Source organism: Jaculus jaculus, chromosome 1 (genome assembly GCF_020740685.1).
Source record: "Jaculus jaculus isolate mJacJac1 chromosome 1, mJacJac1.mat.Y.cur, whole genome shotgun sequence".
NCBI classification, from domain to species: Eukaryota; Metazoa; Chordata; class Mammalia; order Rodentia; family Dipodidae; genus Jaculus; species Jaculus jaculus.
In genome coordinates this window covers 99,491,267-99,635,445 of record NC_059102.1, presented here as the reverse complement: position 1 = coordinate 99,635,445, position 144,179 = coordinate 99,491,267, and the positions used below count along the sequence as shown (strand labels likewise).

Genomic DNA, 144,179 nt, shown 5'->3' with positions numbered 1-144,179 from the left:
TTTATATGTCATAATGACTTTATTCTTTTTCATTCCTGAGTGCCATATATATGATGAATTCTATTTATATCTTTTTATTTTTCCAGTTCACAAATAATAGAAATGAAACTTTCTACCTTTTTTCCTCATTTCATTTGTTTCCTTATTTGTATCATTGGCAGCATGTTAATTTTAGTAAATTATTTTCTATTTAATTTATCTTGTAAATGGTTTCAAAGTGTTCTAAGTACTCTTCAGCAGTGATCAAGAGGAGTATACAGAAAACAGATATATCACCAAGTTTGATTTTCATTGGGGCATAATAAATGTCTTATTATTGAGATACAGGGTAAAACTCTGTCTCTACAATCGATCTATCTATCAATCTCTCTTTCCTCCCATATTCCAATCCTTTCTATTTCCTATCTTTCTCCTTTGAGTAATTCTTGAAAAGTCATGCCAGTACACCTGTGGGCTAGACCTATAATATTATGTTGATTTTTTTTATTCTAATACTAACTTTTCTTCCTTGACAACTGCTATGAACTGAAATGTATAACCTCAAAATTCTTATAGTGGAGGAAACTTGAGAACCTTAGCATCAGTCTATAGTTACAAAGAGGGATTTTCAAGAGGCAAATAAGATAAAATGAGCTATTATAAGAGGGGCATGACAGTTGTCCCTCCCACAGAGAATTGTGAGTAAATTCATGACCCCATAGTGAATACTGATAACCTTACTGAGGAGGTCAATTAGGGAAAAGTGAGTGAGGAAAAGAGAATATAAAAGTGTAACCCCAGGGTAATATGACCAATATGCAATATATTCATATGGCAAAACTCACAATAGTAAAATATGGGGCCTAATCCAGTATGGCTTATATGAGATGAAATTTGGTCACAGACAACATGGAAGTTGACTTCATGGGGGCACAAGTAAAGAGTAGTACTGCAAAAGCAAACCAAACAAGAGGCTTTGGTACAAATCAAACTTGCCAACTCATTGACCTTGGACTTCTGTGTCTCTGGATCTGTGACAAAATAAAGTTCTGTTTTTCAGCCACTTACTCTATTGGAGTTGATCATAGCAACCTTAGCAAACTAATAAAGTATAGAGGGTGGGGCTGGAGAGATGGCTTAGCAGTTAAGCGCTTGCCTGTGAAGCCTAAGGACCCCGGTTCGAGGCTCGGTTCCCCAGGTCCCACGTTAGCCAGATACACAAGGGGGTGCACGCGTCTGGAGTTCGTTTGCAGAGGCTGGAAGCCCTGGCACGCCCATTCTCTCTCTCTCCCTCTATCTGTCTTTCTCTCTGTGTCTGTCGCTCTCAAATAAATAAATAAAAACTGACCAAAAAATAAAAATTAAAGTATAGAGGGTGTATTTAAAAGCTACACCTTAAACACCTTCCATCACTGTTTCTCATCTATCCCAAGTATAGGAATATATTCGCTTTAGGCTGTTTCAAACAACCAAATCAAATATCTGCAAATTCAACTACAATTGTATTGGTATGGTGCTCAAAAATTACTTTCCATTCAAGAATCTCTATAATGGAGCTGGAAAAATGGCTTAATGTTTAAGGTGCTTGCTGTGAAGCCTAAGGACCCAACTTCTATTTTCCAGTACCCATGTAATCTAGATTCACAAGGTGGCCCGTGTATCTCTAGTTCATTTCCAGTGACTAGAGGTTCTGGCATGCCCATTCTCTCTCTCTCTCTCTCTCTCTCTCTCTTACTCTCTCATTCTCTCACACTCTCTCTGACTCTTTATCTACTTCATAAAAATAAATAAATACAATCTATATAAAAACTGAAGCTTGTATATAAAGTTGTTTAACTAATTTCTTCTTGGTTGACACACAGTTGCTCCATACTCATAATGTCCCAGATGAATCTTCAGATTTCTCTACCAATATCTTTCCTACCAAAATCTTTTTCCACTGATCTTAGGTTTTCACATCAATAATGGCAACATACTTCAACATTTGACCAATCTAGATATCCAGAAAATCTTAAGTCATCCTGTAGTCATCCTTCTCTGAAGGAATATGGTACTAAGATATCTCATTGGACATATAATTTAATCATAATTTAGTTTGTTTCATAGCTACTTTGGAAATTTTAAGTTTATTTAAAATTTTGAATTAGTTTTTGAAATTCCATATTAATGTATAGACCAATTGAAAACTAGCCAATGAAATAAAATGTGAATCTAGTTTTCCTGGAAAATAGACATCAGAATGGAAACAACTTAACTCTACCACACTGACTTTTTGGTTTTTCGAGGTAGGGTCTCACTCGAGCTTAGGTTGACTTAGGGCGGCCTCAAACTCATGGTGATCTTCCTACCTCTCAAGTGCTGGGATTAAAGATGTGTGTCATCGTTCCCGGCTTATTTTAATATATATATAACAGTGTTGTGGTGGTTTGATTCAGGTGTCCCCCATAAACAGGTGTTCTGGATGCTAGTTTCCCTAACTGATGGCAACTGGAAAGTAAAGCCTCCTGGAGACAGTGTATCTGTGGAAGGAGGCTTATGGGTGTTATAGCCAGTTTCCCCTTGCCAATGTTTGGCACAGTCTCCTGTTGCTATTGTCTACCTGATGTTGGCTAGGGGGTGATGTCCACCCTCTGCTCATGCCATCATTTTCCCCTGCCATCCTGTAGCTTCCCCTCAAGCCTGTAAGCCAAAATAAACCTCTTTTCCCACAAACTACTCTTGATTGAGTGATTTCTACCAGCAATGTGAACCTGACTGCAACAGTAAATCGGTACTAGGAGTGGGCTTGTTGCTAGAAACCTGACAGTGTGGCTTTGGCCTTTTGGCACTGATTTTCAAGAGGAATGTGGAAGGATTTGAAACCTTGGCCTAAAATAAACCTTGCAGTGCAGCAAGTACAGCTAGATGGACTATTTTGGTCAAAGTCGCAAGACCTTAATGCAGTAAGAACTATAGACTGTGAGGTTTGGCTTATGAGGGTGAGAAAGAGCTGTGCCTGGACTGGGCTATCAGCTTATGTGGGAAGCTTGCTGTTATGCCTGGGTCCTGAATACATTGTATTTTACATCATGTATGGATATCAGTTTATGGGAGCCAGGGGCGGAATGTGGTGGTTTGATTCAGGTGTCCCCATAAACTTAGGTGTTCTAAATGCTAGTTTCCCTAGCTGATGGCAATTGCCTTCTGGAGGCAATGTATTGTTGGTGTGGGCTTATGGGTGTTATAGCCAGTTTCCCCTTGCCAGTATTTGGCCCACTCTCCTGTTGCTATTGTCCACTTGACGTCGGCTAGGGGTTGATGTCTACCCTCTGCTCATGCCATTGTTTCCCCTGCCATTGTGGAGCTTGCCCAAGAGCCTGTAAGCCAAAATAAACCTCTTCTTCCAACAAGCTGATCTTGGTTGGGTGATTTCTACCAGCAATGTGAACCTGACTACAACAACTGTATATCTTAAAATGCTATGCATTTATTTCAGCATAGGCTAATTACTTCATATTTTTTTTTTAAAAATTGTTACTGAGCCTAGTTCTGTTCTGCATATTATATTTTTTTTTTAAATCTCAAGTAGTTTTTTTTAGTAAAATATTAATCCACTGTTACTCACTGATGACTTTTTACAGCTGAGTTCATTTTTAAGAAGATATTTGGACTTTTTATTCAGAAGAAAATATTCACACATTTGATGTTTTTGTTAAAATTTTTGTACCCATTATTGATTTTTCTTTATGTAGAGCTCAATGTCTCTCAGTAGAAAATGGTTGTGATGTGTGCATTGTTCCTGAATTTAATGAAGTTCTTACACTGTTTCAAGGTGGTGTTTATTAAAGCTTTTCTTTTTTCTGTCCTTTATTATGTTGAAAAAGTCTCATATTTCTTTGATAACTAAGAACTTTTATCATAAAAAGGCTCCTTTAAAAAGCTATCTTCTGCCTCTGCAGATGTAACTGAATATTACTGCATTTGCCTAATTATCAACATAGTAAATGTATCACATTAATTTTGTAATAAAAGAATATGTTATATTCCTAGAACCAAAGTCAGACTTTGATTACACTAAATTTACTGATGTTTGGCTAATTACTGTTTTGGAAGCTCAGTAAGATTTTCAAGTGATTTTTTTACTGAATTAAAATTTGTGAATGTTACACTGCTCTCATAATGTCCTATTTAAATTTCTGAAACTTAGTATGAAATTATAACTAATATGGGTGAAAACAGCTTTTTATAGTCAAGTAATAAAGCATAGTATATATTTTGAACAAAAGCTAGATTCAAACCCTTGTATTTAAAAGAAATCTATGCAATTTTAAGGTATACTCTGTTTTCATTTATTTTATTAAGTAGAAACTTTGAATGGACACATCCATTATATCCTGGTAAAGTCATTTTCACGTTCCTTGCACACACTCCACGGAGGGTTTTCCTAGTGGGATCGCTGGTGTTCACCATGAAGTCGTGGGCTATGAGTGACAGCAGCAATCAGTCACAGGGGGTGGGCTATGTCTAGAAATTCCCTCCCATCCTGTGGCTCTTATTCTTTCCCCCTCCCTCTTCTGAAAACTTCCCTGAGCCACGGTGGGTGTGCTTTAAATCTATTTATTGTTGAGCTCTGAGTAGCTTCTGGATTTCTGCTTTGGTGTGTTTTGACCATCCTTAGTGGCACAGGTTTTCTGGTATCTATCCATGGCAGCAGCCCTCTTGTTTGTCTCATTCGTTCCTCTGTGCTTTCACCTGGGCCCCACCTGCTGTGCAAGGAAGGGTTGGTTCATTTCCTGCCAGAAAATCACCTACTTTTCTTGTCTTGTTGGCAGATTTTCCTTAGTTATTACAGTTATCACTGCTTTCTGAAAAAGAAAAAACAGATTCTTCAACAGAGAGTGAGTTCAGGATAGGTGAAAGGGAATAATCATTGTTAATTTAGAGATATTTTTATGGTTGTAGCCTCAGTTTGGACAAAAACTAGTGAGACCTTCTCACTGGAGATCATAATCTTGGTCTCTTAGAATTCTGACTTGGTTCCCAGTTCTAGCTATGGGTCCCTTCCCACTGGGCAGGTCTCTTAGCCAATCAGAGAGCCATTAGTTACCAACCTAAGATGTGTGCTACTCTTGCATAGGTGTGTCCATCTTGTCAAGCTGGTTACTTTCATATAGCAAGTGTCCCTGCTTGCCCGCATCACTGGTGATCATTTTTCCCCAGATCCTCACTGGGATGAGTGCAAGGAGAATGAAGATAATATTACCATTTTCATTTAGCACTTCTTAGCACTATGTAGATAACATATGTGGGTAGTTACTTCTTTCCAGATTCAGCCATATCTCTCAAAGTTCTTTCTTGGCAAAATATGTTATCTTCAGCAATAGTCTCTTACCTTTTACAATAGGCAGGTGATATAGTAGTTTGATAGAAGCATGACTTATTCAGGGGACCTTGTAGTTCTCTCTGATCAACAGTTCAATGTGGCTTATAACCAATTATTGTACTGAGAATTACATTGGAGAACCAATGATTTAGGGTTAGGCTTAATTCCAAATTCCCCACGGCCCTGCTTATCAGATGAACCCTCCATGATTGTACCGAGGGCTACTTCTGTTAGTCTGCTGTCTAGGAGGAAGGTTTCTATAGTGCTAGTTCATTTTGGATTTGGTTTTGTGTATATCTCATATTTCCCTCCCATTGCTCTACCCCTAAATCCTTTTACATCCCCTATTTGCAGATGATATTATCCTACACATAAGTGATCTGAAAGACTCTGCCACAAAATTCTAAAAGTGATAAATTCCTTCAGCAAAGTGGTAGAATACACAATCAACACATAAAAATCAGTAGCCTACCTAGATACAAAATACAAATATACACAATAAATAAATGAATATATAAATAACTTAGAATGACACTAACCAAGGATGTGAAAGACCTACATAATGAAAACATTAAAAAAGTGAATAAAAAATTGAAGAGAATGGAAGATGGAAAGACATCCCATGCTCATGGATAGGTAGAATTAATATTGTAAAAATAACAATTCTACAAAAAAGCAATATACTGATTCAGCACAATGCAAATAAAAATGTCACCATCATTCTTCACAGAGGTAGAAAAAAAATAACCTCAGAATATATATAGAATGATAGAAGGCCTCAGAAATACAAAAAAATCCTCAGCAAAAGTATACTTCTAAAGGTATTACCATATCTGAAATAATCCTATACTACAAAGCCATAGTAACAACAATAGTATGATACTGACATAAAAATAGACATATAGACTGAGGGAACAGAATTGAAGAATCAGCACTTGGTTCAAGTAACTATAGCTACTTGGCCTTTGACAAAGGAGCCAACAATGTATACTGGAGAAAAGATAAATGGTGCTGGACAAATTGAATAACCACATGTAGAAAAATAAAACTAGACCCAATCCTCTTGCCATGCACAAAAATCAGCTCCAAATGAATTAAATACATGAATATAAGACCTGAAACTCTTAAATGACTGGAAGAAAAAATAAGGGAAACTATCCAAAACATAGGAGTGAGGACATACTTCCTAAACAATACCTTAGTTGCCCAGGAAATTAAACAATCACTAAACCAACAGGATCACATGAAGCTAAAAAGCTTTTTAGACAGAGCCAACAGACTACCTAGAGACTGGGAGAAAACTTTTGCCTGCTATACCACTGGCAGAGGCCTAATGTGTAAAATATGCAAAGAATTAAAAACATAGCAATAAAAATTAAATAATCCACTTAAGATAGGAGATAGAAAACTGAAAATGGAAAATTGGTGAGGACACAGGGAAAGAGAAACACTCATTTACTGCTGGGTAGAAGTGTGAATTTGTTCAACTACTATGTAAATCAATATTGTGACACCTGGAAAATGAAAGCAGGGCTAGTAACTGACCCATTCTTCTACTGGGCATTTACCCTGAAGGCTCCACTCTTCCCTGCAGAGATATTCGCTCAGCTACATTTGTAGCTGTCCAAGTCACAATAGGTGAGAACTGGAATCAATCCAGATGGCCATTGTCTGATGAATAGATGATAAAGATGTGGTACATATAAACAATGGAATTATAAACAACACTGAGGAAAAATGCTGCAATGAAATTTGCAGGAAAATGGACAGACTTGGAACAGATCATACTGACTGAACTCATACAAAGCCAGGAAGATATGTTCACCCTTATCTGTGGTTTCTAAAAATCTGTGTAATATTTGGAACAATTTTATGCCTCATTTTTCTAACAACAAAATGAAAATGAAAAAGTATTTATTTAAGTGTTTTTGAAGGATGAAAAATACTGATGAATTATTATATCAATATAGTTTATTTTTGTATATATTTACTTAGTAAATTTCATTTTTGGGGGGGAGAGTGAGATAGGGTCTTGCTATATCCGAGGGTGACCTGGAATTCAATACGTACTGTCAAGGAGGACCTTGAACTCATGACAACTTTCCAACCTCTGTATCCCAAGTGCTGGGTTTAAGGTATGTGCCACCAAAACCAGCAAACAAATTCTATTCTTACCTATGGAGGAACCCTTGTTATAGTTAACAGTGTGGTATTGCAGTGACTGATATTGTTAAATTTATAATATGAATAAAAACAGATTTGTCCACTGATATCACTCTTCCCTCATATTTTTCATCTAGTCATACATTAGAACTATATAAAGAGCAACAACGGATATATAGTGTACACATATTTATTTCTTATGCTTTCCTACTCTTGGTGTTACTAAAGCTTTTATGTATACATTTACTTGAATTTGATGTTAAACATTTCTAAATACCAGTACAAAAAAAAATTCTATCCACAATGACACAAAATTCAAATATTTATAACCAAAAATCAGAAATTTAAATGGAAATAAATTTATAGGGTAAAATTACAAAATTATGACATTTCCATGAGGAGTCTACCTCAAACAATATATACTTATATATGCATACAATTTATATATGTAGAAATAGAATACAAAGTGATATTTTAAAAACTATAAATGAAAATATGAAAAGAAATGTCTCTTATCAAGTTATGTCAAGAAAGTTGCTAAGGATTCAGGAGATGACTAAGCAGATAAAGGTGCCTGCGTGGAAAGTCTGCCACAGTTCAATTCCCTAGCTACCTGTTAAAAGTTGGACAGGCATTCATTTGCAGTGACAAGAGGACCTGGAAACACACACACACACACACACATACACATGAAACCAAATAAATACAAATTAAAGAAAAATAAACAAAGACAGATATTCAGAAAATAAAATGTTTTACATATAAGGTAGAAATACTTGTTGACAAAGTATCCTGAGCTAGGATACTATCACAAAAAAGGCAGACTAAATGAATATTTTTATTTTAAAAAGGTAGCATAGGGATAGAGAGATTGCTTAGTGGTTAAGTTGCTTGCTTGCAAAGCCAAAGGACCCGGGTTTGATTCCCTAACAACCATGTAAGCCAGATGCACAAAGTGGCCCATGCATCTGATGTTTGTTTACAGTGGCTAGATGCACTAGTGTGTCCATTTTCTCTCTCTCTCTCATATGAATAAATAAAAATAAAATATTTTAACATGATATATATATATATACATATATATATTTATTTAGGTCTAATATATATATTATATTATATATATTATATATAAATATAAATAAATATATAAATATATATATAGCTGCTCATACTTAAATCTTATTTTAAAGTTTCAAAGAGAGTCAGTATGGAAATAAATGTTTGGAAATAATATTTGATTTACTTAATTAGTGTGGGTGGACCTAAATAGAGATTTACAAATATCTCATTAATTTAATAGAGATTATAATAATAATAAATTAAGATAATAAAATAATAATTATTTGTTGCATATATGTATCAATTTTCAATAGTCAGTGTTGCCTTCAAAATAATTTCAGTATTCTGTATTGTCATTATAAAATCATGGCTTTTTGTTTTCATAAACTTACCCACAATATAGTTCTAGCTGTTTTGTGTGATAAATACATAGTAAATTACTTGCACCTTCAGTTTTACTTTATCTGTGTATTATAATATATTTGTGGAAAAAATAGCTTCTTTCATCTCGGGTGCTCGGTTCTGGTATATTCTGGATACTACTTTCTGGAGGATATCTTGATTCTAATTTTTGTGCTGTAGTATTTAAGTATTTTCCCTTAAATATCTATAAAGATATTGATTTTTTCCCTTCACAGGGACAGTTTTTCTCCATAAACGTATTTGTTAAGTCAAAACTCATCATGTATCTTGTCTCTTTAAAATTACTTTGAATGTTTACTAAAATTAACTGCTATGAAGTAATAGGTTTCATATTTTGGTCTCATTGCTCTACAGAATAGGAATTTTCAATGGAAAATACAGATTTTATTTAATATTTTTCTTAAGTTCAAATACAACTTCTCAAATTTAATGTGTTTCTTTGGACTCTTGCTTAATTTTTTGCTAATCCCAAAAACACAAGTATATTTTTATGTGAACTTCACATTTATCCATGCCTCGTTTGTTTAATTTGGCAGCCTAAATTTTAGGACAAATCATGTTATTGTTCTCTGTTTAAGTGAGTGTGAATATGTGTGTATGCAGAGTGTGTATGGTATTCTTTAAACAAGTATAGGTGCAGATGGGTGTGTCATGTGTGTGCATGTGGAAGCTAGAGGACAACTTCATCTATCCTTCTCTATTGCTCATGCAAGTACTTTTTTGAGACATGATCTGTCCCTGAACACAGAGCTGCTATTTTCATGACTTCAACAAGCCACAGGGATTCCCCACTGGCAGACTGGGGTTACAGACATTCTTGGTCTGGTCCATGGGTTCTGGAAGTTGAACTAAAAGCAATCTCTGAACCTATATCCCTATCATATTTGAGCAGCAAGCTCTCTCCCATGAGGCTCAGACATTTTTTTTTTAAACTCATTTGGTCATAAACATAGATGACACATGCTGCAACTGTCAGAATAAATAATTTGTTAAAATATCATCTCGTTTTAACTTACTGCCCTCTGCTACTGAATTGTTTTCCTTCTCACGCAGAAGCCCAGTCATCTGTAGATAGGATCTACATATGAGGGAGAACATGTGGCACTTGGCTTTCTGGGCCTGGGTTAGGGAAAGGAAGGGAGGAGGGTACTTAATAGGTTGGTATTGTATATGTGTAAGTAAAATGATTGAGATGGGGAAGGGATATGATGGAGAATGGAATCTCAAAGGGGAAAATGGGGGGAGGAGAGTATTACCCTGGGATTTTTTTTTATAATCATGGAAAATGTTAATAAAAAATGAGGAAAAACAAACAAACAAAAAATAGATAAAAGATGAAAATGTAAAAAAATATATATCACATCACTGCTTTCATCAAAACTATTTTCTACTTTCAGAAAAATCAAAAAATTATTTCTAATAATACCTGGCCTAAACTGGTTTCTTATTGGCCTGTGTTTTTACATTTCACAATGATTAGAAAAGTAAGCAAGAATACCTTTTGGCAATCTTGTACTTTTAGCATTCATTTGTTATTAAACTCCACTATCTAAGGCTCCATAGCCTCTAGAGAGCTTGGTAGTAGCTGCAGAGATCAAGTGACCAGAATTCTGCAGAAAAGGCTGACATTTTAGCCTCCAATAGGAGAATAATGTTCTACAAGCCCATTTGAAAATTTTCATAGCATATATTTAAGATGATACAATGTTTTGTCTTGATTTTAACCAAACATGTTTACTAACTGTGATCTTTCTTCACTGTGATGCAATCTTTTGCTAAATTGTGAGTTCACCTTATTACTGAAGAACAGATGACTTTCACTTTGAATTAACCCTTAACTGAATTTAGAATAGGCATAAGATGTAATTTCAGGTACATCTTGAAATTTAAAAAAAAATCAAAATATCTCAACCTTTAAACCATATTTTGAATGGAAAAAAATGTTTTTTTTTTTCCCATATCTCTTTTAAATGATAACGGCACTATGAACACAAAGCCATTTAGTTATTTCTGAATAATGGCTCTAATACCAGCCAAATCTGAGAGGGTGGAAGCACTTCCTTGTTTTTGCATGCAAATTTATGACATAAATTATAACCATAATCCATTAAAATGTCACTTTGTTCTGGTATATGTTCATGACTGACATTACTAGGCCCTTTGCTGTACATATTGATTAAATTAATGTATTTAGTGAAATCTAATGCAAGCTTAAGTACAATATGATAATGTTTCCGGAAGGGCACTCCTAACTCTGGCATGACATCATCACACGAAACAAACAACTGCACTTCTTTGTGGGGGGGGGGGGCGTTGGTGAGGAGGAGATGGAGGGATGAGGGAAGGCAGCAGCAGTGATCACGCATGATGAGTATCACGTGACAAGGCTTTGTTCTTTCTTCTGGGTGGATGGACATAACAGACAAGGTGTCTGCTGAGGTTTCTATTTACTTTGAACCCTTCACATGCACATACTGCATGATACTGTCACTGTCCAAATTTCCTCTTTTCATATTTTACTAATATACATTAGATGCTTAAATGCAAAAGTTATAAGGACAACTAGTGAATTTATAAGTATGTCCTTCAGAGTTTAATTGTGACATGTTCCGTTTTATTTTCTTGGTTTGTAATCAATCCTGAGCACCATGTGTACTACGCAAGCGCAGCACACTGTCACAAATCCTTAGCTCCAGGATTTATTTTCTTACAAAACATAAACTGCTGGCTCAGGAAGATTTTGACTTTTCTCATTGGAAGAGACAAGGCACACTGTTACAAATGTCAACTTGAATCAGGAGGTTCTGAACTTGTACCTCAGCCAGGTGCCTGCATTTATTTCATTCTCAACTCTCAACAAAAGTCCTAAGCAAAGACTCTAAATGTGATCTTAGTGTTCTTCACTGAAATTACAAGATACATTTCTTTAAACTTATCTATACAAGAAAGAAATTGATGTTGCTTTGAGCTATGCTTTCTACTTCTAGGACAGCAGAAATCAACATTCTGGGACCACATGTTTTCTGTGTTTGCTCCACCGTAATGTAATGGCAAATAATTAAAAATGGCTAAGAACTTAGGACAACTTTTCATAAACCAGATAACAAAAACAACAACAGCAACAAAACAAAAACAAAAATACATTCACAGTCACCTAATGGCAGTATTTCAGGTATTCAGTCTCATTTACTGGTTGCAAACTGTGAAGCACATATAATGTATAAAATTAAGCTTATGATTTTTTTCATACTTCCCTCATATAGATAAGTAACAAATGTTCCTTTTATAAAATTTTATTTTTATTAGATATGGACATGCTTAATATGCAAACAACACATGATGGTACAATCCTTTCCCTCCTACCTGTCCCTTTTCTGTAGAGACCTCCCTCATTGGGGATACAGGTCAACCCCGTGGGGATAGTGGTCATGTATTGTGGGGGCGGCAGTCAGTTATGGAGGAGAGGCAATGTCTCTGCAAAATGTCCCAACTTGTGGCTCTAACAAATCTTTCTGCTCCCCTTCTGAAAAATTCCCTGAGCCATGTTGGGTGCATTTTAATTCTACTCCTGTGATGGGCTCTTAGGAGCCTCTGGATCTCTGGTTTGATAGGTGTTGAGTGTCCTCAGTGTTTATCTCTTTCACCCTTGTGTTATTATCATATTCACCAAGAAAGCAGTACTCTTACTCATTTCCTCAATTCCTCTGTGGTTTCATTTGGGGCCCAAGGTGAAGTGTGCTGGGTCATTTATCTCCTCAGGTCCAGGTCCATCCACAAAAGAGAAGCAGATTCTTCAACAGAAAGTGACATCATCATTGGTTATATAGGATAACAATTACTAATTGAGAGGGAATTTAAGAGATGTAGACCCTCATACCTCAAGATTAATTGAAACTTGACAATAGAAAGCAAAATCATTATCTGGATATGATTCTGACTTGTTTCCCAGTTCCAGATATGGTTTCCTTTCCACTGAGTAGATCTGTAAGCCAATCCAAGAGCAGTTGGTTACCCAGCATGGTGATGTGTCACTATTGCAATTTTGTGAGCATCATATCAGGTTGCTTGTTTCTGCGTAGCTTAGACTTCAAGTTTCTTGGTCAGATGTTGTTCACAGTCCCCAGTAGCTTATGGAGCTCCTTCCAGCACTAGACGGGATAATTGTCTGGAGACTGGCTCTCTTCCAGATTCCAACCAGTTCTCTCCATGGTCCATTTCAACAGTGTATTGTGTCTTCAGCAATAGTGTCTTACCATTAACCTCTGGTGAGTAATCAAGCACTCTGACAGAAGTCTGTCTTGTTTGTTTTGGGAGACCTTGTAGGTCTCTCCAATAAACAGCCTATTGTGTGTATTAACCACATCCTGGTAGGGAGGTACAGGCCAGGGCCAAGGGCAAAGAAAAAATAAATAAATAAATAAAAACAGAAAAGAAAGACATAAAGGAGAAATTTAGGTTAGGCTTCATCTCATGCTCTCCAAGGCCCTTCAATTCAGGTGCTCCCCCTAAGGTCCTCTCGAGAATTCCACCTTTCAGTCTAACTTCCAGGATATAGGTTTTAAGGGTACCAGTTCAATTTGGGTTCAGTTTTGTATTCCCCCCACCCTCCCCCTTCCCCCAATCCTTACTATCGCTATTGTCCAAGCTTCAATATGCCATTCAGGTATGTCAGCAACCCAGGCTGATCCAGGTTAGGAACAGCAGATGAGTGAGACCTTGCAATGATTGCCTTTCTGTGATTGTGTGAGTTCCAAGTTTGGTCATTTTTCTACAAATTTCATTGTGTCATTTTGTCTTCTTATTGCTGAATAGAATTCCCTTGTGTAGATATACCATACCTTAGTTATCTATTCTTCCAATTATAGGCACCTGTGTTGATTCAAGTTCTTAACTATTATGAATTGAGCAGGTAAAAACATGGTTGAGCAAATATCTCTGAACTGAGATGTTGAGCTTTTAGGGTAAATGCCCAGTAAGAGAAAATCAGGGTCTGTTGGTAACTCTATATTCATTCTTTCCAGGAGTCTCCATAATAACTTTCTATAGTGGTTGTATGAGTTTACATTCCCACAAACAGTAAATCAGTATTCCTATTTCTCCTCATATTCACCAACATTTGATTTCATTTGTTTTTTTTTTTTTAAATTTAATTTATTAGTTTTCTTTTCAGTAAATACAGGCGGTTTGGTACCATTGTTTAAGCTCATCTGTGATCTACCCCCTCCCATTAGACCCTCCTTGTTATTGAAAATGGGTCGTGCATTGTGGAGTTAGCCCCCAGTTATTAGTATGATAAATGTCTCTGAAAATCATGACCCAACACGTAACTCTGACATTCTTTCCGCCCCCTCTTCCGCAAGATTTCCCTGAGCCATGTTGGGTTCATTTTTGGTCTGCTTCAGTGCTGAGGTGTTGGGGGCCTCTGAGGCTCTGGCTCTCTGATTTGGTAAGGGGTTGATTTTTCTCTGCATTGATCTCCTTCCCCTTTGTGCTGGTATCCAGTTCACAGGAAAACATCACCCTTGCTTATTTCGCCAGTTGTCCTTAGTTTCAGCTGGGCCCCTTCTGAGGTATGTTGGGGCAGCTTTTAATGTTTGTTATCCGTACAGATATAAGGTGGAATCTTGCATATATTTTAATTGGCTTTTCCCTGATGGTTAGGGACGTTGAACATTTTCTTAAGTGTGTGTTAGCCATTTGTAATTCTTCCTCTAAGAACTGGATGTTCAGTTCTCTGCCCCACTTTTGGAGTGGTCTGTTTGATTTTTTTATTGTTTAGATTTGTGAATTCTTTGTAGATTCAATATATTAGGTATCTGTCAGTGGTGTAGCTGGCAATGATTTTCTCCTTATTCAGTGAGAAATATATTATCTCTGCTTATGGTATGCCTGTCTGCGCAATACCTTTATAGCTTCATGAGATTCCATTGGTTGAGTGTTTGTTTAATTTCCTGAGCTACTGGGGTTTTGTTCAGGAAGTTTTTTTTACCGGTGCTATATCATGGAGAGTACCTTCTAGTTTTTCTTCCAGTAGTTGAAGAGTTTCAGATCTTATGTTGAGGTTTTTAATCCATTTGGATTTGATTTTTGTGTATGGCAAAATGAGTGGGTCTAATTTCATTTTACTACATATGATCATCCAATTTTCCCAACACCATTTATTGAAGATGCTGTCTTTTCTCCAGTCTACATTATTGGCATCTTTCTTAAAGATCAAGCAGCTGTAGCTACTTGAGATAAGGTCTGAGTCTTCACTTCTGTTCCAGTGATCTACGTTTTTGATTTTATTCCAGTACCATGCTGTTGTTGTCACTATAGCTTAGAAATATAGCTTTAGAAAAGGTAGGGTGATAAAACCAGAGAGTTTTATTTATTTATTTATTTATTTATTTATTTTTCTGAGGGTATGTTTGGATATTGGAGGCCTTCTGCCATTTCACATGAATTTTGAGATCGTTTTTTTTTTCAATCTTTGTTAAGAATGATGAGGTATTTTTATTGGTATTGCATTAAATCTGTATGTTTCTTTTGGTAGGACTGACCTTTTCAAAATATTAAGTACACCTATCCAGGAACATGAGAGGTCTTTCTATCTTCTCAAGTACTCCCCAATTTCTTTCCTGAGATTTTTAATTTTTTTTTATTATATAGGTGTTTCACATCATTGGTTAGTGTTATTCCAAGATATTTTCATTGCTGGTTTTGTTGCTATTGAAACAGGACAGACTCACTGATTTTTTTTCCTCTGTATATTTGTCCATTGCATATAAAAAAGCTACTGATTTTTGTGCATTGATTTTTCTATCCATCACTTTACTGAAGGAATGAATCACCTTTAGAAGTTTAGAGATGGAAAACTTTCAGGTAATGTATAGATATTATCATGTTATCTGGATATAGGGATAATTTGATTTATTCCTGTCCAATTTGAGTCTGCTATTTTATTTCTTTTTCCTGTCCTATTGCTTGGGCTAGTATTTCTAGTACTATGTTGAAGAGTAGTAGTAAGAATGGGCACCCCTGTCTTATTCTCAATCACAGTGGGAATTCCTTAAGTCTTTCCCCATTAAGTATTTGGTTTTTAGGTGCTTTATATGTAGACTTTATTGTGTTGAAATATAAACCCTCTATGTCTACTCTTTCCCATGTTTTGATCATAAATTTATGGAGGCATGCTTTGTGTCTTAATATATGGTCAATTTTGGCAAAGGTTCCATGAGCTGCTGAGAAGAATGTGTATTATGGAGAGTTGGCATGGAAATTCTGTAGTTAAACATTAGTTCTGGTTGATCTATGATGTTGTTGAGCTCTATTATATTCCCATTGATTTTATGCTCAGATGATCTGTCTATTGATGATTATGGTGTATTGAGGTCTCTCACTATGATGGTGCTGGTGTTTGTGGTGATTTGATTCAGGTATCCCTCAGAAACTTACATGGTCTGAATGCTAGGTTCCCAGCTGATGGAGATTTGGGAATTAATGCCTCTTGGATGAAGTGTATTCCTGTGGGTGGGCTTATGGGTATTATCTCCAGTTTCCCCATGCCAGTGTTTGGAACTCTCTTCTGTTTCTATTGTGCACCTTATGTTGGCCAGGGGTGATGCCCACCCTCTGCTCATGCCTTTGTTTTCCCCTGCCATTATGGAGCTTCCTCGAGTCTGTAAGCCAAAACAAAACTCCCCGCCCCCCACAGGGTGCTCTTGGTCAGGTGATTTCTGCCAGCATTGTGAACCTGATTGCAACAGTGTTTATTTCTATTTTATTGTCAAGTTGATTTTGTTTTCTGTGTTTTTTTCTAACTTATTTATTTTTTCTTATTGACAACTTCCATGATTGTAAACAATGTCCCATGCTAATTTTCTCCCTCCCCTCACTTTCCCATTTGAAAGTCCACTCTTCATCCTATCTCCCCCCCCCCAATCAGTCTCTCTTTTATTTTTATGTCACAAGTTTTCCTTCCCATTATGAGGGTTTTGTGTGGGTAGTGTCTGGTACTGTGATGTCATGGATAGCCAGGCCATTTTGTATCTGAAGGAGCATGTTGTAAGGAGTAGTATCCTTCCTTTGGCTCTTATTGATGTTCTTTCTGCCACATCTTCCACAAAGGACCTTGAGAATTGGCAAGTATGATAGAGATATTTTAGTGCTGAGCACTCCACTTCTTCACAGCACCATGGTGCCTTTTAAGTCATCCCAAGGTCACTACCATCTGAAAAGAGAAGCTTCTCTAACCAAAAGTGAGAATACCATTAATATATGGGTATGAGGGTATGAACATTAATAGAAGAGCTTACTGGGCAGTTTGGTGAGCATAGTATGTACATTTAGCCAGATACCAGAAGATATTACACTGCTAGGGCTCATGACTACCCCTCTTGTAAGTTTTCAGTATCAGGGATATATTCCCTGCCATGGAACAGGCCTCCAAATTAGAGGGGTTTGGTTTCCCCCAGAGCATACAGGCCACTATTACACCCATTGGTTCATTTGGTCTGGCTTGCCAAATATAAGGCTTGTAATGTCCACTGTTGAGTATCTTCACTGGTGATTTTTCTCTCTTCCATTGAACTGCATTCAGCATGGCCTTTCTATGTTTCTGTCAGCTGGTATACATGGAGGTGGATTTCAGCTCAGCTCCAGCAGGATTTCTCAGTGACCTTGCAGCCCAAGTATGTGGAGTCTTCAGCAACAGGGTCTTACCATCTATTCCTGGTGGGAAACCAAGGGCCTCTGCAATGGACTGTAATGTTTGGGGACATCAGGGACCTCCCTGGCCAACAACTCACTGGAAGGTATCCCATCCCTAGCACTGAAATCTTTCTAGTAACAATTTATGGCTCCTCTGTGCTCCATTGTCCAAAAAAAGTAGATCTCCATATGACTTTTTATTTATTTATTTTTGTTTTTTATGTGAGGGTGACAGAGAGAGAAAGAGGCAGATAGATAGATAGAGAATGGGCATTTCAGGGCCTCTGGCCACTGCAAACGAACTCCAGATGCATGCGCCCCCTTGAGGATCTGGCTAACGTGGGTCCTGGGGAGTCGATCCTCAAACTGGGGTACTTAGGCTTGACACACAAGCACCTAACTGCTAAGCAATCTCTCCAGCCCTCCATATGACTTTTTAATATCCTCTAAGATTTTGATTAGCTCTCCCTCCACCTTTCCTTTACTCAATCTCTTCCCCTGACCTCACTTAGATCTTTTCACTCCCATTAATCTATTCTACTTACATATATACAGTACCATACTATTAAGTCCCCCCCCCCTTCCTTTCTATTCCCTTTATATCTCCTTTTTAGCATACTGGCCTATGCTACTGAGTTTTGTTTATAATGGTGCACCTGTGTTTGATGCCTATATATTTATGACTGTGATGTGCTCATGTTGGATCATTCCCTAGATGAGGAACAAGTGGCTTTGTTTTCCTTTTTGATTACTTTGGGTTTGAAGTCTATTTTATCAGATATTAACATAACAACACCCACTTAAAAAAAAATCCATTTGCTTGGAATCTTAAAACCTTTCACCCTCAGCAGGTGTCTATCTTTTGTGGTAAGGTGGGTTTCTTGAAAACAGCAGATAGAAGGGTCCATTTGTTTTATACATGCTGATAACCTGTATCTTTTGGTGGATGAATTAAGACCAATGATATATTAGGTTATTATTGTGAGGTTTGAATTAATCCTTGCCAGAAGGAGTTGTTTTACCAGGTTTGGTGCTTTCTTGTGTTTTGTAATATGTTGATACTGGTGTATTTTTGGTTATTGTTATCTTCTTGTTGGCTCTTGAGATTGGTTGTTTGACTGTTCTGTGTGTAGTATTACCTGAAATATTCTCTGTCGGTTTGGCATTGTGTTACTATAATCATAGACTTGACTTTTTTCATGGAAAGTTTTCCTTTCACCATATATTATGAGAGATACTTGTATTGGGTAGAGTAGCTTGGGTTGAAAACCATAGGTGTTTTAGACTTTGAAGTGTCCCATTTCCAACCTTTTTGGATTTCAGGGTTTCCACTGAGAAATTTAACATAATTCTGATGTCATTGCCTTTGTATATTGTGGGTTGTTTCTCTCTTGCTGCTTTTAACACTCTCTCCTTGTTTCCATTATTAAGAGTTTTAACTATGATGTGCCTTAGAGAGTCACTTCCTCAGTCTTGCCTGTTTGGTGTTCTTTGGGCTTCTTGTATCTGGATGGTCCTCTCTTTTAAGAGATTTGGAAATTTTTCTTCAATAATTTTGTTGCATATGTTCTCCATGCTTCTGGCCTGGATTCCCTCTCCTTTTGATATACCCATCATCTGGATGTTTGGTCATTTGGGGGTATCCCACAGTTCCCTCATATTCTGTTCACTTGAGGGATTTTTTTTTTTTTTAATAGCAATGTTTTTGGCCTTCCAATGAATTTCTTCTGTCTTGTCTTGCAGGTCAAAAGCTCTGTCTTCCACAAGAGGACCTGTTAGTGGGAGGTTCTAGGGAGTTCTTTTTTAAATATATTTTATTTATTTATTTATTTATTTATTTATAAGACAGAGAAAGAGAGAGAGAAAGGATGAGTATGGCAGGTTCTCTAGCCACTGATAACCTACCCCATATGCCTGTGCCACCTTGTACATCTTTCTCACGTAGGACCTGGAGAATTTAATCTGGATCCTTAGACTTCCCAGGCAAGTGTTTTAGCCACTGAGCAATTTATCAGCCTGTGGTGGTTTGAATAGATGCCCCCCAATATATTCAGTTTTTTATTTGTTTGTAGTTTGCACCTGCAGCCACCTGGCTGGAGGCAGTGTCGCTGGGTGGATCTTAAGTTGTGGTGGTGGGTTTCAGATTTCAATCTAAAGATATGCAAAATGTGCCTAGCTGGAGTTCCTGAAGTGTGCTGTGGCTTTTGACTTTTTGGCTTATACTTCTTTCTCTATGCTTGGTCCTGTGAAGGCAGGCCAGCTTCTTCTGCCATTTATAAAACTTCCTCTGGATCTGTAAGCTTCAACAAATATCCCTTCCTCCATAACTGTTCCTGGATTTTAAGTTCACCTCAGTGAACCTGAAGCTGTCTGCTACATAGCCCAAGCTTTCTCTACAGCCCTTTAGGGAGGGTTTTATAACTTCTATTTGATTATTGTTTTCAATTGTGCTATTTTGTATTGTGTCCATCTCTTTTTTGAGGTGCAATTTCAGTTTAACTTCTGATTTTCTTGATGTTTTCTGGAATTCATTCTTGCATTTGATCAAGTCTTCATTAAAATTAATCAATTTCTTCCCTCACTTTCAATTCATTCATATCTCTTTTAAGGTTCATAATGTTTTCTTCAATCAAGTTAATCCTACTGTCAAAATCTGAATGATGTAAGAGACTATTCTGTTCAATTTCATTGATGTGATTGTTGGTTCCTTGATGGTTTGCTTCCAGTTTAGCAATTATCTTGATCAGGGTCTCATTGATTGTTGTGTTTTCATTTTGGTATTGAATTTCTGTTGACTTATCTATGATTTCATTGGAGGCTTCCATTGTAGTATGACGCCTACTTGATAGAAATCTTTCCATTTTCTGGCTTTTATTGGCTTTTTTGCATTGTGGCCTACCAATTTTAGGGAGACTCTTTACTTTAGAAGCAAGTTCTTCTCCTTTGGCCTGTGAAATCTTTGACTCAAATTAACAGATATGTTGGTTTCCAGTGGCCAGTCAGGATACCAGAGCAAAAGCCTATTTCCATAGTCATACAGGGGCCAGGCCTCCCCAGGCAATGAACAATGGAACCTATTAGGACCAGGGGACTGGGAGGAGCCAGGGAACAGGGGTCTGGCCTTCTCAGCCTTATGTTGTGCCAGCCCACACACAGGTCTGGTGCAGGAAACCTGGACCAAGGAGCTGGGAGGAGCCAAGATATAGGGGTCTGCCCTGCTCACTCTGTTTTGTGCCCCAGTAAGGAATGTTTCTTAAAATAATCTACACAATCTGGGTGAAGGTTCAACCATTTGTTCTGCCTATTAGGATGTAGAATTTTATGGTACCATTGCTGTTTGTGTCTAGATTTGTGTCCCCCAACCCCTCCCTTGACCTCCCCTCCTACCCCACCGACCCTATTGTCTGGTCCTTGAGATGCTTGCTGGGTATGCCATCATCTTGGGTGGGACTCCTTACAATGTGCTGCCCCCAGATACAAAGTGGCCTGGATATCCATGACCTCACAGTACCTGACACTACCTACACAAGACCATCAAGTGGATAGAACAGGGACACCCTGAAGGGGATGACCATGCTTTACTATGTTTTTGATTGTACAGAGACAACTTTCAGTTAGATATCAATAAATGCTACCTGTCCTTAAAGAAACACTCAGAAGGCATTGAAAGTAGCATGAAAGGGAAAGAGGGATTGCATAACAAATCAACACACTCAAAGATAAACATAAATAGGGAAGAGGGAAGAAACTTCACTAATTAAATGTCGTTTAGTAATTTCAGAGAAATAGATGATAAACAGCTGAGACTGGATAAATGTTAATCAATTTATTTATTTTTAATTATTTATTTAATTTTTATGGTATTGGGATGAATCCCCATTCCTTACATATTCAAAGAATTCATTCCACCACTGTGGTCCATACTATTCTCTGAAACTTGTTTTTAATACAACATAAGAAAGATATTGTTTCACAAAATATGCTAACCTTACCTAAAATTGAAATGAAGGTTAGATGGTTCAAACTATTAGTAAAATTTAAATGAGTGTGTAATATATGATTAGGAAGTAGGAAATAGCATGTAGACATCATTTCATTTTAATCAGCAATAATTCCAGAAGAAATAAAGTAATATCACCAAATACAATGTTATAAGGAATAAAGTTTTAAATTTGTAAATAATTATTTTCAATTTTGGGGGCTTCCAATAAAACTTTATGTTTTCAGTTTTTTTATTAACAAATTTCATGATTGTAATCAATATCCCATGGTAATGCCCTCCCTCCACCACACTTTCCCCTTTGAAAGTCTGTACTCCATCATATACCCTCCCCCTCACAATCAGTCTCTATTTTATTTTTTTAAACTTTTTAAAAAATTATTTATTTATTTATTTGAGAGCAACAGACACAGAGAGAAAGACAGATAGAGGGAGAGAGAGACATGGGCGTGCCAGGGCTTCCAGCCTCTGCAAACGAACTCCAGACCTGTGCGCCCCCTTGTGCATCTGGCTAACGTGGGACCTGGGGAACCGAGCCTCAAACCAGGGTCCTTAGGCTACACAGGCAAGCGCTTAACCGCTGAGCCATCTCTCCAGCCCTCTATTTTATTTTGATGTCATGATTTTTTTCCCTCCTATTATGATGGTCTTGTGTAGGAAGTGTCAGGCACTGTGAGGTCATGGATATCCAGGCCATTTTGTATCTGGGGGCAGCACATTGTAAGGAGTTCCACCCAAGATGCCAGCATACCCAGCAAGCATCTCAAGGACCAGACAATAGGATGGGTGGGGTGGGAGGGGAGGTCAAGGGAGGGGTTGGGGGATACAAATCTAGACACAAACAGCAATGGTACCATAAAATTCTACATCCTAAAAGGCAGACCAGATGGTTGAATCTTGACCAAGCCCTTAGAGGGAACACCTGAGTCACAAGGCACTGGAGAGGGTATGATGAAGACTGAACTTAATATTCTACTCTCTCTCTCTCTCTCTCTCTCTCTCTCTCTCTCTCTCTTTTCTCTAACCTTTTAAAATTACTTATCTTACTCTTCCTTCTCTTCATGGGCACTGACCTATACCTCCAAGTACCATCAGGTGGCTATCATCTACAATGAGCTTTTGATCAGAGAAACCTACAAGGTTTCCAAAAAGAAAGACAGATTTCTGTCTGAGCACTTGTTGAACCACCAAAGGTTAGTGATAAGACCCTTCTACCTAAGACACCACATGCGTTTGGCATGTAACATGGAGTGACATGGCTGGAAGCTGGAAGAGAGTCAGTCCCCAGACAGTAATTGTGTCTAGTGCCAGAAGGTGCTACATGGGTGACTGGAGGAAAATGACCAATATGTGTCCAAGAAACTCATGGTCAAACCTTCTTAACAGCAAATAACCTGCCATGATGCTCACACAAGTGCAAGAGTGTTGCACAGCCTCGGTGGGAAACCAACTACTCTTGACTTGGCTAACTGATACCCTTAGTGGAAAGGAACCTATAGCTGGAGCTGGGAAACAAGTCAGAACCATATCCAAAATGAGCCTGCTCTCCATTATCCAGCTACCACCAATCATAGGCTACAAGAGGGCCTACACCTATTAAATTCTCTCTAAAAAAAATAAGGGTTATCCCTTTTATCTGGTGCTAACTTTACTCTCATTTGGAGAACCTGCTTATCTTTTTCAGATACATTCAGATTCTTAGGAGATAACCACCATATCACACCTCAAGAGGGCCCTAGCTGAAACTAAGAATAATTGGCAAAATAAGCAAGGGTGCTCTTTTCTTGGTGAACCTGGTACCAGTACAAAAGTGAAAGGGATTGACATAGAGAACAATTAACTTCTACCAAATCAGATATCCAGAGACACAGAGGCTCCCAAGACCTCATCACTGAAGCAGACCTAAAACAAAGCCAACATGGCTCAGGGAAATTTGCAGAAGAGGGGGTGGAAAGAATATCAGAGCCAGGGCTGGAGAGATGGCTTAGCAGTTTAGCACTTGCCTGTAAAGCCTAAGGACCCTGGTTCGAGGCTCGGTTCCCCAGGTCTCACGTGAGCCAGATGCACAAGGGGGCGCACGTATCTGGAGTTCGTTTGCAGAGGCTGGAAGCCCTGGCACGCCCATTCTCTCTCTCTTCCTCTATCTGTCTTTCTCTCTCTGTCTGCCGCTCTCAAATAAATAAATAAATAATTTTAAAAAAAGAATATCAGAGCCATATGTTGGTTCATGCATGATACACAGAGACATTTCCTCCTACCCATAACTAAGGGCTAGTTCCACAATGCATGATCCATATAGGTCAACAAGGAGAGGTCGGAAAGAGGAGGGAAGGCAGGGAAGAGGCCAACAATGGTACCAACTTAACTGTATTCACTGAGTACAAAACTAATTAATAAAAAAATAAATTAAAAAAAGTATGAAGTATTCAAAGTGATTTAATCCTTAAATTAATCATAAATAAAATTAATTAAATGTTGAATCTATTTTGAGACAATAGCTATAATTTTGTAAAGTACTATAGACTTTGTCTCATAATCCAATGGAAAGGCTGAAATTTAGCATAGGACATATTTCAATGGCTGCAACATTTTTGCTGAAGTAATCTAATTCTACCAAGAGACCTCCAAAGTAAGCTAGGGCTGAGAGTAAGATAATTTCATGTCGGAGGAATCATATAAGGTCAGTAATGCTGACTCCTGGACACAGCCTGGGGTTCTAATTTAAACACAGGAGTGGAGGCAGTGAACTCATAGTCATGTGTATGGCATTATGATGTATAGTCAATTGTTACAAGTAAAGTAAAGTTAAATCTTCCTTTATTCTAAAAGGATATCAACTGTTTCCTCTTATATTTTTTCAAAAAAATTATTTGCAAACAGAAGTATATATAGAGAGAGAAACAGAAAGACACAGAGAAATAATCAGTGCACCAGGTCCTCTTGCCGTGGAAAACAAACTCTGGATTCATGTGCCACATTATGCATCTGGCTTTATATGGGTGCTGGGGAATTGAACCCAGGCCATAAGTCTTTATAATCAGGCACTTCAACCTCTGAGTACCTCAAGCTCCTCTTTCTCTTTTTAAGTGTATGTGTGTGTGTGTGTGTTTCATGTGCATTCATTATTTGTTAGTGTGTTGGGATGCACATGTTCCATGTGTGGAGGTCTGGGGGCAATCTGATGGTATATGCCCCTTCCTTCAACATTGCTTGAGGCAGATTATGTCTTTTTTTTTTTAATTTAATTTATTAGTTTTCTTTTCCGTAAATACAGGCAGTTTGGTACCATTATTTAGGCTCATCTGTGATCTACCCCTTCCCATTACACCCTCCTTGTTAATGAAAATGGGTCGTGCATTGTGGCGTTAGCCCCCAGTTATTGGTATGATAAATGCCTCTGCAAATCATGACCCAACATGTGACTCTGACATTCTTTCTGCCCCTTCTTCCGCAAAATTTCCCTGAGCCATGTTGGGTTCATTTTTGGTCTGCTTCAGTGCTGAGGTGTTGGGGGCCTCTGAGGCTCTGGCTCTCTGATTTGGTAGGAGTTGAATTTTCTCTGTGTTGGTCTCCTTCCCCTTTGTGCTGGTATCCAGTTCACAGGAAAACATCACCCTTGCTTATTTCGCCAGTTGTCCTTAGTTTCACTTGGGCCCCTTTTGAGGTATGTTGGGGCAGCTCTCTTCTTAGGATCTGCATCTATCTGGAAAAGAGAAGCAGATTCTCCAACGGAGAGTAAGTTAGCACCCGGAAAATTGAGATAACACTTACTTTTTTTGATAGACAGTATGGAAGGTTTAGGCCCTCTTATACCCATGATTGATGGTAGCTTAATATTGTAGAGTGGGCTTATGTTTGGGTATGGTTCTGACTTGTTTCCCAGCTCCAGCTATGGGTCTAGTACCACTGAGTGGATCAGTTAGCCAAATCAAGAGCAATTGATTCCTCACCATGGCTGTGTGCCACTATTGCACTTGTGTGGGCATCACATCCGGTTATTTGTTGCTAATTAGGTTAAACAATGTGTTGCTTGGACAGATCTTGATCATTTCCCCCAGTCGCCTATGTAGCGCCTTCTGGCACTAGACACGCTGACTGTCTGGGGACTGACTCTCTCCTGGCTTCCAGCCATGTCATTCCATTTTACGCGCCAGCTGTGTATGGAGTCTTCAGCACTAGGGTCTTATCACTGGCCTTTGGTGGGTCATCAAGTACTCTGACAGAAGTCTGTCATTGTTTTGGGAAACCTTATAGGTTTCTCTGATCAAAAGCTCATTGTGGATGGTAGGCCCAAGCTGGAAGTGGGGGTTACAGGTTAGTGTCCACTAAGAAATTGAGGAAAAAGATAACTAATATACAAGAGTTAGAGAGAATAGAGATAGAGGGGAGGGGGGAGAGGGAGGGAGGGAAGATGTAGGAGATTTAGGTCAGTTTTGATCCTTCCCTCTCCAGTGTCTTGTAGTTCAGGTGTTTCCTGTATGGGTCTAGTGAGGGTTCAGCCATTTGGTCTGTCTTTTAGGAAGTAGAATTTTATGGTACCATTGCCGTTTGTGTCCGCATTACTGTTTTCCACCCTTTGATTCCCTCCCTGCCCTCCCATACATCTTATTGTCTAGTCCATGAGGTGCTTGCTGGGTATGTATACATCTTGGGCAGATTCAGGTTAGGTGTTGCAGATGAGTGAGACTATGTGTCGATTTTTTTTCTGTGATTGGGTAAGTTCGCTGAGAATGATCTGTTCCAGGTTCAACCATTTTTCCTCAAATTTCTTTATGTCATTTTTTCTTACTGCTGTATAGAATTCCATTGTGTAGATATACCACATCTTTGTTATCCATTCTTCTAATGATGGACATCTGGGTTGATTCCAGCTTTTAGCTATTACGAATTGAGCTGCTACAAACATGGTTGAGCAAATCTCTCTGGCTTTTGGTTTGAAGGTTTTAGGGTAGATGCCCAGTAATGGTATAACTGGGTCTGTTCAGATTATGTCTTAGTGTTGGGTTTTGTCACTTATTTTGTGCCAGTCTAGTTGGTCCACACACTTTAGGATTCTCTGGGATCTGCCTCCCATTCTTGTAGCTTAATTGGTATTGAAATAGGGACTGGATCATGGAAACATAGTTGACAATCTCATCCAAACTGGCGGGACTAGAACTCATCTCTGGTTCAATTACATCCAAGATGGCTGCATGCATGGATTCCAGTGTTAGCTTCCTCTCTCTTCCTCAGCTCTTCCATGGATTAACACCTGTCTGCTGGCTTTTTTGAGGGGAGCATTCTAAGCCCACAAATCAATGAGGAGGATCATTCTAACTGGATACCTGATTGATGTAATTGGACCTGAGGCATATTGTGAGCTCTCTCTTTGCTCTTTTTTGTAGTGGTTTGATTCAGGTGTCCCCCATAAACTTAGGTATTCTGAATGCTAGGTTCCCAGCTGATGGAGATTTGGGAATTAACGCCTCCTGGAGGCAGTGTATTGTTGGGGGCTGACTTATGTGTGTTCTGGCCAGTTTCCCTTTTCCAGTGTTCGGCACACTCTCCTGTTCCTATTGTCCACCTTATGTTGGCTAGGGGGAGATATCTACCCTCTGCTCATGCCATCGTTTTCCCCTGCCATCGTGGAGCTTCCCCTCAACTCTGTAAGCCAAAATAATTTTTTCCCCTACAAGGTCAGGTGATTTCTGCCAACCGTGCAAACCTAACTGCAACATTTCCCTTCTTTGCTTCCTTTTCACTCTTAGACCCTTAACCAGAGGCATATTTTTTTCCCAAAGAAAGAGATGTAAGGGAGAGTTTGTTGATCTTGCCTCCCTCTTCACAGGATGGCTAGGAAGGAGAAGAAGTTCTTTTTGCTCAGGTGTTTTCCTGCTTTGCTTTCCTACTTAAGTCTCCCTAAAATGACTCTCAAGATTCATGTGTCCTACTCTGTGTATGTTCTTAATTCCTTGTTAATATGGATAAGAACCGTAGAATTGAGAACTGCGGGCCTAGGAGTGCTACTGCCACAGAGTTCTCTGTCACACGAATATCACTTTATATCTGGCTTTACATGGGCGCTTGGGAATTTAACTTGGGTAGGTATACTTGCGCGGAAGCATCTTTCACCTCTGAGGCATTTCCCCAGCCTCAGAATCTCAACAGATTTCATTTTTAGTGGCAAGGAATATATTTCCTGAAATGCTTACCTTCACCATAGAGTGGAGTTTACAAAAAGATCACAAGTCTTCTTAAAAGCTGATTGAATTGGCTTATAAACATGATGTTTTCTAAGATTTAGGACTTTATCTATTTATTGAAAAGGCCAACAAAATTTCTTCAGTTTTAAGAACATTTCTTCACTGATGAGGACAGAAAGCAAAATGCAACAATTTTCCTTAGAGATTTGATTTATTTTTTAAAATATTTTTGTTCATTTTTATGTACTTATTTGAGAGTGTCAGAGACAAAAAGAGGCAGAGAGAGAGAGAGAGAGAGAGAGAGAGAGAGAGAGAGAGAGAGAGACACGGAGAGAGAGAGGGAGAGGAAAAGGGAGAATGGGTGCGCCAGGGCTTCCAGCCACTGCAAAGGAACTCCAGATGCATGCACCCCCTTGTGCATCTGGCTAATGTGGGTCCTGGGGAATCTAGCCTTGAACTAAAGTCCTTAAGCTTCACAGGCAACACTTAACCTCTAAGCCATTTCTCCAGTCCTTCTTAGAGATTTTAATTGATTTGTTTCATATGTACCATAAAATATTTTAATGTGATGTGGACTACATAATAAATCTAGAAGTTTGTTATGGAAGAAATGTAGTCTTTCTAGATGGTAATAAACTTAATGCTTATGAATTCTCTCAAAATCTGATTAATGTTCAAAGAAAAGAAACCGAATTAAAACCAAAGTGACAGGCATATCTTCAGTGTCAGAGATCATGGCAGCAATTTTGTTGTGACTGTTTCAGGACCAATTAAACCATTTACAAAAAACCTTTTGATCCACTGATGAATGAAAATACTTTATTTTTCAAATACTTAAACGTTTTGTCTGTTGTGATAAAGCAGTATGTCCCTTGTGTGTAAACTTTGATTTTTAGAATATTAATGCTGTCTTGAAGGCAAATGAATCTAATTCTAAATGCACTGTAGCTTCATAAGCTGTATACTGCTGCTAAAGAACGCTGAATAACCAGTCTCCTTTTACTAGAGGTCTTGTGATAATAATAACAAGATTAATTCATTCTTTTCTCGAGCCAATTCCCCGTGAATGTAATTAGAGGTAGAAAAGCATCCTGTTGGATATCTTCAGATACTGTTACAATTTTGTATTAGTTTGAATTTAATTAACAACAAAATGTGACCAACTATATAAACATCTATATCTATCATGAAAATACTCATGTATGGGGAATAAAAAGATAAAAAATAGAAGATGTCTTTGAACATCAATGTTATTATTTATTTCACATGAATATTTTCTAATTAATCAAAATCAGAAAATTTCAAATCACTGTCATTTTATAGTGAAATGACCTTTATATAAACAGGTATTATTGGATTCTGTGATTCTCATAGTCAGCATATCAGACAGTGACTTTCACAAGCAGAATCTAATCACTCTATCAGGCTAAATTCCATTGATATTAGGAAAATATATGTAACTAGAGTTATACTAAATTTTGTAAATAGGTAAAGTAATAAAATTACTTATCATATGAGTTTAGGTAATCACATAATCTCATTATTTCAAGAAGCTTAAAAATAATTATGTAATCTGTTCTTTGTTAAGAATTGTAGATCCAGCCTAGCATGGTGTTACATGTTTCAAATCCCAGCACTAGAGAGGAAGAGGCAGGATGATCAGGAGCCTGATATCAGTCCACTCTATCTGAGCCTTTTGCAAGACAAAGCAAAACAAAACAAAATTGGTGATACAATATGACAGCAATTTCTTGACACTGAAGTGAAGATCAAAAACCATTTTGCAAATAACTGCATCAGACAATAATTGTGTTGAGGAAATTGAAATTATAGACTTAGGGAAACCCAACAAAGGACCACAAAACAGTTTTATAAAATCAGAAAAGGCATCTGTGCAATCTTCATCCTTAGACCAAGTCCTGAAAGAAAGGAAGGCTAATTAGATAGACAAAACTCATGTGAAATGGTAAATTTGGGCAGTTCACGACTATCAAACATCAGCTTGTCAAAGACAAAGTACAAAACAATAGAGTATGTACCATATTATTAGACAACTTACTTAGCATTTTCAGATATTCAATACTCAAGTGTGGCACTGCCTTCTGTACCATATATATAGCATGACATGTTTTTTATGCATTAAACATAAAAATCCTAGTGGATTTGTGACCAATTAAATAATACTTTGATCAAAAGGATATTTTACCTGAGATTTGGAAAACAAATTGAAGTTCTGTAGGCATACGTTTTCTTTCAGGGGTACAGATAGGACGGGGTGCTATGAACTATTGTCTGACACTAGTTGAGCTGCTGGCTCCCTTCCAGCATGGGCTTACAGGCATGTTATAGCTCAGCAGCTTTCCATCAACAGCTTCTGCAGCTTCGATGCCAAGCACATGATTTTCAGTTGAAGGGCACACCAACTTCTTTGCATTACATTCTTGTCATTGAGTTTGGAGGTCTGGGGTCATGACAGATTAAAAGAGGCTCTAGCATCCCTTTCTATGACTGGCTCATTTTCAAAGGTTCTAGATTATCCATGGCTTCCCGTCTAGTGAACAGCGCACCTTCTTCACTAACTGATATGATTCTCCCAATTTATTCCTATTCCACCTTTCCACCTAAATTTATCTTGAATAGCTAGAAATAAGTAAATTGAAAAAAAAAAAACCCTAAATTCTAAAATTTAAAATTTATTTATTTAGAAATCTTCAATATTACCTGAACCTTGGAGGGTGAGTTAGAATCCCACTTTGGTTACCTTAGTGTTGAGATCTCAACATACTCTTACTTTCTGTTTTGATGTGTTTTGAGTCTCCTTATTTTGTAATTCCACTTCTCTGGACAATTTACCTCACTGGCAATGAGAGCAGCACTTATATTTAATCATTCTCTTTCTCTGTAATATTTCCTTGACCTTAGCATGCATGATAGAGATGACTTGTCTTGTCATTCTGACAGGTTGTGGCTCTCTCTGTTATTCAAAGCTATCTATAAAGGCAGGTTCTGTAATCAACAATGTGAACAGCATTGATCAAAGGGTTTAAACATAAATCTAGAAGAGTTTTTATGGATATCCCACTCTATTTAGTTAAAAAAAAATGTAGGCTACCATTAACATTCTATAATCTTTAAAGCCATAAGCTTGTGACTTGGTTCTCAGTACCAGGTATGAATTCCCTCTCACTGATTAGGTCTTATGTTTAAGCAGAAAGCAATTGATTGTCCCCATAACTTAGGTATAATTATTACACTGGAGAATACATCCTGCCTGGCTGGTTGACTTTGTATGCTATAGGATCCTCTGCTTGTTGACACTGTTGGTGATATTTGTTCCTTAGTATTTCATAGAGTGCTTAAGAGCACTGTTATAGCTAGCATGTAGCAAGATGGTTTCCATGGCAATTTAAGCTAGAATTCTTAACACTATGATCCTAGCATGTGGTGTCATTGCGGATAGGGTCTTACTATTGCAATCTGGTGGGTATATCATGCCGCAAGGTATACCCACCCACTCTGTAATTCTTACAGTCATTAGGCCACCTGTTCCACAATGTTCCCTGAGCCATGGCAGGGCTGTTGGAAGTCTGATTTAGTGTTGAGTTATTTATTTATTTAGTTTTTGGTCACCTCTGGATGGGTACGGCGGCCACTTGGGGAGTTTGGGGGATTCTGGCTACCCGCAAGTGAGGACATCAGTGATTCCCTGTTTTTTTTTTTTCTCCCCCTCTGTGCCCTCCCACTGGCAATCTGCTAGATATTGTTCTCCCCTAAAAGACCCAGTGAACCCTTTCTTTCCTGGGAATGTGCAGCACAGTTAGGCGGTCAACGTCTTCTTATGTTTTGATTCTTATTCGTGGTTGAAGGAAGTGTAAATGGTTGGAGCCAATATGAAAACCAGTGTGGTGTTTTCTCAAAAAGGTAAAAACTGAACTACCATAGGACCTAGATATACCACGCATGGGCACATATCCACAGGAATCTATGTGCTACCAAAGAGATACTTGTACATCATGCTCACTGCTGGTCTATTTACAAGTCTGAGAATTATTCCCTTAAAGTAATAAAGACATGACTTTTCAGAAATTTTCAGAGTACTTTTTAATGTGATTTTAGATTCAGTGACCAGCTAATAACATTGGTACTTTTCTCTGAATTTTGTAATCTATAAGGTTTCATGCAATTCTTGTACATGTAGGATGAATATTATACCATATAAATATACAATAAATGCAAAATACATATTAAACTTGGTTATTCTATCACCATGTATCCACTATATAAAAACTAAATTGGTCTAATAATAATTGTTGATTGCATGGATGTATAATGTAATATTATGGATTATTTCATAATATATTCCAGATAGGGGGCAGTGTGGAGTGAGTAGGCTACATCCCTATTTCCTGGCTCCTCCCCGTTCACCAGTCTCAGTTCTCTGCTACAGACTGTGTGTGGTCAGGCACAGCATGGAGTGAGTAGGCCAGATCGTAGGTTACCTGACTCCTCTCACTTCCCTGGTCCAGTAGGTCCTATTGTGCCTTGCTTGGGGAGATATGTGGGCTGTGGAATCAGACATTTTGCTCTGGCATCCTGATTGGCCACTGGGTACCAACATCCTTGTTCACCTGAGTCAGAAGGTACATGGGCCAAAGGGGGACTTGCTTCCTTTTCAATAAAATAGAGTCTTCCAAAAACGAGTAGACCACAATGCAAAAAAGCCAACAAACATGAGAAAATGAGAGATCTCCACCAATGATACCTTGTTCTGCAATGGAAGCCTCCAATGAAATCATAAAAAAATCAACAAAAATTCAATACCAAAATAAAAACACAACAACCAATGAGACCCGGATCAAAAGAGTAGGTAAACTGGAAGCAAATGATCAAAAAAGCAATAATCATATCAATGAAATTGACCAGAATTGTCTCTCATTCAGATTTTGACAATAGGCTTAACTTGTTTGAAGAAAGTTTTAGTACCCTCAAAAGAGATATTAATGAATTGAAGGTGAGTCAAGAAATGGTATATTTCAATAATGACTTATTAAGATTAATGAAGATGTGATCAAATGCAAGAATGAATTCCAGGAAGAATCAATAAAATCATAACTTTAACCAAAATTTTACCTCAACAAAGAGATGGTAAGATGAAAAATAGCACAAAAGAAAACAAAACTCAAATAGAACTTTAAAAAATCCTCTCTAAAGCCAGGTGTGGTAGCGCACACCTTAAATCCCAGCACTCGGGAGGCAGTGGTAGGAGGATCGCCGTGAGTTTGAGGCCACCCTGAGATTACCTAGTGAATTCCAGGTCAGCCTGGGCTAGAGTGAGACCCTAACTCAACCCCCACATAAAACCAAATCCTCTCTAGAATCCCTCACTAACAGAGTCACTCATGTGGAAGACAGAACCTCTGACCTGAAGACAAGACAGAAGAAATTGTTTGAAAGGCCAAAATCTTCAATAACTTCAAAAAATCAAGTGAATAGAATATGAGGGAACTGTGGTATAACCAAAAAAAAAAAAACCATATATCCAGATCACGGGTATACCAGAATGAGAGGAAATTCAGGCCAGAGGCATAGAGAACATATTCAATAAAATTATTGCAGAAAATTTTCTGAATCTCTCAAAAGAGAGACGTATCCTGATATAAGAAGCCCACAGAACACCAAACAGACATGACTGAAGAAGAAACTCTCCAAGACATAACATAGTTAAAAGTCTTAACACTGGAAACAAAGAGAGTGTGAAATGTAGCAAGAGAAAACTCACAAAGTATGTTGGGCATAGGTAAGGGTCCTGGGCCCCTGAGGTTAAATGGGCCTGAGCTGCCAGGCACAGTTAAAGGCCCCCCACTATAGGAAGTCACTCCTTCCCCAGTCCTGGACACCTGGACATCCTGATAAAACATAGACTTCCCTCATATCCCTGTGGCCTTTGGACAGTTGCCTAGGAAACTCCTTATATAGTATCAGCCAGCAGCCTTCACACAGCCCATCTGCCTGAGACTCATACCCCACACAATTTCCCACCACTAAATAGATCACCTGACTTTCTCCTTGCATGAACGAATATCTCTAGGCATCAGCAAGCAACCTTTAAACTCATTCATCCCTTTAGGACCCTCTCCCCACTCTCTCTATACTGCTTTTAAAAACTCTGTAGCCCCGACAAATAAAGGAGCTGCTTTTGGAAGCTTTCTCCAGGTGTTTCTTCCCATTGCACTCATAGTCACTCAAGACCCTGCTCCACACTTGTATGGATGCTTCCAGGCAGCCAGTGTTCAATGGCCTCCTGAGGAACCAGGGACTCCACAAATGTACAATGGCAATCCCATCAGGATTATATCAGTTTTCTCAATGGAAACTCTGAAAGCCAGAAGGGCCTGCAATGGAACACTTTAACATCTAAAAAACTATGGCTTCCCACCAAAGCTACTCTACCCAGTAAAAGTATCCCTCATAATAGATGGTGAAAGGAAAACCTTCCATGAAAAAAGCCAAGTCTATAATTATAGGAACACAAAGCCAAGCCTATAGAGAATACTTGAGGGAATAGTCCACACAGAACAAACAGCCAATCTCAAGAGCCAATAGGAAGAAGATGACAATTAGCAAAAATAGACCAGGTTCAACATAGCACAAACATAAGAAAGCACCAAACCTTGTAAAACACCTCCTCATGGCAGGGATTAATTCAAACCTCACAGTAAAAACATAAACTATTAATGGTCTTAAATCGCCCATCCAAAGACACAGGTTATCAGGGTGGATTAAAAAAAAAAAAACAACTGGACCATTCTATCTGCTGTATTCAAGAAACCCACTTCACCACAAAAGATATTTGTGTCTTCAGGGTGAAAGAATGGGACATGATATTCCAAGCAAATATAAAAAAAAGGAAAAAAAAATCAAGTGGGTGTTATATATTAGTATCTGAAAAAAATTTAGTTAAAACCAAAAGTAATCAAAAAGGACAAAAAAGGCTATTTCTTACTCATCAAGGGAATGAAAAAACATGAGCACTCCACAATCATAAATATATATGCACCAAACACAGGTGCACCACAATTTATAAAGCAAAATATACTTGATTACAAAACAGAAACAAATACCAATACCATCATAGTCAGAGACCTAGATACTCCACTATCATCAATAGACTGATCATCCAAGCAGAAAATCAACAGGGAAATATACAGCTCAACAATATCATAGATGAACTAGACCTAATGGACATCTACAGAACTTTCTACCCCAATTGTACAGAATAAACATCAGTAGCCCATGGAACCTTCTCCAAAATTCACCATATATTAAGCCATAAAGCATGCCTCCATAAAGTTAGGAAAATTGAAGTAACTCCCTGCATCATGTCAGATCACAATGCTTTAAAGCTAGAAATTAACAAAAGATACATCAAAAAACTCCACCAGATTACTAAAACAATACAAATAAAGATTGCAGTTCTTTATCCACTCTCCAGAAAATCTGATTTTGCTCACTTCTAACACAGACATGGTTGGACTGAAAACCTGACATCTGTTTCTGTAGTCTGCTGCTCAAGGACATCCCCTGCAGGTGACTGAAGCACATGGATCATCTGGTCTCAGGTCACCAGAGACCAGGGAGAGAAAGCAGAAGGTCTGTAAATGCAGTGCCCTTGGTATGACTTCTGCTTTTTATCATTAAACAGGAGCAAACACAGTCATATTTCTACCTAATTTAGGCATGGGAGAACAAAAGTGATATACAAAATATGTCATTATGAGTGAATAAAATCTGAACATGTTTTTTGAAATCATACATGAAGATTTTTTGTATGTTTCAGGGCTCAAATGATATTCTAGCAAAATAGGAAAATGTGAATGCCATTAAAAATCCCACATTTTAAATAATTCAGTGATATTATACAATAATGCAATTCACATAATAAATTTAATTATATAATTACTATAGTATGTAATTATGTAATAATCATAGCATAATTATATGAGTCCTTAATTCATTAATAATGGTTACTGTTCATATAAAAATGTCCATTGCATTTCTCCTTTCACCTAGAATATTACATATTTCCATTTATTTCCACAGGTACATGAAATCACTCCCCCTTCATTCCTATAAATGCCAAGTGAGAAGCTTTTAATTTGTATTTAAACATTAAAGCAGGAATTAGAGAAATGGATTATGAGAATTACATTGTTAATAGAGGTAATAATTTGCAATAAGTTTTGATTATATGCCATATTATATAGTATAATAAATAATTTATAGATTTTACAAGATAATGTACAGATATGACAGTTACTCATAAAACTTTAAATAAATCAGAATTTTAAGTTTAAATATGTGTCATCAATAAAGATCCCTAACACCAGTTTTAAAATTTTTTAAATGTTTTTATTGGGCTGGAGGGATGGCTTAGCAATTAAGTCATTTTCCTGCAAAGCCAAAGGACCCAGACTCAATTCCCCAGGACCCATATTAGCCAGATGCACAAGGGGCTGCACATGTCTAGGGTTTGTTTGCAGAGGTTGGAGGCCCTGGTGTGCCCATCCTCTCTCTCTCTTTCTCTCTGTCTAAATAAATAAATAAAATATATAAAATTAATGTTTTTATTAATTTATTTTTGAAGAAAGGGTGGAGAGAAATGGGCACTTCAGGTCTTCTTACCACTGCATATGAACTCCAAACACATGTGCATAATTGGGCACTTGGATTTATGTGGGTACTAGCAAATCAACTCTCATACAGACAGGCTTTGCAAGCAAGCGCATGCCTCAGCCCCAGAACCTCTATTATTAAAAATTAGAAGTTAAATATGATTTTCTATACAATTATGAAATTTATCATAGTAAAATTATATCATTTAAAAAAATTCAATAACAAATCTTTCCTGTAAAATTAGATTGTAAGATATAATAGGAAGATATATTATGGATTAGAAATTTATCTTTTGCATTGCTTTTAGCTTTCATAAATCTATGCTATTTTTAAAAAGTAACCATCCTCAGAGATTAGTAATCACAAAACTGCTAGCTTCCTAAATTCACAAGATATCTTAATTATTTTATAATTTTTTGTTTGGATTTTTTACAACTTCAAATTGGATGAAATAAAATTAATGACTATAAACACAGTCACATATTAATTAATGTAAGAGAGAGTGTATTTATTCTTAAGAAGACTGATAAAAAAACATGAATTATTGTAAGTCATTACAGGATCTGAGGATTGTAAACTGGAACCCATATTTCTGCATTATATACACTATAGAATATTTGTCAAAAAGGCACAGTTATCTTTACAGGCAAGAAATAACTCAATGTAGACAAATACACATACCAACAAAATCACAGAAATATACTTATATAATGTTTAATAGACATACCCCAGGTATACATAAGAATTGAGTATCAATTTTCTTTCTTTGGGGAAGTGATGCCAGAAAATACAGTATTTTCATTTCCCTTTACAAAAACATCAAAAAATAATTACTTCTGTTTCCATCCTTGTGAAATTGGTTGAACCTCATCACAGTCCATCTAATATGTCATCTTCTAGAAGAACTAATCTCATGATGTCTTTACTAGTTTCTGCAAATGTCCATATGAAAGAAAATTCACAATATTCATGTAAGGAGGAACACATTAGTATCCAAAAATTGTAAATACTGTAGATATAAATAATTGTAATACATGAAATGATATAGTTGGTTAAATTTAGTATATGAATATCATTTTCAAATATAGTAAAATAAAATTAAAGTAATTATATATGTAACTAAAGAACTAAATAAATACAGATGCATGAAAAACTGGTTTCTAGCTATGTCAGACTTTCTGTGGTACATGAAAATATTTGTTTGTATATGAGTTAGCAACCTAAAGTGACTTCTTGAAATTCCTGGACTTATAACTTGGTATGTTTTAAGTGTCTTCAGTGTATATCATCATCACAGTGGCACAGGTTGTCATGCTCAACTTGAGATCAATACTGTTGCTTGACTTGCCAATTCCTCTGTGGTTTCACCTGAATCCTGGATGTTGTGTGAAACTAGCTGGTACTGACAAAAACAAACAAACAAACAAAAAACAGACATACAGAGCAATGAAACAGAATAGAAGACCCAGCCCTTAGTTCAAGCAACTATAGCTATCTGATCTTTGACAAAGCAGTCAAAATGTACACTGGAGAAAAGACAGAATTTTCTACAAATGGTACTGGAGAAATAGGATAACCACATGTGCTAAATGTAACTAGATCCACTCATCTCATCATAAACAGAAATCAACTCCAAATGGATTAAGGCCCACAATATAGATTCTGAAATTCTTAAGGGAATGAAAGAAAATGATTGGGAGAACTTTCTACAATACAGAAGTGGGGAAAGACTTCCTGGAAAAGACCTCAGTAGGTCAGGAAATTATACAATCACTCAATGGGTAGGATCTCATGAAACTAAAAAGCTACTGTACAAATAAGTATACCATAAACAAAATCAACAGTTGACTTACAGAATGGGAGAAAATCTTTGCCAACGATACCACTGACAGAGGCCTAATATTTGGAATCTACAAAGAACTCAAAAAAAAATTAAGCAATAAAAAAGAATCAAGCAATCCACTCAAAAAATGAGGCAGAAATCTGAATAGAACATTCTCAAGAATAGTTGGCAAAACAAGCAAGGGTGCTGTTCTCTTGGTGAACTGGGTGCCTGCACAAGGGTGAAGGAGATTGGCACAGAAACCAATCAACTCCTACCATAACAAATAACCAGAGCCCCACAGGCCCCCAACACCTCAGCACTGAGGCAGACCAAAAATGAACCCAACATGGCTCAGGGAAATTTTGCGAAAGAGGGGGCGGAAAGAATGTCAGAGTCACATGTTGGGTCATGATTTGCAGAGACATTTATCTTACCAATAACTGGGGGCTAACTCCACAATGCATGACCCATTTTCATTAACAAGGAGGGTCTAATGGGATGGGGTAGATCACAGATGAACCTAAATAAGGGTACCAAACTGCCTGTATTTACTGAAAAGAAAACTAATAGATTAAATTTAAAAAAAAGAAGAAATGTTAAATATTCTTAGCCATCAGTGAAAAACAAATTAAAATAAATATGAAATTTCATCTTACTCCAGAAAGGATGGCAACCAGTAAAATATCATATGACAATGCATATTGGTGGTAATGTGAGGAAAGAGGAACCCTCATTCACTGCTGGTGGGAGTACAAACTTGTAGAACCAATATGGATATCAGTAAGGAGACTCCTGGAAAAGATGGCTAATTTGTAAAGAATCAAATTTACTTTACAAAAGAGATTATTCTCTAGAAAAATATCTAAACAGACTCTAGATAAAACAGTTTTATTAAACAAAATACCAGCTTTTCATATGCCTTAGCATTATTCTCTTAAAATGTCCAGATTATTTTGTTTGGATGTTCTTTTCTCCTTCATTTTCTTCCTGTCTCTTTCCCTTAGTTTCTTCCTTCCTTTTCTCCTACCTTTCTTCCTCTTGCCTCTTTCCCTCTTTCCTGTAGTCATAAATTCAGTTTAAAACTATATTGTGTGCTGGGCCACTCTGAGACTACATTGTATATTCCGGGTCAGCCTGAGCGAGACTGAGACCCTACCACCAAAAACCAGAAAACAAAAAACAAAATAAAACAAAAATATATTGTGTACCTATTATGAATCAAGTGCCACATTCTAACATGTGATACTGCTAGTACAGGCTGGACGCACAAGCCTGCAGTCCAGGTTACGTGGAAGGATGAGGAAGAAAGATTGCAAGTTCAAAGCCAGCTTGGAATACGTAGTGAGTTCAAGGCCAACTTAGTCAACTATAGGGAGGCCTGGTCTCAAAATATACAGTAAAAAGAAGGTTTATTAGAATGCTTTTCAAGTATTTGTGAGGCCCTGGTTCAATGCCTTAAACATCTGGCTACTCTTTTAATCTTGAAGCAGATTGTAACCTATTTCCTTTTTTATTAAATTTTACATTCCAACTGTTTACACATGAGTGTTGGATAATACATGTTTACCTCTCTATTCATAAGTACTGCTTTCAAGAAAGTAATAGCATTCAAAGTGGATAGATCCAGAGAAGACACTGGCTTACTGCTTCCTACAGGTTAGCTTGCAAATGGTTGCTTTTCTGGTCACTTAGTGTCCAATAAGTCTTCTCAAAAATAAAGGATTCTGCTCCCTGAACCTCATACTCTGAAGATGTCACATAGAGATCAGACTTTACTTTTAAAATTGTAGATCAACATAGAAACCCATGAGAAGTAAATAAAGAATGGTTCACTTTTCCTAGATTCAATGTTATTTCCACATTTCTTTAATGTTTCCCTACATATACACATATAAATATATATGCATATATATGTAACTTATTTATAATTAATTGCCTTTTTACTCTTATATATGGAATTTTGTCTTAATTACAATACCTATACACATTAACTAATTATGATATGTTACATTAAATAGTAGGATGTTATTCTGATAACCCTGCATGTATATATGAACTCTAGGTCTCTGTACCCTTTGTAGTGAGAATTTGATGTTTTCATAATAAAATGACACAGGGCATTTCTTTCTACTGCTTTTGGTTTCTGTATACCTCTTACACCTATTTGGGCATGTTGTTCCTTAGATTTAGTGAACTTTTTGTCTAAAGTTTTATTGAAATATTTTGTTATAGGCTGGAAGTTATTCTCATTCTATGCCCATTATTTAAATATTTTGTCTTTTCATGGTTTCATGTTTCCTTCATGTGAGTTTTTGAAGTGTTATTCTATCTGCTTGATCCATTCTGTAGGTATAGCTCTCCATAGCACTTTTCAATTGACTTTTTGTATTTCTAATTTATATTAAGCTTCTTTTTATTTATCACTTTATTGAATACTATCTTAATTTCCTACTTCCTTTCATTTAGTTGTGTTTTCTTGAAATCCATTTATTTACACATTTATTTGTGTCCACTTTGTAGTCATTCAGGAGTTCATTCAAACATTGTTTGTATATTACTTTTCTGAGTTCTTTGATATGCATAATCATTCTTTTAGTTATTTGTCTAGAACTTTTCCTATAAAGCTCTGTGGTCTTCCACTGTGAGACAGGTTATTTTTTTTTCTTTTTATTTTTTTCAATTTTCAGGGCGACAGACACAGAGAGAAAGACAGATAGAGGGAGAGAGAGAATGGGCCCGCCAGGGCCTCCAGCCTCTGCAAACGAACTCCAGATGCGTGCGCCCCCTTGTGCATCTGGCTAACGTGGGACCTGGGGAACCGAGCCTCAAACCGGGATCCTTAGGCTTCACAGGCAAGCGCTTAACCACTAAGCCATTTCTCCAGCCCTGAGACAGGTTATTATTGTGGGAGACATATTGCTTGTGTGTGTGTGTGTGTGTGTGTGTGTGTGTGTGTGTGTGTAGATAGGTCACGTCTTTCTAGAGATTAAGGGTTTCGTGAGTATTTGGAATGATGTTTAGCATTTCATTGCATTTGTTTATCTTGCTTTGCTTTGTGCTGCTTGGATTTCAACCTTGGAGATACTAGGTGCTCTTTTGTGGATCGAGTAGGTGAAGCAATCTCAGTTCAGTTGAAGGTATGTCTAAACTGATGCCCAAGAGTGAACTCCAATAATTCACATGTCATTTAACCAGTAATGAGAAGAGAGGCAGATTGAGAAAGAGACTTCTGTGCCAGAGCTTATGGCGGAAATATTGGCTGCTTGAGGTGAGTAAATTGGAGAGAGCTAGGTGGAAACAAACCCACTATTGGATTCCAGATCCAACTACAGAGAGGCTGGCTGACTGGAGCCTACACAATCTCTTAGTTGCTTTCATTTTAGCATGAAAATACTGTACATGTTTCCTTTAATTTGCACAAAATTATTTTAATTTTTGTAGGTTTTAATTAAGTGGCAATTAATAAAATAGTGAAGTTATAGTGCTTCACTGTTTTTTTTTAGTCTGTTGCAGGTACCACCTTCTCATTGCTAGGATAAACCCACTACCAGAAGTAGTTTACCAGAGGAAAGGTCTCTTTTCATTCTTACAGTTTAGAAGGGAAGCTTCATCATGGTGGAGGAAGCTGACTAATTTCACACATCAGCAGCTGAGAGGCAAAACCATGGCCCCTGCCTCTGAATACACAGGACTGGATTCAGTCCCTGGGTCTGCTCCTAATGGCACACTTTCTCCAGCAGGGCTCCATCTACCAAAGACTCCACCAAGTAAAGATTAAGCAGGGATCTCAAACACAAGCACCTGAGGCTATGGGGACATTCACAATCAAACTACAACATTCTGGTACCTTGTTCTGGTCACTATTGAATTTGCTGGTGTCTACATTTTCCCCATTTTGGATTAATTTGAAAATATTAATGTGTTTTAACCTAATTTTTAAAATAATATTTATTTTTTTAAACTAGTTTTCTATTCAGCAAATACAGGCAGTTTGGGATCCACACATTTCACCATATTCTACACTCAAATCCAAATGGATCAAAGACCTCAATATAAGACCAGAAACTCGAATACTACTGGAAGAAAATTTAGGAAGTACTTTCCATGATATAGGAATGGGAAAAGACTTCCTGAACAAAACCCCAGTAGCTTACAATCTTCAACAGTCACTCAACCAATGGGATCACATGAAGCTGAAGAGTTTCTTTACAGACAAGCATACAATAAGCAAAGACAATAGATTCCCACAGAATGGGAGAAAATATTTGTGTGTTATCCAACTGATAGAGGCCTAATCTCTAGAATCTACAGAGAACTCAAAAATCTAAACAGTAAGAACTCAAACACCCCACTCACAAAATGGGGCAAGGAGCTGAACAGGCAGTTTACAGATGAAGAAATACAAATGGCAAACACACACTTAAGAAAATGTTCATCATCCCTAATCATCAGAGAAATGCCAATTAAAACAACTATGAGATTCCACCTTACCCCAATAAGGATAGCAAACATGAAAAATCAAATGAAAATAAATGCTGGCAAGGATGTGGAGAAGTAGGAACACTCATCCACTGTTGGTGGGAATGTAGGATGGTACAACCACTTTGGAAAGCAATATGGAGACACCTGAAAAAGCTGAGTGTAGAGATACCAACAGACCCAGTTATTCCCTTACTGGGCATCTGCCCTAAAACCTTCAAACCACAGGCCAGAGAGATTTGCTCAACCATATTTGTAGCAGCTCAATGTGTAATAGCTAAGAGCTGGAATCAATCCAGGTGTCTATCACTAGAAGAATAGATCACTAAGATGTGGAATATCTACACAATATTTCTTTTTTTTTAGATATAATTACCCATGTTTTTTTAAGCAAATACATATAGTGAAATTACTGACTATAGTTACTGACAGTATGCCTTCTAATCCTTCAGTCCTTTAAATCTTCTGGTTATCATTTTACATATATTTTCTGTAAAAGAAAATACTAAAATCAATCACAAATTCTATTTTTAATATTTGCAACTGTCATTATTTTTTTCATTTCATAGCTCCTATGCACATGCTTTATTGGGCACTAAAATTGGTTTCCTTCTTGAGTCAAAAATTTGGATATTTTGAACAATTTTTAAACATTTCCAAGATCATTATTGCTACCTATATTTTATGAATAAATATTCCATTTAGAAGTCATCTTTTCTGTCATGCTATTGTTGTTTTCAAGGTAGGTTCTCACTCTGTCTCAGCCTGAACTAGAACTCACCATAGTCCCAGGCTGGCTGCAAACTCACAGTGACCATTCTGCATCAGCCTTCATAATGCTAGGGCTAAAGGCATGCACCACCATGCCTGGCTTAGGAGTCATCTTAGTAGAAATTGAATGTTCTGTTTTAAATATTGTTTCAGAATCAGTTTGACTATCTGTATATAACTTGACATCACTGTTTAAAAGAACTTCTGAGTCATATGAGGAATACAGAATACAGAGCTTTGATGCTACTCTGTTAAAACAGTTCTGATAAGATATACTATAGTTATGCACTTACTATTCTTATAATAAGTGAGAGTTCCCTTTTGCTCACTCACAACTTAACATTGTGTTATTTCTTAGCTCTGTGAAATATAGTATCCTGGAACAACTTGGAACTATGTAAGATTCTATTTAAATCACTTAACAATAAATAAAATTGTAGTAGACAGCTTCAGGTTCAATGAGATGAACTTCTATACCAGGCACAGTTATGGAAGAAAGGATTTACTGAAGCTTACAGATCCAGGAGAAGTCCCATAATGGCAGAAGAAGCTGGCCGGCCCAAGCAGAGAGAGAGAGAGAAGCACAAGCAAAAAGCCACACCGCACAGCACAGCACAGCACACTTCAGGAACTTCAGTTAGGCATACTGTACATATCTTTAGATTGAAATCCAAAGCTACCACCACACCTTAAGATGTGCCACATGACACTGCCTCCAGCCAGGTGGCTGCAGATGCAAAACTACAACCTAATAAAACACTGAATATACTAGGCTCCATCAATTCAAACTAAAGCATTCTGTCCCTGGCCCCCAATAGATTCATAATGATCATACATTGTAAACTGTACTTAGTCCAATTTCAGAGATCTCCACCTTTTGAAAGGACTTGGCAAAATTAGGATAGTGAGTCTTGTAAAATCAAACAAGTTAAATACTTCCAACATATAAAATCACAGAGTAAACATTTTCAACTGGTATGACAAGTGGAGTCTAAAACAATGCAAACTCAGCCACCATCAAACAAACATCAAACTTCTGCAGTTCAAGTTCAATATAACCAGAGACTTATATTGTCCAGATTTTCCAGTACTGCCTTTTCAGATGGGCAGAGTAGGCAGGGAACACTTCCATCCAAGGCCAAAAGTGTACATTATTGTAGCCCTTTAATAGACATGATATTTCCAAAACATCTTCAGGTCTTCATACAAAACACAGTCCATCTTTCAAAGTCTCCTTCATCCTATCAGGACATCAGGCCCTGCCTCATGCCACATCTCAACAGTGGCTACTTGGAATTGTGTGTGTGTGATTCATGACCACTCCACACATTTTTCATGCTTCTAAAACCAATACTAGGTTTGCAGGAAACAGCCATATTCTTTTTTTAAAAAAAACTTATTTATTTATTTGAGAGTGACAGAGAAAGAGGCAGAGAGAGAGAGAGAGAGAGAGAGAGAGAGAGAGAGAGGGAGAGAGAATGGCCTCCAGCCACTGCAAATGAACTCCAGATGTATGCACCCCCTTGTGCATTTGGCTAACATGGGTCCTGGAGAATAGAGCCTCAAACCAGGGTCCTTAGTCTTCACAGGCAAGCATTTAACCACTAAGCCATCTCTCTAGCCCAAAGCAGCCATATTCTTAATTCAGGGATGAAATAAATCTTAACCTTGAAAAGCAGGTTCCTTCTCCAGTCAACTCTGTCCAACAGAGTTTACCTTTCTATGATAGTCTTTCCTCAAGCATCCTTTCCATTGTTTTAATGTAAAGCAGCTGGGCCATCTTCCTTATGACTGCTAATGTGTTTGACAATAGCAGGTTCAATAAACTAAAACCAGTCTCACTGCCTGTAATTTTAACTTGCTTAAGTTTTCCAATGTAAAATCTTAAATATTTAATTCCACTATATTTAGCTAAGCACATAGAAAATTTAATCTTGGTCAAACTCTCTGGACCTGGGCATAATAATGCAGCCAACTCTTATGCCAGTAGCCCAGTTCCAACAAAGTTCTCTATAGTCTTTCCTTCCCCTGAGAAAGCTCATAAGCCAAGCCTTGAAGTTAAATATTATCTGCACTTAGTGTTCTGAAACTCTCATCAGAATAGTAAATAAAACTTGGTTTACCAGTCCAGAAGCCATCTTCAGTTGCAAGAGCCAAGTCAATATCCATTCCTCCAAAACAAAAGTTCCAAAAAACCAATATCCATATGGTCATGTTCATCTCAGTTCACTCTTTGGTACCAAGTTCTGTAGCAGACAGTTTTGGGTTCACTGAGATGAATTTCCAGACCAGGCACAGTTATGGAGGAAGAGATATTTATCGAAGCTTACAAATCCAGGGCAAGTCCCATAATGGCAGAAGAAGCTGGCCTGTCTTTACAGGTCAAACTATAGAAGGAGAAGTTTAAGCCAAAAGCCACAGAGCATAGCACACTTCAGAAAAGCCAGCTAGGCAAATTTTGCAGATCTTTAGATTGAAATCCCAAACCCACCACCACACCTTAAGATCCACCCCATGACACCACCTCCAGCCAGGTTGGTGCAGATGCAAACTACAAACTAATAAAACACAGAATATATTGGGGATCATCTATTCAAACTACCACAACAATAAAACATTAATAAATGTGCTGAGTACCTCTGACTGTATTTCAAAATTTCCATACCTAAATGTCTCTTTTGTACAATTGACAGAACATTTCCTTCACTACAGTAACTTCTATCAGATGATTATGGTTTAGAAAATTATAAGACAGTAACTCATTATGCTTTATAATGGGTATTTTGCTTCCTTATTGACTACATTATATATATTTTCTTCTTTCATCTTAAGTGACAAGATTTACATTTGTTTCTGTAACTCTCATGGATATATAATAAATATATTGTCCGGTCCTTGAGATGTTTGCTAGGTATTTTGGCATCATGTGTAGATTCAGGTTGGGAGCTATAGATGAGTGAGACTATGCAGCGATGATATTTCTGTGATTGGGTGAGTTCACTAAGAATGATCTTATTCAGGATTAACCATTTTTCTTCAAATGTCATTGTGCTGTTTTTTGTTATTGCTGTGTAGAATTCCATCCTGTAGATATACCACATCTTAGTTATCCATTCTTCTAATGATGGATATCTGGGTTTATTCCACCTTCTGGCTATTATGTATTGAGAAGCTATAAAGATGGTTGAGCAAATATCTTTGAGCTGAGGTATGGAACTTCTAGGGTACATTCCAAGTAATAGAATAACTGGCTCTATTGGTAACATGATAGTCAGGATTTTTAGGAGTCTCCATATTGCCTTCCAAAGTGGTTGTACCATCTTACATTCCTACAAACAGTGGATGAGGGTTCCTGTTTCTCTACATCCTCATCAGCATCTATTTTCATTGGGTTTTTTGATATTTGCTATCCTTACTGGGGAAAGGTGGAATCTCAAAGTTGTTTTATATTGTATTGCCTTTATGATTAGTGATGATGAGAATTTTCTTAAGTGTGTGTTTGCCATTTGTATATCTTTCTCTGAGAACTGCATGTCTAGTTCTTTGCCCCATTTTGTGAGTGGGTTGTTTGACTTTTTAGTGTTTAGGTTTTTGAATTCTTTGTAGGTTCTAGAGATTAGGCTTATGTCAGTTGGATTTTCAGCAGATATTTTCTCCCAATATGTGGGTAATATGCTGCTGACACATAACATGGAGTGATATGGCTGTAAACTGAAAGAGAGTAAGTGCCAGAAAGTGCTACATAAGTGACTGGGGGGAAATGACCAATATCTGTCCAAGAAACTCATGTTCTAACCTATTTAGCAGCAAATAACTAGAACTGATGCTCACGCAAGTGCAATAGTGGCACATGGTTGGAAACTAACTGCTCTTGATTTGGCTAACTGATCTGCTCAGTGGAATAGAACCCATATTTGGAGCAAGTCAGAACTATATCCAAAAATGAGCCCACTCTCCATTATCAAGCTCCCACTGATTGTGGGCTAAAAGAGGTCCTACATCTATTGAATTCTCTCTAAAAAATAATGGTTATCCCATTTATCTTCTGTTAACATTACTTTCCATTGGAGAATCTGTCTCTCTTTTTCAAATACATGCAGAACCTAAGGAGAGAACCACATCATCATGTCTCAAAAGGGCCCCACCTGAAACCAAGAACAATTGGGGAAACAAGCAAGAGTGCTGTTTTCTTGGTGAAGCTGGTACCAGCCCAAGGGTGAAGGAGAAAGAAACAGAGTACACTCAACTCCTACCAAACCAGATATCCAGAGACCCAGAAAGGCTCCCAAGTCTTCATCACTGAACCAGACCTAAATGAATCCAACATGGATCAGGGAAATTTGTGGAAGAGGGGGCAGAAAGAATGTCAGAGCCACACATTAGGTCATGATATACAGAGACATTTCCTCCTATCCATAAGTTATGGTTAACCCCCCCAATGCACGACTAATATACCCCAACAAGGAGGGCCTCTGTGGAGGGGCAGGACAGGAATGAGGCTAACAATGGTACCAACTTGACTCTATTCATTGAGTACAAATCTTATAAAAATAAAAAACAAAAACCATATTGTACAAATCTCTAATTAACTCAGAAGCCATGACCTGTTGTACTATCATCAATAATATAAATCTTTTTGTATATGTGGTTAAATTACTCAAGTGAAATTATTGGGATGTTATTTAATTATATATGAATACCAGGACAATGAGCTCCATTAAGGAGCTTCAGTATGTAAAAGGGACTAATTTAACAAAACTTCAAAAGTCTATTATGAATTGATATTACAATATATTAATTCATATCCTAGATCAGAGTAATGCAATACATGAGTTAACATTTATATAAATTAAGATTAATTTTTCTTAATTTAAGGTATTGCATATAAGCTGATATATATTTTATAAGTATGCTTTTTTTACATCTCGAAAGTGATTTATGATGTGCCAGAAAACTAAATTGCATTTAAGTTCTAATATTTTTTATCTCTGAGTTGTTTCATATAATATTATGTAAAATATTCATTTTGGGCAAGGAAAGATTAAACTAAATAAGTTATTTTGAGATACAGCCAGCATTACTTTTGTGAACTCGGAATATATAAAGAAAGATAAATCCTATGTCAGTTAATACTTGAATTTCCAATAAGGGCTTAACTACATGTAACTCCTATTATTTAAATATCTTAAGATAATAGTCTACCAATTAGCACACCCTATATATGTTGGATATTTGCCCTGCAAGTTATTTCCTAAATATTTTCAGAACATATGAATAAAAAAATATTGTGTGTTTTCTTCCCCACTAACATGCTACTTTAATGAAATAGAGCAATTATTGCAACAAATAGAAATATATAGGACAAGGCTTACCATTTTGAGGAAAAAAACTTGTAAAGTTAATGTTTTAATGGATCAAATATGGTCATGATGAATTTGTGTTTTAAAATTCTGATAGCTTCAGAAGACACCACATACTGACAATACAGGACATGCAGAGATCTGTCTGGAATCTGGAAGGAAGCCATTTCCCAGATTAGTCCTTATATTGCTGGAAAGTGCTACATGAGCTGTTGGGGGAAAATGAACCAAAGCATGGTGAACAAGCAGAGGACACTGATAAATGAAGACAATAGCCTGAAAAGACGTACACACCTGTGAATTGGTGGCACCCAGCACAGTTGAGTAACCAATGGCTCTGTAATTAGCTAAGAGATACACTTGGTGGAAAGGAACCTATAGCTGGAAATGGGAATCAAGTCAGGATCCTATGGAGGACTCCAACAAGAAGTTCTCACTAGTTTTTGGCCAAAAGAAAGGCTACAGCCATAAAAATCTTTTTAAATTACGTTGATCTCACTATCCTTTGGGGAATCTGTTGTTTTTAAAGAAGTCAGTGAGAACTCAGGGCAACCAAAATCTATCAACAGGACAAGGAAAGATAGGTGACTCCCTGGCAGGAGATAAGCCACCCCTTCCACATCAGCTAGGGTCCACAGAGGTATGTGGCAGGTGAGCAAGAGTGCCATATACATGGCAAGCCTGACAACTGGCGCCAGGGAGATGGAGGGAGACAGACACTGAAGATACTCCAAATGCACCAAAGCAGAAACTCAGAAGCTACTGAGAGCTCAACACAAAAGTAGACTTAAATCCCACAGAGGCTCATGGAATGTTGCAGAATGTAGGTGGAAAGATAGTAATAGCCTAGGATTAGAATGAATATTCAGAGTCATTCCCTCCCCGACAAAAACTTACTGGTCCTCTCACAACTGATATGCAATGTGGATTCATTTGACTTTAAAACATTTAAGACTATATTGTAGCAGACAGCTTTAGGTCACGGAGATAAACTTTTAGACCAGGTACAGTTATGGAGGAGGGGATTTATTGAAGTTTACAGATCCAGGGGATGTTTTACAATGGTAGAAGAAGTTGGCCATCTCTTAAAGGACCATGCAGAGTGAGCAAAAGCCAAGGAACCAAAAGGAAAATCATACAGCACACTTTAGGAAATCCTAATAGCTGCCTGGATGGGCTGTGTGGCTCATGAAACAGAGCAAACTTTTTCAATTATAATGTGACAAAATTCACTCATATTTCCATTTATTTATTTATTTATTTATCTGAGACTGCGAGAGAAAAAAATAAAGATGCTGCATATTTCTATTTAGAAACATTATTTGTCGTTTATAGTCTCCTCATTTTTTCAACACTGAAAATATGAATGCCTTTAATTTCAAAGTTATCAAATATATGGCCTAGTTGATTATGAGTAATACTCCAATATAGTTTTGGAGGATTATATATAAAATTTTATTTTTAAAACATATACTGCAGAAGAACTAAGGAAGAATTCCAAGGTACTGTGTAGTATATAAATGTAAATTCCTTTCAAAAGCAATAATTGGAATACAGTCTTTCTTGAAATGCATAACCCACACTGCTATAATAACTTCATAGTAAGTTTTTAGAACAAAGGGAACTCTAGTTTTTCAAGTTAGGAGTATATTCCCAACAGATGCTATTCCATTCTAATTTTTGCCTAGTGAAATGTGAAAAAATGCTTTTTCTTTAGGATTAACAATGCATTAATAATAATTTACTTCTTCAATGAAGTATATATCAGGAAAAAAATATCTGACGATCTTGCTAGACTGCCCTAATTTGAAAAGAGATGAGAATTTTTCTGCATGTGATTTATTAACCATCGTGTTTTAGAAGAATGGGATTGGTGAATTAGGACATGTTGAATAAAAAGAAAGAAATAGAAAGAAAAAAAGAAAGAGCGTGAAATAGAAAGACAGAGATACAAATGCTAAACCATAATTTTTATTCCTATCAGAGAATAAGGTTCAGCTTGGTCATGTTAGACAGACATCACCTCTTTTGCTACCTGAGGTGGGAATGTGAATATCCCCAGAGGTGGTCTGCTCAACCACATGACTTCTCCAGAGAAGAGGCACCTATGAGTTGTTGACAAAACACAGAGGAGCTGAATGATAGATAGACTGATATTGTAATGATGGCATCAATAGTCCACCAATAGTAATCTTTAATTCCACCTCTCCCAACAGTCAAACCCACTTGGTAAAATTTAGCTTTCAATACAATTTTAAAAGCTTCTTTTTGTAAAACACCCAGGGAATTTAAAAGAGAAAGGTTAAAGGTGTGAATGTTAGCTGACGCTTGCTATAACTGGTCCCATAGAATAATGACTTCGCTGTCCAGAATATACCCTCATATAGATGTAACCCAAAATATATGCCAATAATAGATGAGACAAATTAGATTAAATAACTTAAAGGTTAGTTTCTTTGAGAAATGGTAGTGTCATTGAATCAGGCTTAATCTGTGATAAGGTATTTTTTGAATATTTTATTTATTTGAATTTTTGTAAGCAGGAGAGATGAGAGAGAGAGAGAGAGAGAGAGAGAGAGAGAGAGAGGGCTAGAGAGAGAAAATGAGTGAACTAGGACCTTTAACCACTGCAAAAGAGCTCCACAAACATGGGCCATTTGTAAGTACTGGGGAATCACACCTAGGTCCTTTGACTTCTCAGGCAAGCAGCTTAACTGTGGGGTCATTTCTCCAGCCCCAACATGACATTTTGTCTATCATTCTATCTATCTATCTATCTATCTATCTATCTATCTATCTATCTATCTATCTATCATCTATCTATCTGTCTATCTATCTTTGAGAAAGATAAATAAATAAGCAGATAGAGAAAGAGAGAGAGAATGGGAGTGGCAGGGTCACCAGCCATTGCAAATGAACTCCAGATGCATGGTTATTATAGGCAGTGTCCCCTTGACAGTGTTTGGCACACTCTCCTGTTGCTGTTGTCCACCTTATGTTGGCCAGGCAGTGATGTCTACCCTCTTCTCATGTCATCATTTTCCCTTACATCACGGAGATTCGCCCTTGAGCCTGTAAGCCAAAATAAACCTCTCCCCCACACCCCGCCCTCCTTCAGCTGCTTTTGATTGGGTTATTTCTACGAGCAATGAGAACCTGACTGCAACAAGGGGTGAAGGGAAGCAAAACATTGTATGAATATACTATAATGATACCAGTTCTTTGTAGGCTAATAAACATTCTAAAATAATTTAAATTGAAATTATAATTCAACCTGCTGAAGGAATCAAAGGTTGGGAGATAGTTGTTTATATAACATACTGTTTTAATGATAAAGGAACACAATAAGGGTCCAGATACCTTCAGATATTTTTTCTTTGATTTGTTATTTATTAATTGATGTTCTGTGATTTTGTCTCACTTTTTCTTTGTGGAGTGGAGGACAAAAAGAAAATTCCCCATATTCATAAATATTCAGTAGATAGACAAAAGTGTAGAAATATTCAATATAAAGTAAAACTCTTTTGTGAAATGTCTTTTTTTTTAATTTGTATGGCCATCACCATCAAGAGGTAATTTTACTCTCATAATGAAATAAATGTTGAATTAAAATTAAATATTATTAAAGAACATGTTAAATAAATATCTTAAATAAAAATGCACATTGTAAATATCAAACTGTTTGGAAGGAGAACCAGGAAGACTCAGTTGTAAGGGAAAATTTTAATAAGACTGTATATTTAATGTTAACATCATTGTAAGTACAGATACATGGAAAGAAAGATGAAATAGAAAATATTGGGGCTGAGGAAATGGCTCAGTGTTTGAGTGTAATTGCTCCAGAAATCTCCTGAATTAAGTTCAAATTTGTACTACCCAAGTAGCACACTGGTTTGTAATCCTGATATTCCTATGGCACTGATAGGAAGGGTCCAGAGAATCTTGAACCTTGTGTGCTAGCTAGTATGTCCTTTACAGTAGCCAAAACAAAATACTTCATGTCAAGCAAGGTGGAAGGACTGGAACAACATTCCAAAGTTGTCCTCTGATTTCAACACACACTTAGTGATATTTGCATATATACACACTTTTATATACACATGTATTATGTGTATGTATATTTAATGTATACATTCTCATATATATATATATGTTTTTATGTATATTTTGTAATATGGAACATGCATATACAAGTGTGTACATGCATCTAACTATACATACTGTACATATATATATGTGTGTGTATATATATATATATATATATATATATATATATATATATATACTGTACATATATATATATGTATAAATTTGTATATATATATATATATATACAAATTTATATATATGTATGCATATATATGCTAAATTAATACTATGTACAAGTATTAACTAGTACATAATTAGTACATATTAGTACATATGAAAGTCAATTCTATAACCCTTGGCACATACTGCATTAAATAGTTATTTAATAATTGTTAATGATCATTGTAGCATGCTTACAGATTTATCTGGTCACAAATCTAATTTTCTAGATAGAGATTATTTTCTTTCATATAATTTTAAGCACATGTTTGTTCACAAATACAACACCAGGGCTAGAGGAATGTCTTAGTGGTTAAGTTTTTGCCTGCAAAGCCTAAAGACCCAGGTTCAATTCCACAGGACCCACATTAGCCAGATACACAAGGTGGTGCATGTGTCTGGAGTTCATTTACAGTGGCTGGAAGATCTGGCATGCCCATTCTCTCTTTCTCTTTCTCCAATAAGTAAATTAAAATAAAATATTAAAACAGAATACAACATCACCTTGTAAATATAATAATAAATAAAATGCAATTAGTACTGATGTTTCTAAATATACTTAAAATAGTTTTAATATAAAATTTCATTGGCCTGTATTCAAAATAATACTCAAAATAACAATCAATTTTATAAAGACATTTTAATAGAAGTACATAGTGTACTTTAAACATGATCACCTCCCACTCTTCAATTTCTTCCACTACCCCTCTCATTCTTCCTATTCACTTCATTATTGTAGCTTTTATTTTCTTACTCTATATCCATATATGACCTTTAGCATCCACTCCCTCTCTTTCCTGGGAATTGTCTCAATTGCAGATGCTTTGAATCATTGAAATACTGCATTCTTGTGCTTATAAAGGATCTTCCTCAAAACATGGCTATCCTTCCAAGAATTTGTATTCATAATTAGTCTTTTGATAAACAACCTTTACAACTTGTAATTTTTTCACTGTTATGCTATTTTCTAACTCATTCCCACTATATCTCTTTTCTATGTGTTTCATAACTGTTATGCAAAACAATGTAGTGGTAGGTCTAAACTTTTGCTGTTATGGAGCTACAATAAATAATGAAAGTTCTTTCTTAGTCCCTCATTATCCCAAGACCATCATTGGATATATACTTATGTTGCTGGTAGAGAGGGCTAACCAAAGGGAGAAACAATACCAGGTAGACTACTACTTAATTTTTTCCTGGCTCTTATCTAGTCAGAGGAAGTGCAGAAATGGGGCAAAGTAAGGTATTAGGAGATAGTTTTTATTATAAAGCGAAAGTACATATGAAAGGGAAATTTGTTTGTACTGAACTTCTGAGGGAGTTGCATCCACTGTGCTCTGGGTCAACACCTTGTATGGTCAATTAAAAGAGGGGGTATTCATGATCCCAGGGGTATATTTATGAAATGGCTTAATATTTTCCCAGAATAGAGCATACATAATTCTTCTGTCAAAAGTTTGTAGCCAAAAAACAATGCCAGTAACATGGAAATGCTTTTGTAATAAAGCAAAACAGAATCAGTAGACTGTCAGTTGGTCAGCCATGTTGATCTCAGCCAGCTCTGACAAGGTCCTGCTTTTCGCTGTCTGGCATATGATGTATTGCGGTGATGTTCCTGCACTGTTGCATCAAGTTTTGTGGCAGTGCCTTGGCTTATGTTACTCATGCCACTTAGCCTGACATACATCAAGCCCTGTTGGCTAAATCAATTTTTATAAGGGTTCTTTACTCACAAGTCCACACAAAAGGATGTAGATCATCTGGATGGCAGGTACATCTTTGGGAGCTTTATTATCATTTCTCCTAAAGCTAATCTTCTGGAAGAAATTATAGGGACTTTTTCTAAACTGATAATGCTATTAAATATATTATTTCTGTTCCTTTATATCTGTATCATTAAACATAAAAAATCTTTAGATAAGAGGATTATGACAATATTCTCTTTATATTGTTTCTGTACCTGAAAATTACTTTTAAACATAAACCTAATACTTGACTTTTTTGTGTGTTTTAGGCTGTTCTTATTGTTGTCTTGCACGAGTTAAGTCTTGTATGTCCTTGTACCAAATAATAGGAAAGAAATCACTGTATAAAAGGGGTATAGTTAGAAAAAATGTGTATGTTTGTTGTTATTTCATGTTACTAACAATACATTTATTATTTACATATCTATGGTATTTCAATATTGGGTTAGAATATAGTCTCCTTTACAATGCATTCCTGTTATTGATATCCTCCTCTGAAAACCTCTAATTTTAAAATAAATATTTGAATTTTAGAGCTGTTTTTTATATAGCATAACTAATGCCAATTGATTAAAAGATAGAAATGTTAAATATAGATGGTTAAATTTGAAATGTGATCCAATCCATCCACTTTATCTTTTGAAATATTGCATTTTCAGTAATTTCCTTTTGTTATGAAGTAGAAACTGAATATCTCATGGGTTGGTGCCATCATTTCTGTCCTCTCAGCCCCCGCTCCACTGAGGGCACTCCTTATTGGGATTGCTGGTGTTCATCATGAAATTGCGGGTTATGAGTTGTAAGCACAGAAGTCAGTCATGCGGAAATGCTTCTGGATATTCCCTCTCACTTTGTGGTTTTTACATTATTTCCTCCCATTCTAGCACAAAATTCTCTGAGTCTTGGTGGATGTGATTTAAATCTGTTTAAGTGCTGAGCTCTCAGCAGCTTCGGGATGTCTACTTTGATACATTGCTTTGGTAGAATTTTTTATTTTCACAATAGTAATTCTGCCTATCCAGGAGCATGGCAGGTCTTTCCACCTTCTCATGTCTTCCTTGGTTTCTTTCTTGAGTGTTTTTATGATTTCATTACATAGGACTTTCACTTTCTTGGTTAGTGTTATTCCAACGTAGGTTTTTTTGTTGTTTGTTTGTTTGTTTTAGGGAGTTTTTCAGTGACTCTTGAAAATGAGATGGTTTCACTGGCTTCTTTCACATTTTTATTTTGCATATTGAAAGGCTAATATTTTTTTGTGTGTTTTGTATCCTGCCACTTTGCTGAAGGGATTTATCACCTTTAGACAGTTCATGGTTCAGGTTTCTTATATGGGATCATATCATCTGCAGATAGGGATAGTTTGACTTCTTCCTTTCCAATTTGTATCCCTTTTATTTCTTTCTCCTATCTTGTTGCTTGGGCTAGGACTTCTAATACTATGCTGGAGAGCAGAGGTGAGACTGGCATCCCTGTCTTTTTCCTGATCTCCTGGTCCTTGAATCTTTCCACATTCTTTAATTTGGGCTTTAGGTGCTTTCTATATCCACATTAAGTTTAATTTGGACTTTAGGTGTTTTCTATATAACCTTCATTATGTTGGGCTATAAACCCTCAATCTTAGACTTTCTAGTGTTTTGATCATGAACTGATGTTTTATTTTATTGAAGGCATTCTCTGCATCAATTGAAATGATCATATAGTTCTTATGTTTAAGATTATTTATTTGGTGTGTTACATTAATCAATTATGTATTTTGAATCATCCCTGCCTATATACCTGGTATGAAGCCTACTTGACTGAAGAAGAAAATGCTTTGTTGAATTTGGTTTGTGAGGAGTTTGTTCAAGATTTTTGCATCTAAGTTTATCAGGGATATAGGTATATCATTTTCTTTTCTTGTTAGATCTTCATCTGGCTTTTGTATTAGGATGATGATAGCTAATCTTACTTTTTAAATTTTTAAATTCATATTAAAGCAACAGAAGAGAAATGAGGGAAGATTTTATGATATCTGCCAGCGTGTAATTTGCACAGTCCTTGTTAGTAAACAAGTTTATAGTATTTAGCTAACTGAGCCTTTATTATTCTCATAAATGATATATATTTCCTTTCTCATGTGCCATTAAAGATTATATAGTAACAACTTACATTTTGCTCAGCTAAGGAAACATAAATAAAATTTTTAACTTAGAAAAAGATAAAAACAGAAAATAGGAGTGCTGACTCATGACTCTTTAGATCAGTCCCTGCTGGCATCTGACATCAGTGACAAAGGTAGAGTTCTCATGGCCTCTTGCCTTCCTTAGCATCCCAATGGAAATTTAATTCTGTCTTAATTTCTGACTTTATTCTGCATATATGCCTATATATTCTCCCTACATGATAAGTCAGTGCTTATGGGGACAGACTTGGAGATACTTAAGCAGGAAAAAAAGTAAGATGGGAAAATATCCAAGGTTTTCTGTTTTTAGTTTGAGAGCCACTGTCCACTGTCAGCCTGGTGCTTTCCTCAAAAGAATTAGACTTGAGAAACTAACCAGCATCCTGTTCTTAGGTGCTATTTTGCAGGATGCTGTCTGTGGCAGAAGGTGTTAGAGACAGGGACAGGGCCACACTGCTGTGGCAGACTGAAGAGTCTTCCAGAGACATCTTATCTAGGAAGCAGAGTTTTGATTTTGAAGCCCCCCCTCAAAAAAAAGTTCAACTTGAGTTGGTATGAAACAATGTTGAAATTTATACTAAAATAAAATTTTAACACAGATTTAATTATGACAGTGAATAGAAACAGAGGCATTTAGGAAAAAAGGCAGTAAGTATCCAAGTGTTTACATGGACCTCTCAAGAAAATGTAGTATTTTCAGTATGTTAGCATCTGTAGCATATAAAATTTTGGAAACTTTTCAAGTGACAATGGAAAAGTGCTTTTTAAGGGATCCCCTTCTTTGTCTCTCCTTTTGGTAAGTGAGGTCATGACATGTTTGACAAAAATACATTGGATAGGGGCTGGAGGGATGGCTTAGTAATTAAGGCGTTCATCTCCAAAGCCAAAGGACCAAGGTTCGATTTCCCAGGACCCATGTTAGCTAGATGCACAAGAGGGCCCAATGTCTGGAAGTTCATTAACGGAAGCTGGGACCCTGGCATGCCCATTATCTCTCTCTCTTTCTCTCACTCTCCTTCTCTTCCTCCCTCTTTCTCTCTGTCAAGTAAATAAATAAATATAAAAAATAAATTGGGTAGGATTATAAGCCAAAGCCATATATCACATGATTTCATAAGGGTAGTACCCTGTTTTTTTTTTTAATTTATAAACTAAATTTACAGTATTGTTTCTGCAATTTGCAGAAAATGGCAGATTTTTAGCCACAAAGGAATAGCCCATCACGCACACACACACACACACACACACACACACACACACACATATATATATATATACATACATACACATATATACATACATATATATACATACACATATATATACATATATATACATACACATATATACATGCATATATATACATATATATTTACACATATATGCAGAAGATGCATATATGTATATACATATACATATACATATACATACATATATATACATACATACATACATATATATATATAGACATGATGGCCCTGAGTGCCCAGACTTTGCTCCATGCTGAGGTGGATGAAGTCTACCAGGAGGTGCATCCACTGGGCCAGGGCTGCTTCGGCCATGTAATCCTGGTTATGCACTGTCAGAAAGGTACGGATCCTGGGACCAGACTGTGGCTGCAGCTGGGGCTGGGTGTGGGGGCCCCAAGGGCAGCAACCAAGACTTGGGAGTCTTACAAACCTAAGTCAGGTCTTACCTTGCCACTTTCAAGCTCTGTATTTCAGGGAACTTCATGAACCTCTCTGAGCCTCAGGTTCCTCCCTTGGAAAGATAAGTAGCTGAATAAACATGGCAGGAGGACTGCTCTGAATTTGAGACCAGCTTTGTGTCTATGCTAGCCAGGGCTACACAGCAACAGCCAGTCTCAATAAAACATAACAAGATGGCTGGAGAGATGATATATATATATATATATATATATATATATATATATATATATATATATGTATATACATATATATATATATATTGATATGATATGATATGATATAATATAATATATATATATTGATATGATATTATATATATATATATATATATATATATATATATATATATATATATATTACAAGGTAGGATCTCATTGTAGTCCAGGCTTATATGGCAATGACTTTGTCCCATGCTGTCCTAGAAATCATGACAATCCTCCAACCTCTCCTCCAGAGTGCTGCGATTAAAGGCATGTGCCATCATGCTCTGCTAAAATCATGTATTCTTCTATGTTTGTTTTTGAGGTAGGTTCTCACTGTAGCCCAGGCTGAGATGGAATGCACTCTGTAGTCTCAGGGTGGCTTCAAAGTCATGACAATCCGCCTACCTCAGCCTCCAAAGTACTGGGATTAAAGGTACGTGTCACCTGGTATGTTAGTAGTTTAGCATCCTTATTTGAGATTTCCTTATATAAATGAATATTGTCTCTGTGTAGGAAAATGTCAAAGCAAATTTTGCTAATTTTGCTAGAATTTAACTGGTGAGATACTTCAGTCAGACTCTAGGGTGAGGGCAATCTTTCTTTTCCTAAGTGATCTGATCTTCTGCCTTCTTTGATACGTATCACTTCCTCCTTTCATATTTTCCCATGTTTTTTTTTCTTCCCTGAAGTATTTAAAATGAAATACAGAGGTGTCTTAAGTTCTTAAATGAATGTAATCATACCATGTGCATTTTAAAAGTCAGTAGACACTAACTAAAAGGAGCTGCCAAGAAATAATAACTTCCAAAGCCTTGCTAGTTCTGTCTCAGGGGTCCTGTGATGGGGTCATAACCTGATAATTTGCTATGCTCACCAATACAACAGCAGGAAGATTTCTCCCCATAGACTAGCGAAGTATTTTCAGAGTAGCTTCTGGTGACCCAAGGTAGTCTCTCAACTAGTAGGATGCGTTAAATTAAGAGACCTTTGTTTGGTATTTGCCAATTCCCTAGAAAACATGACCACATAAAAAGTAAAACCCTTGCATTCTTTCTTGATAAAAGAGCTTGTAAGCCAAAATTACATGACTAAGGACAGAAAATTCTTAGTTTCTCTTAGCTTATTTCAACGGGTAAGTGTATAGCTATATTTGGCTCTTTGAGATTAAGTTTGTAAACAAGAGGATGTTCAGTATTAGAAGAACTGAGTTAAACAAATTGGTACGTTTAGGTCTGCTTTAATGACAACAAAACTATTTATTTCCAAAGATATTATAGTCCATTCTTCCAGCCCTTACATTTCAATTTTATGTAAATATTCCTTGGTAGATTAGGTAGAAAGTAGACTAAACATCCCCTTCAATAATCTATATTATAGATTCCAATGTATGTATTTTTATTTTCTAAATAGTTTTTCTTATATGTACATACAAAATTGAATAGGATACACAGTCTTCATAGATATAATAGCCTTTTAGTAATAAATTTTACAAATAGAAATCATATTAAAGAAGTTATGAATATATATCTGGCTGGGATTTTTTGTTGCCTTTCTTTTCTTGCTGACTTTTTAATTTTTATAATTTTTACCATATGAGTATTTAACATATAAATCATATATCATTTTGTGTGTATGTATGTGTGTGTGTGTATGTGTGGTACACACACACAAACACACACACACACACATACATATATATCTATACATGCATATAGATAGATAGATAGATAGATGCATGTTTGTATGTGTGGACAAACATGTTTGTGTGGGTGCACATGCATACAAGACAGAAATTGACTTCTGTGCATTCCTTTGAGATATGGCCTCCCATTGAATCCAGAGCCCACCAGTTTGGCTGGACAACCTAGCTAGGAAGACTAGGAGATCCACCTGTAGCTGCCTGCCTAACTGTGAGATTATAGGTATGTACCAACATGCCTTGCATTTCACATGGCTACAAGCAGACTGAACTCAGCGTGACAAACACTTTACAAACTCAACTATCTCCATTATTAGCAGTATATAATTTAAAGATACTACTTTATCCCACTGTTTGAAATATTTTTATTTCTAAAATGGATTTTATGAGAATATAGAAAGCCATGCTCTGTTGGTTGCTATTGATGATGTCCTTAGTTCTATCAAAGTACACTTTCCAAGCAGGACTCAATTTGCATTTTGTATTTTAACTGGAGGCAGAAGAGCATCCCTAAACGATGAGAAGAATGCCTACACAGAAAAGCGTGGCAAAGATCATGAAAAAGAGAACATAGAAGTGCATGAGGAATTTTCTTAACATTGTAATGCCATATTGGTGCTTGACAAAGTGAGTGAACTAAATCTAAAGCCCATTTCTGAAACTTAGCAGTTTTCACTGAATCAGAAGTCAGTCAGTCTCAATTAAACTAGAGGTCATGGGGGATATGTTACTATAAGAAGCACATACTAAAATCACTCAGCTGTAATGAAATGACTTGCTGACAACTGGGAGTGTCAATTATTCAGCATTTAAAGTCAGTGACACAAATTGGGATGTAATGTTCATGGCTTGTATAAAATAAACAGTAGATTTAGCTCAAATGTAAACAGTGGTTCTTGGCAGTTTCTGACACTAGCTACATTTTGATAGCATTAGTTTGATAGCATTAATTGAGAAACAAATCAGGTGCTATATATTTAAGTAAACTCTTTTCTGTAGTAAATGGTTTATTTGACATATTCTCTTGGAAAGTAGCTATAACATAAAGGCTACTTTCAATGACATAGAAACAGCCTATATTTAATGTTAAATAGTAATGCAGTTGAATATAATTTTATTGACACAAAACATAGCTCTCACCTCAAAGGGCATAAGAGATACTTTATTCTGGAGCAAAATGTGTGGGAGCATGGCCTTGAACCACAGATTTGGTTGCCCCATTTTTGTGTTCTGCTGTGTTAAAAATTTCATTTAGCTTGTATTGTCACAGATATAAATAATATACAAATCAAGGCACTTTTCAAATAGATTGGTGGAAACATTAGTTGGGTGGGTTATAGTAAAGCAGAGAAATCTCAGATATAGCCTTTTGATGGTATTGATGACATATTTGGCATCAGGGTTGGTGGAAGCTGGTGGTCTGTTAGTACATTTCAGAAACTTTACAACTGATAAACCAATCAGATGTCAGGTTGGACAGCAAGGTGGGCAACAAATGCCTACTAAGTAGCTAGAAGTAGCCAAGGAAGTGTGAGTCTGAGCCTGCAGTCATAACTCTCTCCATGATAATGGGAGATCTATCTGTCCATCATCCTTGTCTGAAGTAGATGTAGAGATTTTCAGGAATTTTCATTCACAATTTGAATATATTGTATAGATAATTTGTAGACCTGTTCCTTCCACCTTATGGATTGACTTCCTTCTCAGCATTGCCACAGAACAGAATATACAGTGAACTTAGCTACTTCATTTGTATTTTATACACTGTAATATTCATGTCCAAGCTAAGAAAATGTACCTAATCCCCAGGGCAGAAGGATTGTACCTGTTTCTTAACACAAATTTTATAGCTTTATATTTAGGTGTAGGGTCCACCACTGGTCATTTTATAAATAAATACAATTTTTGTGAGGTAGGGTTTCACACTATCCAGGCTGACCTAAAACTCATTTTGTAGTCCCACGCAGGCCTCAAATTCATGGCAATCTTCTTATCTCTGTTGGGATAAAAGGTGTGAACCACCATGTGTTTATTATGAGTTGATTTTAGAAAAAACAGACTTTTACAGTGGAATTTTATCTTCTTTCCTTCTTGACTCTTCTTTGAAACTCCGTGCATATTTAGTTCATTGAAGTTTATCACAGATAATTGGAACTGTCATCTTTTTTTTGTGATAGGTTTCCTGATGGTAGTTGGTATGTATGTTTTATTTTAGAATATTTTTCTTACTATTTCATTAGGTTCCCTAATAACTGTCTTCAAATTTATTTTATCTATTCATTTGCGAGAAAAAAAAAAAAAAAACAGAGAGAGGGGGAGAGAGAATGGGCATTCCAGGCTCTTTAGCTGCTGCAAATGAACTCCAGATGCATGTGTCACCTTGTGCATATGGCTTACATGGATCCTGGGGAATTGATCCTGAGTCCTCTGAATTCTCAGGTAAGTGTCTTAACCACTAATCCATCTCTCCAGCCCCCTAATAACTATTTTGAAGTGTCTAATCTTCTGCTTGTTTTGCTGTAGTTACCTTCTTATTCCCAGCAAAAGCACCTGAACAAAAGCACCTGATGGAAGGAAAGTTTTCATTTGGCTTACAGTCTGAAGGGGAACATTCGTGATGTCAGGGAAAGCATGGTATGAGCAAAGGCTCACCATCACCTCTGCCATAGCAGGCAGAAAACAGCAGTACGAAAATGAGACATATTCTACTATGGAGGAGCTGGTTATAACACTGTAAGCTTGCTACTAGCAACTCACTTCATCCAGCAAGCCTCTGCTTCCCAAATTGCTATCACCAAGCGTTCAGAACACATGCATTTATGAGGGACATTGGATAATTTACTATGAATTATACTTAGTATTTTGCACAACTAAAATACAATTTTAATATCCATTCTAATAAGAGCAGTCACAGTCTATATCATGCATTACTTATGAGTAGTTTGACTTTATTTCTCATGTACAGCATTTATTACTTCTCTGGACAGGTTTGTCTGGAAAACAGGTACTATGGATTTCATCTTGTTTAATATTATATATTGCTTATAGGTGATCTTGTATCCCCTGTAAATATACTTGAGCTTAATTTTGTGAAGCAGTTCTAAAGAAGAAAACTTTACCTTTTAGGGGTGTGTTTTTATGATTTATTATATTTGGACAGTTAGTGATTTATTGAGGGCTAATTGTTTCCCATTGCTAAGGAAAATTCAATTTTGAGTTTTATATCCATGCTCCTGTGGCATATGAACCATCACTGTCTGATAAGAATATGGGCCATTCTGTATACTCTCGTATACTCTCCTAGTTTATCATTTCAGCCTCTGCTCCTTTGGATGATCACTTCTCACTACCCAATGTGTTATACACATGTCCACTATTTTCAAACCAGTACATGTTTTCTATTTTAGTTTTCCATAAAGAATAATTGTGCTCTGTTGTTCCATCTGAGTTTAAAGTAGAAGCTTCACTTCAATTAATTTCAATAATCGATTCAATAACTATAGTAGAAAATGATTCAACATTAATTACTCTTCTGTCTAGAATATTGTTTTCCTTGTCATGCACATATCTTCCTTACAAGTTGCTATTGAAAGAATAACAGTCCAAGAAGATTTCTTTTTAAGTGGGAAGAGAGCTACAACATTTGCCAAGCCAGGAATTGAGAGATGGAAAGTTTTCTTGTAATTTGAGATAAACATAAACAATATAACAAAGAGTATATTGGGAAGAATGCACATAGAAACTCAGAACATTACTTTATATATCAAATGTTCAAAACATGTGACTTTGTGCTCTCAAAAATGTTATTAGCAAGATTAAAATTACTTTAGGATGTAATACAAAATTAAAGCAGTCCATATTATATTAAACTATTACTTCTAGCCTATGTTCCTGATATTGGGTGGAGATGGATTTATTTTATTATTATTTCACTTAATTTTAAAAATCATTTTAAATGGGCTGGAGGGATAGTTTAGTGGTTAAGGCACTTGCCTGCAAAGCCAAAGGGTCACATTTGGATTCCCCAGTCCCCACATAAACACAAGCACAAGATGGCACTGGATTTTGTTTGCAGTGGCTGGAAGCCCTGGTGCACACATTCTCTCTCTCTCTCTCTCTCTCTCTCTCTCTCTCTCTCTCTCTCTCTCTCTCACACACACACACACACACACACACACACACACACACACTCTGCCTTATACTCTCTCATATAAATAAATAAAAATAAAATCATTTATATTGGTAAAAATTCATTTGAACTTATAACTAATTTTGAAAGTACTGACACCTAGGGTATAACTTCACTATACACTAAACAACAAAAAGTACTTTAAAAAACAAAAACTGGAATTCTACAGAAATATTTTATACCACTACCTAAAATTATACATAGTTACTCTATGATTTCCAACCTATACTGTTGCATGTGATGGTGATATCAAATTTGTATTATAATATAATAATGTAGTATGAAACATTGTGAATGTGCTATTTCTACTTCCTCCGCTTTTATTGTATAACATTTTTGTTATGGATTATACTATCAAGTATAATTTCTATTGAATGTAAACAGATACTATTTCATTATTTTGTTTTATTATTTTCATATTCAGTTAAATTTAAAGCAATATAAAATTGGCTGTTTTATCTTTAATTTTATCCATTAGATTCTCTTGATTTCCCTGTTTAATTTCAATATATGTCTGTTTTAATATTCCTTATGTCTTGCTAAATTACTTTAAAATGTATTGTTAGTGCTGACCTGTTGGCAATAAATTCCTCAATGTTTATTTCTCTGAAAATATCATTATTTATTTATTTCAGCTTTTCAAGGTAGGGCCATGCTTTAGCCCAAGCTAACCTGAAATTACTATATATTCTCAGAGTGGCCATGAACTAACAGCAATCCTCCTATCTCTGCCTCCCAAGTGCTGAGATTAAAGATGTGTACCACCACACCCAGTTTAACGGTTTTTTTTTTTAACTCTATGTAAATTGAGCATAGAATTCAGGCCAATTTCTTCCTTAGTTCTTTTAAGTTTTAAGAATTGGCATCAGACATGTGAAGCAATTTAGTGTAGCATGTATTTTTCCTTTCTTGGTAATGTTCTCATTTTTCTGTTCCTGAAATCAAGATTGTTTTCATTATCTTTGTTTTTAGTATTTTGTCTAGTCATATCTTTATAATATGCATTTCATGTAGTCTTTTTTTTTTTATCAAACTTTGTTGTTGTTCTCTAAGTTTTTTGCATTTATGATGCATTCCCTTTCAAGCTTTTAAATTTCTAAATAATCTCCTCAACCACATTTTCTTTCCTTTCTTCTTATGCTTTTAGGAGATACAATTAAATGCATTTTAGTGAATTGTATATTCCCATAAAAGATCTAGATTTTTGTAGCTTTTGTTTATTTTGATATTTTTTATTATATTTATTCTTCAATTTATATAATTTATACTTATATATTATACAATGTGTTGTTTTTCTATTTAACTCTCACCAACTTCTTAAATTCTTTAAAAAATATTTTATTTATTGTTATTTATTTGAAAACAGAGAGAAAGAACAGTAATGCCAAGGCTTCTTGCCACTGCCAACAAACTTTAGAGATGTGCATTTTGTGTATCTGACTTCACATGGGTGCTGGAGGGTTGAACCTGGAATATTAGACTTTGCAAGCAAGCATTGTAACCTCTCAGCCATCTCTCTAGCCTAATTATTTATTTATATTTTCATATTTTCAGTTTTCTGGCATTTGTTTCTGTCTTTTATTAAATTATATCACTGCTTCAGAGATGGTTAAAGGTACTTGTTTGCAAAGCCTGACAGCCCAGGATTCACTTCCCTTGTGCCCTCATAATGCCAGATTCACAAAGAAGAGCATGTGTCTGAAGTTCATTTGAAGTGGTAGGAGTCTCTGGCATAAGCATACACTATCTCTTTTAAATAAATTAATAAAATATTTTTTAACAAATTATCTCATTAATGATAATTTGGCTACTAAGTACTTTCAAGTTACAATAACAATAGCAATCACATTTTCTTGTCTTTCTGACATCTTTGTTACTGCTTTCTACTTTTTCTTTAACCTGGTTTTAGAACTATGTAGGTTCACAAGCATTTTGGAATTTAGCAAAAGCTCTAATCCACAAATTAGGCTAAGTGCACAGAGAAGCTGCCTAACAGAGCAGAAAATATATTGCTACTGTGGTTTGTGGTTGATATTATGAACTATAGATCATGTCATAGTGAGAAAGGGTTTCAATAAGAAGTAATGCTGGGAAATCAGTCATCTCAGAAATTTCTTTTCATGGGTGAAGAGTAAAGTGAGGAGAAGTCAGAAATAAGCTTTGGGTTAGATTTATAAATCTCGTAGATATTCTCCATTTTCTTTAGAGGTAACCAGCCTGCCAAAAGAATTATTACATTTTTAGTAAGAATGTTTTATTTGAGACAAATAATTATCAAGTTTGTCACTCAGATGATTCTTTATAAAAAAAGGTATATTTCAAGTTTAATTGATTTATATAATGCTTTAGCATTCATGCTGAACACATTTAATTTCTTATCACATAAAGATAGATGATATGATCTATGGGGCACCAGCTGCCTCTCAGATGGTTTAGAAAGAAGTTACAATGCAACAGACACATAACCTTCATGGTCTTGTAAAATTCTTTGTTGTTGAATAACATGCATAGCGTTTTGTAAATATAATTATAGAGAGAAAATTTATGATTTATTTGAAACACAAATTTCTGTAAATATTGCTACAAAATAAGAAAATCATATATGGACTATTTAAGTCCCTTCCTAATAATTTATTTAAAATGTTTTACAGGTTAATACAGGTTATAGATAATTTCTCTTTTTAAAATCACTTTTTGTATGCATTAATGTAATATAGCTTTTGTTTACTTACAGGATATTTTTTCCTACAATTCCTTAAGTAGAACTTAGAATGTGATAATATAGGATAATAAAATAGAACATATCCAGTGAAATGTCCCTAGCAAGACTGATTAAAAATGGAACCAGTTTGTGACTACTTATGTCTGGAAGTTCTGAACTATATATCTAAAAACAGAGCTCTTGATATTCTAAATAATTACAACTATTTTTTGTAAGATATTAATGACAAATTGTATGGAAGTATATTCAATGTACCATGATGAGGCACTAACGTACTAAGCATTTCAAAAGAATAGCACAGGAGCTCTGGAACTAGATAAACATACATAACTGGCAGATGTCGGGAGCCATAGAGCAAAAGCCTCTGCATTTTGCCTGGGCATGCTCATAAGCTAACTCATTACTCAGAAAGCTGGTACATCCAGCTTCCTGTTAGGTACTTCTGGAACGTCAGTCAGCAGACTGCTTACAGAATCTTATCTTTTGCAAAAGGCCAGTTTATGGTCAGGATGTTAAGCCATTGAGGCAAGATTAGATGAACACCTGATTACATCTCCTCTAGGTTTCCTGACAATTCCAAAGCCCTAAAACACGTCAGCCAACTTATTCCCCACCCCCTTTTCTTCCCCTATATAACCACTGTGTAAAAATTAAAGACTCTGAGGCCTTGACAAACATCTAGCATGGTCTCCTTCTTGTGTCTGTTTGCCCTTTCCTATTAAGGTTAACTTCCCCTTGGGTCCTTGTTCAACTCCCCGCTGGCTGGGGCAGGCAGGGAGGACTCTGACATAATTCATATACAGAAAAGAATGAATGCTTCTAATGATTTTGTGTATATCAGAATTCATATTAGAGTGGTGGATGTAAAGTGGTAAACAAAGGAAATTTGGGGAATGATGGATATTTTAAATACTACTTTTTCTTTATCCTTGTTTTAGAACTATGTAGGTTCACAAGTATTTTGGAATTTAGCAAGGGCTGTTAAATGGGTAGATATAAATTAGAGATAAATAGAAAACATTGTGAAAAAGAGTGTTGTGAGATAAGAGGGGGGATATTTGGGACATAAGATAAAAATATGTCATATACACATATGAAAATGTCAAAATAAAAATAAAAAATCATTATCAAGATATATGATTAGTGTTTATACATTTAACTATTTGCAAATATAAAATTTCTCTTACAAAACACACTGGAATGATATGTTTTACACAGTATAAATGTAGGCAAGAAATGTCACTGACAGGTTTATTGAGCAGTAATACTATTAAAAGATATATGTATGTGTATATATATACATATATACATATGCATGCATATATATATGTTTATATATTAGAGGTCATAAAAATATAAGCATTTTGTGTAATTGCAAAGTAAAGAATATCTGTCTAATGGAATTGATAATTTTATTTTTTCCCTACTAGGTATGGTGGTACATCCCTTTAATTCTAGCACACAGAATGCAGAATTTGGAATTCTAGTCTAGCCTTTTGTTATAGAGTGAATTCCACATCAGCCTGGGTTTGAGTAAGACCTTGCCTCAAAAAAATAAATACATACATTTGGGCTGGAGAAATGGCTTAGTGGTTAAGGAACTTGCTTACAAAGCCAAAGAACCCAGGTTCAATTCCCCAAGACCCATATAAGCCAGATGGACAAAGTTTCACATGTGTCTTGAGCATGTTTGCGGTGGCTGGAGGCCCTCCCATACACGTTTTCTCTCTATGTGTCTCTTCCTCTCTCTCTCTCTATGCCCTCTTAAATTCTCAAGAAATAAAATATGAAAAAGTTTAAAAATACAAGCCAGGTCTGTTGGCACATGCTTTAAATCCCAACACTTGGGAGGCAGAGGTAGGAGAATCATCGTTAGTTCAAGACCACTCTGAGACTACATTATGAACTCCAGGTCAGCCTGGACTAGAGCAAAACCTTCCCTAGAAGAAACAAAACAAAACAAAATTTAAAAATACATATACTTCTGATAATGTTGTTGACTAGTTTATAAGTAATTTAAAAATACAAGCCAGGCCTGGTGGCACATGCTTTAAATCCCAAAACTTGGGAGACAGAGGTAGGAGAATCATTGTTAGTTCAAGGCCACTCTGAGACTACATTGTGAAATCCAGGTCAGCCTGGACTAGAGCAAAACTTTCCCTCAAAAAAACAAAACAAAACAAAATTTAAAAATACATATATTTCTGATAACGTTGTTGACTAGTTTATAACTAATTCAGCTATTTTAATATTTGAAATAGACAAGTGGCTTCTTCCATAATCCATGAGATGACTTTACCATATTTTTGGAAAATTCCACAAATTTGTGAGGGGATTCAATTTTTGATATGTTTATTTTATATGAACACTAGAGTATTAAAAGTTTTAAATTATTTTATTTTATTTATTTGGAAGATAGAGGGAGAGAGAGAGGCATAGAGAAAGAAAGAATAGGTATGCCAGGGCCTCCAGCCACTGCAAACAAACTCCAGATTCATGTGCCACTGTGTGCATCTGTTCTTAGTGGGTACTTGGAAATCGAACCTGGGTCCTTAGCCTTCACAAGAAAGTGCCTTAACTGTTAAACCATCTCTTCAGCCCTAGAGTCTTAATTTTAATACTTTGAAAATGGTACTTCAGCAAATAACTGGACAATAATTGTAGCTTTACAGTTCTTAACATCACTCCTATGATATGATTCCTTACATATTAAATTGTTATTTGACTGGGAATGACAAATACAGAGTGAATTATTTTAATAATATACAAAGACAAATTGGTGAACCATGTTAGAAATCTGAGCTATAGTTAATATCTCCTGTTGCATCTTTCTGTATAAAATATAATCCCAGGAAGTCTTACTTGAATGTACTCAGAATATGTAACAGAATCAATAGCATCTTCTGCTCTAGAAGTAAGCTTGTCATTGAAAAAATTTGTCTCAGAAATTCTGCTATATGTTGTTTTATTATTTTTGTCTGAATTTTAAGCAGCATAAGAAACAATCACACATATTATTCTGATGTATTTCCAAATCACAATGTAATCACATTCACTTTACTCTTTTAGACAGCCAGTTTCAAGTTTCCAGCTTCCAAGAGGTTTTCTCTTATGACTTGAAACACAATACCTTACTAAGTGGATGTCTTTGTATTTCTAGCATATATTTTGTTTCTTTTAGGTGGCTCATTCAAAAGCATAAAAGGAGACTTCCATTTAAGATAGCTGCAGAGGAGTCATACCAAACCAGCTTAGGGAAGGATTTAAGGCAAAACTACCACAAAATATACTTTTATTCTGAAAAGTAAAGGTGTATAGGTTTTCATCAGCCAAAGCAGGGATGTAGGAGAGACACAGATCTACCATAAGAAGGAAATCAGCCAGAATCCCACAGAGGCACTTGTGGCCCCCTCGGATCCATGCACCCACCTGGCCCAGCACCTAGCTACAGGAGCAAAGACCAAACAAGGAGATTTTCCAACCTCATCAAACCTGAAGGGGAGATAGTGGAGATCAGCTAAGGAGGTGCTGAAAGGGATACAGGTGAGAACAATTGAGCAGTTCCACTACAACCCCAGTTTTCCTGCACTCTCCCATCCCCCAACCATCAAAACCCTGAACTTCAGGAGAACACATTCAGCCCCAGCAGTAAGGAATCCAGCACAGCTGATCAGAGCACAAGCTCCACAAAACAACATGAGCAGATGAAGCTGGGCACTCAGCATTGGCAATATTGGAAGCCATCGCAAAAGGTAATGAGGCCAACTGACAATCAAACAGGTACATAGGCTGGCACTGGAAGTGCTGATATTTCTTTCCATTTCAGGGCAGGTTATGGGTTACATACTTGTGGTTGGTTTTACCATTTTCAAATAAACTGTATTTGGGGGTTTTACAATTGTTGCCTTTGATGGGCCTAAGAAACAAGCAGAGGTTGCTATCCTAGTATCTGACAGGACAGACATCAAACAAACATTAGTGGGAAAGATAAAGAAGGTCACTTTGTACTGACGAAAGGAACACTTCAACAGGAGGACATTATAGTCCTAAACATATATGCACCTAACACAGGGGCTCCCAATTTCATCAACAAACACTTTTACACTTAAAGTCACAGATAACAACAAACACAATTGTAGTGTGTCTTCAATATCCCACTCTCATCGCAGCAAAAAATAAACAGAGAGACTTGATGTCATGGTACAAATATACCTAATAGATATCTACAGATCATTCCATCCAAGCATTGCAGAATTTACATTTTTATCAGCAATACATGGAACATTACCCAAAAACAGATCATATATTAGGACACAAAGCAAATCTTGACAAATACAGGGAAATTGAAATAATCCCTTGAACTCTCTCTGACCACAATGGAAATTAACTACAAATCAACAAAAAGAAAAACTACAGAGCATACAGAAATTCATGGAAACCAATAGTACCCTATTGCATGATGAATGGGTCATTGAAGAAATAAAAGTGGAAATCAATAAATTCATAGAATAAAATGATGATGAGAATACAACATACCCAAACATTTGGGACATGATGAAGGCAGTCCAAAGAGGGGAATTAACAGCTCTAAATGCCTATATTAAGAAATTAGAGAGTTCACGAGTCAACAACTTAATGATTCACTTTAAGGCCTTGGAAAAAGAACAAGGCAAACCAAAAATCAGCATATGGGAAGAAATAATAAAGATTAGGGCAGAAATGAATGAAATATAAATCCAAAAAGTCAATGAAACAAAGAGTTGGTTTTTGAAAGGATAAATAAGATATATAAACACAAAGTAAGTCTGACCAGAAGAAAGAGAGAAAAAACAAAGATTAATAAAATTAGAGATGAAAAGGGCACCATTACAACAGATACCAAAGAAATTCAGAAAACTATAAGGAAATACTTTAAATCTATATTTGAAATCAATGATTTTCTTGATTCATATGATCCACCAAAAGTAAATCAAGATGAGATAAACCATAATCGACCTATAGACCTATAGCAAGTTCAGAGATCCAAGAAGTTATAAAAAGTCTCCCAACTAAAAAAAGACCAGGCCCAGATGGATTCAATGATGAATTTTAGCAGAACTTCATGGAGAAACTAACACCACTGCTTCTAATTCCATAATATCGAAAAAGAAGGAATTCTACCAAACTCATTCTGTGAAGGCAGCATCATCCTGACCCCCAAATCAGAGAAAGTCAGAACAAAAAATAAAGAAAGAAAGAAAGAAAGAAAGAAAGAAAGAAAGAAAGAAAGAAAGAAAGAGAGAGAGAGAAAGAAAGAAAAAGAAAAAGAAAAAAGCACAGACTATCTCCCTATTGCAGTTATGTTTGCATTGCTGGTAGAAATCACCAAACAAAGAGAAGCTTGTGGGGGGGGGGGGAAGAGAGGTTTATTTTGATTTGCAGGCTCAAGGGGGAAGCTCCATACTGGCAGGGAAAACAATGTCATGAGCCGAGGGTGGACAACAATCTCTGGCTAACATAAGGTAGAACATAGCAACAGGAGAGTGTGCCAAACACTAAACACTGATATGGGAAAACTGACTATAACACCCATAAGCCTGCCCCCAACAATACACTCCCTCCAGGAGGAGTTAATTCCCATATCTCCATCAGCTGGGAACTTAGCATCCAGAACACCTATGTTCATGGGGGACACCTGAATCAAACTACCACATTTCACCCCTGGCCCTCATAAACTGATAATCATACATGATGTAAAATACAATACTTTCAGTTCAACTTTAAAAGTCCCCATAGTTTTTATCAACTCCAATGATGTTCATACATCCCCATAGTCCAAGGTCTTTTGAATGAGCCATAATATACATACATATATATATATATATATACCTCAAAATCCCATAATGGCACAGAATAAACATTCACAAAAGATGGCATTGGGCATAGAAAAGAAATGCTCAAGCAATACATGATTTAAACAGGGCAAACACCAAACTCGGTAGCTCCAAGTCCAACAACTCTAGTCAGTAACAAATCTCCACGTCCAATAATTCTAACCAGCAACACATCTCTGGTATTCCAATTCCACCCCTCCAGCTAGGCTACTCAGTAAAACTTCAAGTCTGGAAGCTTTCCTTAGCAGACATCTGGTGGTCCCAGTGGCTCCACTGGGTCTCTCTTGCAATCATAGTTCATCCTCATAGCCCCATGGGGTCTCCATGCAAACAGCCAACCTGCTACACACTGCCCATAGCCACTAACAAAACAAAAGACCATGTTGGAAACGCAATGGACCTTTCTTTCCTGCATTCCTTATACTCCACAATACCAGGTAGGGTGCCAATTTGTTAATCCAGGAGGGAATAAAGCCGACTTTGGAGAATAGGACAGTCCTTGAGCACTCAGGCCCCTTCAAAAGAGTCTACATTCTTCCTGTTATGCCAGTGCAGGTCAGATGACCCAATATCAAAAGTTGCAATATCTCAAAAAATTTTGGGTGAACAGGAAGGAGTTTAGTCTCAAAGATATCATGTTTTTCCCCTGCAGCATATCCCTCTGCTTCCACCAAACCATTTCTATGCAATGCAACCTTCCACAGTTTCTCAGGACATGGGCATAACTGCAAGCTTCCCACACAAACTTCCAGCCCAGTCCAAGCAAAGAACTTTCTCACTCTCATAAGCCAAAACTCACAGTCCATAGTTCTTTCTGTATTCAGGTCTTTCAACTCTGACCAGAATAGTCCACCAAGCTCTACTTCCAGCACTATAAGGCATCTCTTAGGTCAAGTTTTCAAATCCACATTTCTTTTGAAAATCAGCTACAAAAGGCCAAAACCACACAGTCAGGTGTCTAGCAGCAACTCCACTCCTGGTACCACTTTACTGCTGCAATCAGGTTGGCATTGGTGGTAGAAATCACCCAACCAAGAGAAGCATGTGGGAAAAAATGAGGCTTATTTTTGGCTTACAGGATCAAGGGGGAAGCTCCAGGATGGCAAGGAAAATGATGGCATGAGCAGAGGGTGGACACCACGCCAACATAAGGCAGACCATAGCAACAGGAGAGTATGACAAACACTGGCATGGAGAAACCAGCTATAACAACCATAATCCCACCCCCAACAATATACTGCCTCCTGGAGGTGTTAATTCCCAAATCTCCATCAGCTGGGAACATACCATTCAGAACACCTAAGTTTATGGGGGACACCTGAATCAAACCACCTCATGACTTGGTGCAAGCTTATAATTGTAGCATTGTGGAATCAGACACAGAATCTTCCTGGGGCTGGTTGACCTTCCAAGCTAGCTTAAGTATGTGTAGTCCTAGTCAATGTGGGATCATGTCTCAACAATAATATTAAACATAACATTATAAATATTAATTTTGGTAGCAATCATTGGACCCATGCATGGCATGATATTTGTGGTAGTTTGATTCAGGTGTCCTCCATAAACATAGGTGTTCTAGATGCTAGGTTCCTCCGCTGATGGCAATTGGAAATTAAAGCCTCTTGGAGGCAGTGTATTGTTGGAGGAAGGCTTATGGGTCTTATAGCCAGTTTCCCCATGGCAGTGTTTGGCACACTCTACTGTTCCTATTGTCCACCATATGTGGGCCAGGGGGTGATTTCTAACCTCTGTTCATGCCACCGTTTTCCCCTGTCACTGTGGATCTTACCCCTTGAGCTTATAAGCCAAAATAAACCTCTTTTTCCCACAAGCTGCTCTTGGCTGAGTGATTTCTACAAGCAATATGAACCTGACTGCAACAATAAAGTAGTACCGAGGAGTGGGATTGCTGCTAGACACCTGGATGTGTGGCTTTGGCCTTTTGGAGCTTATTTTCAAGAGAAATGTGGAAGGATTTGAAACCTTGAAGCCTTGCAGTGCAGCAAGTACAGCTTGGTTGACTATTCTGGTCAGAGCTGTAAGACCTGAATGCAGTAAGAGTTAGGGACTGTGAGGATTGGCTTATGAGGGTGAGAAAGAGCTTTGCTTTGACTGAGCCAGCAGTTTGGGTGAGAAGCGTGCTGTTATGCCTGTGTCCTGAGAGGTTGTGGAGGGTGGCTTTGCATAGAAATGAACTGGAGAGAGCAAGAGGGATATGGCACAGAAAGAAAAACCTGGGTGAACTGCTGTCCTTTCAGTTGTAATTGAGAGATTGTGAATTTTGAGATTCTGCTAGGTGACCTGCAGTGGGGCAAGAGCAAGAATGTAGACTCTTTTGGAGGGGCCTGTGTGCTCAAGGAGTGTACTGTTCTTCAAAGTCTGCTTTATTACCCCCTGGATTAACAAATTGGCACTCACTTGGTATTGTGGAGTATAATAAATTCCGGAAAGAGAGGGTAATTGAGTTTGCATCATGGTCTTGTGTTTTGGAAATGGCCATGGGCAGTTTGAAGCAGGTTTGCTGTTTGCCTGCATGGAGACCCCATGGGTCCATGCGGATGAACCGTGGATTGTAGTGGAGAACCAGGAGATGCCAGGGCCACAAAATGACTGCTAAGGAAAGCTGGAAGCTGGTGGCCTAGATTAAGTCTTCCAGAACTATGAATAGCCTACCTGGAGGGGCAGAATTGGAATGCCAGACTTATTGCTGGCTAGGATTATTAGACTTGGAGATTTGTTACAGGCTATAGTTGTTGGACTTGAAGTTACAGAGTTTGATGTTTGTCCTGTTTAAATCATGTATTGCTTGAGTGTTCTTTGCAATGCCCAATGCCATCTTTTGAAATGTGAATATTTATTCTGTGCCATTATGGGTTTTTTAAGTTATTTTTTGGTATTATGGCTCAGTTAAAAGATCATGGACTATGGGGATGTATGAACATCGATGGAATTGATAGAAACTATGAGGACTTTGAAAGTTGGACTAAATGCTTTGCATTTTTACATCATGGATGGTTAATAGTTTATGGGGTCCAGGGACAGAATGTGATAGTTGGATTCAGGTGTCCCTCATCAACTTCAGTGTTCCAGATGCTAGGTTTCCCAGTTGATGGCAATTGGAAATTACAGCCTCCTATAGGTGGTGTATTGCTGGTAGCAGGCTTATGGCTATTATAGCCAGATTTACACTGTCAGTGCTTGGCACACTCTCCTGTTCCTGTTGTCTACTTTGTGTTGACCAAGGGGTGATGTCCACCCTCTGCTCATGCCCTTGTTTTCCCCTGCCATTGTGGTACTTCCCCTTGAGCCTATAAGCCAAAATAAATCTCTTTTTTTTTTTTTTTTACCACAAGCCAGTCTTAGTTGGGTGATTTCTACAATCAATGTGAATTTGACTGCAACAATATTATAGCATTTTCAGAATACATATTTGTGTTTTGATATTATCTCTGCTTCCTGACATATTTGCAATATATTCACACAATAAGTATACCTTTTGATATTGATACTATTAATGCAAGCATTTGTTCTGGAAATTATTTTATATACTTTATTTCCTCATATATGAATATGTTTTATTTAACCACCCTTACTTTTCATTCTTCTAGCTGATACCTTTATAGGTTTGAATTAGGTGTTTTCCATAAACTCACGTGTTCTGAATACTTGATCACCAAATCATGGCAATATTAGAGGTGAAGCCTTGCTGGAGGAGATGTGTGGTTAGTGGTAAACATTTATGGATTATTATTCTAGCTTGTAAATGTTAGTTTTGTTCATTCTCCTGTTGCTGTTTTCTACCTGTTGTAGCAGAAGCCATGCCCATCCTATAATCATGCCATCTTTTCCCTGCCCTCATCGAGTTTCCCCTTGATACTATAAGCCCAGATAAACAACTTTCCTCCCATCACATGATTTAGAAGATATTTTTTGTTGTCAAGGAGAGAGAGATGGAGAGAGAATAAAAGGACTCCTTGCTGCTGCAAATGCATGTACTAATTTGTACACCTGGCTTTGCTTTGTGCATCTGGGTACTGGGTAATCAAACCCAGGCTGTCTTTGCAAAGAAGAGCCCTAACCACTGAACAATCTCTCCAGCCCCCATTACCTCCTTTTGGTCATGTGTTTTGTATCAACATTAACATAACTACAACAGTTTATAAATTTTTATTTACTAAAATTTTATAACATACTCATTTATACAACTATCCATTCATGGTCATGCTCATAGCCATGATGAAAAATAAAATTCTAGCCAAACACACTTAAAAGAAGAATGGATTGAAAAAAAGAGGAAAAAGCTTAGAGGTATTACTATGAAAATCCTCTGAATATCTATTACTTTTGGTCAACAGTATCATCTTTTTTATATCAAAATAATTTATTTTATAACAATAGTCCAACACCATTTGTCATTAGGGAATCACAAACTAAAAAATGAAGAAGTTACTGCCTCATACCTGTAAAAATGAGTAAAACACAAAAAGCTGATGATATGGAGTGTTAGAGAAGGTGAGAGGTGAGGAGAACTCTCACTTGTTGCTGGTACAAATATAGAAATACATACCACCCTGGAAGATAGTTTAATAATTTCTTACAAAAATAAATAGCCACCGGGGAAAGTGGTGCACACCTTTAATCACAGCACCCAGGATGCAGAGGTAGGAGGATTGCTGTGTGTTCAAGGCCAGTCTGGGACTACAGAGTGAGTTCCAGACCAGCCTGAGCTAGAATAAGACCCTACCCCTGAAAACACTGAAGAAAAAGCTCAAACAAACAGCAACAAAAATAAACAGCCTATCACAGTCTCAGAAATCACATTCTTGTGTGATTGAAAACATATCCATTTATAAAGCTTCATCTAAACATTTATAGTAGCTTTATTCACAATGGCCCAAAATACGAAGCAACTGATATATCTTGCGATAGGTGAGTGAGGTAACAAAGTAAACAAAGACAGAACTGGATGGTCTTTAGCAGTCAGAAGAACAGATATCAAGCCACAGGATGTTGTGAATGAAGATTACATGTGCATCCCTAAGTTAAAGAAGTAGCCCTCCAAAAGCTTACTCACTATATGATTTAGCTATAAGGTCCTTTGGCTTTGCAGGCAAGCGCCTTAACTGCTAAGCCATCTCTCCAGCCCCAACAATATCATCTTTTTGTGCCATTGATTGTATATTAATGTGTAGTCAGATGATTTTAAATTTGATTTTCTAAGACTCAAAAAATCCTCTTGCTTTACAAATATCAATGTCTTAATTGCAGAGTCAATTGCTGTATGATGTTGTTTCAGTCATTGACAGGCAATGTGTATTTATGGTACATTATAAAAAGAGAGGCTAGTTTGTCAGGAGAAGTAGTTTAGTGGAAGAGGGATGGTAAGGGAGGACAAACGAAGTTAATATGAGGGCACTTTAGTAGTAATACATTATGTATATGTATACAAATTCTTTTTTTAATTTATTTATTTATTTATTTATTTATTTATTTATTTATTTATTTATTTGAGAGCAACAGACACAGAGAGAAAGACAGATAGAGGGAGAGAGAGAGAATGGGCACGCCAGGGCTTCCAGCCACTGCAAACGAACTCCAGACGCGTGCGCCCCCTTGTGCATCTGGCTAACGTGGGACCTGGGGAACTGAGCCTTGAACCAGGGTCTGTAGGCTTCACAGGCAAGCGCTTAACCACTAAGCCATCTCTCCAGCCCCAAATTCATAATAAAATAGTTGTTTGAAAAGATAACCATGGGTCTAAAAATTTAGACTTAAAATTTGCTTATCATTTTATAGAACTCATCATATTTATAAACACAAATGTCACCATGTGCCAACTTCTTATGATAGTTATATATATATATATATATATATACATATATATATATATATATATATATAATTTCCTAGGATCAAAGATATACTGCAGAGCTGCTTATGTATATGGTAGATTATACTATAATCTATGAATATGGACATATGGTCTTATAACATTCACATGAATTTATCTAACAACACATCTCTCACACTGTATTCTTGTCATTAAATAATGACCAAATTCCTAATGTAAATATCAACCTTAGTATACCCCAAATAAATTTAATGTACTCTTCCTTAAGCAACTATTTAAGTTATTGTTGAGACAGAGCTAAATTGGGAGATTGGGTCATCATACTGCCTGCTTCACTGACCCTACAGCATTTACCTGTCTTACTGTCATCCAATTATCCAGAATCTGCTCCCTTCACATTTCTACAATTCCAATTGTTATCATTACCTACCTGATATTTTATGATAATACCTGAGCTGCTTTCTCTGTTTACACACAAATATAATTTTAATCTGATCCTAGTTTCACTTACTATAGAACGATTGATCTCTCTTCTCTCTGTTCCCATTTGGACATAAACTATACTTAAGTTATATTTATCTATTTAGGATTCTCTGGATGTATTCTGCCCTTGAACAAATTATTCCTTTATGCAATGCTCCCTCAGTTAGGCCAAACTATTTTACATTCACCTTCTCTTCCAAGAAGAGTTGTAATTACCCTTCAGGACTCAACATTGATGTGACCCTCTCCTGGTGTCTTTCTAGCTACCTTTAGGAATACTACTTTCTCTACCTTCAGTAGAGATAAATCTGTGCAAAATCTATCAAAATGCACAATTGTGGTTTATGCTTCCTTTGCCCTGTCCTAGCTTCACACTTTTGCTGTTATGAGAGATTCTGGTATACACTGAGTATATATTGTTCCTGTTTTTATCCCGGGGGGAAATCAGATAGCTTTAGAGGCAATGAGCTGCAGTTAATGTTTGAGATGTTTGGTAAATGCATGAACACATGTCTATTCTGTTACAAATATATTCCTGGGTGGACAATCAATTAACAACTTGAAAAACTTCAGACTTGTAAAACAAAAAGGAAATGTTTCTGCATTTATTGCCAAATACCACTTTTCTGAAGGTATAACTCTCTTTGTATATATGACAACTGATCAGTTTCAGAAAGCATTATGATAATGCCAGTTTCATTTACTTAGATTTTTCAGGTGCTTAGAGTTCTATATTAATCAGTTTTCTACATTATGATATATCTGTCATGGTTGTTTAATCTTATAACATTTATAATATGTTTTATTACTATTTCTTTGTAAGCAATGCAATTTCACTGGAAAGAAACATTAAAAAAAATCTGATATATGAAACTATTCTTATATGCCTAAGTATTTCATTGACAAATAGCAAAAATTGGAGGCACACAGGAGGTAACTTAACTAAGTATACACTTGAAGCTGTTGGTCCACTTGGACAAGAAAACCACTTCTGTTCTGGTTGTGAATACAGCATCATCTTCTGACGACTGCTATAGCTCCTGAGTCCTGATGTTTTGGTGGGTAGTACTGCCTCCTGCAGCATCATGGAGCACCTGGCTTGAAGGTTGATCACCAACTTCAGGAATATGAGCAACCGTTTCACCAGTGACGGCAAAGGCATTCAACTGCTTTGCAAAGCACTAGCATATTTTCTGGGACACTGTATGTTCCTGGGCACCATCACAACCACTAGATAGCATTGTTCTTCCCTTCTATAATGCACTGAAACTCCTGTTGAGGAGTTTCAGTGCCAGAAATCACTGTGTCTGTGCTCCATACACCTTTCTGGCTCCCAGTGTGGTCAGCACACTTGCCAGTGATGGCACAGTCTGCCACTGTTGTGTTTTCCAGTCACAAAAGAGACAATGCACTCTGGGGTCTTCATGATCCTGAAGTGGAACTGTGCTCCACAAATAAGATTTCACCATAGCAACACAAGGATAAGCAGTGCTAGCATCATTCCTAAGCCCTGGCCTCACATAGTTCTGCGAATATGTTTATTATCTTTAACTCTACCTCACTACTTTTCTCTCATATAGTCTCTACCCACACTATTCTTTTGAGCCCAGAGCCACATTTAATTTTATGGTATTATGCTGTAATAAGGCTCACTTCATCCTCTGTGGGTCAAGACAGTAATTGCCAAATGTTCTTCTGTGACATATAGCTTATAAGATAAATTGGGAGGATGTCATATTACAGCTTCCTCACAGATCTCCCCTACATACATATGTGTTATAAAATTTGGGTGAAATGCTACAATAAGGTGATAAGAAATTTCTGTTTAATCCATTGCTTTTTTTTTTTTTTTTTTTGGTTTTTCGAGGTAGGGTCTCACTCTAGCCCAGGCTGACCTGGAATTAACTATGTAGTCTCAGGGTGGCCTCGAACTCATGGTGATCCTCCTACCTCTGCCTCCCGAGTGCTGGGATTAAAGGCGTGCGCCACCACGCCCGGCCATTGCATTTTCTACTTATGCATACATTGTGTGTGTGTGTATGTGTGTGTGTGTGTGTGTGTGTCTGTGTGTGTGTGTATGTGTATGACCTAAATTTATTAATGTTCTGTCTGAACATGACTATGGCTTTCTTATGGCACCACATTTTCTTGGTAATTTGTTCTACTTAGACTGTTCTTTTAGAGGAATATAATCAATCTCTCATACAGAGGCTTTTAGATTTTGATTCCACAAGGTCATTACCTGTTATTGGGAAAATATGATTAGAGGTTAAGGATTTAAGCAATAATTTTTATTTCCCATAGAATGTTAGGAAAGCTCTTTCTCCCTCTCTGATAACCTATGTATCATTTCTGTTTGTTCATGTGTACATATTCATTCACAAAACAAGCATACATGTGCAATATTCTTAAGGACATAAGTCTTGTGTTTGATCTACACAAAATTACAGACATGATTTTTTTCTATGGTTAATATTTGTTTTGGTATTATACATATAATGGAGACCAAAGTTATTATTCCAATAGGACTTTTTTGTTAATGTCCTGAGGTTGAATGATTACAACATTTGGCCTCTTAATATCTCAGTCTTTGGTGTATTCTATCTTCTTATGGCCAAATGGTATCACATCTTTAGTTAGATTGCACTCCCCATCATTGAAGAAGAATTGTTTCTTTGATTTGATGCCAGCCTGGAAGGCCTGAAGTAAGCCTTTCCACAGATGCCCATTTATAAGATGCATCTGTCTCCACATCTCATTATGCCAGCTGGCTTTGGGTAGCTATCTGGCAGTGTGCACAATCTCAGACTTCTGGCCAATATACTGAAGCTAAATCTTATGGGCACATCCCTGAAGGCATCAGAGAAAATAGGGAATGTTATAGAAATATTGCCACGAAGGAAGTGTTTCTACATTATAGGAATATGAATAAATAACAACACATGCAGTGTTAGTATTGGTATATGAACTGGGATGATTTAAAAAAGTTAATTCAGACAAATTTCCATGACAGAGAAGTATGTATATGACAATTCAACACAGAAATTTCTTGCTGTGACTTTGAGAATATTATTGAACACAAATAATGAATAAGAAAGGCAAAACTATGATGAGCTTCCAGCACTGATTAGGCATAGACAGGTGGTGTTTCTCCAGAGAGATTTCAGGGTAAGCCTCTCAGAATGATTGGCTCAGCATTTTTAAATTTTAGCCCTGCCTTGTCTTCTGTTTTGCTGAAGAGCCAGAAACTACTGAACTAGAACAGAGTCCAAGGTTACCTTCACCATTTCATTGGCAGAGGCATTCTACAAACTATTTCCAGCAAATGGGTATTTATGTCACTCCCTAGGTTCCCAGGCAGAAGACCCTTTATTCTAATTTAACAAGGTTGCCTAATTATACTGATCATGAAATCATACCTGCCTCTCTATTTCATAAGCAGGACACAAGTAAAATAAGTCAGTTGAATTTTAATCTTTCCTTTTTTGTGTGTGTGTGGGATATAAGATATAAGATGCTTTCCATTTGTGGCAGGAGGAGCTGAAAACAGAACCTAATAGAAATTTCAAGATCTTAGCTTTGCTTGCACTCTTAATTATATGACCTATTTTCACACATTATACAAGTTTTCTCTTAAGAATTAGAAATTGTATCTTTTAATTTGAGACATCAATATGTACAATTGCAAGTAAGAGGCATTATAAATAAAACCATAGCTTTGACACACTTTTATGATATTTTTCAATGTAGATGCAAACAATGTTCCTCTTGTTTCCTTTCCTCTGGTTCTCATAACCTTGACTACACAGGTTTTCCTGTGATTGATAGGTGTCTTCTTACTCATCCCAGTTAAGAAGAATTTGTTATCTCAAAATCTTCCTTATTGCTGCTTCATTCTATACAAGTTAGTATGGTATTGTTACTGTATGAAGAAAGACAAGTGGTCCCACTATTATTAGTCATTACAATAGATAATCAAGTGTTGGGGCAAGCTCCAGAAACAAAGTTGGAAATATTTTTAAATATCTTTTTTTAAAATTTTTATTAACATTTTCCATGATTATAAAAAAAATACCCCATGGTAATACCCTCCCCCCCCCCCCCAGTTTCCCCTTTGACATTTCATTCTCCATCATATTACCTGCCCATCTCAATCATTACAGTTACATATATACAATACCAACCTATTAAGTACCCTCCTCTCTTCCTTTCTCTTCCCTTTATATCTCCTTTTTAACTTACTGGCCTCTGCTACTAAGTATTTTCCTTCTCACGCAGAAGCCCAATCATCTGTAGCTAGGATCCACATATGAAACAGAGCATGTGGCGCTTGGCTTTCTGGGCCTGGGTTACCTCACTTAGTATAATCCTTTCCAGGTCCATCCATTTTTCTGCAAATTTCATAACTTCATTTTTCTTTACCACTGAGTAGAACTCCATTGTATAAATGTGCCACATCTTCATTATCCACTCATCAGTTGAGGGACATCTAGGCTGGTTCCGTTTCCCAGCTATTATAAATTGAGCAGCAATAAACATGGTTGAGCACCTACTTCTAAGGAAATGAGATGAGTCCTTCGGATATATGCCTAGGAGTGCTATAGCTGGGTCATATGGTAGATCAATCTTTAGCTGGTTTAGGGACCTCCACACAGATTTCCACAATGGCTGGACCAGATTGCATTTCCACCAGCAGTGTAGAAGAGTTCCTCCTTTTCCACATCCCTGCCAACATTTAGGCATGAATGGTAGAAAATTATAGAAGAAAGTATTTTAAATATTAATTTTCCTTTGAAATTAACACTGTATTTTTTAGTGTAAGTTTTTTAGACATTCACTTTCTTTTCTTGTTTCCCATGATAATAAGATATAAGAAAAGAATTTTTTTATAACTTGGTGTATATAAAAGAGAGGTAGTCACAAAGGGTAACACATACTAATATTCTCTACATTAAGAAGGTGGTTGTAGCTGAGCGTGGTGAAACTTATTCTACCCAAAGACTGTGAGATGAGAAAAGTTGTGGAAGGTTGGATGTGAATGTTTAAATATCCGGCCTCATAGACCTGGATGTTGCATTTAAACTGAGTTTGTAAAGTAACCCCTAGCAGGCATATCCCTGATACAAGTGAGTGTGTCACTGGGGGCAGATCATGAAGTGCAGGTGTGTTTGGGAGAACATCTGATGTCCATCCCAAGGGTATGGAGAAAGCAGTTTGATCTTTGCAGGTTTTACTTACTGGTATTAGTGATGCTGGCTGTTTGGTTATATCTCTTTGCTTGCATCTATGAAAGTGAGCCAGTTTCTTCTACCATTGATACTATCCCCTAGGATTTTTAAGTCTGAAATAAAGCACATTCCTACTAAAATCTGTCTGGTTGGATGTTTGTCTTAGCAATGAGGAGCTAAGTGCAACAACAGTGGAAACCCAGACATAAAAGATAAGTAGAGAAAAACAAAAGTAACACCAAAAATACTCAGAAAATGGAAATGTTATTAGAATGACAGAATGTAGAAGTAGGCCAAGATCTGCAAAACTAAACTTAAGCAGGATAAATGTCTCCTCAACTGAAAGATTTCAAAAGAGCCTAGAGTCTACTAACTTAAAAGAAAACCATGTTCACTGTTCATGAAAAATCACCTATCAGGCCAAAAATCAAGAAAATGAGAGGAAATCATAACATTCTGAGTTAGACAGATCAGATATATAAATTATATGATAAGTATCTTGAAAGTGAATTCATGAAAACATTGAAACAAAGATTAGGCATCATATTGGAGGCAATTAAAGCAGATAGAGAATTTTAGCAAAGAAACACAGCATATATAAAAGTGAATGGGAATCATCAAAATAAAAGATAGATGATCAGATGTTTTAAGTATATCTTGCTGACTGAGTTCTGTTGTATAATGAAAATGAAAGGCAAGAGAATATTTGAGGTAAGAGATTATATATTAACTTTAACCAATCTGAATGATAACAAAAGCAGAATGAAAAAGTCAAAAGCCTCAAGAAACTGCAGAATATCTAGCTATCTCCCTATCCCATCACAAGTATAAGAGGAAAAAAGGTCAGTGAAGAGAAAGAGTCCAGTGAACTACTAACCCAAATCCCAAATGTGGAAAAAAAGACAAAATCTTAAAGATTTAAATAGCGATCTGATTGCCAAATGTGAAAAATGTGGGAAAAAATGTGATTCCAAATTTCATGAGAATTAACTGCCTGTGGAAACTGAACCATTCTCAAAAGCAGCAAAGAAGTAACAGACCAACGATGATGGTGAGCACCCCAGGAAGGGATGATGGATTTCCTGTCTGAAAATGTCAGAGGAACTAGCAAACCAGAGGAACTTGCAAAATGTATTTAAATTTCTACAAAAAGAGATTTACTAGTGAATTCTATGTCCAAGAACACTTGTTTCTTTTAGGAATGCAGAAATAAAGAAACTTGAGGAATACGAAAGTGCTAATAATTTTTCACTGATAGATCTATAAAGACTGGCAGAACAGAGCTATTTAGCAAAATAAGGAAATGATAGACCAAAGAATCTTGTTATATTGAGAGTATGAATAAGCAGTGAAAAAGGCTGTGGTGTTTGTATATGAAATAGACTAGGCTTTTTCCTAATGAATTTTAAACATTAGAATTAAATTTTTAAAGTAGGGTTCTATATGGTATTACAGGTCAGTTAGGGAGTCTTTTCCTTATGCAATTTAAATAAATTGTTGGCTGAAATAAACTTGAAGAATTTATTTATTTAATTATTCATTTGTTTATTTATTACAGTTAAAGAAAATGGACACTCCAGGGTGTCTAGCCACTGCAAACAATCTCTAGACACATGTTCTACCTGTGGATCTGGGTTTATGTTGGTATTTAGGAACTGGAATTGGGATCATTATGCTTTATAGGCAAATGTCTTTACAACTGAGATATCTATCCAGCCCTATAATAAAATTGAATAAGTCAAAATTATGTTTGTAATACTCATAGGAACTGGACAGAAAGCAAGAGAGAGATATATTATCAAATGCTGTTATGAATAATTTGTGATCAGGGATATGTAAATCCAAACTATACTGAGATTCCACCTTACCCCAGCTTAAGGGGCTGTCACCAGAACAACCTGCAGATACTGGGGAAGAATGGCATATGGGGCATGTACACTTGTACAGTCCTGGCGAGAAATTTACCTGATGCAGCCATTATGGAAATGATTATGGAGGTTCCTCAAAACACCAACAGTAATACTGCCATGAGATTTAGGTATGCCACTTCTGGGTATATAGTACAAGGAATTTAAGTTATCTTACCAGAGAGATATTTGAAATTCTCAGTTATTACAAGACTATTCCCAATACCAAGATATAGAACAACCTCAGATTTTCATCAAGAGATGAATAGGCAAATCAAATTATATATAGTCAAAAAGAAGAATGAAATCTTGCAATTTACAAAAACATGCATAGTAAGCAGAATAAATGAAAATCTGAAAGGCAAATAATATGTCTTTTCTATGTTTGGAGTTTAATTGTTTACAGACAGGATAACAGAAGGAGAATGTTTGGGAAGAATAGGAGTACCTAGGGAGATGATAATGGGGTAAATGTGATCAAAATACATTATATACATGAAAGAAGAAAAGAAGATTATTATGTAAATTGATATTAAATCTAGTGGAAAAATGATTCTCATGACCCACAAGAAAGTAAGAAAAGAGAACAAGATGAACATAATGAAACTAAACCAGAAAATAAAGAGAATAACATAAGAAATAATAATAAAAGGAAACTTGAACGTTATCATTTATAATTATCTTGAAAATTAATTATCTAAAATCATACAGACTAGCAGAGTGAAGGAACCCACATGAAGTCTAATACAATAAGGCCTATGTAACAGAGTTCTAAATTCAGCACATTATGGAAATCTTGTCTCCTTCTCTTCCTATTAAAGGAAATAAATTTCTTTACATGTTGCCTAATAGGACTTCTGATGGTTGCATGTTAGCTTCTGCTGATAATTAGTAATATTATAATATGATAATCCCATATAATGGCTTGGTGTGGGTATATTGATTATACTTAGCACATGTCAATAAATTCCAACATTAAAGTGTAAAGAGGTATGGAATTTCCTCCTCTGCCATGAGGAATCCTGAGGGCAGATCAATATACAAAGTTAACCATTTCATACGTATAGAGTTCTTGTATTTTAGTCTGTCTCTTTATAACTAGCAGATGTATTCTAAAATATAATAGACTCCCCATTATTGCTTTTCTTTTCACTAGTTATATTTTATTTGTGCGTTTGTGCGAGAGAGAGGGAGCAGAGAGACGATAAAGAGACAGAGAGAAAGTATGGACAGTACAGGGCAAACAAACTGCAGATGCACGTGCCAGTTTTGTATCTGGCTTTACAAGAGTCCTGGGGAAGTAAACCTAGAACGCTAGGCTTCGTAAGAAAGTGCTTCTAACCACTGGTTAATCTCTGCAGCCCCTATTTCTTTCAAACACAAACGGATGACATCTGTAGAAGGATTCATTGAAAATCCTACTCTTGAACTATGATGAGGAATTATAAGTTTTCAAATGTTATTAAATATATTGTTTTTTTTCTATTTTGATAATTTTAAGTGATTTTAATTTCACTAATTTAAGTTTTCTATTCAAATTGTGACTTAAATGCTGTACATGTATTTCAAATAAATATCTAGGAGTAAAAGGGATTCATATTTTGTTTCTTTATCATTAGTACATGCAACTGAATCAAATGTTTAGGTGGAACAATTTCTTTGTTTATTACATTTTTATACTGGTCAATAATTAAGTTAAACAGCATTGTTTTTAAAATAAACTCCTGCCAGACAGCAAATTGTAGGATTGGAGAAGTTATTATACATTGTTTTTATGTTTCACACTATTCATCATCCTAATGTCCCTCAGCTTTGTCACTAGCTGTACTAACCAACTACAAGATCTGGTTAAAAGAAGGAAGCAGCACATTTCTTTAAAATCGGATAGTTTCTGGGCTGGAGAGATGGCTTAGCATTTAAAGAACTTGTTAGCAATCTTATAGAACCCAGGTTGAATTCCCCAGGACCCACATAAGCCAGAAGCACAAGGTGGTTCATGTATCTGGAGTTTGTTTTCAGTGGCTGGATATCCTGAAGAACTCATTTTTTTCTCTCTCTCTGATAAATAAAATAGAATAGTATAGTTTTTTTTTTTTTTAAATCTATTCGAGACATCTACTGAAAAGTGAATTGAGTTTTCTGAAATTGAAGTTTGTAAGTATTTCATCAGAGTAGACAGTTACAGTTTCTGTTACCAGAAGTAACAGAAATTAGGAAGCTGTGGTTTTATCTAAATTCACATGTAGCCTAGCCAAGGATTTTCGATATCTTTAACACTATGTTGATCTAATCTACATATTGATTTCATAGAAAAGTATAGCTGTAATTCTCATTTCTCTCGATCATGAGGTCCATGTATCTTACCACAGTGTGCCAAAAAGTGGTTAAATGAAATGCAAAACTTAGAGATATTACATCATTAAATCTTTTACTAGTTTTTACCAAGATTATCTCAATGTGCTTTCATTTTATTTTTAATGTAGATTAGATAAACCCAAGTAAAAATAGACATGAGAATTGTTTTCTCTTTCTTTCCATCCTTCCTTCTTTCTTTCTCTCTCTCTTTCCTTCTTTCTTCCTTTCTTTCTTTTCTATATTTCTTTTTGACAACAAGCAGAAAGAATAACAGAACCACTTCATTAACTGTGAGCAATAAAAGCTTCCTTCCCTTCACCTTCTTTGTCTACGTTTACTTAAGATATCCCCCAAATATTTATTCTCTGAGTAGGAACCTTCAATGCTTGAAAGAGTTTGGAATGTAGTAAACTTTTAGTTAAAATTTATGAGATTAACCAAGACTCATATGTCTATTGAAAGGGCCCTTAAGAAAAAAATAATGTGTGACTTGCTAGCAATACATGCAAGAAGTCAACACTTTTGCCTGCTAACATAGTTATTCCCCTTGTTAATATACTTGATGGAGAATTATTGCTGAAATATTTAAACATATAGATCAACTATGGGCTGTTAAACATCAAATATTAAAGAACACAAAACAAAAGCATTTCATTTTTAAAAGTCGTAACATTCATTTATAATTTAGGACTGTTGAACTGAAGCTTAAGAGCTGAATAATAGGTAATCATGAAAAGAAGAACAGGTTTCAGGGGAAATATGTTTGTTCAGGGAAGTTCTAGAGTTCTAGAGTTGTTCCCATTACAATTAATTTTAAGCATAAGTTAGGGGTATATATACTATGTAGACTGTCCTGAATAAATTCCTAAAAACACTTAGACCACCTTTAATAGTATTAGTTTTGTTTAGAGTTAGAAATCAGCTTGTAAATCAGAGAAAGCTTTAGTGTAAAATAACGACAGAAAAAAATTATTATATGCATTGTAGACTTTCAGCGCAGAGTGAAATTGTTTAAATTAAACAATATTTGACTTGCTTTCTATGACCTGACTTGTATTATTAATGATTAAGTGTTATACATTGATCTAGATTCTAATAGTGTTTTGTTCATTAAAGAAAGTTTAATTAATCTAAGAAAATCTATGTTTTCTCCAAATTTATTACCATTCTCAAATGCATGTCTTGCACAGCTGTCAGAATGACCTTTATAAAATACAGAACTAATCATGTCACACCCCAGCTAAAAATTCTCCAAAGCTCTCTAATGTGTTTCAGATAAAGTTCACACTCCTTAGCTGGGCCATATGATAGTTCCTAATCTAGCCTTTGATGTCTGCCCTTTCCTGGCTTCACCCCAAATACCATTTTTACATTCACTCTCCTGTTCTTGAAGTCATGTCCATATTTCTAGCTTGATTCTGATTTTGCCTTTTAATCTTTTAAGTTTTTAATATCTTTTCAAGCATTATACAATATTCTCTACTGGCTTATAGTTTACTCTTTTGTGTTTCTCTTGTGCTGACTGTCCTAGTGTAACTCCTAGTTTGGCTTCTTGCCTTTAGTTCTAATCCTGAATTTTACCTAAGGAGCGCATTTAGATTCTGGTCTGTTCATTGTCTTCTTAGGTGACCTGAACTCCACCTGCACATCAAATCTAATACTTTTTGATATTTAAATTCTCCTTTTCACCTTTAAATTCTTTAAATCTTAATTTATCCCATTATCTTCATTTATGAAGGAACCATCCAACAGCAAATAGCAGAATCTGATCCCCTTAACCATATTGACACTAATATAGGAAAATGTGTGATGGATGATTTGTTCTAAAAATTTTGTTTTATATTTTATAGCTGTTGCTGAGATTTAGAGTGAATATAAGTATAATGTGATTTTATGTATAGCCTTTTCTAATGATTCAATTAACATATTAATATCTATCAGGGTAGGATGATGCACACCTTTATCCCCAGCACTCGGGAGGCAGAAGTAGGAGGATTACCATGAGTTTGAAGCCATCCTGAGAGTACATAATAAATTCCAGATCAGCCTGGGCTACAGTGAGACCTTACCTCAAATATATATGCACATATATATATATATATATATGATCTTAAAATTCAAGTTCAGACTTTCCAAGTACAAATGACAAATCTGCCCTATTAATTTATGTAGAAAGTATTGAATTGTGATTATTAAATGATGGTTTAATGACAACATTTAAGAATTCAAAATGATGCAAGCACACAGACACCTGGCTTTAATTGTATAGGTTGTACTTCTTTTATATTAAGGATAATGATGAAGGAACCATACACAATTAATAAAACTTGAAATTTTCCTTGTTTTATGTCTTCAGGAAAATTTTGTAACTGATGTCATAAGCCAATGCCTGCAAATGTCTAAACTCTTAATTTATTTATTTATTTATTTATTTATTTATTGTCAATATATTTTTTTAATTTATTAGTTTTCTTTTCAGCAAATACAGGCAGTTTGGTGCCATTGTTTAGGTTCATCTATGATCTTTCCCCTCCCATTGGACCCTCCTTGTTGATGTAAATGGGTCGTGCATTGTGGAGTTAGCCCACAGTTATTGGTATGATAAATGTCTCTGCAAATCATGACCCAACATGTGACTCTGACATTCTTTCCACCCCTTCTTCCACAAAATTTCCCTGAGCCATGTTGGGTTCATTTTTGGTCTGCTTCAGTGCTGAGGTGTTGGGGGTCTCTCAGGCTCTGGCTCTCTGATTTGGTAGGAGTTGATTTTTCTCTGTGTTGGTCTCCTTCCCCTTTGTGCTGATATCCGGTTCACAGGGAAACATCACCCTTGCTTGTTTCACCAATTGTCCTTAGTTTCAGTTGGGCCCCTTTTGAGGTATGTTGGGGCAGCTCGCTTAGTCACTTATTTTTCTTTTGTTACTAAAAAACTGACTTTTACTTGTAATATGTTTTTCAGTATGAGAATTAGAAGAGTGAATGTCCATTTAAACTAATAGAAGTACCAAAAGACAGACCTTGAGCCTAGCACAGTGGTACATGTCTTTAATCCCAGCACAGAGCTGGGAGGATCGCTGTGAGTTTGAGGCCAGCTTGGGACAACAGACTGAGTCCTACATCATCCTATCAGCCTGATCTACAGTAAAATCCTAATTAAAAAAAAAAAAAGAAAGAAAGAAAGAAAAAGCAGTAAACTCCATAGTCACTGTGGTGGAAATATGGCTCAGTATTTAAAGGCAGTTGCAAAATATGACAATCTGGGCTCAATTCTCCTTACCTGCATAAAGCCAAATGCACAAGGTGACACATGTGTCTGAGGTTTATTTGCAATAGCAAGAAGCCCTAGTGCACCCATATTCTTTGTCTGCCTTTTCTTCTTTGTCTTTCTCTCTCTCTCTCTCCTTCTATGTTTGTGTGTGTCTCAAAAATAAAGAAATTAAAATACTAAAAAAGACAGAACTTAGTTTTGAGTTAGCAAGTCATTCTTTCAGAGACCTCAGTTTAGGACATTACTCAGTCAATGCAAGAGCTGGGCTGATCTGTAACATTCTTCCAAAAACCTTGTCCATTTGTTCTCTCTCTATATCTGCCCTCCAATTAAATAAATAAATAAATAAATAAATGAATAAATAAATAAATAAAACATGTTTAAAACTATTAAAAATAAAAATGCACATAATGCACATTTTTAGCACTTTGCATTTAGTAGGGGCTTGAAAAATATCCAAATGTAGGACATGAATTATCACAGATATGTCAGATTTAGGTAGCAAATTAGATATCTTCAGTTACTGGATAATAGTTATGATTTCAGGATGTAAAATTACACAGTACATATTTCTCCTGCACAGTGAAGACCGAAGGAACCATGTCATCATCATTAATACAGTCTCTTCTGCTTTGACAGCAAAAGCTTCTTAGTATGTCTGTAGCACCAGGTGCATCCCAGAGATACTAATCATGTATATATTAGTAACATGTAAGAACACTTGACCAATGAGGGACAACTGAGAAGCTTGAATATATAAACATAGACATAATACACAGCAGCTTCAGATTTGTTATAAGATACACCTTCAAGATCCAAGGAATTCAATGAACATTTGACAAAGGAATGCAGATGCTAACAGCAGGTCATGATTCTGCTCTATATCCTTTTCAATCTGGGATATAAACTGAAGGGAGAAAATATCAGATTATCAGGCTTATGCCCAGGGGTTACACACATCACTTTCCTTCTTCATATTCCATTTGCTACAGCAATCTATATAGTCATCTACTGTCTCTTCAGATGTAATATATACTGACATTCAAAGGAGAGAAAGAAATAAGCACAATAATACTGCCTGTTATGCAGTTATGAAAAAAAAAATCAGGGTGTGAGTTAAACAAATCTAACTATTTTCATGTGTTAAAACTATTTCTTCATAATTTTGTTAGCTAAATATTTACTGATGATATTTAAGCAGTAAATAATTAATAAAATAAACATAAATCTCTTCATGCTGTTTCAGAGCCACAGAGTGCAAATATTCCATATGGCACCAGGATTGCTGCTTAAAGCTTAGTGCATTGGGGATAGCAGTGATTGACATTAGGCATGATGCATGCACATGACCTTGCAAAAACATTGTGAATGTATTTGGAGAAGGAACCAAAATTTTTACTCATTGCTTTATTATTATTATTATCTTTTCAAGGTAGTGAGGATGAATAGTAATCACAATTTGTAAACTACCCTACATTTCAGAATGAGTTTTATAGTAAATTATTTAGGGATTATCTACTATGAGGATATGAGAAATCATCACTAAAATTTTTTATGCTAAAAGATTTTACAGCTAAAGAAAGCAGCTAGCCATCAATCCATTCACTTGTTTTACTGGAACGCTCTAGAAAAATAAAGAACAATGGCCAGATTAAGTGTCCTATAGGCTGCCTTTACGAAAACAACAAAAAATGCTTTATTAGAATGTACCTTGAATCTGGATTGCTCAGAGTGAATAAACTTGACCATTATGTATTTATATGATATGCATGACTTTGCACAAAATGCTAAGTAAATTGTGCATATAGTAAGGTAGATATATTCATGATCAAAATATCACTGTTTATAAATGTTATCAGTTATGTAACTTAGAAATCCATTTTTCAGATGAGCCTAATAATGGTACCAAACTGCCTGTACTAGCAGAATAGAAAACTAAAATAATAATAATAATAATAATAAATAAAAAAACAAATCCCATTTTTGTTTCAGTCTGAGCATACGCTTTGCTACAACAAAAGGTGTTACATGCAGATTGGAAGTCCTAAACTTGTTCTTCATTTGCTTGTTCCTCTAAAATACATAAATCCCTACATATTTTAATAAGGATTAATGATAATATTAGCCCATATTTATATGAATCTCATTTTGTAATTTATCAAAAAATACTTGGTTAATAGTTGGTTATTTTGTAATCATAGCACTGAAAGTATGTGGTAGATGATTTGATATGCTACTGAAAGTACAAAGTCAAAGTTTACACATAATACAAGACAGACAATAATATGCCACTATTCGTTTGTTTATGGAGTGTTGTGAGACCAAACATAGTGCATACACAACTAATATGTAGGAGGTAAAGAGTAATGATGGTAAAATGTACATCATGAAAGTATGTATCAAAGTGGATGTACTTAACACTATATATTATTTAAGTGTATCTATTTATGCAATGTGACCAGAAGAGTAGAGTGAGTCACTTAGTAACAAAGTAAAATGAATTATTTTGCCCCTGCCTGGTTTGCCAGCAGTAAGTTTATCAGATACAGTCATTTTTGCTTCATAATTCTATGAATTTCACATATGTTATGGCACACATCAAACAACCCTTTAAGGAGCACTTGCCACTAAGTCATATTGAACAGTAAGAAAAGTAGCTACATATATGTACATAATCTTAATAATGTCTTCTTTAAAATCTTCTATTTTATATCACATGGAATAAAGCACTAACAGTAAGTAGCATCTCTTTGACTCAACAAAAGAAAATGACACAGATTTCCATGGTGGTGGAAAAGGAAATCCTCCCAGTTTTTAGTTTGTTGTTTATTATTATTATTGTTATTATTATTAATTAGTTATGTACACAGTGCATATACAGCCTTGTTGGTATCATGGTTAGACTCCTCACTGTCCTCCCGGCTCCAAATGGACCCTCCTCCTTGAGTATTGTGGGTCCATGGATTATGGGGGAGAGGCAATGTCTCTGTGCATAATGTATCAACTGTGGCTCTAATAATCTTTCTGCCCCCCACTTCCACAAATTTCCCTGAGCCATGTTGGGTTAGTTTTAGGTCTACTTCAGTGATGAGGTCTTGGGAGCATCTCTTTCTCTGGATCTCTGGTTTGGTAGGAGTTGAGTGTTCTCTGTGGCTATCTCTTTTACTCTTGTGCTGGTACCAGGTTCACCAAGAAAGTAGCACTCTTGCTCATTTCCCCAATTACTCTTGGTTTCAGCTGAGGTCCTGGTGAGTGCAATGGGCTGATTGGCTCGTCAGGTTCTACATCTGTCTGAAAAAGTGAAGCGAATTCTCTTAAGGCAAGTGAAGTCAGCACCACATAAATGGGATAACCATTATTATTTTAGAGAAATTTAATAGGTGTAGGCCCTTTTGTAGGCCACTGCTGGTGGGAACTTGATAGTGGAGAGCAGGCTCCTTGCTTTTAGCTTTTATGTGTGATCTTTGGTAGGATCAAGGAAAGCAATTATTACTAAAGCTGACCAACTAGAAAGCATCAGAATTTCCTTAGTAATTCCAGGAGGATCATCTGAAAAAAGGAAAGCCAGAAGAAATGACCAAAGCATAATGATTTTATATTTTGAGAACAAACAAGAATGAAGGTGTGAAGGAATTACAGGGCAAGGAACATGTGACCTAAATTAGCAGAATGTAATGAGCTTTCTAACACATGTATAGATTGAAGTGACTGAAATTAGTGAAGCAATTGAAAACACAGTTACTTAGAAGAGTTTGTTCATTGAAGATCCCTGCAGCCCCAGTTACCAGTCTCTGTGATTTAGGCTGTCTTCCAATATGTGAATAACATCCATCCCCAAGGCATCTTTATGGATTGCTGTGGGTATAAAAAGCACAGGACAACATGCTGTGTGAAATTACCGTCTTCCAGCAATTTCAGCTTAAAATAATCTTCACAGGAATTAGGTGTATTTTGAAATGGCACATCCTTTAACTTCTTTGCAATTTACAAAATATGAAAGTAATGTTGTCTGTGAGTTAATTCTTAGTTCTTTCCCACCTATAATTTATTACAGTAGAGAGCATGTTTTTCTACCCTCTACTATAATTAATAAACAAAAGATTAAATTATGAAATTTCAGCCAGAGATATCATATAATATTCAGTTTATTTAAGAGATTCTAATCCATCATCAAGTAAACCTTAATGTACAAACATAACCAAACTAAATGAACATCATTCATCTATTTGCTTTATTGCTTAAAACCAATGATACAATATGGCTTCATTGACCTCTGAGAATACACTTAACAAATTCAGAGGCAATTTAGCATTTTCCCAAGTCACATTGAGTGCAATATTTAAGAAGATGTTGTCTAATTGAACACATGTTGGAACAAATTTAATAAAAGTGATCTTGTAAATGCTTAAATGGCTAGATGGGAGACAAGCTAGACAGGCAGTGGAGTGAACATCATTCCGGTAGGGCTCTTCAGGCAAAGAAGACATTTGCAAGATGTTTTGACTGCTGAGACTGTCAGCCATAATCAATCTCTGAGACAGAAGGAGGCCACAAATGGAAGAGGTAATGTTCAAGTTCACTGAATGATTACTAGTCATAATAAAGGGTAATGGATATTTTTACAGTATTTCAAACAAATTCAGTGAACATTTGCGTTCACAAAAGAATATATTTCTGCCAAGGCTGAGAAATGTAGTTGATGTAGTTATGTCCTACATTCATTACCTTACAGTTCTCTCTCTCTGTGTCTCTATCTTATTCCCTTGGCTTAGGCAAATGCATATTACATACAAGCTCATTTTAATCCATTTTTCACTTGAAATATATATATATATCCCACACATATATACACAAATTTCCTGTGTATATTTTTAACAGTTCTTCTTTATAAATTTTTTTTATTTATTTAGTTATTTATTTATTTGACAGAGAAAGAAGGAGGGAAGGAGATAGAGAATGAGAGAATCGGCACACCAGGGCCTCCAGCCACTGCAAAGGAACTCCAGATGCAATGCGGCCCCTTGTGCATCTGGCTAACTTGGGTCCAGGGGAATTGAACCTGGGTCCTTTGGCTTTGTAGGCAAATGCCTTAACAATCAAGCCATCTTTTCAGCCCTCCTGTGTATATTTTTAATAAAAATTTGAATTTCTCCTTTATTGTTTAAATACAATTTCTTATTCTATCAGATTATTTAGATGTTACAAAGTAAACATGTCTACTTCATGAGCATACCTATATCATGGTAAATAATTTATCTACTGAAGTTAGAGGGAGATTGATTTGGGATTTACATTTTAAACAACTATGTGAAACATCATTTTATTAGTTGTGGCATTTTAAACATCTAAATCTTTGCTAAAGATAATTTATAAGCTATAAACTGTCTTGGCAAATTATTTTTTTGAGAAAATATTTTGATGTTATTTAATGATACTATTTTCTCACTCATTTAAAAGATTTTAAGTTTAGAGCTGGAAAGATGGCTCAAATGTTAAGATGCTTTTCTGCAATATCTAATTACCAGAGTTTTATTCGCTAGTATCCATGTAAAACCAAGTGCACAAAGTGGCATGTGGATATGGAGTTCATTTGCAACAGCTAGAGGCCCTGAGATACTCACTCCCCTCTCCCTTCCTCTTCCCCCTCACTTGTTTCTCCCTCTGTCTCTCTTTGCATATAAATAAATAAATAAATAAATAAATAAATAAATAAATAAATAAATAAATTGCACTCCCAAATAAATAAATATTTTAAATACAAAAGTAGATTTTAACTTTAAACCCCAAATTGCATAAATACCTAAGGGCAAAGGGCTATGCTGAAAATTGAGAACACAATGTAACAGCTAATTATTATCAAACAGCAATGAGCACATGAAGAAGCATTTCAGCTCTGGTCTATGTCAATGTTACTGGGGATCCACCTGCACCATGCACACAATGAAATTTGTTATGGCTATTCACTGAACATAGGAGGACATTTGTTTTCTATTATGAACAAAGTAAAATACATGTGGTGTCACAGGGTGTGGGATATAGCAAAGGAATTTTTAAGAGTAAGAAAATACCAGAAATGTATTATGTCCTTGATTTTCCTCCAATGTTGCCTTAATAATTATGCTTTGAAGTTATCATTCACAACATCAATGATCTGTATGTGGCCAAAGAGAATTACCTTCATACCCATAAAAGATTCAATGAATTACTACAAGGTTTTAGTTTATCTTATGCTAAGATATTATGTTTGTTGAAATCACCAGTAAATATTCCACTTTGAAAATTTCAATATTAATACTTACAATTTGTCATGACAAAGCCAGTCTCTATCTGTACTCCAGGTGCACTGGCTTAAAATCCAAAGAGCTCCAAATGTGAGGAGATAGTAAGCATTATCTATGCTGCTTTGCAACATCAAGACATCACTATGCTTCCTTCTTGTAACCAAATGTCAGAGCTGACTAGCAGTGATTTCCTATTAACCTGATGCCACTGAATATAAATGTTTCTTAAAGTACATGTTTATAAAATTAATACAAATTTATGTTTTATTATTCATTTACCCCCTTCTCTCCATTTCTTCTTTCCTTCAATCCTTTTTTCTTTCTTTTGAAATAGTTTTAAGTGACAGGGATTAAGTTAAGAAAGGTTTGCTTTTCTGTTTTTATTTAGTTTTAGTTACATTTGTTGTTGTTTTGAATTATCTTATAGGGAGACACTATGTCTACAAATGTAAATTTTGCAGGATTTGTCAGTGTGTTACTTGAAGCCTGAGCATACAAATACTCTTATCTATAGAATAGATTATAAGCCAGAAACACACAGCTATTTGGTAACAGTGGTTGTGAACAAATTTTTGAAACTATGAAGTGACACTCATGAGGTTATTACCTGGGTTGTTTAACTATAGAGGGAAAAGAGAGAGTCTGGGGAACTTGAGTTCACCATGTAGTGAAATACACTTCTCTGTGCAACAAAGTCAGAAAACAGTGATACACACACAAGATCCAACAGAAAACATGTGGATTCCTATACTAGGAAAAACTGTTTACTAGTTTTGTTTCATTTTTCACTTTTCAAACTAGTTCTGTGTATGTTATGACAATTAATCGAGTTAGGTTTAGCATCATTTTATTTGCAACTCTAATATAACAGTAGATTTTGCTTTATAATATAAGAAATCAGTTAGATAATGTGCAAAGTATGTACAGCAAGTGAGATTTAATTTCAATGAGCATAAATACTTAAATATTTGGGTTAGCAGCATGGACAGATGTTTTAAGTAGTAAGTACAACAGCCTTATAGTCTTTTCATTTACAATTTTCATAGGACAAAATGAGTTATAAATCAGTTTTCTTAAAATTAAATACAACAAAAGCAGCAACAGCAGGCACATTATGGAAAATCATTCAATAATGGAATTTATATTGGCTAGAAAAATGTATATTTCATGAGAAATTATATTCCTCAAGTTTTTAACTTTTCATTTTAATATTTCATATTGAATATGAAAGCTCACAGCATCATTTTCACAAACACAATATTTCTACCCTAAGAGAAATGAGTGAAAAATTAGTATAGTCTAAAATTTCTAGTTTGGGAATGCTGAAATGTATAAAGGTACCTCTGGGGCTCCATGAATATTAGTTCTGATTTTTGATTGAAAATAATATGTGAAAATACTAAGAAGGAAGAGTGGTTTTGGAGAAGAAGGTACTAAAATTACTACTATACTACTATATATAAGGTCTAAATATTTCACTTGATGGTAGTTTTTCATAATTTCTAACCTATTAATATGCCAGAGGTAATGAAATGTGACAAAATTCAAATAAATGCATTGTTTTTATTTTTAATACTCACTTCATTCTCTTTAAAAATGTCCATTAACATAACTATTCATTTAAATACTAGGAGTTTTTGTTTTTGTTTTTATACTGCAATTCAACAAAAACTGTATTTCCCTGTTGTATAAAATATAATGAAATAGGGCTGGAGAGATGGCTTAGCAGTTAAGCGCTTGCCTGTGAAGCCTAAGGACCCCGGTTTGAGGCTCGGTTCCCCAGGTCCCACGTTAGCCAGATGCACAAGGGAGTGCATGCGTCTGGAGTTTGTTTGCAGAGGCTGGAAGCCCTGGCGCGCCCATTCTCTCTCTCTCCCTCTATCTGTCTTTGTCTCTGTGTCTGTCACTCTCAAAATAAATAAATAAATAAAATTTAAAAAAATATAATGAAATAAATACATGTTCTTTTATTATTAACATTGGTTATAGCATAAAATCATGAATAAATAAGAAAATGGATTTAGGAAACATTATGTCAAAAACAAAATAATTTGTATTTTTCCTAAGGAATGCTTCCTAATTCCTAATTTTTAGGAATTTTTTAACTATTTAGCCATTTCCATAACCTCTATCATTTCTTGAAATTGGTTATGTTTCCATTTTTTTCACTTTTAGCTCATTCCATTTGCCAATTGTGATGGTCTAGTATCATATCTGAAAATTTCTGTTTATCTTTAAATTTGTTGTACCATTATCTTTTGTCTCCTGTTTCTTTTTTGTTTACTTTTTTTTTTTTTTTTTTTTTCCAGGTAGGGTCTCACTCTAATGCAGGCTAACATGGATTTCACTCTGTGGTCCTAGGCTGGCTTTGAATTTACAGTGATCCTCTTATCTCTGCCTCCTGAGTGCTGAGATTAAAGTGTGTACTGCTACTCCTGGCTCTCCTGTTTCCTTGATAGCATTTTCCTCCTTCATGAATGGCCTTGCTACTTTCAGGTTTTTATGATCCATTTCTCTTTTGATAGGTTGGTTTAATTTCCAGGCTATTGTAAATATAGTAGGAATAAACATGGATGAGTATTTATGTGATAGGATAGGGTATCCTCTGCATAAATGTTGAATAGTAGTATATCTGACAGATATGAAAATTATTAGTTTTTTTAATATATATATATATATTTATATATATATATATATATAAATATATATATATTTTTATATATATATATATATATAAAATGTGAGAGAGAGAGAGAGAGAGAGGGAGAGCGTGAGCGCCAGGGCCTCAATTATAATTTTTTGAAAAACTCCCATACTATTTCCACAATGGCTATACTAGTTTGTAGTCACATCAGCAGGGCATAAAGGGTTACCCATTCACCGCATATTTGCCAGTATTTATTGTCAGTTTACTTCACAGGACCCATTCTGACTATAATGATATGATGATTAGCTATGTGACAAACACAAAAATGTTATCAGACTGGGAAGTTATTTGATTTTTTTATTCATGTATATTATGTTATGAATTGCCATTTGTACAAAGAATTCAATTCATTTGTATCTATTATTTTCTTATAGATTTTTGCATAAAAACCATTGTTATATTTGTGCTTATAAATATATTTCAGCATATGACATTTAAAAATTATTAAATGGTATATATTCCAAAAACAGTCAACAATAATAAAAACACTCTAAAAGTTGATAACAGAAAAAAAATTATAATAAAATGTCAGTAATACTTGATATGTAGCAAAGTACATATATGAAGTGTATAATTTAATTTAATTCCATTTTATAATTTAATTTAATTCCATTTTAATTTAATTCCATTTCAGCTTTATTTATTTACTTATTAGAGAGAGAAAGAAATAGAGATAGAGAGAATGGACAAACCAGGGCTTCCAGCCACTGTAGATGAACTCCAGGTGCATACGCCACCTTGTGCATCTGGCTTACATGGGTACTGAGGAATCCAGTCTGGGTTCTTTGTCTTCACAGGTAAGTGCTTTAACTACTAAGTGATCTCTCCAACCCTTAACTACTTTTTAAAAATATTTATATGTATTTATTTTAGAGAGAGGAAGCTACAGAATGGGCACATTGAAGCCCACACTGCCAATAAACTCCAGATGCATGTGCCGTTTTGTGTATATTCCTTTATGTAGAGAATTATGTGGAGAATTGAACCTGGACCACCAGGCTTTGTAGGCAAATTTCTTTAATCATTGAGCCATCTCTCTAGCCCTAATTTAATTATTATTATTTTTGCTTTATTGTTTTCTAGGTGGAGTTTCACTCTAGTCCAGGCTGACCGAGAATTCACTATATAGTCTTAGAGTGGCCTCAAATTCATGGAGATCCTCCTACCTCTGCCTCCCAAGTGCTGGGATTAAAGTCATGTGCCATCTAGCCGGGCTTAATTTAACTATTTCTATCATCTATAAATCCATGAACTCCAAGGACTCTAGACAATAAGTTTTTGATTCACTTTCACAAATCTTTCTTTTCTTTTCTTTCTTTTTTTTCTGAGGTAGTGTCTCACTCTAGCCCAGGCTTACCTGGAATTCAGTCTGTATTCTCAAGGTGGCCTTGAACTCATGGTGATCCTCCTACTTCTGCCTCTGTGTGCTGGGATTAAAGGCATGTGCCAATATACCTGGCAGATTTTTAAAAATATATTTAATTAATTTATTTATTTACTTGATAGAAAAAGGTAGAGAGGGAGAGAGAGAATGCGCACACCAGGGCTTTCAGCCACTGCATAGGAACTCCAGATGCATGCACCCCCTGTGCATCTGGCTTACTTGGGTCCTGGAGAATTGAACTGGGATCCTTTGGTTTTTCAGGCAAACACCTTAACTGTTTAGCCATCTCTCCAGCCTACAAGTCTTTATTTTCATCTCTTGTAATACATTTTTGAAATTCACTGGCCCTCACAAGTTCCTAATTTTCTACTTCTTGCTTATTTCTTCTTATTTGTAGAATTTTATATGTGTAATTTTATAGGGTTTATATAAAATGTATGTCATATCAAATGTTATCAATAATTATATGTTTAATGGGGAATACTTTTTGTATCAGCTAGGTTAAGTATTTCCATTTGGCCCACCCACCTTTTTGTTTCTTATTCATGTAATCTGTACCTAAATTCTTGCCTCACTCAGTAGCATTTCATTGTATTGTAAAAGCTTTATTTTTCAGGAAGTCAACAACTTATGTATATTTTTGCAGTCTCTATTTTCACAAAATTTCTTGAATATTCACTATTTTTCTGAATAAACATGGATGCAATATCTGTTTCCATATGTATTAGAATGTTTCCTAAAATAAGCAATGCATTTCTGGTGGTGTGAATCAGGTGCTGCTATATACTATGTGTTTTTGAATGCTTTGTCCCCTGCTGATGGCAATTTGGGTAATGGAACCTTGTTCCAATGTGGTTGTTGGTGGCAGGTTTAAGGTTGTTATAGCCAGGTCCTTCTTTGTGGAGCTCAGCTCATTCTCATGCTGCAGTCTTATACCATCTATGGTGGAGGTGATGTCCAGTTTCTGCTCATCCCATCCTTTACTCCTGCCATCATGGAGCTTCCCCTTCAGTCTGTAACCTTAAATAAACACCTATCCTTCCAAGAGCTGTTTTGGGTTGGGTGTTTTGTACCAGAAACAAGATGGTAACTGCAAATGCATAATACAAAATTCTTTTTTCTTGATAATTTATATTGGTGTTATTTCTTGTTTCCTACTATTTCTAAGGTTCAGTACTTTCTTTTATTATTATTATTTTTTCTTAATTAGTTTTGTATTCAGCAAATACAGTCAGTTTGGTCCCATTATTAGGCTCATCCATGATCTATCCCCTCCCACTTGTTGAGGTATATGGGTCATGCATTGTGGGGTTAGCCCACAGTTATGGGTAGGAGAAATGTCTCTGCATATCATGACCTAACATGTAGCTCTGACATACTTTCTGCCCCCTCTTCCGCATAATTTCTCTGAGCCATGTTGGGTTCATTTTTGGTCTGCTTCAATGATGAGGTGTTGGGGTCCTCTGGGACTCTGTTTCTCTGATTTGGACGGAGATTATTTTACTCTGTGTTGATCTCCTTCACCCTTGTGCTGGTACCCAGTTCACCAGGAAAACAGCACCCTTCTTGTTTCACCTATTTTTCATAGTTTCAGCCAGGGCCCTTTTGAGGTATGATGGGGTGGCTCTCTCCTTAGGAAATACATCTATCTGAAAAAGAGAAGCAGATTTTCCAACGGAGAGTAAGTTAGCACCACAACAAATGAGATAACCCTTACTTTCTTTTATAGAGAATTCAATACGTGTAAGCCCTCTTGTAGCCCAGAGTGGATGGTAGCTTGATATTGGAGAATGTTTCCATATGGTTCTGACTTGTTTCCCAGCTCCAGCTATGAGTCTCATACCACTGAGATGATCAGTTAGTCAAATCAAGAGCAGTTGGTTCCCCACCATGGCTGTGTGCCACTATTGCACTTGTGTGGGCATCACAACAGGTTATTTGCTGCTAAGTAGGTTAGACCATGAGTTGCTTGGACAGACATTGGTAATTTTCCCCCAGTCGCCCATGTAGCACCTTCTGGCACTATATGTGCTGACTGTTTGGGAACTGACTCTCTTCCAGCTTCCAGCCATGCCCTTCCATTTTATGTGTCAACCACATAAGGTGTCTTAGGTAGTAGGGTCTTACCACTAACTTTTGGTGGGCCATCAAATTCTCCAACAGAAATCTGTCTTTATTTTAGGAAACTTTGTAGGTCTCTCTGATCAAAAGCTCATTGTGGATGATAGCCACATGCTGGTACTGGGAGTTACAGGTCAGTGCCCATTAAGAAAAGGGAGAAAAAGATAACTAATATACAAGAGTTAGAGAGACGAGAGAGAGAGAGAGAGAGAGAGAGAGAGAGAGAGAGAGGGAGAGAGAGAGAGAGAGAGAGGGAGAGAGAGAAAGAGAGAGAGAGAAAGAGAGAGAGAGAAAGAGAGAGAGAGGGAGAGGGAGGGAGGGAAGCTGTAGAAGATTAAGGTCAGTCTTCATCATACCCTCCCCAGTCTCTTGTGGTTCAGGTGTTCCCTCTAAGGGCCTGGTGAAGGTTCAGCTATTTGGTCTGCCTTTTAGGAAGTAGAATTTTATGGTACCATTGTCATTTGGGTCTAGATTTGTGTCTGCCCCCTTCATTACCCTCCCCCCCCTCCCCACCGATCCTATTGCCTAGTTCATGAGATGCTTGCTGGGTATGTAAGGCATCTTGGGTAGACTCAGGTTAGGTGCTGTAGATGAGTAAGACTATGTGGTGATTTTTTTTTTTTTCTGTGATTGGGTAAGTTCACTGAGAATTGTATGTTCCAGGTTTAACCATTTTTCATCAAATTTCAGTGTGCCATTTTTTTTTTCTTATTGCTGTATAGAATTCCATTGTGTAGATATACCACATCTTAGTTATCCATTCTTCTAGTTCTATTAATAAAAGTCTGTGGATTAATAAAACAACACAAAATATTAACAAATGTAAAAATTAGGAGAATTTAAAGTTTATATTTTAAAGCCATTCACAATTAAATAGATATAAGACAGTGATAAGTTGGTGGAAGCCAGTCTATTGCCACACATATGTTTAAAATGGAGAAATTCCCATTTCACATTGAACAATGATCTCTGTCGATTTTATTTTTGTAACAAAGAAACTCAAATGACAAGAGACCTGAGAACATCTCAGACAAAATAATAAGAAAACACCTGGAAATGAGAAATTGACCAAGAATATTGCATGTATCTGAAGGGACACATGGAGTTGTTAAGGTTCTGCCAGTCATTGAGAGTAACATTGATTTGTTTGAAGATATTATTAACACTGTGTCTCTATACTTATCTTCTGTCAATTGTTTTAACTTGTAATAAGCTCCAAAATATCTTATAGAAATTCAACGGTTTTCTTCATGTTGAAGGTGTATTTCCTTAAATGTTGAAGGTGTATTTTCTTAAATGATTAGGAGAGAGGAAGAGATTGATTCTGTGCTTCAGAATCAAAGGTAGACATATCTTAGACCTTGTCAGATTTTCTGATGTTTTTAAACTGTGAGAGGTTTCAGGAACATATATATATATATGCCATTCTACTTTTCAGTAATGCCGCAGCACTAGAAAAGTTATTATTGATAGTTATAATTTTCTAATGTCCAGGGTGGGGTTGATTTGAGTTTAGGCAGGATGATACACAGAAATTCCCTTTAAGGAGTAAACTACCATGCCCTAACTAAAAATAAAATGCTTGGGGCTAGAGAAATGGCTTAGAGGTTAAGGTTCTTCGTTGCAAAACCTAAGGACCCAGGTTCTACTTGCCAAGACCCACTTAAGCTATATGCACAAGGTGGCACATGCTTCAGAAGTTTGTTTGCAGCGTCTGGAGGCCCTGGGACACCCATTCTCTCTCTCTCTCTCTCTCTCTTGTGCAAGTGCACACATTCAGTTTCTGCTTCTATCTCTCTCAAATAAATAAAACCAGTTTAATTTATTTTAATAAATAAAATGTTGGGTTGGAGAGATAGCCTGGTAATTACGGAGTTTGTCATTGAAACCTATAGACCAAGGTTCGATTTCTCATTATGCACTTAAACTAGCTGCACAAGATGGCACATAAATCTGGAGTTTCTTGAAGTGGCTAACAGTCCTGTCATGTCCATTCTCTCTCCCTATCTGCAACTTCCTCTCTCTCTTTCTCTCTCTCTCGGGTAAATAAATAAATGCTTTAAAATGTTAAGGGTGTATTTGACATTTTTTCATGTATCTTTTGGCCACTTTAATGAAAAATTCACTTGAATTTTTTGTTGATTATTTGCATATAGTTTTTTGCATATAGACCTTTGTTAAATTTATGATTATAAATATCCTCCAGTATATGATATTTAAAATTATCAAATTGTATATATTTCAGTAATTGTCAACCACTGTTAGGGTCATGGAGACAGACACTGGTGTTACTCAAAATGTGCCAAAGCAGAAATATAGAACCTTCTGGGAGCACAGCAGTAAGGTAGACTGAAATCACACCCTACACAGCTCAGGGAGTTTTGCAGAAGACAGGATGGAAAGATTGTAAGAGATGTATGGTGGGAAGGAATATCCAGAGTCATTTCCCCTCTCCCACTTAGAATGATTGACTATTTTCTTACATCTAATAACCCTGAAGCCCCATAGTGCATACCAGCAATCCCACTGAGAAACACCCTCAGAGAAATGGGGGTAGGGAGGAGGGAGCGATGGTACTAATGTATGATGTATCCATACAAGTTTCTACTTAATAAAAATAAGTGTACAGCAATTGAGACAGTCACCTGATGTTGGCCTCCAACCTCCACACACATGCACATATATATGTTAACCACATGCATATGAATGTGCATACATACACACATGTACACATGTAAAAGTATATATAAAAATGAATAGATGCTAGTTTCTTCTTTAAAAAACCTTAAGAATGCTCTGATAGAAGAATCATGAATTTTGGCCAACCACAAATACAACCTGTGCAACATGGGTGACACTATCTAAAAACTCCAAACAAAACAGAAAAAAAAAATCACAAACACTTTTTTTCTTAAACTTCAATTCATACTGAAATTGATGTTATAAGTGAAAAAGAGTTTTCTGTAAATTTTCTCTATTATTATTACTATTGTTATTATTGTTTTTGTTAACTGCATATTTCATATGGATACATCATGTGTTGGTACCTGTCTTCCCTCGTCCTTGCCCCATTCCACTGGGGACCCTCCTCAGTAGGGTTGCAGGTATTTTCTTTGGGGTTGTGGGTTATGCATTGTGGGAGCAGCAGACAGTTATTTGGGGATGGAGGGAAAGCCTCTGGGCATGATGTCCCAACTTGTGGCTTTTACCATCTTTCCACCCCCTCCTCTGCAAGATTCCCTGATTCATGGTGGATGAGCTCTTAGGAGCCTCTGGATATCTGCTTTGGTAAGTGTTGAGTATCTCAGGTTCTTACTCCTACACCCTGACACTGATTATACTGTGTGTGAATAATGGTATTTAATGATGTTTGCTACACACACACACACACACACACACACACACATATGAAGATCTATTATATATTATTTATATATAATTATAATAAAATGTGATATATATATTATATAATATGTATTACCATTATATTACATACTATATAATGTAATAGTAATATATATATAGTCATTTACATACACACAAATATATATCATTGTTCTTTAAAAAACATACATATGGTAATTTTCCTGAAGTATATTGGATTGAGCAAAACAAAAATAGTGAATGACAGTTAGAAAATTATTGCATGTTATTAATGAACCTATAGAGTAAACATGAGCCACACTTATTGAAATTTTTACTTATTTAATGTCCCTAATGATACACAATGATAATAATGTAGCTAAGAAAGTGTTAGTACAGTAAATAAAGAATGTGTTAGTCATATTTTGAAAGTCTTCAAATCTTATAAATATGAATCATATTTGTAAATGAAATTTTAAGGAATAGTATATTCCCTGTGCTTCCATAACACCTGGCTGAGAAAGTTTAAATGCAAAGTCTTATGCTAACAATGTGGATTGTTTTTAATATCTCTTCTTTGTTAGGTTGTAAAATAATAAGCTATATTCAAAGACATTTTCTTTCAATTTTATTTTCATATTTTTGTTCAATGTGTTCATTAAAATTTAATATGTGTTACATATACTACTTTCATTATCTTGTTTTGGGATAGATTGCTTTTAACATGCTTGAACCTAAGAGATATGTCTGATTATTTTTTGTTAAATATTTAAACAATGGCAATATATAATTTTATTATTTTTCTTTATAATTATGCTTCAAATTCAGTAGGTTAAAAATCAAATATAGCATTTGCTATCTAAAAATAGGCTATTAAGTGGTATGTTTTAATTCTCTTTATAAGATGTACTCATACTGGCCATGTTAATGTGGACAATAGGCATCTCCCCAGGGGCTGCTCCTCAGATTCTTTCCCACAGGCCTAGTCAGACCATGCTGAGGGCACTCAAACCCCTGCTCAGCACAAGCGTCTCTGCTTACTATGAGTATGACTCTCAGACTGAAACACAGAAAGTTCTCCATGTAACAGGCAGAAGTGAATACAAAGATATTCAATACAAAACCACGATTAAGCAACTAGCATGCATGCAGCCTTCAAAGAGAGATCTACACCATACCCGCCAAGGCTCAGAGAACATTGCAGAGTAGCAAGAAGGAAGAATATAATAGCTGTAAGATGGGGTGCAGGGCTACAAAATGCTTTCTGGATACATTCATGGACTCATATCACATGTGCTCATTGGCACAAGATTGAACCTGTCAATACTTATTATGGGTGAGGAGAGAGTCCATGAAACCCCACACCTCCGATAGCAAATACTGGCAAAAGTTGATTTCTGTGTGAGGGGGAGTCATGTACTTTAGTGGTAGAGCCACTGGTGGGTTGTCCATTATTCAGTAAGTAACTTTCTGTTTTGTTCATATAAGCACCCATAATTTATTCACTAGGTAAAAATATAGAAGTAAGCAAACAAATAGAACACAATAGAAAAAAAAGGTTCTATGAAAGGTTTAACTGGAATGGGAAGGAGAAAGATGGAGGGAGACTGGGAAAGAGGGATCAAAATGTATTGCATACATGCATGAAAATATCAGAAATGAAAAAAAGGCTAGTGAGATGCTTAGTGGTTAAGGCACTTGCCTGCAAAGTAAAAGGACTCCGTTTCAATTCCCTAGTACCTACATAAAGCCATATGAATAATGTGGTGCACACATGTGGAGTGTCTTTACAGTGACTATGTGCCCTGGTGTGCCTATTCTTTCTCACACACACGCACAAACAAATAAAAAATAAAATATTCAAAATAAAATAAATAAAATAAAAAATAAACTTACTTTCATATTACATAATTTTAATTATGTATCACATCTACTCACATGAAAAGTAGCAAGATTAAAAATCAATGCACAAAAATCCGTGGCCTTTCTATATTCAAAAGATCAAGATACAGAGAAATTAATTAGAGGTATTGTCTCATTTTCAATAGCAACAACGACAACAACAAAATACCTTTGAAAAACATTAACCAATGATATGAAAGACATATGTAATGAAAATATAAAAAAACACTCAAGAAAGAAATTGAAGGGAACTTGAGAAATGGAAAGAATTCCCATGCTCCTGAATAGGCAGAAGTAACACTGTGGAAATGGCAATCTTACCAAAAGCAATATACAGATTTAATGCAATACTAATAAAAATACCAACGTTTTTCTTCACAGAGATAGAAAAAATTATCTCAAAATTCATCTGGAATTGCAGAAGAACTCATATATCCAATCATATCCTTGGAAAAAGAAATACCTCTGGAGGCATCACCATATGTGATCTAAAGCTGTATTGCATAGCCATAGTAGCAAAAACAACATATTACTGGCTTAAAAATAGGATTATAGACCAATGGAACAGAGTAGAGTACACAGACTTGGGTCAAATAACTACAGCTACTTGATATTTGACAAAAGCCCTAACAATATACACTGAAAAAAAAAAAAAAGCATCTTCAACAAATGGTGCTGGGTGAACTGGATAATAATATGCAGAAAAATGAAACTAGGTCCACACATCTTGCCATGCACAAAAATCAAACCCAACTGGATCAAACACCACAATATAAGACCGGATACTCTGCCACTACTTGAAGAAAAAATAAGGAACTTACCATGATATGGGAGTGGGAAAATCTTCCTGAGCAAAACCCCAGTAGCTCAGGAAATTAAACAATCACCACTCAACCACTGGGATCTCATGAAGCTTAAAAGTTTTTTTTTCACAGACAAACATACTATAAGCAGAGCCAATAGATTACCCACTGAATGGGAGAAAAAAAATTTTTAGGCTATACAACTGACAGAGGGCTAATTTCTAGAATCTATAAAGAACTCAAAAACCTAAAGAATAATAAAAAAAAAATCAAAAAAAAAAAAACAACCCACTCACAAAATGGGGCAGAGAACTGAACAGTGAATTCATACAGGAAGAAATACAAATGGCAAACACACACTTAAGAAAATGTTCGACATCCCTAACAATCAGGAAAATGCAAATTAAAACAAATATATATATATATATATATATATATATATATATATATATATATATATACCAACTACGAAAAACAACTATCTTATCCCAGTGAGGATAGCAAACATTTAAAAAAAAAATCAACTAAAAACAAATGCTGGTGAGGGTGTGGAGAAATAGGAGCCCTCATTTACTGTTGGTGGGAATGTAAAATGGTACAACCGCTATGAAAATTAATCTGGAGACTCCTGAAAAGGGTAACTATAGAATTAAAAACAGACCCAGTTATTCCCCTACTAGGCATTTATCCTAAAACCTCTGTGCCTCAGTTCAGAGAGATTTGCTTAACCATGTTTATAGTTGCTCAAATCATAATAGCTAAGAACTGGAATTAACCCAGATGTCCATCATTAGAAGAATGGGTAACCAAAGATGTGGTATGTAATGAATTTTGTTCATATTAACCCATATTCTCTTGTTCCTTTACCCTTGCTACTGAACCCATTCTCCTTCCCATTCAGTTTTGTTAGCTTTGATCTGGATGCAGATTGCACACCCATGTCACTCTGTCCCTTACTGGCCTAAGCACTTCTCTTTTCAGAGACTTTCACATAGGGGATATCACCCTTACCTTCACTCCAACATCGTTTTAACAATGTTAACTCATGTAGTTGTAAGGTAGATTTATGATGGGTATTGTTTGGGCCCAGGATTTTAAAGTGCTAGGAATGTGTACGTCATTTTTGCCCTAAATAAGCACAGTTTATTTCCTGCCTTTGACAGGATGCCTTATTGAAAATATACACTTTCTCTTTAAATCATTTAGCCTTATCATTGGCATCTGAGTTTTTAAGCAGAAAGCAAATCAAAACCTAGGAACAGACTCTTTTGTTCTCTCCCATGCTTTCATCTCCTTGCCATCACAATTTTGTTTATCCATCTTTCCTGCCTCAGTCCTACTTCTGTTCTACTTCCTTGTGACCTAGTGAGTTACAGTTGCCTGCATGAGCATTAGTGGAGATTATTCATCATGGAAAACTTACCAATAGCTACATCATTGAAGAAAACAACTCTTGCTCCCTCAGCAAACATTAATGGCCAAGAAATGCTCAGAGAGTGGTGGGGCCTCTATCCTAGGTGCTAGCTCTTCATAGAATTTCACTCTTGTGTTAATTTTGTTGACAACTAATAATTAAAACAGTTTAGAAGTTTCATGGCCCCTGAATATAACTAAGTGAAAAACGTCCTTGAGACTATAAGTGCACATCTTTTAAATTTAATTTATTTTCATTATCTCCTTTACCCTAAAATCCTGTCGGTGGCTATGAATAAGAAGACGAGGAGGTGCTCCTTCTAGTAAATTTACATAAAAGAGACCGATCATTGTCTCCAGGTACTCTTGTATTTCTAGAAACCACCTCATAGGCAGGATCTCTGCTTACTTTCCATTTCTTAAGCTCTATAAAGTCCTAAACTTCACCTTCTGTGGTATGTGAATTTCATTAATTGAAATTCATAAGGCAAGAACCTAGAGTCCACTGACTACATGGAAGTTTTGTGTGGATGAGTGTCTGGTTGTCTAATTCCTGAGTTACAGGCCACTGAGGGGCCCGAAAAGCTCCATCATTCTCAAAAGACACCCAGATTCCCTCATCACAGCCTATTCCTGCCTGTGCATCTCCTGGGCCTGTTGCTTTCAGCTGAAAGATAAAGGGAGCATTTTATGAGACATATTAGACAAGAATGCATATGCTAAACTTGCAGTGACTACAGCATCATCATTCTTGCTATGACAAACCTTAATAAAAAGATGATGAAAAGTTCTCAGCCCCAATTCCCATGAGATGGTTAGAGTTAAGTGATGACTGTTTCCTGCCTATTTCTATTTGACTGGCTGAATAAACAGATAGATTTTATTCTACTATCTCAGACATAAACAGACTACTTTTTTTTTCCTGTGTACTCTGTTTCCACACTCAGCACCATGATACTTTGAAACTTTACAAGTAGTAATAATGTGTCCTTAGGGCTAGTGAGAAAAGGAATGGCAGACCTACAGCATGATCCTTACTTGTCATGTCTGTCACCTCTCCCCACTCACCTGCCACAGGCAATATGATTTTTCATAAAATTCTGTGGTACTAAGAATGTTTTTATTTAAATGAGCACATCAATGGCAGGTTGGGAGGCATACAAATAAATAATGCTTGTAACTATAATGATTCTGTCCACACATGATCATAAGCAAAATCAGGACTGTGAAAGCTTCCCCACACTATTGAAATCTGCATTAGTCCCAATCAAGATGGAACCAGGCAGAGGTCATTTGTTATTTGAGAGGGTTCTGTTTGTTGATTGGTTCTTTGTAAATGTCATAATATGCTATTTTTATTAATTACTATTACCTTGCATACTCTCTACTACATCTTGTAATGCATTCCACCATTCTCGTTCTCAATTCCTTCATTGAAACACACATGTGTCTGACTGATCATATCTCTCATTTTGTTTCCTCCAATATGTAATTTAACTTTTCGATAGCAACAAAAGAGGATCTGTAAGCACAATACTTAAGAGATTACTTTCTAGATGAAAGCTGGACTGAGGTATCCTGGTTCTAGGGTTTATTAGTTCAGAAGCCTAATCTGTGGTTTAAAAGAAAATATATTTTAAAGAAAATGCTCAGGCGTATGGGAACACTTAATTCCCATGTGGAGGCCACCATTGTGGGAGATTATGGATCCTTTAAGAGGTAGCGCCTGGCCGGAAGAAATGAGTTGTAAAGTATAGGTTCTGTGGATTGTATTTGTATGATCCCAATGAAGGTGCTATGTAACCAACTGTGGCCAATGAGCACCATGAGCCACCTGCCACCGTGTCTTCTCCTCCATGATGTGCTCTGCCACCACAGTCATGAGACAGAGCAAATGCTTGTTTCCTAAATTGTTCCTCTCGGGCATTTTGTCATATTTTTTTTTAAGTAACTAATTCAGATAGGTAATCAGCTTCTCAACTATGTGGTTACTTATCATGAAAAATTGATATGATAATCCAAATATTTCATTATTTCTCTCATAGAGAAATTACCTCAAATTTATATCTCAGTACATCTTCAATACTTTGAAGAGCAACAGTGTGTTGGTTTGAATGTGAATGTATATTCCCCAGAGCCTTAGGTATTCTTTGATTAAGTTCAATCTTCCAGCTGAAGACTCCAGCTGCCTGTTGGTGGGGTGGGGGGCGAGTCACTGGATGTGCAGATTTGAATTCCAGCCCAAAGATGTGTGCAGGACAATTTGATCTCTGTGTTCATGCTTGCTGTTTCTTTGGTGTTTGCTTCTTTTTTTTTTTTTGTCCTCTTTCTCTCTACTTGGATATATGAAAGTAATCAGTTTCTTCTACCATTGTTGGAACTTCCACTGGATCTGAAAGCTTGAAATAAATCCCTTCCTCCCATTTACTGTTTGGTTTGATGTCCATTCTAGAAACTTGGAACTGATTACAACAAGCAGTTACATAGATTTCCTAGATTTTTATGATTTCACTTTCATTTTACTCAAATCAACTCCTCAACAATAGGACATATATAAATGTCTCACTTCTTATAATCTTCAAAGAAGTCCTCCCTTATGTATCTATAGATATTGCTTCATTTTCAGCCATAGGAACTTCTCTGAAATGTTTACTATGCTTACATATATACTTCCTCACTTATTACTATTCAGTAAAGCTTGTTTTGCAAGCTTATTAGTCTTCTTATGTTACGCTCTTAAATGTTATGTTTTCTCTTACAACCTCATTTTGCTAGTCATTTACCTATGGAATATATTCCTCCACAGGCTTTTATTATGCTTCTGTGTTGTGGGTGTGCTTTCTCTGGAAGATAATGTGAATTTCTAACCAGACCTTAAACACTGGTCCTTCTTATTGCGGTATTTTATCACAATTTAAAGATTAATTTATACACTCTATTTGTGCTATGTAATGCATTCATCTATTCATGATTTTATTACTTCTCAATGCACATCACTTTTATGAGTACTGTATTAGAAATCAGTTGCTTAATGGATACATTCATGAAACACATACTCCTAGCACAGTACTTGTTCAAAGCTGAACTCAAATCCTGTTTTAGCAAATGGAAGTACAGGTAACATCGTAATAACTGAAAATAGTAGAATCAATGAAAGCAAGCATTCCTTACATTGTTAGAATTTGACTCTGCTATAGACTTTACTTATGTGAGAAGAAAATCATTTTGATTTCTCTTCATAAAATGTTCTTTGTTTATTGCATTATTTTTCCAGATGGCTGCCAAGGAGTGCTGCCGGCCCCAGTGAAGTTTTCCAAGACTGTGAGTAGCCTAGCTGGAGGAGTGGAATTGAAATGCCAGAGACTTGTTGCTGGTTGGAATTATCAGACTTAGAGATTTGTCACTGGCTAGAGTTGTTGGACTTGAAGCTACAGAGTTTGATGTTTGTCCTGGTTGTTTAAATCTTGTATTGGTTGAATGTTTCTTTGCTATGCCCAATGCCATCTTTTGCAGTGTGAATATTTATTCTGTGTCATTATAGGTTTTTTGAGGTTATTTTTTGGTATTATGGTTCAGTTAAAAGATCTTGGACTACAGAGATGTATGAACATCATTGGGATTGATAAAAACTATATACCTTAACAAGGAAGGGCCAAGGGGAGGGGCTAGGTAATGGATGAGCCTAATAATGGTACCAAACTGACTGTATTTGCTGAATACAAAACTAATTATTAAAAAAAGAAAAAAAAGTCTTAGACCCGATGAAGTCTTTCAGCAAGATAGAAAATCTATATACAAAATATCAGTAGCTTAGTACATGCTAATGATAAACATGTTGAAAAGAAATCAGAAACAAACAGTCCCATTCACAATAGGTAACAAAACCACTTTGCAACAAAACTAAGGAAGTAAATGACATTTTTAGTTAAATTTTTTAAAGACTGAACAAAGTTATGGATGAACACATTAAAATACAGAAAGATTTTATATGTTCATGGATTGGGCAGAATAATGTAAAAATAACTGTACTGTCAAAATCTATAGGGGCAGGGATGAGGGAAAGGATGGTACCAACTTGTATTGCTTACATACTAAGTATGTCCATTACCATTAAGAACAAATTAAAAAATAAATTAAAAATTTCTAATAACTATAAATATATATATGTGTGTGTTTGTTTGTGTGTGTGTGTGTGTGTGTGTTGGTTCAATTCCCCAGTACCCACATAAGCCAGATGCACAAGAGGTGGCACATGCATCTGGAGTTCGTTTGCAAGACTGGAGGACCTGGTGCACCATTCATTCTCTCTCTTTCTTTCTTTCTCTCTCTCTCTCTCTCTCTCTCTCTCTCTCTCTCTCTGACTCACTGCCTCTTTATCTGTCTCTATAAATAAATAAATATTTAAAAATATATTAAAATATTCAGAGCAGGTGTGTGTATGTGTGTGTGTGTGTGTTTCTTATGTGTTTGTCTGCATAAAAATGCTCATAGTAAAAGGTGGAAGGAATGTGACAGAGTAAGTAAATGAGATGTATGAAACAAAAGACACAATTCAGTCAACTTCACAAACATTAACAAATTTCTAAGAGATCTGAGGCCTGTTTTAACAGCTATATGTTCTAGCAAATTATTTTCCACATAGATAAAATTTATCATTAGCCCTGGATTATAATTCTTGTGTTCCTTTCAGATTAATAATCATATAATAGTCAACTACCACCTCTAAATAAATCACATTTCCTACTAATTGAACTTAGTGCTTATGTGGGTTGGGAAGATGAAAATGGGATCATATATCTGTATTTGGAAAGGAAAGATGAGCATAGTCTTATCCTCAAATAGGGCATATCTTTGATCAGAAACCTGCCTTGCAGAGGTGTATGCAATAGCCTTTGATATTCCCGGTACAGTGAAGTTGTTGGATTTAGTGTTAGTATAGTGAGAGTACTGAGCACCATACCATATGAAGTTGTGCAAATTTCAAAGCAATAGAATCACATGGTGTTTCAGTTCTAATTGGTTGAATATATGGTTCTAGGAATCAAGGAAAGAAAATAAATATAACCTTGGTCACCATTGCTGCTATTAAGATTTTTAAATTATGTTTTCCACCCAGGAAAAAGGAGGCTCTGATAACAGTAAGTCTTGGTTCTTGAGAAGAATCTTTTTCACTAATTTATCTTAAAAGATTTTAGATAATTTTAACCATGACTATCTCCTGATAATTTCAGAGTTACTGCAACAAGATAAAAAGAATTGAAGAAAGAAGTAACTATCACCTAGCTATAGTAATTTACTTACCATTAGGGAGACATAAGGGGTATTATTATACAGTGTAAACAAGAATAATCTATTTTGTAATAAGGTGACCAAAAGGGCTAATCTTACTTCTCATGAGATCGATTTGGAGATAAGTAATAAGTGTCTCACTTACAAACTAGGAAGGGCTAAATGCATGTGCCAAAGATGTGATTCTGTCAGTCATAGTCATACAACTAATTCAACACTTTCATCCACTTTAGCATGGCTACTAACTTAGGGTGAAGGGAAATTAGAAAGAAAAAAAAAAAACAGAATTAAATGAGACCTGCCAATGGTATAGAGAGTCATTTTTAAAGACTCCTTTGTTTAGGGAGCTGTGCCAAGAAAGAGGTTAAAGAGATTTCATTCAACCGTGGTCATGGCAGCAAAGTATCCATGAGATGAGTGGTGTTAAGGAAAATTTCAATAAACAAGCTTCACTCACTTCTTAGTTATCAGGAAAAATCATGGCTATAATCAATGGTGATAACATTTATAGCTTGGAAGAATTGGAGAATGGTAGTTTAATTAAAAAAAATACTATGAGTCGAGGCTTAGAATTACTGAAAGGTAAACTATAAATTATCTGTAGAATGCTAAGTTTAAGGTTATTTCAAGACAAAATGTAATTGCTCACAGGAGCATGAGGACATGAGAACAGAAAAAAAAATATTGATACTTAATATTGCTACATGGTCTATAAAAGAAAAAGTGTTTAAAAAGTGAGTGTAGAGAGTTTTATTGAGTATAAAATCCATAAGGCATTGTTGTGTCTTCCAATTAAAGAAAGTCAATGAAATGGAATTAAATCAGGCTGGAATAATGCTAGATTATATGCATAATACATTTGTACTGACCCCAAAACCTCAAAATTCAAAATGGAATTTGAAGATAAATATTTTGTAATCAAATAATAGGAAGATAATTTGATTTTTATCATTTATTGCCTATTGATATTGATTACGATGTGTAGCCACAGCTAGTCCTGCCTGGGATGATTACAGAGTTCACTCATGGCCATCTCGGAGCAATCTTTTTCACTATTTCTGTTTGACTAATTGTTCCACTGTACCTTTGAAGAACAAAACTGGCTCTTCTTATCCAACTTCTGTTACATAATATCTCATTCAATCAATAGCTACTCTCTCTTTGATATTTTGCAAAAGCACATTCACATTTTGAGATAATGAGTTTGAATGAGTTTATGTATTTTATTTAGCAATCTAAAAACCTTGGATGTTTCTCAAACTTTATATCAAAATTGTATAGTTATTACAACAAAAATTATAAATCAGGTAACTTCATCTCAATAAGCTATTTTATGATGCAATGTATCTATTTTTACATATTTATTTTATTTTGAGAGAGAGAAAGGCAGGTAGAGAGAGAGAGAAAAAGAGAACAAATTGTAGAGGCATGTACCACTTTGTGCATCTGGCTGATGTGAATACTAAGGGACTGAACCTGGTGCCTTAGTCTTTGCATCCAGGCACTTTAACCAGTAAGTAATCCCTACTGCCCCTGAAATACAAGTATTTTTATAAAACATTTAATAAATGCTTTAGTCAAAAACATAGAACCAACAAATATTTTGTTGATATCACTGCATAGGCAATTTATTTTTATTCAAAAAATAGCCCTCATTCGACTTAAGTAAAAATTGGTAAGACTACAGACAAAACACTAAAGAAAGAAAAAATTAAAGTTTCTATGTTTTGAAAAATAATATATCCATGAACTTTGCATAATATTAATGTATTGTGAGGTTAGATGATATTCCAGAGATGAGATATCATATTAAATCAATAGAACATAATACTATAGCATATAAATCACATGTAACACTCATATTTTATTTTTATAACTTTAAAAATATATAATTTAATCTATGTTGCTTTGTGGATTTCTCTTGCTTCCACAATAATTTAGTTTCAACAATGAACAGTTATTGAAGGTTTATATTGAAAATGTTCATCATTTCACTTACTGAAAATGTTTTTACATTAAAAAGATTCACCCCACAAATTGGTGAAATAACCAGTTATTTCAATATTGCTTGAAATAGGTATATTATGATTACCAAAATTAAAAATAGATTTTTACTTTACCTCCAAAAATCTGGATATTTTCTTGTACTTATGTAGTTTTCTGGAGGGATACCAGAAGGTCAGCCGGGATACAGCACAGTCTTAACTTCATATTCTGCAGATATGTTGGATTGTATCTAATAAAGTATTTTCCCAAATAAAACTATTGCATGCTTAATGATTTTAATAACTAAACATATATCCTGTTATTAGTCTTCCAAAATGTGTTAAATTCACAATATATTAGGCAAAACAACGAAAATAACAAAAGAGGAAGCCACAAAACACAAAATAAAGGCAGGCCTTAACAAAACAATTTACAGACTGAGTAGTGAATTAGGATTAATACATGTATATATGTCTATAATAGAATATTTTGATTTGATGCTTTAAAATTATCTGAGAAAAATTATCAAATCACATTATAGTTTTCTTCATTTGATTGTGATATCCTCTCCATAGAGAAAGCTGTCAAAGTGAATGAGCAATTGACTTCTTTAAAGTTAATATCCATACCCAGCTTTAAAATGTTTCTTAATCTAACCAGCTTCAGTAATTGCAAGTTTTTGTATATATGTCCAAAACTGACTCTATCTTTACATACCCAGAACTTTAATATGTCTTCAGTGAGCCGATGGCTCTATCTTCAGGTATCTAGTTCTTTGTTGTCTTTCTGGTCTCGATAAGTATTTCAGTTGTTAGCTTTGCAAATTTAGATTATATAACAACATTTATGGTATCACCATTTTATTCTCTTTTTTGGGGGTTATTGTGGGTATTCAATGAAATTGTGCACATAAAAAGCACAGCGTCTGAAAAGAGTAAATGAACAGTACTGGGGTATTCACCATTATAATTAATGCCTTAGCACATATGCTTCCTGCTGTTTCAGAAGCAAAGTAAAAATTTTGTTCATCATCTTTGATTACTTGCCAAATAAAAGTGTTGGGTTATATTTAGTATAGTCATAAGTTATATACTGCTGAGATAATCATGCATTTTTTGCCATTTTTATACTTCTAATTTAATGATCTGGAGTGCTCTTAGTGTTTTGATATTTTTAGAAAACTTTAACACATAATATTCAAATCATCAGATTCCTAGGGCACACTGTTATATTTATGAGCTTTCAGTTTCCTTCAGATTTTTGCAGGGGAAATCTATCTTTGTGCTGATTTTTTCTTAGTTTATTTTACCTTAAAGTATCATTATGTCCTTTTGTTGATCAACCTACCTTTGTTTAGCAAGCCTAGGGAGTCATGTTCAACATGGCACTCATGAGACACAAAATCAGCTTAACCATGTGAAATATAGACTAATTCCATTGCTAAAAGATCTCCTAAAATCTTCCCACTTATGCCATATATGTTCAGCATATTAAAGAGACTCAATTTTCACAAATAAAGTAAGTATATAAAATTTTAAAAAAATTTAAAAAGTGTTGCTTTGAATCTCCTAGGTCCTTCTGCTTTCTGCTAAAACATTTTGATGCAACAGGTACGAAAGTGTGTGAAGGGAGATTGTAGTCCATTTAGATTTCCTGGCTTATCAGGTCCCATGCTGAGTATGTTAGTTCCCTTCAGCCAGACCCTTACTGTACCATTATGCTATGCCCTTCCTAAACTACTTTGTGCTTCATAGAAACTAAGGTCTATTTTTCCCAAGGAAAATGGATAATGTAAGGAGATAAATAAAATTGAGCAAACAGCAGCAACCAAGCAGTTTTCATTTACTTGTTATGACTGAGAAGAGTATTCTTCAGTATTCTTCCCCTTGAAGTTACATAGTAGCAAAAGCAGACAAAGTGAGGTTTGGGGCTGGGATTTTGGACTAGGAGAACAATTCTTCAAAATAGAAGTTTCATAAGTGATAACTGGATATATATATATATATATATATATATATATATATATATATATAAATATATATAATATATATATATATATATTATATATAAATATATATATAAAATATATATATTTATATATATAATATATATAATATATATATAAATTTTCCTGTTAGACAATAATTTATACATTATCAGTTTGATAACTTTTTAAAGGAATAGTTGTTTATCCTTTTACTGATAATACATGTAGAAAAAATTTATGCAGTTTTTTTTTAATTATTTATTTATTTATTTGAGAGCGACAGACACAGAGAGAAAGACAGATAGAGGGAGAGAGAGAGAATGGGCGTGCCAGGGCTTCCAGCCTCTGCAAACGAACTCCAGATGCGTGCGCCCCCTTGTGCATCTGGCTAACGTGGGACCTGGGGAACCGAGCCTCGAACTGGGGTCCTTAGGCTTCACAGGCAAGCGCTTAACCGCTAAGCCATCTCTCCAGCCCAGTTTTTTTAAATTCTTTTGAACCAAGATAAGAATCATATTCATAGTGTGATTATCTGATTTGCTGAAGTTTTTAAGCATATATTCTATAGCCATTTGAATACATAAACTTAGCCACAGATGTAAAACTTAAAAATTATAGCATTGGTACTTCTTATGTAATAATATAGTATATTCTTTGCAAATGTTAATTCTACAATTTGTTGTTCAAAGTACAAATCACAATGTAAGCCTAGAACAGGGAAGTGATTTTCTAGTATGTCAAACAACTGGGATTTAGACTGGTTATGCATGTAATAAAGATAATACTTCAATTTGATAAAATCTACAGTCATTCTGCTTTCTGTTTTCTGTTTGCTTTGTTTACAATTTAAGCTAGCACACACTGAAATACATCCTACCAAGTGTGTTAGAATGTATTAAGTAATTTAATATTATAGCACTGTAAATTATGTTATTATCTGAGCACACATGATCGTATCCCAAACTATGAAGGGGCTTAAGCATGAGCCCAATGCCATATAGCAAGTGTGTGAAGAGGCTGAAAGTTGATATGGTATGGTCAGTGCCTGTCAGCCTTCCTGACATTTGTATTCTCAAACTGTATAAATCCATCTTTACTTTCATGTAGTTTATCATCTCTTGGCATAACAGTGATGTGTGTGTGTGTGTGTGTGTGTGTGTATAGATTTTCTTTGTAGTAATGTAGCTCTTTGTACTACTGGACATCACTGAATGTATATCTGGCTTAGAGTAAACATCATGCACCTTTAAAAGAGATATAAATTAATATACCATTATTAATTTTCATCTTAATTATATTCATAAATATGCCCTTTGATAATATAAAATTTATAGCTTTACAACTCAGAACCCTTTTTATATGTTTTAGTTACCTTCTCATTGCTAGAACTGAATACCTGAGCAAAAGCCACTGATTGATGGGAAGGGTTTACTTTATCTTTTACTTCAGCAGGGAAATGATAGGGGAGTGGAAACTGGAGTTCATTTCAGAGAATGGGAAGAGTTCTAGAAGGGGAAAGCTAACCATAACACCCCTTGGCCTTCCTGAAGAAATACTTGCTCTGAATTATGCTAATCTTTGTACTGAAATCCTTTTTAAGACTTCATGCATTTTATTGGATTTTAAGAGGTATATGAAGATGATTTAGGCAATAATGTTGAGGAAAATTCCAAATGTGTACAGCCTATGAGCATATTTTTGTTAAACTGTGTCTTAGTCCTCATTTAGTTTTGTATGCAGTTGTTAGTCTTTTATTGGAGCTATAATGTATTACAAATGTTATAATCTATACATTTTGTGGCATATTTGTCCTTAAAATTTTTAATCCAATTCATTTCATTTCTATTAAATTTACATTTTTTTCAAAAATAATTGAGTCTATTAACTTGATTGTTGTCCTTTCATCAATATTAGTTTTATTATGGCATGAATTAATACATATATCTTCATTCTTTTGAACATACTTGTTCACCTCTGATATCATCATAGCAAGACCATTACAAGGTGTCACCTCACACCTGATAGGTTGCTCTGTTTTAAAAAGTAATGTGTTATAGTGATGATTTGGAGAAATCTGCGCACAGTTACTCTTGGTGGTATGAAAGAGAAGGGTATTCACAGTAAGGAGGTGCCTAAACAGGTAAAAAAAAAAAAAAAAAAAAGAACAACAATTTGATCCAACATATCCCTCCTGGGTATTTATCCCAAAATTTTTTTTTAAATTATTTATTTATTTATTTGAGAGCGACAGACACAGAGAGAAAGACAGATAGAGGGAGAGAGAGAGAATGGGCGCGCCAGGGCTTCCAGCCTCTGCAAACGAACTCCAGACATGTGCGCCCCCTTGTGCATCTGGCTAACGTGGGACCTGGGGAACTGAGCCTCGAACCGGGGTCCTTAGGCTTCACAGGCAAGCGCTTAACCGCTAAGCCATCTCTCCAGCCCTATCCCAAAATTTTTAAAGCAGAATCACAAAGAAAAATGTGTATGCTATTGTCTCATTGTCCCCAGAAACTAATCTATAGAATATCTAGGCAGTGGCATTTTTTGTTGTTGTTTCATTTTGAATTTTTTAGGTTTTTGTTGTTGTTGTTGTTTGTTCTTTTTGGTTTTTCAAGGTAGGGTCTCGCTCTAGCTCAGGCTAACCTGGAATTCACTATGTAGTCTCAGGTTGGCCTCAAACTCATGGTGATCCTCCTATCTCTTCATCATCTCTTCATCGCAGGTTCTGTGCTGAAAGGCGTGGGCCACTACACCCAGTTTATCTGTTTCTTTTTAACAGACATTTGTATTCATCTACTATAATTTTAAACTTTTTTTACATATTCCAACCTAATACCATCTACACTTTCTCTAAGTAGAAGTATAAAGTATGATCAGAAAATGTGCTCATATGGCTCCTATAGTATTCTGGCAAGGTATATTTTTCTCAAATTAAGGCTGTGAAAAGCTAAGACTTGAACATTATCTCATCTGAAAAAATAAAAGAATGAAAGAATATTAGCATTGACCAATTAACAGTGATGTGATACAGAGAGGCCAAGAGAGTTCCCAAAGAAGTAATCGGAAACACACACACACACAACTACATATAGAATATTAACATATTTAAGAATCATATTGATACCTGATTTCCATGACACAAAGTAAAGCTAAAGTATCCCCAAAACCTATGTTTTCCACTGTGTTTTTGAGATAGGTTCTCTAAAATGTGTCATATTATAAAAACAACTAGAGAAGAGCAATTACTAGTCTAGATAGCTGAGGTAAAATTTGAGGAATTCAAATACCTGTATAGAAAATTGTTTTTCATGTAAAAATTTAGATACAATATCCTTAGCCATGAATATAAGAGATGTTATAGTAAATAAACTAGTAATTTAGAATAAAAAAAATAATTTATCAGTCCTATACATTCTTAAAACTCTCTTTCCCTGGCATAGTGGATAATAAAGTATAACATATTTGTGGTACATGGATAATTGCAATTTTTCTCATGGTAGAAATGTCCTTTCATAAATAAACAGCACACTCAGTGTTGTGTACTTGACATTTGCTTCTTGACACTTTCTGACCCAAGCCTCTAAGCGAATCTCTAGTCTTTCCAGTGATAGTACAATGCTTAAAAAAAAAGAAAAGAAAGTAACTACAACTGTATAAAAGTTGAATTTCAAGGTTTAATCAATTCCTTTAACTATAAAAAAGTGGTATGATAAAAAGATACTCAATAAAGAAAAGCAATATACATTGTGGTGGAGAGTCTGATAAGAAGAACATATTCAGAAATGATTTACAGTTTTGTTTATGACTCTCAAATCTTATAGCTATTGGTAACATGGTCTATTGATTTAATTTTTTCTTTTGTTTCTTTAAACATAAAGATGGATATGCTGAAAGATCTAGAGGTACTAAGGATCTATTGTTATGGAATCCTTAAATAAATCTGAGTATTCAATTGCCTCATGATTTTGAGTTTACAAGTCTTCACTAACTTTGACCTATCTTGACTTTGAAATCCATAAGAAAGAATCCATGGGACTCACAACAATTATAACTAATGGATGAAAATCTGGAAGTCTAGGAGATTTAAGAAAATCTGAATCCTGCTCTGTATTGCTATGGAAAAGTTTTCTTTTTTAATAATAGCATATATGCAATCCAAAATAAGGATTAATTTATTTAACAAGAAGACATTTCCATAAAATTACAGTAGTAGTTATGCATAGGTCAAATGTGAGCTAGTACTAATTAATGGGAATTATATCACAAATGCATCACCTCTGTTGGAGAATTTTGTGCAGTTTGGGGGTTACAGGGCAAAAAAATAATTATTCTATTTGTTCAACTGAAATCTTTTCAGACCATTCTTTGGACTAGCTATCTGGGATGAGCACCAGCATCAGGAAACACAGCTAATAATGATGTCAGCTGCTCAGCCTGAGGAATTAGTTCACAAATCACTCATCAGGTTTACCCATAATATTGACTTATGTTTCAGAATGGTTCTGTAAGTTTTGGAATAAAGCAAAGTTTGGCTTTATTGAGAATATGACAATACATACTCAAAGACAAACTTATTGCTTGGATATTAAGACAGATATGTGTTTATGTCTTAAGAAAACCATATTTAATATTTTTATTTGTTGAAGGTACAGCATTCAAAGACTGTAATTTGTGTTCCAGTACAAAGATTAAGCAAAGTTAAAATTTCAGTAAAATATAAAAAATAAATTATAATATGAGATAGTTATTTTTCTTAAAGGATTTTATGTTGTAAATGAAATTGTAAAGTGGTTTATTGTTTGGGTTTATGTATGAAAAATGAATATTGGTACAGTTAAAGTCAAAGATTAAACAGTGAAGTCTATCCATGAATCATTAGCTGTTTGAACATTTTTCTTTACTTACCATGGTCTAGACAAGAGAGGATTGCTTTTGTGTACACAGTCTTTATAGTAATTTTTGTCAGTCGTGTTGAAATCCTTAACTTACTGCCCACAGGAATCATAAACCAGACCATGGGAAAGTCTTTTCTTCTTCATATCCTATAAGCTTTCTCTTTTTATCTTACCTTAGGGAGCCTAGAAAGTTATTATAAGACTGAATAAAAAAGTAACAAGGTATGGAGTGAGGAAGACTGATAAATGGTAGCATCATGTATAGTAAAGAGTGAAGGAGACAGACACAGAGAACACTCAACTCCTACCAAACCAGACATAGAGAGACACAGATTCTCCTAAGAACTCATCACTGAAGTAGGCCTAAAGTGACCCCAACATAGCTCAAGGATATTTGTGGAGGAGGGGGTGGAAAGATTGTTAGAGCCGCATATTGGGTCATTATGCACAGAGATATTGCCTCTTAACAATAGCTGATGGCTAACCCCAAAATGTACAACTCATATTCTCCAAAGAGGAGGGTCACTGCAGAGTGGGGAGGGCAGGGAGGAAGCTAACAATGGTACCAAAATGACTGTATGCACACTATGTACATAAATAATAAAATAAAATTTAAAAATAAAGTTTATGCATAAATTATAAAACTATTTCTAGAAACTTCTCAAGGAACAGTGCTTGGAAATAGAGACAGTTGTTTAGGAATATGCAGGCAAGACTCCAGATATAGGTAAGAAGGTAGTAAGGACAAGAGCTTACCTAGTGTATAGATATTGAAGTTATTCAAATATAACTGAAAAGCTCTGAGAAAAGGAAACTTGTACCTTAAATTCCACACTGAAACATTCAAACTGGACAATGCACGTATCCTCATGATGCAGACCTAAAGTTTATGTCTTGTTCAAGGATAATGATCCCATATTTCTCAAAAATCATCTTTGAACACTATAAAAGAATAAGCTAATCACTGACTTCCCATTTTCTATTTTATTTTTCACATTTATTTCCTAACAAAATTATGAAGTATAAAAGATTATTTTATGCCATACATTTACATATTTTACCCTGATTTTTTAATTAGCAGGTCTCAGTAAATGTAAATTTTGTCACTTTATATTCTCAATACATATATATGACTGACAAAATAGTATTGAAATTTTACAATAAGGCATTTATTGAACATATAAAATCTAATTTTAAGTTTATAAATTAACATAATATCTGCATGGGGCTGTTACTTTTGATGAACTGGTGGACCAAAGATAAATTTTATCTTGATAATTATAAAGAATCTGGGCAATTAATGTGATTCTGAAATTACATAAGAATTTTCTTAATAAGGCATTTTATACTATGTTTTGGTATTATTAATGAACACAAATTAAATAGAAGTATATTGAAACTAAACCATCTGAATCATGTTCATTACATGATTATGGTTGTTACAGTTTTAATGCACATCTCTAGAAACAATGTGCATTGTGTTGATGAGTAGTTTCCTTCCAACAAAAGAAGTGGAACTTGGAAGGGGCCATCTCATTCCAACTTGCTTCACTTAAAAATTTTCCTCATGATAGTGTGTTGAAATCTGAAAAGACAAGTTCTCTACATGCATGACTATTGTTTAAGTCCATTTATAACATCATTTGATACTGGAGACTTTCAGAATGAAGAAAATGGTGTTAGGTATATTTAAAAAAGTAAGAACTAGGATCTTATACCATATCACAAGAAAGACAAAAGCACACATTGCTGCATCCAAACTCAGAGAACATAGTTTGTGTTCACAACAACTGTGGCAATCCTCAAAAAAGATGTTTTCTGTTGTATTGCTTTGGTTTCTGTTTGACATCCCTGACTGTAAAAGCTCATTTCTATTTAATTTGTTCATAGCCAATGAAGACTAAAGGGAGATATTTATAGGCTCATTCATCCAAAGCTTCTGACAAACCCTAATAAGGAGAAATGCTACAGAAATCTTCATGGACACCTTTCCTTTCATTTCCTCTTTGGAACTGCTGTCACCAAAGTACGATAGTTAACTAATGGTCACAAGTGGACAACCTTGCTGATAAGTTTCTTGAGCTCTATTAATACTATCAAATTACAAACTAATGCTGACACAGACAACATCACGATACCTTATTATGTAAACAAAAAAATAACTGTATGAGTGATGTGTCCTCATATTTGGCTTCTGTTTCTTATAGCTGAATGTGGTTTTCTGATGCAAAAGTGTGAGGAAACAGAGACGAGATTACCTATTTGACAAACAGATAGGATGCTTTAGTCCATGGAAGTGTTAATATAAAACAGCAATTTTTAAGCTAAGAAAGAAGACTGGAGGTTGGATCCATCCAAATTGAGTCCAAATCAGACATGCATCAAAAAGCCTAGAATAGGGGCTGGAGAGATGGCTTAGTGGTTAAGCACTTGCCTGTGAAGCTTTAGGACCACGTTTGAGGCTCAGTTTCCCAGGAACCAGTTTAGCCAGATACACAAGGGGGCACACACATCTGGAGTTCGTTTGTAGTGGCTAGAGACCCTGGCACACCCATTTTCTCTCTCTCTCTCTCTTTCTCTCTCTGCCTCTTTCTCTGTCTGTTGCTCTCACATAAATAAATAAAAATGAACAGTTTTTTTAAAGCCTGGAATAACAGTATTTTTTCCAAAGAGTCAAATTTAGTTGTATAAAAAGTTCTCTGAACATTGAGATATTTTTTACATTTTTCTAGCCATATAAAATCTATAACTTAATTTAGTTTACAGAATAATTTTGCCAAGTGATAAAAAGACTGACCCTTCCTATTCCCACTTTCTGCAGTGCCCTGATGAATTATTCAGCATTCACATTTCTGTGCCATTTGCTTGGTTCCTGCAAAAGAATATGTGAGCTCAGGAGGCACACAGTGCAGCGTGGTGTCAGAAGAGCAGTGTTTCTCTCAGCTGTCTCTCTGCTGAACTGTGCTTGGATGTAAATCACATTGAAGGGTGTCTCCCTGTGCCATCACATCCTGTCGATTGTGTTCCTATACGGAGTCTTGCCATTGATGGGTCAGAAAACTAAACCATATTTGAATTGTGAAGGTTCTATTTTCTTACAATTTTCAAGCTTTTTAAGAGGACTTGGATTTTCCTCACTTTTCCATGTCACCCACACTACTGTGATCACATGTAGGATTTCATAAGAAATCGATAATTCTAGGTTTAAACTTAGACTTGTTGCTGAAAATCTGTTAATAATGTGCTGGAGGAAATTGCTGGCAGAAGCTGCTCCCCTTGGGCTAGAAAACGATGAGACCCTAAAGACCAGCTGCAATAGAGAAGCAAAGAATTGCAGGGGCCAAGCTTCAAACTGAGGATGAAAGACTTCTTTTCCTCCAAACCAAAACTAAAAACAAGTAAATAAGAGGCAGTTAGTATTGCTTTTTTTTTCTTTTTTTTTTTTTTTTTTTTCCCCAAGGTAGGGTCTTGCTCTAGCACAGGCTGACCTGGAATTCACTATGTAGTCTCAGGGTGGCCTCAAACTCATGGTGATCCAGCCACTTCTGCCTCACTAGTGCTGGGACTTAAGATGTGTGCCACTATGACCAGTGAAAGTTGATATTATTGATGCTTCCTCTACTAGTTGGAGGCCCAAGGACAGATTACTCACTAAAAAGAAGCAACATTTTTTTTTTCTTCAACACCATTCCCACAACTTAAGAATGAATCATAATCTTTGGAAGTGGTCACAGATTCTCCTATTTTCTTAGGTAGGTAAAGAATATTGTTTAACATTTTGCAAATGCTGCATTCCTCAGTTGCTGATTCCTGTCAGCCATAGTCAACCCCACTATGTTCTTTGACATAGCCAAAGATGATGAGCGCTTGGGCCCCATTTCCTTTGTTCTGATTGCAGACAAAGTTCCAAAGACAGCAGAAAACGTCTGTGTTCTGAGCACTGGAGAGAAAGGATTTAGTTAGAAGGGGTCATGCTTTCATAGAAATATTCCAGGATTCATGTGTCAGTGTGATGACTTCACACATTATAATGTCACTGATGGCAAATCCATGATGGGGAGAAATTTGAGAATGAAAACTTCATCCTGAAGCCTACAAGTTCTGGTATCTCGTCTAAGGCAAATGCAGGTCCATACACAATAGTTCCCAATTTTTCATCTGCACTGCCAAGACTGAATGGTTGGGTGGTAAGCATGTGATCTTCGGAAAGGTAAAAGAAGAAGGCATTAACATTGTGGAAGTAATGGAATGCCTTGGTTCCAGGAATAGCAAGACTAGTAATATCAGTGTCACAAGATTTCCCAAAAGAGGACATATTTCTGTCAGAGTACTTGATGATCCACCAAAGGTTAGTGGTAAGACCCTACTGCTGAAGACACCAAATGCTGTTGGCACATAACATGGAATGACATGGCTGAAAATGAAAGAGAGTCCCCAGACAGCACATCTAGTGCTCCAAGGTACTACTGGGGGAAAATGACCAATATCTGTCCAAGCAACTCATTGTCTAACATACTTAGCAGCAAACTACCTGATGTGATGCTCACACAAGTGCAATAGTGGCACACAATCATGGTGGGAAACCAGCTGCTCTTGATTTGGCTAACTGAACTGCTCAGTGGAATGGAACGGATAGCTGGAGCTTGGGAACAATTTAGAATCATATCCAAAAATGAGCCAGCTCTCCATTATCAAGCTCTCACCAATGGTGGGTTACAAAAGGGTCTACACATATTACATTCTCTCTCTCTAAAAAAAAAAAAAAAAATGGTTATCCCATTTATCTGGTGCTAACTTTACACTCCATGGGAGAATTTTCTTCTCTTTTTCAGATAGATGCAGCTCCTAAGGAAAGAACTACTCCATCACACATCAAAAGGGAAGAAGCCATGTCAGAGCCACACATTGGGTCATGACACACAGAAACATTGTCTCCTTCCCATAACTGATGGCTCGCCCCACAATGCATGACCCATATTCCCCAACTGGAAGGGTCTCTGGGGGGGGGGAGGGCAGAGAGGAGGATAACAATGGTACCAACTTGACTGTGTTCATTGGCTACAAAAATAATTTTAAAAAAAGAATATCACCCTCACTGACTGTGGAGAATTCTAATATGGTTGGCATGTTTGGTCTTAACCACCATGCTATTCTTTCTGTAGCTCAGGAGAGTACCTTGCACCGCTGCGCCAATCTGCTCAAAGTGTCCTGTAATCTCTGTGCTCTCACTGCAGTTCTCTGGGATTCCATATTTTCCTTATTCTCTGCCAGTCTTAGATGGATTGGAGAGTTAAGTTTACAATTATGAATAAAAACTATAAACTAAAAAAAAAAATGTTGTTTGAATACAAAGAAATCACTTTTTTGGTCAACACTGAAAGGTTTGTATCCTGTGACCTCCTAGAAATGTTTGCCTTTCTTGTTTTTAATGCTTATTATTATTATTAAGAAGGTGTTTCATATGGATACATCGTGTGCTGGTACCTTCTTTTCCCTAGTTCCTTCCCCCATTCAGTTGGAGATTCTCCTCAGTGGAGTTTCAGGTATTCTCCATTGGGTGTGGTTTCTGCGTTGTGGGAACAGTAATTATTTATTTATTTATTTGTTTGTTTGTTTATTTATTTATTTATTTATTTATTTATTTCTTTGTGGGAGAGGGAATGCCTCTAGGCATGATGTCTCAACCTGTGGCTTTTACAATCTTTCTGTCCCCCTCTTCTACAAAATTCCCTGAGCCATTGTGGGTGACTTTTAAGTCTGCTTCAGTGATGTGCTCTTAGAAGCCTCTGGATTTCTGCTTTGGTAGGAGTTGAGTATCCTTAGGATCTGTCTCCTATACCTTGGCTCTGATTATTCAGATTAGCATGAAAGCAGCACTCTTATATGCCTCCCCAGTTCCTCTGTGGATTCAGTTGGCTTGTCTGAAGTGTGAGGGGTAGTTTATTTCCTCTGGTTTTACCACCCTTGAAAAAGAACAAATTAGGGACCATGGACCTTTCCCATACATGATAACTCTTTGAAACTTTCTGGAGTAAAAATTAGAAAATGATACAAATTTTTGAACAGGATAACTCATAATATTGTAATTTATCCTTCAGACATTAAAAACAAGAAGGATATGGAGCCACAATATGAAGAGTGAAGTTTGTCCCCACTTCTCCTTTGGAAATCACTATAGTTAGGAGAAATACATTTTTTGATCATTGGTATTTTATATACATAATTATTCTGTAATAAAATACATATGCAGAGCTTCTTTTGGCAGTAATTAGTATTTTTCTTCTTTTTATTGTCAATGAAAAAGGGAAATACAACTTTTCATATGATAGACAATCTGAATTTTTCCAACTTGTCATTAACAGAATCAAAATAGAGCAAATATAGTTATGCTGCAAATGATTTGCATTTATTTATCTTATGTATAAATAAGGTAAAGATATTATCATCAAATAATTTCTTCTTCAAGAGAGATTTTTAAAGGAACTTATAACTATTCATATATTTAAGCTATAAAATATTTTTGTCACCTAAATAAAACTTCAACTTCAGTACTGTCTTAATCTGAAAATAGCACATGTGTATTGATTTCATTTCCATATTACTCAAATGCTCATAGAAAGAATAAACAGAGCAATAAAATATAAGAGACAAGAAGTGCAACAAGCCTCCCAAAGATAAAGTATGTGTGAGTTTTATAGTCACATCAAATTCAATGAGATGGAAGTTAAGCTCTTTTCAACTGTTCTACACCTGTTTTTCATAGAATGACATTTTCTCTTTTATGCATTTTTCCAACATAATGGGAACCCAGGTTGACATAAGCCCCTTTCATTTAGGAATTATTACCATTGTACAACAAGGAAATGTTTACAATAAAATTAGAAAATGAAATCAGAAATAACTTAAAAACATTTAATATTCATTCTTCATTTTGAGTTAATTCATATAATTATTATTCATTAATATCTGTATGCCATTTGAAATGTTATCTTTTTTGTGGAATTTTGTCTGATTTTCCATAATGTACTCCAAACATCTTCATTCTCAGCACAAACACAACAGTAAAAGAGCCAAATAATGTGACCAATTTCAAGCTAGCAATAAATATCTGTTCTTTCTACAGCAGTTTCTCCTTGGATTGACCTATGATAATTATGGGTAGTTTGTCATTTAGTTAAATTATTCATGTTTGTATCTTATTTTCAAATCAACCAATTATTCATTTCACATTGTACATATTTCTGAAGCAATATTTCCTTCTCTACACTACTGTTACTAAGGCTATAGATCAAGACCTACCATTGGTAATATGGTGTTATCTGTCATTCTTAGAGTTTGGAATAAGATGCCCTCCAAAGGCTTATGTATTTATGCTATACATCATAAATAGTGGTGGGATCAGCCATTAAGATGTCATTGGATCATAGGATTATGACCAAGTCAATGGGCTGATCATTTGATAGATTCATAAATTTATGTCATAATATGGAAGTGGTTAAAAATAAGGCATGGATACTAGACAGAGGAAGTGAGTCACTGATGTGTTCCCTATATGATTTTATCTTGTTCCTATCCTTTTCTTTAGTTACATTCTCTACTTCTGATCCATCAGGAGAAGACACCTCCTCTATGCCCTGCATGCCATGATGGTCTGCAGTGCCACCACACTACAGTGATGGAGCCCGGATAACATGCACTGGAACTTCTCAAACCATGACTCAAGCAGATGTTGTATGTTGTTTCTCTCAAGTATTTTGGTGTCACAGAAAGGTAAAATAATCACCCACCTTTATCATCTTTGTATAATAAATCTATTCTCCAAATCCCCAGAAAACATTGTTGTGAACTGAAGGATACATTATGCACCACATCCATCTCAGAAATCTGTAATGGGTTTCCTTCAGCTAAAAATGAATACAAATATCTACCCTTTCAAAATTATTTTATGCCTCTCGTGGTCTAGCTTGGGTCATGGCAAAATGGCCAAATGCACCAAGAAGGTTGGTTTCATTGGTAAGTATGGGACCCACTATGGTTCCTCCCTGCAGAAAATGGTAAAGAAAATTGAAGTCAGCCAGCACGCCAAGTACGCTTGCTCCTTCTGTGGCAAAACCAAGATGAAATGACGGCATGTGGGTGTCTGGCACTGTGGTTCCTGCATGAAAATGGTGGCCGGCAGGGCCTGGACCTACAGCAAGACTTCTGCCGTCCCAGTCAAGTCTGCCATCAGAAGACTGAAGGAACTGAAGGACCAGTAGAAGCCCTATCATTTGAGACATGCCTAGCCTGCAATAAATGCAATAAATAAATAAATTTATGTAACAAAAATATTTTACTTTGACGTAGTGATCAAAGTAGAAGAAAAAGTAGTGGGAAAGAAGAAGAGGTCTGCAGGAGAGAGGAAGGACAAAAGAAGGTAACGAGGTGAGAATGGCCAAAATACATTATATGCATGTATAAAATTGTCACTAGTAAAATATCTTTATTTAAAAGTGAAAAAAGCTGATTGCTTTGGTAGCACATATATTAAAATTGGAAAATACAGAGAAGATTAGTATGGCCTCTATGCAAATATGACACACAAAATTGTGAAGCACTCCATATTAAAATAAAAAGAAATAGAGGAAGAAAAAAATAAAATTGAAAAAAAAAATTCTGTGCATTTGAGGCTACCTGAGACTACATAGTGATTTCCAGGTCAACCAAGCCTATAGCAAAACCCTACCTCAACACCACCCTCAAAATAAAAAATGGAGTCTACATTAACATTATATAATGGCTTTCAGTATGTTTCATGCATGTGTTTAATATGTTTTTATTATATTCACCCTCTATTAAGCCTTCTCCTCTTACTCATGCCCTCACTGATGAACTTCTTCTCAACCTGTCTCCATATGTAATGGTTAAACTCTCTCATTGTCAACCAGACAGGACTTAGAACTACCCATAAAACAATTTGGGTCTTGTCTATGAGGGGTTTCCTGTATTTGGTGGGAGGACCCCATTACCTGTGTGTGAAGTCTTGCCATGTTCTTGGTTACTGAACTTTTTGAAAAAAGAAAGCTGGTGGAGCAGGCAGCAATCACAACAATCACTACTTTCTCCCTGCTGGTGTAACCGCGTGGCATTGGCTGTCCATCTCTGCCATGATCTCCCCACCATGAAGGAATTCCTCGTGAATCTCTAAAATGAAATAAACCATATTCATTTTATTGTTTTCTGACCCAATGAGTTTAGTTAGATTCCCTTATGGGAGCATGTATAAGTGCTTATTTATAAATTCATGAGCAATTTACCATCGATTACACCATTGAAGAAAATGTTTCTCCCTGTCCCAGTAACCTTCCACAGGTAGGAGAGTATCTGATGGATCCCCTGCCCTCTAGCCTATCAAATGTCTATCAATAGAAGCAGGGTTTTGGCTGGAGAGATGGCTTAGCAGTTAAGCGCTTGCCTGTGAAGCCTAAGAATGCTGGTTCGAAGCTCAATTCCCCAGGACCCACGTTAGCCAGATGCAGAAGGGAGTACACACATCTGGAATTTGTCTGCAGTGGCTGGAAGCCCTGGCGCACCTATTCTTTCTCTCTTTCTGCCTCGTTCTCTGTCTGTCACTCTCAAACAAATAAATAAATATAAACCAAAAAAATTTTTAAAAAAATAGAAGCAGGCTTTGTGAAGAATTTGAAGAGGCTCCCTTCCATGGCCTTATGATAATGGTCCCTTTTTTGTGTAGGTCTTGTGCAGATAATCATAGCTGCTGGGAGGGCAACAGTTGCAATGACTATGCAATTTGGGAGATGGTTAAAACATTAAAATAATAGCTGAGCAAAAATGTGTCCGGAGTTCAGATACACAGTACCATATAAGAGCCAAATGGCAGCATACATGTGAATCTTGGCAATAAGGAAGCTAGACAGGAGGATCCTTAAGACTTCCTAGCTAGCTACCTTAGGTGAATCATTGTTCTGCGTTTTTTTTTTTTTGTTTGTTTGTTTGCTTTTTGTTTTTTTGTTTTATGTTTTTTGTTTTGAGAGGTTGTCACAAAAATTAAGGTGGAGAGCAATTGAGGAAAACATTCAACACCAACATCTGGCCCTCACATGCACATGGACACTGATGTCCCTACACAGATATGAACATATGCATACAAGCCATACACATGCACACATGCACACATGCACACACACACAGTTTCATCAGACTTATATTATGAGATTTTGAATTTCTCAAAAGATTTTTCTAAGTCTATAATAATCATATGTTTATAACATGTGTATTTATTGTTGGCGTTAGGTTCACATTGCTGGTAGAAATCACCCAACCAAGAGCAGTTTATGGGGAAAAAATAGGTTTATTTTGGCTTTTGAGGGAAAACTCCATCATTCCAGGGAAAATGATGACATGAGCAGAGGCTGGACATCACCCCCTAGCCAACATAAGGTGGACAATAGCAACCGGAGAGTGTGCCAACACTAGCAAGGGGTGCCAGCTATAACACTCATAAGCCTGCCCCTAACAATACACTGCCTCCAGGAGGCATTGATTCCCAAATCCTCATCAGCTGGGAACCTAGGATTCAAAGCACCTAAGTTTATGGGGGACACCTGAATCAAACTACCACACCTATGATGATCAATTTATATTGGATGTTCTATCTATTGATTTCTATTTGTTGAGCATTTCTTGCATCACTTAGTTAATTAATGTAATTTTTGATTCTCTCCCTGGTGCTCTCACCAGTTTGGCTCAGTCCTGTGTGGGGATAGGCTGAGTGGGAACCCTTGGCCTCAGCACCAGATTTAGCATAGGATGTTTCTTAACCATAACAGTTTCTCACTTCAGTCTCAGATTCCACAGCAAGGACAAATCTCTAGGCTCTCTGTACACGGAAGCATGCATATCATTTTGTCTCAATGGCTCTGGCCTCTGCCATAGCTCTTTCCTTAGTGTGTCACAGGACCATTTGTGGAGGGGAGATGATAATCATTGCATAGCTGCTCAATTTTTCTTCATCAAATTCTTATGCCCTCCTTCAACAACTTCAGTTCCTTGACGTTACTGACAATTTAGCATACAATCTTTGGTCATCCAGCTGACTGCTCCTTAAGGGCTGACATGTGTGAAGACAAACAGCCATCTCCCAGGAGATCTTTGCTGTCCTCACTGGACTAGTTTGATTTGGCTAGGTGCCAATACTCAGCTGCTAACGTGTGCATCCCAACAAAGACCTCAAAGGTCTTAATAAGTTTCTCTAAAGATATTGACTCTTTCAAGAAAAGGAGATTGCTGTGTACTATGGTATCTGTTCTTCTTTTTTCCACCAAGTCTCATTGGTGAGGCTTTTTGGTTTATTTTGGTTTTTCTTTTTTGTGTTTTATTTGGAAGGAATTTTTATTTTTTTTAAATTTTTATTATTAGACATGGACATATTTTGTATGTAAACATCACATGTTGGTACCATCCTTTCCCACCTCCCTGCCCCTTTTCTGAAGAGGCCTTCCTTATTGGGGATGCAGATCAACCCCATGGGGAATTTGGGACATGCATTATGGGGGCAGCAGTAAGTTATGGGGGAAAGGCAATGTCTCTGTGCAAAATGTCCCAACTTGTGGCTCTAACAATCTTTTCGTCCCCTCTTCTGCAAAATTCCTTGAGCCATGCTGGGAGCATTTTAAATATACTTCAATAATAGCACTCAGGAGCATCTTGATGTCTGTTTAGGTAGGTGTTGAATGTCCTCAGTATTTTTCTCCATCTCCCTTGTGCTGATATCAGCTTAACTAAGACATCAGTATCCTGACTCATTTCCCCAATTCCTCTGTGGTTTCAGCTGGGGCCGGGGTGGAGTGTGCTGGGTTGTTTATCTCCTCAAGTCCAGTTCTCATCTGAAAATGAGAAGCAGATTCTCCAACAGGGTGTGAAGTCAGTGCCAGTTAAATGGGATAAGCATTATTAATTTAGAGAGCATTAAAAAGGGTTTAGACATTCTTACAGCCTAAGGTTAATGGAAGCTTGACAATGGAAAGAAGAATCATTATCTGACTTGTTTCCCAGTTCCAGATATGGTTTCCTTTCCACTGAGTGAATCTGTTAACCAATCTAAGAGCAGTTGGTTATCCACCATGGCTGTGTACCACTATTGCACTTCTGTGAGCATCATGCCAAGTTTTTTGCCTCTGAGTTGCTTGGACTTTGAGTTGCTTGAAAGATATTGGCCACTTTCTCCTGGTAGCTCATGTAGTGCCTTCCAGCACTAGATGGGCTAATTATCAAATGACTGGCTCTCCTCCAGATTCTAAACAAGTCTCTCCATGGTCTGTGACAAGAGTGGTGTCTTCAGCAGTAACCTCTGGTGAGTAATCAAGTGCTCTAACAGAAGTCTGTCTTGCTTGTTTTGAGAGATCTCATAGGTCTCTCTGTTCAGCAGCTCCTTGCAGTTGCAGACCACATCCTGGTACAGGAAATTACAGGACAGCACCAAGGGAAAGGAAAAAAGTAAAAGCCAGAGATGAAAGAGAAACATGAGAAATTTGAGGTAGGTTGCATCTCACTCTCTCCAGGGCCCTTTGACTCAGGTGCTCCCTCTAAGGTTGACTTGAAGGTTCCACATTTTAGTCTGATTTCCAGGATATAGGATTCTATGGTACCAGTTCAATTTGGGTTCAGACTTTTTGTTGCCACCCCTTCTCACTTCCTCTTTCCCCAAGTCCTACTCTCCCTAATGGCCAAGCCTCAAGATGCTATTCAGTTATGTCAGCAACTTGGGCTGATCCAGATTAGGAACTGCAGATGAGTGAGGTTATGTGATAATTGTCTTTCTGTGATTGTGTGAGTTCACTTCAAATGATCTGTTCCATGTTTGACCATTTTTCTACAAATTTCATTATGCCATTTTTTTTTTCTTACTGCTGAGTAGAATTCCATTATGGAGATACACCACATCTTGGTTATACATTCATATCACCTCTGATGGTATCACCATACCTGATATAAAGCTATATTACAAAGACATAGCGACAAAAATAGAATGGTACTGGAATAAAAACAGAGACATAGACCAATGAAATGGAATTGAAGACCCAGATTTTAGGGCAAGCAACTACAGCTGCTTCATCTTTGACAAAGGTACCAATAATGTCGACTAGAGAAAAGATAGCATATTCAATAAATGGTGTTGGACAAATTGGATGACCATATGTAGAACAATGAAATTAGGCCCACAAATTTTGCCATATACAAAAATCAAGTCCAAATGGATTAGAGACCTCAATATAAGACATAAAACTCTTCAATTACTGAAAGATAAAATAGGAAGCACTCTCTAATATATAGGACTGGGAAAAAACTTCCTGAACAAAACCCCAGTAGCCAAGGAAATTAAACAAGCATTCAACCAATGTGATCTCATGAAGCTAAAAAGCTTTTTCTCAGACAGATACATCATAAGCAGAGCCAACAGATTGCCCACTGAATGGGAGAATATTATTGGCAAGGCTTTTAATCCACCATCATACTCAGAAGTGTAATGTCCTCTCTCTACATATATTTGATTTATAATGATAAGTTTCATAATGACTCTCAAATTCAACATTCTATTGTGTGACTGTAGCAGAAAGCTTCTGATTTCTTTCAGGCATTTTGTTTTAGCAATATTTCACAAGTATTTACAAATATTATTTTGGTGCTTTTCATTTGAAAACTGCTTGTCTTGTATAAGTATTAGTGATAGTTGATATTTTTATCATTTTCTCCGGTAAAAGTTTTATATTAAATCTTTGTGCCCCACTTACACAAAAATGAATTTGGATTAATCAGGTAATATTTTCAAACACACTTTCCCTTGGGAGAAATTGATAACATTTCTCAATTTTAATTGTTTGGATTTGTTTTGCATTGGCTAAGTCCTCCACTATAGTGCTGAGGAAATTTGGTGAGACTGAAAATTCTGTATCATTTCCTGTTTTTTTTTTTTTTTTTTTTTTTTTTTCAGTTTTTTGAGGTAAGGTTTCACTCTGGCTCAAGCTGTCCTAGAATTCACTATGAGGTCTCAGGGTGGCCTTGAGCTCTTGTCCATCCTCCCGAGTGCTGGGATTCTACCCTAAAACCTTCAAGCCAAAGGCCAGAGAGATATGCTCAACCATGTTTGTAGCAGCTCAATTCGTAATAGCTAAAAGCTGGAATCAACCCAGATGTCCATCATTAGAAGAATGGATAACAAAGATGTGGTATATCTACACAATGGAATTCTATACAGCAGCAAGAAAAAATGACACAAAGAAATTTGAGGAAAAATGGTTGAACCTGGAACAGATCATTCTCAGTGAACTTACCCAATCACAGAAAAAAAAATCGACGTATAGTCTCACTCATCTACAACACCTAACCTGAATCTACCCAAGATACCTTACATACCCAGCAAGCACCTCATGGACTAGACAATAGGATGGAAGGGAGGGCGGGGAGGGCATCGAAGGGTGGAAAACAGTAATCTGGACCCAAATGGCATTGGTACCATAAAATTCTACTTCCTAAAAGACAGACCAAATGGCTGAAACTTCACTAGACTTTTACAGAAAACACCTGAACCACAAGACACTGGAGAGGGTAGGATCAAGACTGACCTAAATCTCCTACATCTTCCCTCCCTCCCTCTCCCCCTCTCCCCTCTATCTCTCTCCTCTCTAACTCTTGTATATTAGTTATGTTTTTCCTCAGTTTCTTAGTGGGCACTGACCTATAACCCCCACTTCCAGCTTAGGGCTACCATTCACAATGAGCTTTTGATCAGAGAAACCTACAAGGTTTCCCAAAACAATGACAGACTTCTGTCAGAGTACTTGATGACCCCACCAAAGGCCAGTGGTAAGACCCTATTGCTGAAGACTCCATATGCAGCTGACATGGCATGGCTGGAAGCCAGGAGAGAGTCAGTCCCCAGACAGTCAGCAAGTGTGTCTAGTGCCAGAAGGCGCTACATGGGTGACTGGGGGAAATGACCAATATCTGTCAAAGCAACTCATTGTCTAATCTAATTAGCAACAAATAACCTGGTGTGATGCCCACACAAGTGCAATAGCAGCACACAGCTATGGTGAGGAACCAACTACTCTTGATTTGGCTAACTGATCCACTCAGTGGTACTACGCCCATAGCTGGAGCTGGGAAACAAGTCAGAACCATACCCAAACATAAGCCCACTCTACAATATCAAGCTATCATCAATCATGGGGTACAAGAGGGCCTACACCTATCAAACTGTCTATCAAAAAAGTAAGTCTTATCTCAATTTTCTGGGTGCTAACTTACTCTCCGTTGGAGAATCTGCTTCTCTTTTTCAGATAGATGCAGATCCTAAGGACAGAGCTGCCCCAACATACCTCAAAAGGGGCCCAACTGAAACTAAGGACAATTGGTGAAACAAGCAAGGGTGATGTTTTCCTGTGAACCGTATACCAGCACAAAGGGGAAGGAGACCAACACAGAGAAAAATCAACTCCTACCAAATCAGAGAGCCAGAGCCTCAGAGGCCCCCAACACCTCAGCACTGAAGTAGACCAAAAATGAACTCTACATGGCTCAGGGAAATTTTGCGGAAGAGGGGGCGGAAACAATGTCAGAGTCACATGTTGGGTCATGATTTGCAGAGACATTTAGCATACCAATAACTGGGGACTAACTCCACAATGCACGACCCACTTACATCAACAAGGAGGGTCTAATGGGAGGGGGTAGATCATAGATGAGCCTAAACAATGGTACCAAACTGCCTGTGTTTGCTGAAAAGAAAACTAATAAATCAAATTTTAAAAAATAAAATAAAATAATAAAAGTGTGCACCACCTCGCCAGGCTAGATTTATTTTTGTTCATTTTCATTTATTTATTTGAGAGCTACAGACAGAGAGAAAGAGGCAGAGAGAGAGAGAATGGGCGCGCCAGGGCCTCCAGGCACTGCAAACGAACTTCAGACACATGTGGCACCTTCTGCATCTGGCTAACATGGGTCCTGTGGAATCGAGCCTTGAACCAGGGTCCTTAGGCTTCACAGGCAAGCACTTAACTGCTAAGCCACCTCTCCAGCCCCCTTTTCCTGGTTTTGAAGCTAAATTTATGTGCAACTGTCTTGCTTTGTACTTTTATCTGAATTCATCTTTTTTTGTTTATTTCCTGTATTTCATATCTGTCTTTGTTAAAACTTCTCTAATCTTGGGCTGGGAATGTTGCTAGGGGTAAAGCGTTTTCCTAAGATCCATGAGGTTCAATCCCCACTACTGGTCATAAAAACTGTGAGAGTTGTCCTCAGTTGTCCTGCATTGTCACCCATTAGGAAGTAGCTCCTTGGCTTCTTTTTTTCCTACTTTTTCAAAGACAAGTGGGGGAAATAGGGTTTCCAGAACTTTCCCTGACCTGAAATTGTGACTTATGGCAAAGTTCTAAGTAACTTTATCTTTCTACTACTCTAAGGAATAGAAGATATGGAATAGTAAATATTTCTCAAAAATATACAACCAAATACCAGTTCTATTTACCAGTCCAATGGAAGCTATGCCCATGCCATATTCCTGAATATTTAACTCATATAGAACATTAAACATAATCCAGACTGATATATTTATCTCCTATTGTCTGTTCAGATTTCTGTTGTGAACTAAGTGTTTAAATCTGCTTACCTTTTTCTAATAAGGCTGTCATCCATCACAGTAGTTTCTGCTTCTTATTGCTTTGTGTTTTGTTAATTGATCATTTTATTTCTTAATTGTCATTACTTTCTGCTTGAATTTCTGAGGGTAGATAGGATTCATATGATTATTACGTTATATATAAACTATATATAAGTAATATATAGATATTTTTCTAAGTATGTTTTTTTAATTTAAATCTTATTTTAACATGATTTTTACAACTAACTAAAATTATTCATTTTCTAGACAGGAATGGTAGCACTCACCTTTAATCCAGTAATTGGAAGGCAGAGGTAGAAGTATTGTTCTAAATTTGAGGCCTACCTGAAACTACAGATTAAGTTCAGTTAAATCTGTGCTATAGTGATAAATAACCTTGAAAAAAAAAAAAAACAAGAAAAACATTCATTTCCTGAACAATGTACATAATTAATTGTGCTTTAAATATTTCATAACAATTTAATGATTTTCATTTCACATTTTACCAATATCATATGATGGCAATCTGTGTGATCTTGTTAATGTGATGAAAATGTTTGTAATTAATTTCATGGTAGGACATGCCTGTTTTAATAATTCTCAACACTGCAGTGCGGTAGCAGTTCCAAGAAAGTAATCACATGGACATTCTCTCAGGATGAAATGACTGAGAAGTGTCAACAGTAATGTATTTCTGACTACATATTATATTGCTGC

At 36.1% G+C, this 144,179-nt stretch overlaps 1 non-coding gene and 2 pseudogenes across 1 annotated transcript; all 3 read left to right on the top strand.

The window, feature by feature from the left end:
* The first annotated feature begins 58,653 nt into the window (after window positions 1-58,653).
* On the top strand, window positions 58,654-132,944 carry LOC123463324 (annotated as a pseudogene).
* Window positions 132,945-134,781: 1,837 nt separating this feature from the next.
* Window positions 134,782-135,060, top strand: LOC105944009 (annotated as a pseudogene).
* Window positions 135,061-135,308: 248 nt separating this feature from the next.
* LOC123458295 lies at window positions 135,309-135,410 on the top strand. Its single transcript, XR_006635583.1, has one exon. It is a non-coding gene; the product is annotated as a U6 spliceosomal RNA (small nuclear RNA).
* Window positions 135,411-144,179: the final 8,769 nt, after the last annotated feature.